This window comes from Sylvia atricapilla, chromosome 5 (assembly GCF_009819655.1).
Source record: "Sylvia atricapilla isolate bSylAtr1 chromosome 5, bSylAtr1.pri, whole genome shotgun sequence".
NCBI classification, from domain to species: domain Eukaryota; kingdom Metazoa; phylum Chordata; class Aves; order Passeriformes; family Sylviidae; genus Sylvia; species Sylvia atricapilla.
The window spans coordinates 66,890,372-66,998,409 of NC_089144.1; the positions used below are offsets into that span (position 1 = coordinate 66,890,372).

The following is a 108,038-nucleotide window of genomic DNA, read 5'->3' on the forward strand; positions in this document are numbered from 1 at the left end:
ATTAGTGGACTGGGAGTCCTTTCTTGTTAACATCTACACTGATCATTTTTGCCTGGCATTCATATTTAAATTGATCAGTTTTTCTCAATATCAATAAAAGTCTTAAGTGGGAAAATTTTAAATAGAGAATCTCAAGTTGGAAGGGATACATAAGGATCACAAGGTCCAACTTCCTGCTTCTCACAGAAATACCTGAAACTAAATCAGATGCCTACCATTTGGTTAAATACTTCGGTCAAAGACTTGTCTCTGAGTGTTCTGGGAGTGTTCTGATCCTTTGGCTCGGTGACAAGATGAAGATTTTTCTCTGGCAACAAGCAGACAGGCACCTAATAGAATGGAGACTGAAGTAAGTGAGAGAGTTCAGTCCTTGAAATAGCAGCTAATATGAAGCTATTGATGTAGATCTAGCAGATGCAACTCCAAATACAGCTCTGGATGTTTGACCAAGGGAATTTATTAAAAACGGACAGAAGAGAATGATTTAATTATCTGATGTGCTGATTAGCAGCCATTCAGAAACTGCTCAAAGAGCTGAAGAGAGTTAAAATAGGATAGTCATGCTTTGGAAAGAGACCACAGAAGATTAATTGAGGCAGGCATAGAAGAGAAAGGCTCAAAGAGTTTCACATGTTTGGCCCCTGAGGTGGTGGAGGAAGAGGGCTTATGGTGGTACACGAAAGTCACACGGTGCTGAGGATAAATTTTGTTCAGGAGACATTCACTTTATGGGACAGGTAAAACACAAGGGCACAAGGCAAGGTGTGGAGGGAGAATAGCAAATTATGGGAAGAGACATTTTCATCCAGAGACATGAGGCAGCATGTGCAAACAGAGATGCTTTAGCAGTAGTGTGAGTTAATGAAGGGATGGCTGGGGAAGCCAAAGCCTTTTGTTCTGTCTGCTGAGGTACAGAAGCAAGAGTTGATGGGCTAGAAACAAGGTGGAGCTCAGCTCTTTCCACCTCAGAATTCTGTGAAGGCTTGGCTCAGTCATTTTGTAAATAGAGTTGTAGCTGAGTCCAGAGGTGGTTCACGGCCCTTTCACTTGCTCAGAAACTACGTGTTCAGCACAGAGGAGTTAACTGTTTCCTCTTCTGGTTCAGCTCCTTCACAAGAGTTGTGATCAAATCAGGTGAGTAGTTGCCATACACAGGGAAGCAGAACAGGATGGCAAGAAAAAATGGTAACATAATTTAAACTTCATAAAATGAATAGAAAAAATGCATTTTGTAACAGAGAATGTACAGGTTGTATGGATGGATAATTGTAAGCATGTTTAGACATCTCTGTGATCAAAGAAGCCTAAGCTTAGAAATGACCACCAGGCATTTCTTTCTGTTCAGTATTTTTCTTTTTTTTTTGGCAGTCTTAAAACAACCTGGGACAATTGTTGGGCAAAATCAACTCATCTTTTCTAACTCATCTTTTCTATTCCACTCTGGCAACATGGAAAAGAAGTATAAGAATGGTAGTCCCTGTAGCACCAAAGTACTAATCATTGCAGTACAAGTAATAGTTTTGACAGTATTTGTGCAGGGAGCAAAATAAACTGAAATGATTAGGTTGGTTAGTCTAATGTCTTAGATCAGAATGTGAAATACCTGCATGTGCTTGAGGCAAGGGCTCAGCTTAGAGAATTAGACTGAAACAAATAATATATGGATTACTTTCTCAGGAAATAAACTACTTTCCCTGTCACCGCTAGTGCTAAGGTACACTGAGATATCACAGTCTAAATCTACCCCAGCAGCACCTTCTATAATACCACTAAAAATTACATTACAGGAAATTTGCCACACAGGAATGTTTTATCAGAGTAAATGAGAACGTGACATGAAATGCAATGAATTATGCAAGTATAATGTAAAGGTAGGAAAGAATGAAATGATGAGCAGATTTCCAGATGGCTGCTGCTCCACAGTTTCAGTTTACTTCATGCAGCTGAAGAGTCTTTTGCTTGCACTCACAGCTGGCCTTTACAAAACAGAGACCTGTAGAACCACAGATCTTTCCATTGACTACAAAGGGAGTACTTTACTACTTTTTCTTCTCATAACCAATCTTCCTCCCTCCCTGCCTACCAGAGGTTAAAGAGCCAATTTAATTTTTCTGTCTATGCCTATACCTGTAAATAAAGCAGGGCTAGGGCATGAATTTCCAGTGTTGTCCTATGATGATAACCCTGGGGGATGGTTAGATGGTCTCTGGTCCCATTTTGGACTAGCCAGCATTCTCCCACCTACACCTAACTACAACTTAGGCACATCCAATAACCATTCCCTGTATAGGTTTTGACTGCAGTCTCACAATTTAAGAACAGAGAGGAAGTTTTGCTGTGCAGATGAGAACAACACACTTTCACTTGGTCCAGCAAATATCATCTCAGTACTGATTTATTTAGTAGCATAATGGTAGACTATGAATTAGATTCTGTCTTCCTGAATATCCTTCTTCCTCTTGCTGTAAAGGAAGCTCTTTAAGGCTTTAAGGATAAGCACCTGCCACTAGCCCTTTCTCACTGCGAGATTGTAGTGGAGGTCCTCTCTAACCCATCAGTACTAGAGTGTGACCATGGTTTAATCCTGTTTGTATTAACAGGAATCTCCAGAGGCATAGTTCTCAGCACCTCTTGGCACAGGATGGGTGGAATGCAAAGCAAAATATCTTTGCATCTTACAAAGGGCCATTGAGAAAACACCAGGCTGGAGAGCATCAGCAGCTGCTCCTCATCTCCCTCTGGCTCCAGCCATCACAGAGCTTGGTGCCTGGATGCAGGCAGAAGAAAAAGGAACAGTAAAAAGCAATCTCTGCCATGTTACTAGGTCACACACTGCTTCCCGACTGCCACCCCTCTCACACAGAGGGACAAAACCACCAGTGACCTTTCCAAGGCAGCGCTCTTTCCTTTCCAAGGACTAGGAATTATTTCAGTCATACAAGCAGATTTACCTTGATAATGATGTGAAATAAAGGAAGAAGATCGCTTTAATACTCCTTGTTTAAGTTCTTGTAGGCAGAAGTCTTGCCTATGACTATTTGACAGGCACATGACTAGGTCAAATGATAAGCACCACAATGAGCTGTGCAGAAAAAAATCAGATGTTAGTCTTTAAAAAAGAGGAACAAAATGGCCATCTTTTATAAGATGTCTATAAAAAGGCTAAATAGCCAGGTAAAAAAAAAGATTGCAGGGGAAACCCTCCTGCATTGCTTATAAAATTACCAGGCACATGACTGCTATTACATCTCCAAATCCTATTCAAAGATGTGAAATAGGTTTTCCATAAGCTTTGGGTGCATTCGTACACTGAGCAGTCTTTCTAGTAGCTTAGTTCTTATTGACACCTGATTAATGGTATGAACATGTGCTTCAATAGCATGGAACCTTTGAGGACCACTTCATCTATTCTGCTAATTACTACACTTTTGTCTCAAAATCATTAAAGAGCATAAGAAATTAAATCCTAGTACCCTCTGATTCACTTGACCTGCCTTTCTCTTGCCTACATGTTTGTAGCAAACTAGTGTTAGCAAACTAGTGTAGAGTGGGAGTCCAAGAGGAGGACAACCCAGTGGCTTAGTTTAGTGGTTCTGTGCGTGTGCTACAGATAGGATTTCCATTCCTTCTGTCTGGTTTCCTGGCTTGGCAAAGGCAGGCAGTGTTGGATCTCCTGGATGAGTGGAGAAGAGAATAACTCAACTCTCAGCAGCAATCTCTCCTGTTAATGAATTACTCATGCTGAAAGGAACATTATAGTCTCTACCAGTGCCAAAATGAGAGTGGCTACAGGGAAAGGACCCAAGAAAGTCTACCATATGTAAACAGAAAGGGAATATAGAGTATCTTCACTGCTGAAAACAGTAGCACAATAATACTTTTCATTAATACTGAGAAACATTCTACTTCTCACTCTGTCCTTGCACACCATATTCTCTTAAAGGAAAAAAATGAGGTTACACTGCAGGCATGCCTGTGTCTACTTGTCACTTTTATGTTGTGGGAAGAGGCATAAATGTATACAGGCATTTCCTATAAGTTTTGCAGGCAGGAGGGGCTCTTTAATAGCATGGCAGTCACTTTTTCAGCCTCTTGTCTGCGTGTGCATACGTGTCTGCATGTTACAGAGAGGGACACAGAGAGCAAGCTGTGCAGCTGAATTTAGAAAGTTATAGATGCTCTCATCAGCCCCATGCAATGCAGCAGAGATTCCTTCCAAAAGCCAAGGGAGCAGAGGCTGCAGACAACAGATGTGAAGGGTTTCCCATAACTGTCAATTTTCAAAGTGTTTGCATTGAAAAGAGAGGAGGTGCTATTTTGATTGATATTTCAGCCTCAGTATATAAAGCAGAGGAATTCTTCTTACCCTCTGCTTGTCACACTGATCTCACACACTCTCCGCTGGACTTGGGGCTACTTCTTGCTACATCCAAAAGGCTGAAACTCTCTGGGAATAAAGAATCCTTGTAACAATGCCGGAACCCACCAAGAAAGATGGTAAGCATGACAAAACATTACCTGAGCATTTCTTAATTACAGGAATTATGAGTAGGCACACACTCCAAACACCTTTCAGACCGCCTCGCAGGTATCAGCCACAAATGATACTAAGAACAATAGCCACTTAACACCACTAAATCATTCGAGATCACCGATTATTTTAGACTAAGAACTGGCTTTCAGGCAGGACTATAGCACAAACTGTTTTAGACAATGAACTATGACTATTGAGAAGCTACTTGATTGGGAAAATGCTGCATTTATTTTGTAAAGACTATAGGATTTCTGTAGTGCAAATTGTGGTTTCTCTCTTCTCAGCTATCTAAACTCTGGAAAAGAGGGAAAAAGCATTTCTTATGATTTAAAGAGTCAGGACATTGATAGGTTTTTCATGCAGTTTTCTAATAACTATTGAATGGGAAGGATGTGCTTATGAAACAGTTTTACAGTTCTGATGAAAATATATACTACACATCTAAATTAATAAGTGAAGGATGCAGTAAGTTATTCTGTACAGCTCAAATTGGAATAATTCATTTTGCCACATTACAGAAATTATTATTTTTTGTTTCAGAGGAATAGCTACACTTGGTAATATTGGCCCCTTCTGCAGTGCTCTTAAGTTCATAGCAAAGAAACTGAGTATGTAGTTTGTTACTGAGATACAGAATTGTCCATTGGAGGCTGAGGAAAAAGGTGAAAAATATTCAGGGCTTATAATTTAATAATTTTTAAAAAGCTAATATTATTTTTCTACCATTTTGAAAATCTAACTAAATAAGCTTCTTCTATTTACATTATTTCTATAGCTCTTCTTGTATTTTTATTTCAATTCTGTATGTTTTGGTAAGAATTTTTGGTGATTATTTTTTGACATGGACTATATAAAGAGTTTTTGCAAAGCCATAATATGCAGACTGTATGTGTTTTTCAAATATTGGTGAATGAAACCTATACACACAGCTTCCCTGATGCATTCGCAAATGCAAAACTCAATCTTTAAGTTAATCTTTAAGGTATGGAAAGTATAGAAGTAATTAATTAGCATTTATTTCTGATCAGTCTTGAAATATCTTCCAGGCTGATGTGTGTAGCTTGAATAGGTACATTTGATTTAACACTGACTTATCAGTAGCATTGGCTTTTAACAAGTTTACAAACATTTTACAAGACCATTTTGAAATATTTTCTGGTTTTGTGGAAGGCAAGATCAGAGCAACTGTCAGGAACATTACTCATTTTCGGCACCTCCTTCGGCTGGGGACACATGAAAACTAAACTTTTTGCAGGACTGAGTCTTAAGCAAGCAGTGTTGACAGACCAGTGTGATCACTTTACTTACTGGCCCTCCTCAGTGCTCGAGGACAATGATAGATGAAGTATCCTTCTGAAAATAGTTACACCAAGTGCACATATTAATACAAGAGCCTAATCCTCCATATCAAACCTAGAGCCAAGCCCCTTCTAGAGTGTCTTATTTGTAATTCAAATTATTTACACATGTATTAGGTGTCCTTTTTATTTGATCTGTTATTTGACTGGGTATTATACACTTTAATCAGAATGCATTCTGTGGCTGTCAAATCAAAAAAACCCAACCCTAAAATATTTATGCACTTTCAAAAGATATGTGCTTTGAAGAAAATTAGTTTGGAGGCTCATGTTTCTTATTCTGTTTAAAATTAGATTGTTTAAAAGATGTTCTTACAATGCAGCTCCATTTTTGTGTTACAAAATAAGTTTAGCAGCTCTGAACAACATTATATTGACAGTGGAACAAATGTGATTTTTGGTGATTCAATAATCAGGACCTAAAAATTATTAATTATTGTCAAGGGAGTAATAGGTTTATATTATTGTACTTCAAGAATTAGCTGCTTCCTAAAGACTGTTTTGTTGATCAAGAGCTCCCCTGAGCTGTTGACAGTACTTGTAGAATGTAAGTACCTACTGTATTAGTGGCAGGAGAATTTGATATCAATAATAGTACAATACTGCTACTCCTACAAGCTCTACTCATACCAGCTCTACCAGTAAGAATTCAAAACCTCACATGATCATCAAATGCTTGTTCTCATGGTAATGTCCAAGGCATCAAGGGTTGAAGAAAATTAATCAATGAAGGTGAACCTTGGACTGAATAATTCTGGAAATTACCTGTGGAAGGACTGTCCAAGAAGCCTTTGGTGAGCTTGTTGAAGGATTACAATAGAAAACAGAGGGGGGAAAAAAGAGGCTTAAGGTTTCTGCATCACATGGGCACCTAAGCACGGTTCTTCCAACACTTCCAACAGAAGCAACCTACTTGAATTATCCCATACTCCTCATTTGCACAGGTCCTGTAAATTAAAAACAGCACACACTAGCAAGTAGCTGAGAAATCAGAAACTGGCTAACACTTGAATGTTTAGAAAATCTCAGATTTGTGGCTTTGTATTACTGCAGTCCCTGTGAAGTACATGGCTTAATTTTTCAGAGACAGTGCTGTAACAAGCTCCCAGGCTTTTTTTCAGGCCAAATGGTCTTTGAGCTATTTTAAGATTATTAGATTAACAAAGTTAGAAAATTCCTGACTTGGTGACAGTGTAGCCTCACAAAGCGCTCTTAACAAATAGGATAACCAAATTAAACACACCACTCAGCTTGGAGAAGGTTGCTGGAGAGCTTCAGCCTGATGGAATTTGTCACTGTAGAAACAGGCTTCCATGACTAATTATTTAAGGCCTTTATGGTACTCCTAAAAAATTGAGTCCTGTATATAAGATCAGCTGTAGCTTCTTTGTAGTAGAGGGTCACGGTGTTGTAGGACAGTTTTGTCTTAGCTGGCTCAAACTGTATGTGCAAGGTGAAGTTTACATCAACGGGTTAACTGATCCCAGTGGATAACTGGGGTGTGACTGAGTTGCCAAAGACCTTAACCAGTGCATTTAAATTTAACAGCCTTTAGCTTTCCTGGTGACTAATAAAATAACCCTCCCTCATATAATTACTTCCTGCAATTTATTGCAATCACTCAGTCAGTCTTTCCTCTCCCCCCTTTCCTTTAACCAATACTCATAATAAGAGCTGCTCATTAATTAGGTGCCCTCTTAAGCTGTCACAGGCCATGGCATTTGGACACGCTTCTGTAAAAGTGCCAAGTCTCTCAAGAGCAACCTTTTCAAACTATTTGTGAGCATCATCCCACAGGGACAGGTGCAAGTCTGTCCCCAGTAGGCAGCTCTGTAAATTTGCCTTATTTATTCTCCCCAATCTAGGAAATAACTCATGGCCATGAGTGAAGCGACCATTCCAAATTTTGAGCCAAAGCATTTATCAAGTGTCTGCCAACTTCATTTTCTAAGTGTTTGCAAGCTCTGCTTGAATGACGCCACCTGGGGCATCCACATTTTGGCAAGGAATCAAAATTTAAATCAGTGTGTCTACTTTAGACAGAGTTTCAGCAAAATTTTATTCAATCTACAAATAGCATAGATGTAAAAGTTGTGAAGAAAGCTACTGACATATACTGTCTGTTAGAAGAACAATCTGTAAAACATGAAGCAATTTGTGAAAGGAGGCAAACAGACATAAATACCAGTGCAGACTGCTTTGGAGATATGGTAGCACTGCTCTCCATGAAGACACCCAGTGGAAACAACCTTTACTTCTATTTCCTTTTAAACATAACTAGTTTTGCTTCACTGTGAGATTTTCTTTTTTATCATTATATTTGCATTATATTTACAGTATTCAAATATTATGACTGTCTGGTATATCAAGGTAACAGTCACTGTCAAAGAAATCACTTAGTCATATTAATCATATAAGTAGACATGTAGAGCAATATTCCAGTGGTAAAATAATCTAAGCATGAAGGTTTGTTAAGAGGTAATTAAAGTCAGATTTCTTTTAGTTCAATGTTAGACAATTTTTCATAGACAAAAAAGAAGTTGAATGAGAATTCTGCTTCACTATACAGATTTGGCTTGTGTCAAAATTAAAACTACTGATGGAAAGTTTTCCTGAAAATTCAAGATCGCAGCATGTGAACATTTTTCAACATTGTTTGGTGCTTTCTATGCAGAAGACTGGACCTGTATAACCATTTTATACGGCACCACGGTGGGTAGTGCAGCAGCTCTCTCCTTGCTGCATAGTGATGCAAAAGAAAAGTATACAGACATCCATCTTCTGCCATCATCATTGCCCCTCTGTAGCATTGACTGTAGAATGCATTTCCATTATTTTAAACTTCCTTCATTCTCAGTCTTAGAGCCAAACCACACTCAAAGTCAGGCCCATACGTATCATTTGCAAAGCTCCATGTTTAAATCGCAGGTAAATGAGTTTTGGTGCCTGACTAAAGAGTGAAACCCTAACCCCTTATCTTATTTTCCCTCTCAATTCTTTAGAAAGTTTCTCTTCATCACCTCTAGCTAATAAATTTTAAGCCCTCCACAAATGGAAAGCAAACTTACGCCTCACTGCTGTAATCAGACCCGTGAGGGTGGGCTGTGCTCTCGTCTTGCTCCCCATGGAGCAGCTCCTCCTGCACAGATTGTGTTGTCTGCTGGGAACTGAGATGTTCTTAGATTGCCTTTGCCCTCCCATTGCTAACTTCTAAGTGAGGCTCCCACACTTCCTTCTGAGATACCAGAGCATCTCGGATTTATTCTTTGACCTCCCGCCTCCGTCATTGCTAAATTCCTGACAACTTTTTCAATCAAAATAATTTGACTGAAAATTCACCATGATTTATCTTTGGGCTATTATGTTTTGGTTTATTATGGTGTAAATTGAAGGCACTACACTAACTTTTTTTTCTTATACAGTGCATTAACTTTATCTTAATACTGCTGAAGGAGGATAATGCAAGATTGCTCTGGCTTACTTGCTGTTGATCTTACGTGTATTGAAAATCTTGTCCACCCTGTGTGAAAAATAGTGCAACTGTGCACAAGAGTAAAATATTTAATACTGTCACACTAAAACAAAGAGCTCATGGAGTTTAGGAGGAAAGCAGGGAACAGCTTTTCAGCAGAGTGCTTTGTACTTGGCGAAACTGAATTTAACAAACGCTGTCTTTGTGCCTCCCTATACTGCACCTGTTGGGAAGATAAATAAAGGCCTACCCAGTTCTTTCCCCTCATACGTCCTAAATATATCACTTTAAGAGGGATCTAAAAAAACCAACCGTGCTACAGTACTGTTCCATTAAAAACTGAATGAGTTTTTTCATATTCATTTCAGGGGACTACCAAACAAGGTGGTTGCATAACCAAAAAATAGCAGAGAGATCTGGGGGACTTCAGTTATGAAAACATTTGTAGCTGCCGAACACATCAAGAGTCCTTGGAAAATAAGTCATGGAATGTATTTCATGTTTCATCAGGCGATATCCAGAGCATTCCTTAAAGGGGAAGAGTAAATCAAGTTTGAAAATTTAATAATTGCTCTAGAATGAAAAAGGAAAAAAAAGAGGTTATTCTTATTCTGACATTATTGCGACTTTGTCCTGAATGTAAAACTCTGAAAAATGAAGGACAAAACAAGCAGACAAGATCATTAACTTAATTTATAATTAGAGTTTTCTCAGTCCCACTGCAAGAAGTTTTATCTCCTGAGTGTGAGGAGCTGTGTGACTGAGAAACAGCCCCTTCTCGTCCCACCCACCCCACTCTCTCTGCTCTCAGCCACAAATAAAGTGCTATTTCTGAAGACTTCAAAGGTTTCTCTTTTTCACTGCTGTCAGGGAATCAACAGTTGAAGCCATTTTTCCATCATTCCATCATTGTTCATTTTATGACACTTCAGGAGGTTTTGCTCTTTTGCTTTGAAGAGTTGCCGGTGTTTTCAGCGTTAGGGATGAGAGGAGTTGCTCGAGATGAATGTCCATGTTAGTCCATTGAAAATGTCGGTAACTTTGCAACCCTACAAAGATCCTGATGGTCTTTACACCGTCACAGAAGATCTCTGGGTTAGGAACCAGATACCCAACTGGAAGTACGTGCCAGTGAACTCGGTGTTCCCGCTCCCAGCGGTCATTAAAGTCAGAGCTGCCCAGTCTGGTGGTACTCAGCTGACCAGCCAGCAGTTGCCTAAACATAGGTGCCCTACTGCCACATAAGATGCCCTGAGATACACAGAATACCCATCTCGGGCTGGCAGATATGACTCAGGACCCATGAGAGGCCTGCAGCACCATGGAACAGCAGCTAGAAAACAGATGGCCACCCTACAGGATCTGAGGGTCCTTGATCACTTGTGTGCATGAAAATTGAGCCATAAGCAGCTATTTTACTGTGAATAAAAATCTAAACCCATTGATTATAACAGCACCTTAGACTCCCAGCTCACATCATAGACACATTCACGTGCCTCCGTTTTTCTGAGCACCATAAAGATAAGAATGCAGGGCTACTCTACAATTTGTTCAATTGCTCTTTAAAGATTGTCTGCAGTGAGTAGTTTTGTAAGAAGACAAGAAGAGAGCTAAATATTCCATTATTATTTGCATGTGATAGGTGCTCTTCCCCATAAATAAAATTAAGCTCAGATTACCTTGAGCAGAGAAGTGTGTACCATTCTGTAGTCTATAATCTGCTTCGTTAATTGATGAAGATAAAATAATACCAATGAAAAAAAATGTTCTACTGCCATTCTTTTGTTATTTTTGAGAATCTGATGTTTTATTTGTTTTATTTTTGTAAGAATGCATCAAAACATTTTATTTCATGGCTGAGTGTTTTAATCAACTCAGAATTAAATTTTTGTTTCCCTTTAATGAGAGGAAACAGAAAGTCATATTCCTGTTCAAATCAATAGTAATTAATTTTCATTCTTTTTATATTTGCTTACTCTGACTTCCTCCAGCAGCTTCATGCTGTTAGATGAATGATTGGTTACATCAGTGGTATTTGTACCTATGGGCAATAAATCCCTTTTTATGTTAAATAATACATTGTTTCTGAATATTCTACAAAGTGTTCAACAAAACACATGCAGATTTAGGAAACTCCAAGAATTCTCGTTTCTGGAATTTACTCAAACTTTTTTGGTGTGGTCTTAGCTCCTGGAGCTCACTGAACTAGCAGATATTCAGCCCAGATGAAGCAACTTAGAGAAGAGAGTGAATTAAAGTAAAAAACCAGTTCTGTGTCCAACAGGATGTGATGTCCTAGGAAGCCATTCTAGCTAGCATTCTAGCAAAACTTTGGTGAAAGTTTTAGTTAATCGTCACCACTTCCTGAGATGCTGGGAGGGACAGAAAGTGACTCTGGATTCAAGAAGTCTGAGTATAAATTTCTGCTCAGAAACCTCTCAGACCCTAAAATATGCGGCCTACATCAAAGAGAGTGGTTTCTCTCTGACTTCTCTCATCCATTACCTGTGCCTGTATTGCTGTCAGCATCTCCCCAGAGGAATCAGTGGGACCTAGACCAAGGTGATGATGGGGGATGCCTTATACCCACATGGCTTAGAACAGCCTCTTCTGAACACCAACCACACCCACCACCCTCTCTGCTGATTGGCCAAATGTCTTTATGTGTATTTTCATTCCAAAGTGACAAAATAACCTGTGGTCTCTGCTGCAGTTAGCCATGGTAGTGTTAGATGCCATAATGCTGAGATGTTGTATGCCCTGCTCTCTCCTAGTGCTAGGTGGGGGTTAATTCAGGTCATTAGACCTCCTGCAGCAATGTTGCAGGGCTGCTGAACAGCAACCAGATATGACAGAGTATCAGAAAAGTCCAAAAATTACAAAAAAAGCCACCATCTTAAAAGTTGCTTCATGGAGTGAAGTTTGCCACAGAATTAAGTTGTTTCAGGAAAGGCCATTACAAATATGATAACTTGTAAGTTAGTCTGTGCATGTGGTTTTTCTGTCAGAAGGTGGGAGCATGATTGGGTAACCAATTTCAGGGTTTAGGGCCTCTCCATGTGCCCTCTCCATGCTCCCAAAAGTGGACAGACTGTGCAGCAAGAAGGGAGTCCTGCTGTATCTTGCAGCAATGATCAAGACAGTCACTGCTCTCCCTTCTCTGGAGATTAGGAAATAGTTCTTACATAATTTGCTCTCCCTGGCCCTGTTACTAATTGAAAATAGTGTGTGATCTACTTCCTAGGGCAGTCGTCCTTATATGTGATGGCTCTAGCAAGTTATTTTGATCAGGTGATTATTACAAAAAGTTCTGTTCTAATTTAATTCTCTGCAGGATCAAATGATGGTTTTAGGAAGCATCTGAAAGCATTTTTTAGTAGTAGCATGATGTTTCCTGAGATGGATCTGTATTAAAATACACTCCTCATGTCTTTGCAGGCCCAGAATAACTTCCTAATTTTGGTCATATGTGCCAAGAGTAGGTTGCAGTCAACCACAGGCACAGATGAAGATTCCCTTTTCCTACAGATTTCTGGTTATACATCTTAGCTATGTGTATATAGACATTAATTGCAGAGATGTTTGCTCTATGTACTGAACGGATAGGATGGAACATGATGGGCAGTGATTGAGCAAAAGCAACTCACAACAGCACAATTACTTTTTTCTCAAAGGGCAGTCATGCTTTGGTCAGCCAGCCTGCAAATCTGGTCCAAAAGCCTATTTCAGATTTTTCTTTCTCTCAAAGCCTTGAAGAAAAAATTAACTGAATACAAGTGTAGTTAAAACTGAAAGAGACTTCAAATGAAAAGTTTATTGGCTCAGCTGGAGGGAGAGGTCTTACTCCTTGATACTCACCTACTTCAGTGTGCTAGAGGACTAGAAACTAGAAGTCAAAAAATTACTGAACAGCTGTTGATTTCCAACTTTCAGGTATTTATGTGTTTATTTTTATAGCTCTCTGCCATGAGATATTTCTTTCCTGTGAAAAAAAAATGCACTAATTATGGCCCCTAGAACTTCTTCCAACAATTCTAGAAGGATAAAAAATTTAATCAGTCTGAGCTGACTGAGTTTGTGTGGTAGGACCTTTCACTGTTTTCTGAACTGAACTGAACTATCTCAGACCATTTGCACCTCCTCGATCTACACAATGCATTTCCATCCTTTTTCAACAGTTTTCTTTATTTCCAGTGCCACTAATTCATTGTTCCTGTAAAAATCACAGAAAATGCTTACTTCTGGTGGTGTGGAGAATAGCTGTGGCTTGAGATATCTAGGAACAACCACATGAGAAATGCCATGCAGATGGAATAATTTATAGACTAATAGCTTCTGTGTCTCATCCTGTGATACTCATATAGACAGGGATATTCATACACACACTGTAGCACATTTGGTATCTTATGTTTTTATAAGAACATAGTATCTAGGTCAAAAACCTTATTTTAGACCCAAAGAAAAGCATAATTCCAATGGTGGCTGTGGCTGCCACTCCCCCACAGATGCAGACTTCAGTGAGGGCACAGAGGGTCAGATGCCTGATGACATTTTTTCCATGGCATTCCCTCCAGCCTTACTAATCTTTCATCTAAGCTTTCCTTAGCCCTATTTTTAAAGGGGAAATCTGACCTCTGTCCTGTGCCCCTTTTTCTTTGCCCTTGTTATGCATTTCCATGTTTTGCAACGGAGTTTTCTCTCTTACCCAACAGCTTTTTAGCTGGAGAGAAACCATATGCCATCAGCTGTGAGTGTAATTCACAACAGCATCTTAAATGCATTTTGCTGTCAGGCTTTGTAAGAGCTTTCTCTCACACATATCACTAACTGATCCACTGATGCAAACCCCCATAGTTTGTCTGCAAACATCCTGCTGTGTGCAAACATTCCCGAAAGGCAGAGCTAAGTGTTTAGGTTTTTATCGAAGTGAAGGCATGTAGTTCTCACAGTTACCTCCATTGATGCAGGATGAGATTAAAGGTAGAAAACGTTAACAGCAGAAACACCAAGGGATATCTGTAATTTCGTATGTGAGCACTCACAAAGGGACATACATGATTTCATGTAGATCTCCTAAATTTCCACCCACAGAAAGAGTCCTTTCCACATGTGCAAAATACTTCTAAAAGGCTTCTCCGTACAATGCTGAATCCCTGGAAACTAAGCAACAATAAATATTTATAAACAAGCTTACAAAACGAGAGAACTCCTTCAGTACATAAAAATCACAGTAGAGAAAGAAGTTTCTGAGTTTTGGGTTGATTTCTGACTCTTTTAGTGTTTTCTACCAGCAATACTGCTACTCTGATACAAAGCTTTCCTGTATCGCCAGTTTGGGCTTTTGTTTTTGGTTTTTTGTTTTTAAATTCTCCTCCAAACTAAGATACAAATCCATTTTGCTTAGCATGCGCTGGCACGTTGAAACTCACAGAAAACAGTAGCCCCTGCATTTTGTAGTCCGTAAGTCTGAGTTACCCTTAGCAAACTAAAAAGTGGATGCTACTAGCCTCTTTTTCATCTTGAGTGAGGTGTTTTCCTCGAGTGTGATGATTGAAAATTAGCATTGGGTAGAAAATTCAGGGTGAAACGAGTAATGGATTAACTACTAGCGATTAACTACTTGGAACAATCCCTAATCACACAGGCGCCTGACAGCCCAGAGCCCGGGCTCCTGTTACAATCTCATTCTCTAAGACTCTGCCTCTCAGGAGGAGGATGAGGGCTGAAGTGCAGATGACAGGAGACTGCTCTTATCTGAGGGAAGTCTGAGAAGACTCTTCCTTCTTGAAAAGATCACGGAGTATCAGATTATCTGTCACCCACTGTCAAATAGAGTTTAGCAAATGTTTTTCTTATTTGGGATTTGGATATGGCTGTGATGATGTTTAGAGCCAGTTGTAGCACATATCACTCTGACAAAGAGCTGATAACAAGCTGATAGATTCAGTCCTTCGCAAAATCCCAACATGTGAATGTCTGGTTTTGCCCTGAACGTCAAAGAAAAGTCTTTGATCAAAAAATCATGGAATGGGAACACCAGCAGCATTTCATTTTAAATCACTAAAATGTTTTAGTCTGAATTTTAGTGAAAATGAAACCCATCAGCACATCTCCAGCGTTTCCTCGTAACTGACTGAAAGAGGATAGATTGCATGAATTCCTGCCACGAGAGCCTTATGCTGATGTCGTCATTTTCCCTAAGGAAATGTGTGGAATGATTTCCCTCTGTCCACACATCATCACACGACTCTCAGAACTACTCTGAGTGCACTGAACAACAGGAGACAGTCATTTGTGGAACTCACTACAATTATGCAGAGCATCAGGTCCATAATGTGATTTCCATAAAACAATACCGGAAATTATTTTCTTAATTATCAGTGAAATATTTCAGGAGAGTTCAGCAAAACAGCTTAGAGTTGAGCCAAACTAAAGACATTTTTCCGAACTGGTAGAATGTTTCCTGAGCTGGTTGGGAAACAATCTAGCAATCTGAAAGGAAGTTCATTACTGGCTAAGTACTCAAGTCTTGAAATAAATGACCTTTCAACTTTATTGCTGACTTTTATCCTATAATTAGAAGTGCAACTGCCATTGAAGTGTATTGTTAAATCTGAAGAACAGATTACTTTCATTCCTGAGCGGCACTTCTGTGGTTTATGAAGTTTTTAATCCAATAACCTTGTCTGCTTTATTACCTTTTGAAGCTTTCAGAAAGGATGTTAGCTAGCATCAGTCACTGCACTTCTATCTCTGGTATCACGCCGTGGTGTCTTTTGCTTTCAACTTGCCCTCGGGAACGTCTTGAGATAAACAAAAAATATTTGCTAATAGAGAAAAAACTATTAACAAATTATTGCAAAGAAGAATAGGACATGGAGAAGCACGGGAACGAGCCCGGGCTGTGTCCCTCCCGCTGATCCCAAGGGCTGCAGGGCCCCTGTAAGCCGGGTTTTTCCCCAAGGCAGGAATCCGATCGCCCCCTGAGGGCCAGCAACAGGGACAGGGCCCAGGTGCAGTGGGGACAAGGCCCAGGTGCAGCGGGGACAGGGCCCAGGTGTAGTGGGGACAGGGCCCAGGTGCAATGGGGACGGGGCCCAGGTGCAGTAGGGACAGGGCCCAGGTGCAGTGGGGACAGGGCCCAGGTGCACCGGGGACAGGGCCCAGGTGCAGTGGGGACAGGGCCCAGGTGCAGCGGGGACAGGGCACAGGTGCAGTAGGGACAGGGCACAGGTGCAGTGGGGACAGGGCCCAGGTGCAGCGGGGACAGGGCCCAGGTGCAGTGGGGACAGGGCCCAGGTGCAATGGGGATGGCGCCCAGGTGCAGCGGGGACAGGGCCCAGGTGCAGTAAGGACAGGGCCCAGGTGCAGTGGGGACAGGGCCCAGGTGCAGTAGGGACAGGGCACAGGTGCAGTGGGGACAGGGCCCAGGTGCAGTAAGGACAGGGCCCAGGTGCAGTGGGGACAGGGCCCAGGTGCAGCGGGGACAGGGCCCAGGTGCAGTAGGGACGGGGCCCAGGTGCAGTGGGGACGGGGCCCAGGTGCAGTAAGGACAGGGCCCAGGTGCAGCGGGGACAGGGCACAGGTGCAGCGGGGACAGGGCCCAGGTGCAATGGGGACAGGGCACAGGTGCAGCGGGGACAGGGCCCAGGTGCAATGGGGACAGGGCCCAGGTGCAGCGGGGACAGGGCACAGGTGCAGTAGGGACAGGGCCCAGGTGCAATGGGGACGGGGCCCAGGTGCAATGGGGACGGGGCCCAGGTGCAATGGGGACAGGGCACAGGTGCAGTAGGGACAGGGCCCAGGTGCAGCGGGGACAATGCCCAGGTGCAGTGGGGACAGGGCCCAGGTGCAGTGGGGACAGGGCACAGGTGCAATGGGGACAGGGCCCAGGTGCAGTGGGGACAGGGCCCAGGTGCAGCGGGGCCTTCCCTCCTCATGCCCGAACGCGGCCTTTCAAACACAAAAAGGAGGAGTAAACAGTAAATCTCGTTGGCTGGGCGGAGTGTGGCTCTGCAGAACCCTCACCTCCACCTGCAGCCCCTCCCGGAGCCTGTGGGACTGAGGAGGGCGGGTGAGAAGGGCAAAAAGGCTTTCAGCTATGGCACTGCAGGAGTCAATCTGCCAGGATCACAGGTCCAACTCACTGGTGTTTCAGGACTGCTTTTTTTTTTTTTTTTTTTTTTTTTTTTTTTTTTTTTTTTTTTTTTTTTTTTTTTTTTTTGGTGTGTGTGTGTGTTTGGTTGGTTTGGTTTGTTTGTTTTTTTGTTTCACAATGTAAAATTAGGAGTGCTGCTGCTTCCACTCCCATCCTTTAGACATTAGCACCCATCTCGTTGGCAATATTATTCTGCCTGGGGAGGTGGTGGAGTTAATGGGAATTCAGTTAATTCCTATGTGAAAGCATAAGAAATGAGTGGAAGCTTACATATGTCAAGTTTGATTTAGCAGCATCAGTTCAGAAAAGTGGAAACCACAAGGAAAACACTCTAAATAAGCAATGATTATTTTATGCACTTCTGTAACTATGAATGGCAGTGAAGGAAAAAAATCTGGACTCACCAATTACACTGGAGATCCTCATGTGGATCTGTAAACTATTTCTTTGGTGTCTAGTCCTTTCCACAGAATTACCGTCCCTGGATGTGTTTAAAAAGAGACTGGATGTGGCACTCAGTGCCATGGTTTAGTTGAGGTGTTAAGGCTGGATTGGACTCGATGATCTTGAAGGTCTCTTCCAACCTACACATTCTGTGATTTCCACAGCCAGTTTTCTCCCTTCTGTTTAACAACAGCCAGAATCGTATAGTTTGTGTCCTGCGGAGCAGCGTTAAAGAGTGGCTCAGGTGACTGAGAACAGGTAGGTGAGAAATGCAGAATTTCAGGAGGTGTGAATCGTTTGAGACTCATATGGAAGTTGGTGGTAAAGAAACTGAGATAGTGCCATTACAGAGGAAAATTTGAGGGTCTCTGTCGTTTATGGGAAGAAGCTGATTCTGTGTGGTATTTCCACAATTTTCATTATGCATGTTTAGGAGGAAAACAGGCTAAGAACTTTTTTCAGCAACGTTTAGTATTGCATATAGTTCGTTGTATAAGAAGTTTTAGAGTGGCATTTCAAAACAGAATGTTTTTATTTCCAAATGTGGAAATGAATTGTAACACATCAGGATGTGGAATAAAAGATAAATCAGTGTCACTGTGAATAGTCTCAGGCTCTGCAAGTACGGTTGTGCTGACAAAGCCTTCTCATAAAGATGTAGTAATGACAGTAAACTGAATTTCCTCGCACTGGTAAACACTGTAACACGTTTCAGCAAAACCCTATTGTCTGATAAGAGGTTAACAAGGAGATCTTTATCTACAAGACTTTGCAGGTTAGATAGAATCACAAAATTTTAGTCCCGGAAGTCAAAAAAACCTGCTCAAGTTGGGATTTTTGGTTTGGTATGGTTTTAATGATGAAATAAATTAGAAAACTGCGATTGTGAAAAACTCAGTGAAAAAAAGACTTAAACAAAAATTTCAATGGCATTCAGTACTCAAGTTGTCGTCTACTGCTAGTCTGTGAAGTGTGAGATACCAGCATAGATACTCAGTTTTTCTGTTGGTTGCACAAGTGCTCAGGAACTAACTTTTATGGATTATTTTTCTTTGATATAAAGTAAGAGAAGGAAGATACCATGGAAATAGAATGGAATTCAATTACTCTGTCCTGGTGCCTTTTGGACTGAGCAGGCTAAAAATGAGTCTAAGAATGCATGGGAACTTGATAACCAGACTGTAGCCACTAAACTTCCACTATCCATCTTAAATGTTTTCAATGCCTGTCAGCTTTTTCTGTTACAGTACATGCAAAATTTTGATTCTGAAAAATAAAAAATTTAGAAGGCTATAAACATGTAAATTTATTTTTTATTAAATTACTTTTGTTCAAGGTCATGGTATCAGTTAATTCCTATGTGAAAGCATAAGAAATGAGTGGAAGCTTACATATGTCAGGTTTGATTTAGCAGCGTCAGTTCAGAAAAGTGGAAACCACAAGGAAAACGCTCTAAATAAGCAATGATTATTTTATGCACTTCTGTAACTATGAATGGCAGTGAAGAAAAAAAATCTGGACTCACCAGTTACACTGGAGATCCTCATGTGGATCTGTAAACTATTTCTTTGGTGTCTAGTCCTTTCCACCGAATTCCCTATTACCAGACTTTTGTTCCAATTGTTCATTCAGATTTTCAGCCCTCAAGTCAGGGAACATTTTTACATTTAGCATGTGACAGTTTGATTGGCTCTGGTGGCCCATAAAATCCGTTACAATGGAAAGTATTTAGATTAGTCCTGAAATGGGACTGCTCTCAGTGGGATTATATGCTGTGACTAGTTATTACCTTCAGGTTTGTTTGGTTTTTTCAATTTTAATCATGTGCCAAACTAAATTTTTAAAGCAAACTCTTTGATAATTTTACTTCTTCTTCAGTGCATACCTAAATGTGTGTCATTGGACTGTGACACTTTCAGCTTGTGGAATATTTATAAAATAACTTCAACTTCAGTGAACAAGCTGATTTATTCATTTTCTTACAGTTAAAGGGAGTATTTAACATAAGGTTGCTGTTTTCACCTTAAACACTGTTACAAGTCAAACCTGCTGTTTATCTGTTCAATCCATCACTACAAGTGGAAAGAGAAACTAGACATACATTATAATTGTATCAGTTTGGCTATGTCACACTTGGCCACAATAATAGCCATTTGGCCAGCCAACAGAACAACAATAAGCCGCCAGATCTTATTTACTTCAGTCCTTTAGAATAAATTTGCTTTCAGGATTTAGGACCAATGTCTGTTTAGAACAGTTTTTCTAGGTGTATTTTGAAAACTAATATAGAAAATGTCATTTTTTTCTATATCATAACATAGAAATGGACATTCATTTTAAAAGGTAATAATTTCGCCTGGTATTGTAGATTCTTGCTTCTGCTCAGATTGGGAATTATCTGCATAAATTACACACAAATCAGATTATTTCTCAGTGGAGAACAGGCTCATGAGGCACCAGGCAGACTCTGTGTGCATGACTGTGCTCAGATTTTGCAGAATGATAAGCATTCATCTTTTTTTTTTTAAGTAAGAATTGCATTTGCTTCAGTTTAATTCCAGTTGAATGCACTTTTAGTGATTATAAATGACTTTGAACCAAGCCCTCTCTTTTCTATCTCCTTTTCTGGGGTCTGCTGACAGTAGTTTCCCAATGAAATGCTCCTCATGTTCTGGTAATCTCTGTAGTTTGTTGAGTAAATTCCTGTCTCCCAAAAGGCGAGGCTATGGTTTTTAACCACATCACTGATGCCACTGTGATTTGGGTGAAGTGATCCACAAAAAATAGTCCCAACCATTTTGAGCCATTTCTCTTTCTTGGAGCTCTTTTTTTCCTGGGAATATAAGGAATGAAAGGAATAAGCTTTACTGTTTTTGTCTCCTGCTGATCTGGGCATGAGGTTGCTCAAGCAACTGTCCCACGTTCTTAGTCTTTCCCTGCCCACCTATTTCAGAGGAGCATCTACCTTAGGAGAAAACCTCGTGCCACAAGGATGGTTCTCGTGTCTTACCATGCACAGGGGACAATCCTTACACACGACGACTGCACAGGGAGTGGGGTGAGCCCTGCTCTCTCCCCAAATCAGCATTTTGGCTATTTCAGTCTGACTAGCACAGTCAGCACTTTGGGAATGCCTACGTAATAGTTATATTGGTCTGATCCCTCGAGGCTATGTCCGCAAAAGTAATCCACCCACTTAAATCTGACACAAGCTGACGGGGACAGGTCTTTGTGACAAAAAGCATTAAGTGACTATCCTCATGTTTTTTGACATATGGGAGTCTCTTTTATATGTTGCTGTTGCAAAGACAGATATCATACCTGTGTCCATGATAGTGCAGCCACAGTCCTGCTTTCCTTTCCAGGGAAATGAGGGATAAGTCCTCTGCTCAGACTGGATGAGATCCTGAATCCTTTGGCTATTCTTTGTTGGGTTGTAACTGATCTGTGTAGAACTGCAGGGAGAAATTAGTGCAGGAGACTTTCCTCCTCCTTCCTGTGAGTGTCCAGCCCAATGACAGTGAAATGCTATCTTTAGGCTTTCTGCACGCCCTGATTTAATGCTCAAGGTCATTTCCTTTACTTACCTAGGGAAAAAAAAAAAGCAAACCATAACCACCCACTACTCCTTTTCCAAAATGATTGAAACTTCTTAAGCCTACCCAAAATAAAGCTGGTCATGAGTACAGGGCTGAATGATGGAAGGGGTTATCCAGCTAGACCTCATTCCCAGTATGCTTGCTGACAGCTTGTAGTTCTTGAACGGTCTGAACTGCAGGTCTCCAGGATACTTTGCTTTCAGCACAGCAGTAGAGCAGGACCTGGAGACTGTTTTAGAACCATCATCATGCCTCATTATAATTGCACTCCAGTATGAAAAGTAATATATGTGATGTCAGGGAGTTTCTATGCTTTGTGCTGCCAGAGAAGCCAGTGGAAGTGGGAATCCAGAGCCCTTGGAACACACACAAATTGACATCCCTATGTCAGTTGCCTGCCAAAGCTGCTTCTGGCTGTTGCAGGTGGGATGCCAGTGCAACCAGACCTAAAATGGAATTCAAATTTCAAATAAGGATAGCCTCAATTTAACGTGGTTCTTAGGTATTTTCATAACATTAGCACATCAGTTAATATAATGGAACTTTAAGCTTAGTTATCTATATATACAGCAAGAGATTTAAAGTCTTATTTTATCTGAAAAACTCAACATAGTAAGTGTGGAAGAGAGATGGAAAGTTGTTGGTAATGGGTCAAGTTGCATCTCCTGATTTTCAAGTGTGTATATGTGTGTATATAATTATAAATTACAAATAAAAATGTCTTGGCTCTAAGTGCTCATATCCTGTGTCAAACTGGATCCTGAATGCATCTCATGACATGGCTGAGGCATGAAAGCATTTCTGGAGATGTTATCTAAGCGACAGTTGTGCTTTCATTTTATTTGCTAACTACACTTAATACACTATCTTTCCTGAGTAGCCGTGTAGAGAGGATTGCTAAGTTCATTCCTGTCCTTGCTGCAGAATTACATCCAGCCAGATGCATTACCAGTTTCACGAGCAATGACTAACCCAAGGTCTGTGTTTAGCACGGCACAACCCGCTGAAATACAACATTCTCGGCTTCTCAAATGAGCTGCAAAGAGACCTTTTGTTTCAGACACTCTGAAGCAGAAGTTAACTTTATTTGTTCTGTGGAAGGTGCACTTGACGTTATGGTGTCAATTCAGTGGTAACTGGACCTTCAACAGCCTCTTTCCCCTTTATCTCCAGAGGCATCATTGAACTGCACTTCTCCAAAGGGATTGAAGATTGTGTGCTGGAGACTTTCCCCACCAGCAACGCCCTGACAATGCCTGGACAGAGCACCATATTAGGCAACAGGGGAATGGCATGTGGGGACTCCAGGGAGCATGCCTCCTAGGGAAGGAGCACAACCACAAGCTGGTTGAGTGTGCAGAGCCCTGTCCTGGCTGACAGGCCTGTTGCAGAGGTCAGCCAGAGAAGGCTATCATTCTTTGGGGAGGTGGAAACTACTCGGAGCTATTAATGGTTTTTTTCCTGGCTGTCCTCAGGAATGGAACTGTAAGCCGGGCATGACCATGAAAGGGTTTGTACATGGCCAAAAGATTATGTTGAAGTATCTCCCATGTCTCTGCAGCCCCCAGTGCCTGGAACTCTCCCCCTTTCCTTTTTCTTCCCATGTTATACTTCAGGTCTCTCCTGTGAGCTCCATTCTTGCCTCAGTGTTCTTAGCAATAACCTGAACAGCCTTGAATTATGGTTTAGGTAACAAAAAAACTGACTTCTTGGTCTGGCTTCAATCATCATCCCATCAGAGATTTGCACAATAGCTGAGGTTGAAAAGGACCTTTGGAGATAGTCTTGTCCAAGCTCTTTGCTAGGAACAGGATCCGATAGAGCAGGTTGCCTGTGAGGGTGCTCAGGTTTTAAATGTCTCCTTTTGTTGTCTGCATGCATGAGATGAGATTTAGACTATAATAATAATAATAATGTTTCAGGTCTGGTCTTGCCGTAGACTTTGGCTAATGTCTGTGCTGGGTGAGGCAGGACTTGTAAGATATGTGATTACTGAGCAGCATTACAGTGTCGGTGAAGCCACAGAAAACCTCTAAAAAGGAAAGAAAAAGCAAGGCAAGTCCCTCAAAACTCTCATAAGCCTTTCATATGGGAGTGGAAAGTGCTTTTTTTGTTGATTTTTTAATTATGAATTTGTAGCTCCTAATGGTGAGCCAGGGAGGATTTTCTAATCCAGTGTTCATCAGACTACTCCCTGTTTCTAGCAGTTAAACTTCACAATCAGTAATTTTCTGCCATTACTTTTCCATGCAGGAAACATACTTCCATGCCACAAGTATGTCTCAGGAGAATATTTTACTCTCAGCAGAAACAGTGAGAAATGTCATGGCAGCAAAGAAAATAGGTTCCAAGACATACTCTTTGTGATACTATTTTCATGTTTTCATCTGAAAAAATTTCATATTTTTCTAGGCAGCAAAACCAAGCTTAGTATATCAGTAATTCATCCAGAAAAAATAAATTGCTAAAATTGCTATAAACCAATGTAAAGATATTTCATTATTTTCTCATTCTGTGTGATTGTCTTTAACATACTTCCTTCCATTCTGTGTTGTGATCAGAACATACAACACAAGCTCTTTCCTTGTAGCAAGGAATTCTGTTTAGAATGTCTGCAGGGATTTGCTCTTGTACCTATGTATGTGACTGGAAGTTCCTAAACCATATCAAATTCACACACTCAGCTTAAAATTATATATGCACTAAAAATATTCTTCCCTTTCAAAAATTAAATGGATTTATTAAGAATGAGAATTGTGTTTTAGTTATATTTAGAACTGCGTGTAAAGGAATAGCCTTACCAGCATTTCTCTGTGACAGAGATTGAAATTTTTTTCCTGACTCTGACTTGTGGTGGGGTCCCAAGAGTTAATGTCCATAACATGACAAAGGTTAGTAAGTGCCATCTACTCTTACAGTTCAGGGTTTCAACCCTTTAAATCTTTGCTTGTTACAAGTTGTTAAACTGTAAGTCAATGCTAGTGCAAAAATATTGCTGTATTCAATCTGTCGAGACCCTTAAAGCTTTTAAATATTGAAAATAGGCTTCCTTTTCTGTTTTAAAAATATATTTTAGCTAGTCAATTTGTTCTTATGTTTTTAGGTGGGAGAACATGTCATCCCAAAAAGATAACATTTAAATAGGATAAAAAGCCTGGTTTCTGTATCACACATTGGAAAGGGAAGTGATTTACATTAAAAATCATCATTGAAAAAAAGAAAACCCAAACATACTGCAGGTTCTACTCAGAGCAGCTAAACTGTTTTGTTTTATTTTGTTTTTTAATTTCTGCTTGCACTGAACATTGAACTCTAGATCTAATGGTGTGGTGAAAATGAGATGGAGGTCTCTGGATTCACTCTGCATGATCCCCCTTAGTTAATGGATCCATTATACTTCACAGTTAAAGTCATATCTGATATAATTTCAGTTGGTGGAAATTTTGCTGAATTTTGCACGAGTGAGAGACTTTGCAGCTCTTTAAAACTACCTGAAAGGAAGTTGTAGACAGGTAGAGTTCAGTCTGTTCTCCCAAGTAACAAGTGATAGCACAAGTGGAAATGGCCTCAAATTGTGCCATTTATCGGTCAGGGAAGGATGACCAGGGAAGGATGAGATGGGATATTATGAAAAATTTCATCACTGGAGGGGTTGTTGAACGCTGGAACAGGATGCCTAGAGAACTGCACTCAGCAAGCCTGGAGGAATTTAAAAGATGTGTAGATGTGGTGCTTGGGGATGTGGTTTAGTGGTGACTTGGCTGGGTTAATGGTTGGACTCAATGACCTTAGAGATCCTTTCCAACCTAAAAGACTCTGTGTTTCTATGAATATTATCTATCTCCACACTAAAAAATTTCACTAACTTCTCTTTGCAGAACAAGAGCTTGATGATCTCTGACCTTGTTGCCCTAAAATTGTCACATGTTGCGTGTATGAAAGCAAAATAAATTTCACAACTGCATGTAAATATTAAAGAACTCGAAATCAACAAACGTATACCAAATGTTTGAAAACTATTTGCTTGTATTTGAAGCTCAATGTCTTTCTTCTTTCCTTATTTTTCAGAAACTGAAAATGAAAGTGCACCGCCACCTCCAGGTTAGTGTAAAAAATGCTAATTTGAGCTGTGGCACTAACAGTTGCATGAGACTAGATGCTGCACAGCCATAATATGGTTTGTGTTCATTGTCTCTTTGAAAGTAAGAGGTCAGTAAGAAAAGTAAAAAAGCCTGCCCAAGTAAGATATCCTCACTTCACTTTGCCTGAATACTGATTTTTTAGACTCAGGTTGTTGGGGTTTTTTCGTGAGTGATTAATTGTTTGCTTCATATTGTGCATGTCCTTTAGGATGCAGGTAAGAAATTGCTGCTTAAATTATGTGGTTAAATTATGCTGTCCTCTTTGTTGCTGGGCAGCATCTAATTACCAAAATATTCCCTTTCGTTTTGCCTCAAAGGTACACTGTGAATAAAGTTGACAGAATTAAGCATGGGATTAATTTCACTTACTTTTAGCCCTTTGAAAATTACGTATCATGTCTAAGTAGTTCACTGAATTGACACCATAATGTCAAGTTCACCTTCCACAGAACAAATAAAGTTAACTTCTGTAGCTTCACCTCTGACCAGTGGAGCACATCCTGGGTCATACATGCTCATCCAATGGGCATTTCCCAGGTAACCTGTCTAAAATGTCACTAGATATCCATGTGCAGGCAGTTGCCCTGAGGGGTCCCATTAATTGTCTAGAATGGAGTGGCTGAGTTCCAGGAAGCCAAAGTTAAGTGAGGTAAAACTGACTGATAAGGATAAGGCTTCAGGTAAAGCTGAGGCTCTGCAAAGCACAAGGGTTTTCTTTGGTGGGAGCTGGAAAGGCAGGCAAGCCATTCCCATGTAACTTCAGTTATATTCTCAGATAATGGTTGATACATTTATCTACAATGTGCATGTCTAATTTAATCGTTTGGTAGATTTCATTCTCTGTATAGCAACCTAAACAGCAATTCCAAACAGAACAAACAGCCTACAAGTGTTAAATCTGCCTTTATTTACTGTCCTGCTAACTGGCATTTTACAAGGCTGACTCAAAATGTCTTTGTTTCAACAATGCACTCTTTCATTAAAAAATGACAAAGGTATCATTTGCCACAAGGAGTTTCATGGTTAAATTATCCACATGTTATTTTAATATGATGAACTCTTTCATATTGCATTTATTTGTAAGGAAAATTAATTGTTTTTTGATTAATGATCTTTTACTCAACCATAAAATTTGTACAGTTAATATTAAACTAATTAATTTCACCCTTAGGGTCTCACCTGATATACCTTGTACTTGAATTCGTGTTTTTAATCAGTCTTAACTTTCAAGTAGAACTGAAATCAGAAACAGCTCTTTGGATACAGAAAGAAGTAGCATCTTTGAAGTGTTACACTAAAAACATTTATTAACATTTTCGAATAATTACCATCTTCCTTTCTATTTAAAAATACAGGATTAAATACTAAGTCACTTCTAAAACCTCCTTTCTTTTCTCCTTACCTGTTTTTCTTCTGAAAAATAAGTAGGGTGTCATTAGGCCTTTATGGTTAGGCACGGACCAAACTGGGGTATTTCTAAGCTGGACGTGCCAGTCACTTCTAGCTTCCTTCTGCTTGAGATGCTAATACACAAAGAGGGAAGCTGGTTTCAAGATTCCAGACTTTATAACTTAAAAATAGTTTATTGGACGTAATCAAGCATCCAGAACTGCACCAGGAAATTTTGAGGAAGTCATTGTGAAAGGTCTTTCCAGATCTCAATGTCAAGCCACAAGTGTGGAACATTTTGACCGATAAAGTTTTCAAATAGTATGTAAACATGCTGCCATCTCCCAACAACAGTGAAACTCCTGATCCCAGTTCCTTCTGGGAAAAGAAAGTGTTACTGTAGCAAAAGTCCCATTGGAAAGGAACATCTGACCAAATGGACAACCTGACAACTGGAGCTTGAGAACTTAGGGAATCCAGACAGAAGCATCCATGAGTCTGTCACACTACCAGAATGTGGAGTTTCCTTTTAGGTTTCAGCATTAATTTTCGCAGTTACTGTGGCTGCACACATGTGAACAAGAAATCAGGATAATCAGAGTATCAACTGGCTCTTGCAGATGTTTTCTCCATGGAACAAAAATTATCTTAATTCCATCCTGACAATGTTAGTCTATTGACCATCACCAACTGCATGTTCTGTCAGGAAGTTTACAGGTAAGTTTGTCACAGAAAGCCACTGTTCACAGGCAATAGGATATTGAGTGTTTGTACCTTGAAGACAGCACACTTCGCATGATTTGACAAGATTCATGATTTGACAAGATTTGAATGAAGTAGGAAACCAAAACCAATAGGAATCCTATAAATCCTGAAATAGAGAAAATATGGAAATTGTTGTTTTGTTCAAAGCACAGTCCAAGTTCTCTCATACAGGTGAGGTCAAAAATAATTCACATTCACCTGCTCAGTGTAGAGGACAGGCTGGCAGTTCTGATCAAGAAAACTTAAGTACAAGTAGTCTCGGCAAGACTATTGATAATGATGAAGATGATGATAAAGAATTAAAGAACATCCTCAATACACTCTCTCTGTACTTTTTCTTGAGGATCAACTGAGTGGCAGTTACTCATGTCTGATACAATTTCTTTCTGATTAACAGTGATATGTAACTCATTTCAAAAGCCTTTGCGAATTAGCCCAAGAACGAGACTAACAACTGCTGCTTCTGAAAAACCCAGGATTTTTGTTCCACTGAGTCCAGGAACATCAATCTTACATGGCTTGTTCAAAACATAGAAATTGCATTGATACGCACAGGTTCTAAAATGCTTTATGGGATTGCAACTGTGTAGTGCATATAGACATATGTCAATCATTCTTCAATTTTTTTTTCCAATACTAGCAGAACCTGCATTTTTCAATGCTGTGTAAGTCTTTCTTTTTACTTTAATTTCCTCTCAAAACTATACTTGTACTTCCTACACAGAGCAAACAACACCACAGGAGGGTGGAAATGAAAAGGGTAAAGGTAAGTCTGAAAACCATACTTCAAAAACGGGCAGTAAAGAAAACATTCCTAAATGCTGTTCTGATGGTGGATTGTTTGAGCTTTAATTCAGATTTTTGGTGCTAAATTTCAGAAGTGTGATGTGAGGCTTCCTAGATCCTTTTTCTGCATGACTTAGCCAGCACAAGGAAACTATGATACTTATTAATATCTTAAAAAGTTCTACAAAAATTCTATTTAGCAACAATATTTATATTGACTATTCAATTAATAGATCAAAATGCAAGTGATTTACATGGACAGACAGCTGTATTTAAATGAGCCTGGATGTTGCCCCTGACCAAGCTTGCTAAAACTCAGATACTCTGCACACTGGTTGCCTTTAAATAAAGGGGACAATGTCCTGCTCTCATTCTAAGCTGTTTCTGTTCTACTACAGAAATCTGATATTTTACCTTTCAGAAAGCCCCACAGATTTTTTCATCTGAAATTAAAAATCACACATTCATCTTTATGTTCTCATTGGGAGCCCAGCAGTTGAACTCTACATGTTCTGAAAAGTGTGTTTGAGGACTGTCTGCTGTGAACAAATAGTTAACTGTTTCACTAGCAATGTGTGCAAAAATGAGCTCCAGTTTTAATACATATTTTTGTGCTGCTGAGATTAGATTCTACCTCTGTTGTCAACTCTTCTGGTTAGGAGGATACATTTTGAGGAAACTGAGCCTAATTCTCCTGCTTTTTGTAGGAGCCTCGCCAAAATAGAAACCAAACACCCCATCAGGTTATTTTGGAAAGAATAGCCTCTTTTTTGAAACTTAATTCTGATCAAAGGCTAAACCAGACCAAGATATGCTTACAGCTGATGCAATGCTTGCTTTTCATCTGGCATGGTTATGCTTTTTCATGGCAAATCAAGAAATGGCTTGCTTGAAAATGTATTCTGGCTTTTGGTGTCTTCCAAACAAAATCTTGTCTTTTAGACAGACTGGATGCATACTTGATATTTGCATATTTATTTGGCAAAGGCATGCATGGCTATTTTTCTCAGCAGAGTCAAAATATAAACACTAAAAATGTGTGATTCAAGTACCCTTTTGAAAATAAAAATGCTGAACCAAGCTTCAGTGCATGCTATTTTGCCAGTTATCCTTGCATTGAGCAATTATTTTGACACAAAAAATTTTGTGTGAGTAATCAAATCTGTCAACTTGGTAATGGAACTGCAATTCAGAAATAATTTGCATGCTTAATGATAGAAAAAGATGAAGGTCTTGCCTCAAGCTATTCCAACAGTTAGTTCTGCTTGCTTTAATTTGGATATGAGAGAAAAGTTTGTTCCCAAACTGAACATGAATGGTGATTTCCTCACTGCTTACAAGCCTACATTTCACTGAATAAAAATGAAAACATGGTAGGTAACTTATCCAAAACTTCTGTTATCTTCTTATACATTATGATGTTTCTGTTTTGAATTTAGTGAAGGACACAAGTATTTTCTAGGAGGAAAAATGTTTCTCCTGACAGAAACCTCATAGTGCTAGGAGGATTTTATTACCAAAAAATAATTTTTGAAATACTTTGGAAAATTTCCCCAGTTTCAGTCCATGGTGGCAGCTGTTGCCTCTGTAAAAATTCCAGTGAAAATCTGAATATTAGTATGTAGATGACCTTCTGCCATGCTCCAGTGAAACTGTCACCTCTGCAAAGCAAAGTAGATGTCACTGCCAGACACTCAGTAGTAATACTTATAAAAATTAGTTACAGTGCAGTTGTTCCTATCAGCTCTTGTTTTATTGCAGAGTATCACCAAGTAAGCGAAAACATATTTTTATAGAGTGATTCCTTCAGGTTTGTGTGCCAGAAAAAAAGAAATCTTTATAATGGTGAGCATAATTCACAAAAAAGGAAAAGGTTTCATTCTTCCAACCTGTCCAAAATCATTTACACTCGAAAATGAAGAGTTCAGCAAGGAAATTATGACAGAACCAACTAGATGTTAGCTTTTATATAAGCTACATGTAAAAGACTTTCTGCAGCTTCAGAAGTAGCAGATTTGGGTACTTCCCTGAATGGGAAAGAGATGGGAAATTTAATATCTGAATTCCACAGGTATTTTACAATACTTGTGTGCCAGCAGTTGTGACCTTTTTGCTGGTAATTTATGAGCTAGACTTTAGACACTGTAGGAACCTGAAATAGGACTGTGCTGGTACCTGACATCCAGGAAAGAAATCTTGCCATGTAAATCTATAGTCCATGATTTTCACCTCATCTCTAAGAAAAATTAACAACAGATGTTAGGATAGAGTTAACAATAGAGTTAACAATATTAACAATAGATGTTAAGATAGAGTATACCTATCTGTGTGTCTGTTTTGCCTGTTCTATTTCTTTTTAGTAATTATTGTCTGTGTGAAATTGCATATTTATATTTTTTTGTGTTCACTGTCAAGTAATGAAATGCAAAACAGTGTGGTAAATTCTTTGTATCTCATGATTTTTTTTCTGTAAATTAGTAGCCCAGAGCGGTTTTCTTTCATAAAATAAAACAGTTTAAAAATGTCTATGATAATGTTGTAAAAATTCAGGATATATGTCATCATCCATTTTATTTTCAGAGAAAAAAAGTGAATCAGCAGAAATTCCTCCAAATTTACTGCATTGTCTTATATTCATTCAATTTAAATGCTTGTGTCTTCATTTTTAATTTTAGTATTATCTTACAGATAAAATATGTTATAATTTTTTCCCACTTGCTGGACTAATAATGAAATTTTTATATCAATTTGCTCATTCCTTTTTTAGGTCCCATCCAGCTATTCAGAGAGCTACTAAAATTTCTGTATATTTTACTGATACTTTTCCTCTACATTTCTTCCAACCATCTACTAAAATGTTCATCACATGTGTCGTCCTTGTATTTTTCCAGATTTCACTTACCTATTCATCTCCCTGCTAAAACTTCCTCTCTGTGGGAATGTACTTAATTTACTATTTCCAAAGTGCTATGTCCCCTTGATGGGGCTGCTGAACTTCCTTTGAAAATCAGATTGAAGTCAACTAAATTTGAAACACTCAGTCTTGCTCTGCTCCATAATTTCAGCATTAACATTAGACTAGAAATATAAAATAATATACTATTATTAGGTTTTTGCCACTTCTGCACAACATTAAATTTGTCAACAATGCAGCTGGTGGCAGAATAGCAGCTTCCATTTCGTGTGGGATGTTTCAGATCAGGGGAAAGTAGGTGTAAAATTCTTGGTACCAGCAGCTCATATATAAATCAGCAATTAAATTCTTTTGGACAGATTTTTCTATGTTTGCTGTGCCAGCAGTCAGAAATTTTAGTTTTAAGATTACATTAAGTGTGTTTAGATTAGCTTCTTTGGAGATATGGTGAGTTCTTTCATCCAACAAGAATCTATTCCTGATGCAGCTCAGTCTGCTCCATAGTCAATGTTCTCATTTAGAAACAAGGAAAAGAAACATAAACACCCCATATGTTAATGACAGCGTGCCACAGACAAAGAATAAAGATTTCTATGGAGTAGTGCATCTTATCAGTCTACTGGCAAATGAATCAATTGATTTCCCCATACCAACTCATGTCATGCAACAAATTGAAGAATATATTCCATTAAGTTTTACTTGCAGAAGATAAGGGTAAGTGAATTAAGTTCTACTGACAGATCTGGTAATTTTGCTATTTTTTGTTATCTTCAAATAGACTTTATTGCTAGCATAAACCATCATTCATCACAGAAACTGAATTGGCTATAGCTGCTGAACCAATAGTCAGTCCATTTTGTCCTAGAAGCCTGAGATAGAAGGAGTGATGGATTGATAATTACCCATTTATCAAAACAATTCCTCCAGCTTGCACTGTTTTAATACTCCTTCCATTTCTAAAACATTAAATTGAGCTTTCATCTTGATACTTCTGATGTGTTTGTTTGTTTCCCTTGTTTGTCTTTGATGTTAACATTTTGCTTGAAAAATGCTAGATTATCCTGGAGAAACCCCAGAAATCTCTCTGCAAAACTAATAACTTCTTTCTGGTTTGTTTTGACGTTTTGTTTTTTTTTTAATTTCAAGTAATTAAAGAGAAACCCGAGTGGTCCTTTCATAACTTGATTATCATACATTACCATGTGGGATGCATCACGTCAAATATTTTAGGCTGGTCTTTATTTTTTTCAGACAAATGGCTCTTTGAGCCATCATCAATCACAATAGTGACATCAATGACAAAAAGAGCTGAAAGTACACTTAATGTTTGCATGAAATATGGAGAAATATTTGCAGTGGAACCACATAGTCCTGCATCCGTCTAGTTGCCAATGCAGTATGCTAAAACGTCTGACATGACTTAATCATTACTGTGCTTTTACTGAAAATTAACATTTTCAGCATCTGGTTGTGGCATTGGATGATGCAGGTCGTGAGAACTCTTCCAATTATTTTTTTTTCCTATGAATAAGAAAAGATATTTTCAAGATAACACATTAATCCTTCATGTGTAGGCATACTTTTCACAACTTTCATCCTCCTCCCAAGGGATCCTTAAAATGAAGTTTGATGAATCATTAAAAAGGAATGAGTAAAACATTATGGTGATGTAGATAAATTCTATTAACAGACTTTTTATTAGCCTTCAGTGGTTAAAAAACCCAAAAAATTCAATATTGCCAGTGTTTATGAAAATGCAGCTATATTGTATATGTGCTTTTGTCATAGTTATTACATTGTTCCTTGAAAAAATATAGATAAATTATAACTTTAAGGTCACAATCAAAGATAACTTCAGATTTAAAATTTGATTATGGAAGCACAAACAGATAAAAAAGATGTAAAGAAATCCAACCCCCCAAAAAAGTATCTTTAAAGATGTGTGTTAATATTTTTCCAAAGTTGTTCTTGTTTGACTCTGTTCTCCATTTTTAAATGCTCTACAGGTTATTTTCTGATACTGTATAAAACCATGTTATCTTCATATTACTTATGTATTAAATCCTAAAGACATCTAGTTTAGTTTTGTCTTTCAAAGGATACATTGGTTATTTTCTTTCTTTTTTACCATTAGCCTTTTAAGACATTAAGACTTTTTGCTTATTATTATCAAAGTTGATCTCTGAGTTTTCTAGTCAACATCTAAAATTCAAGGAGACTCTTGTAAGAGTCTGGTCTTTACCTTATTCTGGTTTTCTAACAAACATGATTACAGTATTTCCGTTTAATGTTAGTTTCATGTTTTTCTCAGGCTATTGATTTATATAAATATAACCTCAATGTATTTTATATGTTTTACCATTTTAAAATACCTGGGTAACAATTGCTTGTAGTGGTTTAATACCTCAAGACATGCAGCTTTCAGTGTGATCAAAAGGAAAATCCAGCATGGTGATAATAGTTCTTTCCTTATTTAAAATTATTCTCCAGTTGATATGAGGAGAAACTGAGTTGTGTATTTCTTGCACTTTAAGCTAATGTTATAGTATAGAAATTACAAAGTATAAATAGAGGGGACTAGTTTTTAACTTTTTCATATCTTGATTTAATAATGCTGAATGTGTATGTGGTGCACATTTTAATTGCAGACATGGTCATCAGAGAAATGACATCTTCTTCAGGTTAGATATGTGATTCTCCTTCATTTCATTGTGGCTTTCTTATTGTAATTACTGTGGATTACATCTCTAACAAACAGAATCACTCCGCAGCTCTCATATAAACTCATGATTTAATCATAGATCACAGTCCACATCTCATTTTGTTTTTTACTTGCTTGAAACATCAAGGTTTACCATTTCAGCTACTGAATTATGCAAAGCTTTCCTCATCAGTTTGAAGCTTCTATTGTGAGTGTTCCTGAATATTGCAATTTATTTCCCTTTCTTTTGCAGGTTTTACATTTTCATGTAGTTGTTTTAAAGCAGATGATCACCTGTGCTTTCATTTTCTTCATGTGCTTTTTCATTTGTATTTGTTTTCACAGATGAAGATGACACCTCAGTTAGTACTCCACCAGCAGGTTAGGACTATGATAGTGCTTTGAGTGTGTATGTATGTATGTATTTTTTCTTGAATATTAATGAAGAAAGAGTCCAAACCAGCAGACTGAGCCCAAAACATACAACTTAGAAAAATTTTTAAAGTGCCCTATATTTTATTAATCTGTTCAGAAGTACAAGACCCTTACATCAGTTAAGACCCTTTCCAGTCCTCTCTTGAGGTCTTTAGTAGATCTCCCAGTGGAAGATAAAATACTGGTCAGTAGATCCAAAACCAACTCCAGATAAATAAGTATACTGTTTAAATAATCAAAATACTGGCTCTCAGACAAATATTGAGGAACAGAAATTCATCTGTTACCTGAAACTACACAAATCATGGAAACAACATCTGCCTCATGTAATCTTTCTGAAGAAACTCTTGAACGGCACTAAACTAATTTAGATTTTCTAGAGAAAAGTGGGGAAGATTTCTGGGGGCTTTTCTTAGCTATTCACTTTTTTTCTGGTATTAAAGTAGTTCCTCACGGATATGGTCCCAAATGTTTAGCCAAATCTTCTAGTATGAAGAATCAATGTTCTTAAAATCCCAGTGATCTGAGGTCAGTTAAGCTGTGATCTCTGAGCTGGTGTCATCGAAATTGCTCTTCCCTTTCAGATGGGATGTCTAAGCCAGCGGAAAGAAAAGATTCAGGTGAGATCTCCCGAGAAACTTGACAAAACACTCCCAAAATTACATATTGACTTTATTTTTAAAAGACAATACTTTATTTTCATTGTTAAGACAATAGCAAACTATAGCTATTGAAATGCTTCAAAGTACCAGGACAAATAGGTTTCTAGCTACTAAACCAGGAGTGAGAGAAGGCTGTGCTACACAGAACAAGACATGTATAGCAGTATTTGGCACATACATACATACCTATCTATCTATAGCTGTCTCTGTATAGATAGATACATAGCTGTTCCATTCCTCCTCAGCCTACAGGAATTCTATTCCTTCATTCAGCCTCACCTGAATCCCACACACAGGTCCCAGAAGACTGTAGGAGAATGGCTGCTTCTCACACCTCAAAGGACGGTGGGGAAAACTTAGCAAAATCATCATAACCTCTTTCTTCCTACTCTGGCAGGTAACGCACATTGCACCCACTCTCACGATTTCAGGATTTGCAGCCTCTGGAACAAAATGAGCAGCTGGTACTTCAACCATGGTTATAGACCTGGCATAGCCGCCTATGCCAGCCTGCGTCAAACCCACCTTCTGTTCTGTTCGTTTAATACATAGGAAAATGTTAATATCTAAAGGTGATGATAATGTTTAGGTGTTCTTTTACGTGGTACCAAATTAATGACTCTGTGTAAGCTTTTTTCCATTTATTAATATCCTTTTTCCATTTCATCCCATGGCATGTTAGGTTTGTTACTGCACGTGACTAGATCCTGTACTATCATCACTTCATCCACTTCTCACCAATAACCTTCACTTTTCTCATGTTGTTTCCATATATTGCCATGTTATAGTGGTATAATCTAAACATTTGGATTGCAGAAAGTATATATAGATATGTATCTATATATATATGCTTTCATTTATGTCTGTATAAATCATTTCATGTATGTGTGTATATATGTGTACATACGTTTGTGTGTATATACATTAATGTCTTTACTTGTGAGAAATATTGTACAAGCAGGCATATACAGAGGTGCTAGGCACACCACCCATAATTGACTGAAACACAAAGATTTTATAGCAAATCTGTCCAGCATTTTGATACCTTTTTAAAATTCGTAGTAGACTTTAGGATAATAAAACAAATTTGTTTGCATTTTCCCATTGTTGCCATGAGCTGTGTTGCATTTGTGGATGGTAAAAATTTTCATGAGTTGAAAAGGTTCCCACAGCAGTAATCACTGCATATCAGAAAGGCTATTCTGACTTCTAACTTTAATTAATTTTCCCTCTGTACTGGCAATAACTCCTCAAAAATGGAGAGGTGGCATTTGGACTGCAGGTTGGAATATGAGACACATGCTTTGCCTCTCTGCAGAAAGTGAGCAGAAAACAGGCATTCACTGCCTTGCTCTCCTTGCACTTTCTGCTAGGAATCAGTTTTGGCCATGGTTTTACCCAATATGTAATGGCATAGCACAAAGCCAGGGTGGTCCAGATAAACAGAAAGCCCAGAAACACACAGCTGTCCTGGTACAGTGCTCTGTCCTGGGGAGACCACTCACTTCCTGCTTCTCTCATTACAGTTGTTCCTTTTCAGTTCCAAAATTCCAGTTTCCAGAAGAGAAGCTGCTGTGTCTGAGCATATGGCACAATCATTTCCATCTGACAAATTACTTTTTCCATAAAATACCATATAAAATTCACGTGGCAGAACATGGTATTGACCAATACCAAAATTCTCTGCTGCTGTCATAGCAGAAAAGCAAGTTCAGAAATGAGTTTCATTCCTGTCCTACTTTGCAGACACAGAGGAAGAACCAGCTTGTGCAATGGACTTAGTTTGGGTTGAGAGAGATTCACTGAAACTGTGTACCAAATGTGAGGGTTTTTTGTGCTTCTCGCTGCTTGTGTTTTCAGAACCTCCATTCTTCTGAAAAACAAACGGCTGACCTTTGTGCATTGTCTCTGTAAAGCACTCATGGTTGAATGCTGGTGCCATTCAAGTTGCTCAGTGCCTGTCCTGGCTGATCAGGTTCTCTTCCTCCCTGACAGTTTCATTTTCTGTCACCACAGAGGTAGTGTTCTTGCAGGAACTATACACAATGTGACAGCCAAGCAGTGGATGTCAGTGTGAACAAAGGCTTACATGTCTTTCAGGACATCTGAAGAGAAAGGTGCTAGGGCTAGAGAGTTTAGGAAGTTCAGGTAAGTGTACTTTGAGGGAGTAAAACACCCTCAGATGACTGATACCAATTTCCCCCTCTCTCTGCATCCCAGTATGGTCTCTTGGAGAAGGAGCTCCAGAAGAGTCAGAAAAACGTGACGATGCCCAAAGATCAACTTTATTCATCGAGAAACCTCAGAGTGGGACAGTGAGTGTTGGTAAGTGCCTAGTAACAAGATCAAAAGCCACTCCTAGAGACAGAGGCTGAGCTGGGAATGATGTGTGCAGACCCTGTGGCACTCAGGTTCTGCCCTCAGCTGCAAGTACTGCCTCTGGTGTTAGTTGGATGTGAACTCCACTCTGAATGCAAAAGGACAGTATGGAGAGAGGCAAACCCCAGTTGTTTAATTCAAGACAAACTCAAAACCTAATAATTTACTGAGCATAATGGTAAGACGTATAGTTTCTAGAGAAGAAAGCTGGTTATTGTGATACTGTTGGCTGTACTGTTATTGGTATATCAAGAAGATCTTATGCAGGCTAGCAGCAGAAAGCTTCCAGACCCAGAATCATTAACCTCTGCACCACTGCAGTACTTTCATCATCTGTGTGACTCCATCTGACTCTGAATGTTGAGGTAGAACACATGGAAGCTGAATGGAGCAGAAGTGAAAAAAAACTTGTAGAGATGCAGCTAACCAACCACATGTTCCTCAACACCTGCATTATTCTTTTCTGTTTCTGAAAGGTGGGAATATTACATTTATAGCCAAAGTAGAAGCCAAAGATCTTCTCCGAAAGCCAAATGTCAAGTGGTTTAAAGGCAAATGGATGGATCTGGCCAGTAAAGCAGGGAAGCACCTGCAGCTGAAGGAGTCCTTTGAGCGTCACACTAAGGTTTGTCTTTACTTTACCTTCTTGTCGGGGCAAAGCTCTACAGAGAGCTTAAAGATCAGTTTAACACAACAGATAGAGGTTCCAGAGCAGAGTCTAACCCTGTCTTCCCCACACAGATTTCAGTGGTGATATCTGACCCTCTACAGAAGCAGATTTTCTCCTCTCCTAGCACAAGGACAAGGAATGGCGGGGAAATCAAAATTTTCCAATGCCATTTCTGGGTTCCAGTTTCTTTTCAGAGCCCATTATTTGAGTTATTCATTGTTCCTGGTGCATGTCTGAAAGACTCATGTTTTAACTTCTGCTTTGTGCAAATGCATCCTCCACATTAACAAACAACTATGCTTGATTTTTAGATTCATACATTTGAGATGCAGATCATCAAAGCTAAGGAAAACTATGCAGGGAACTATCGCTGTGAAGTATCTTATAAGGACAAATTTGATAGCTGCTCTTTTGACCTTGAGGTCACCGGTAAGGTTCCATTTGTATCTGTAAAGATTTATAAGGATTTCTTTGATATTTTTTTCTTTTTTTCTTTTTAATTTGAAATGACACTTCATTTTGTTCAGACCCTTTAAATGAAATAATATTTAAAGTGAATGTTTTTAGCACAAAGCTCAGAGAATTTTCTTGTGTCTGTAATTTATTGTCTAAATGAACACTGGGATAGATACCATGTGAGACGTTTATCCAAAAATTAGAAAAGCTGACAGGTAAATCCAGTATTGAACTCAAATCAGGCTCTGGCACGTAAAACTCAGGGCTTTGTGTGTGTGCTTATAGGTCAGCAGGGTGAGGGCCAGCCTGGCTCCATCCATTCACTGGCTGTGGATCAGAACCATTTAATCTGATTCAGGCAGTCCCAAAGGGGTAACTCACACAAGGAGAATTCACTTGCCCCGAGAATCAACATGAGTCTGTAGCTGTAGAGGATACTGTCTCTGTCTCCTTCCTCTGATGCTGAGAGTGCAAGATGCCAGCAAGGAAGAAAGCATAGGAAGTGAGAAGATAAGAAGTCCAGAGCCTGTGAATAAAGCAAAAAAGGGGAATGGAGAGAAACATCAGAGAAACACATCTCCTATGCAGAACTGCAGAAAGTACTTCAGAGAAATGGTACACTTAGCACTGAGCATCTTTGCAGAAATCAGAACCTAATGCTAAAGGGGAAGTTATCAGGAAACTGAACAAATTTCATATTCCAAATCACACTGATTACATAAATGATTCAAATTATGGTTTTCATTCCTGTATTACTGTTATTTCCTAGAATCTTCCCAAGCTGCTGCAAACATTGACATCAGATCTGCTTTCAAAAGAAGGTAACTTCAGTGATCCGATCAAGCTCCTCAGTAATGGATACTGGTAGCACGCACAGAACTTTTGTTGGATAATTGTATCAATTATCAATTGTATCAATTTATAAAGCTGTTTTTGTAAATATAGACTAAAGAAGTGGGATTTAGAGTAATTTGGGGTAGGTAGAATGAAATAGTTACAACACATAGATACTAGATACGATATTAAATACCCCTACTGTGAAATGACGTGTCATTAATTTAAAGGAAGATTGAATATTTAAGTCAATTAAATATATGTTTCAATGAAGGTTTTTAGAAAGGTATTTTCATTCACTAAAATATTCTACTGCATGTTTCCTGAAAGCTGTCAGCCACAATACGAAAGTTCCTGGTCCCAATCCTGCACTGATTAAAGACAGAGAGAAAATTCACATTGATTTCAAGAAGACAGAATTGGACTTTGTTACTGTGCAGTAAACAGTAAATACCATCCGTAAGGAAAAACAACAAATAGTATAGTAGAAAGAATGTAAGATAAAGCATTTTGTCTTAAGGTTTGTAACCTTTCTGATAAAGTAGCAATTCTAACCAGTCTAGGTGTCATCCTTTTGTGATGAAATGTATAAAAAATATATACAATGAAAATATTTTACAAATAGAAAATGAATGCAGTTCGTTAACTTACAAATAAAGCTGTAATTCAGAGAGAACTGCTTTTATTTAGAGGCCTTTAACTGAAAGATAAATACAAAAGATATTGCATTCAAGGTGCATTTCCTTCTTTAGCACATTTTTAAAAATGCAGAAGCAGATGAAGCTATCTCAGCATTTTCTGATTTTCTAAGTAATATTGTGCATGTAAAATCTTGATTAAACATTGGCTTCATTTCAGTAAAAAATTTGCACCAATTTTCCCTTTTTACAAATATTTAGGGTATTTCTTTTGTCTGTATGTTCTCTATGATAAGGTAATTCTGCTGAAGATCACATCATAGAAAGAAATGCACCTTCATAGGACTGTGATTCTGTCTATAAAAATGGACCATGTAATGTTTTATTCTTTTTTATAAATGTTTTCTCCCTTCATTTAGAGAAAGGTTAGATCTTTAAGGTTAAGTACTTTTCAGCCAGTATTTGACAGAGCTATGCATTGTAAAAAGCATCACCCAGCAATGCAAATCTTTGTTTTATATTCACAGCAAGAAATGAGCACCAGCTCTTTGTTTTGTCCACTATGGAAATGAAAAACAAAGCTGGTTGTGTTGTGTAGCTCCCATTTGTTTGTGTTACTGAAATTTAACACAAAACTTGGCAAATTTATGTACTCAGTTACAAAAATTTGCCATCAAAGTATAAGAAGCAGCAATACAAACCTTTGTGTTATTTTTCACAAGTGCCTACAGAAACATAATCCATGTGAAAAAGCATACAAGTTTGTGTTGATTTTATACAATTATTTGTGTGTCTGGACAGAGTTGAGTGTATGAGAAGGGTAGAGCGTTTGCAATGTGTGTTGTCTAAGTCTTCCTGTATTAAACAAAGATTTGATCTTCTTTTGTTAATAACAGCGGTGAAGGACAAGAGGATGCAGGAGAACTTGACTTTAGTGGTCTCCTGAAACGTAGGTGAGAACCAAGTGATGCAGTGAGCAGGTGTGGATTGCAAACCCTTAGGTTCACACACAGAAACAGTCAAGTGTAGCATCAATAACCTCTTAAGAATTTTGTGACCTTTCAATTTTAAATGTTTCTAACTATTATTATTATAGTATAATATGTGAATGTTCAGTTAATTTTACCTCTAATTGCGCAGAAAAGAAACCTCAGATTTGAGTGCACTGGGGAAAAAAATAAGTCTCAGCCTAAAGAGGCCAATAACGTTTAGTTCACTTGCTATTTCTTTCGTGTTTGCATGGAAGGCAGAGGGGGGAAGTTTCCTACCCAGGGATGAGCAGTACAGAAAATTGAGTCTGGTGTGACAATAAAAAAACTGCAAGGTCTAAATTTATCTCTGTGGATACATCTTCCCTTGATTTTATAAGCACCCTCATATGAAAAAATCATATATCATGTTTTCAAGTCATAGATATTGGTATAATTCTTTGTAGCATTTTTTTTTAATATGTCCACACAAATGCTCAGCCATGTCTTATTTAACTCAAATGTTTTAGTGGAGAAAAACTGGGGTACATGTTTCTCTGATTTGCCTTGAAAATCTGGTGTTGTGATAGTTACGCCTCTAGTTATTTGAGATAAACCCAGCTTAGTCTTTCACCAGATTAAGACAAGATAGTTAATTCATCCTCTTTTAAAATTTAGCAGAGAAATTCGATATGCCATGGAAATCAATGGCAGCTGATCACAGAGTACTGGAAAAGGAATTACATCCTTTATCTCATTGACCACTTACCCTGAAAGAAGAAAATCTGTAGTATTAATTACATTAGAAGGTCACAATGGTTTATTGGGTGTGAGGGTGAGGAGAGCATTCAAACAACTAAAGCACACAAGAAAAGCTGAAAGTAGACAAAGAATTACCCAGACCAATTCCAATCCACCAGGTCTTTGGTTTTTCAATCTTCTCATCCCTAATTAGGACCTTTAGTTTGTCTTTTCATCCTACTAATAAAACTTGCCATGCCAGTTCTCATGACCACCTGTGTGGTGTTTCAGTAATAATATCAGAGTTGCATGTGAGAGTTCTTGGTGTTTTTGTGGAAAGATAAATGTGATTTAAGAGACATTATTACTTTACTAACAATTAACTCTTAAGATTTGTAAGATAAATATTGTACAGCCGTATAAATATGATATATCTCTTGTGTGTTTAGTGGATAAAGCAAATATTTAGTTTTTAGACACCATCATTTGACTTTGGTCAAATTGGTTCACCTTGCTTCAGGCCCTGAAATGCAACCTCATATTTCTGAGCTTAATTGAATAAAATTGTTAATTAAGCCACAGTGTGGATATTAATATCCATGTGTGTGGATATTAACATCCATTATTACAAAGACAAATCCATGGTTTCATTTCAAGTTTTATATCAGGTAATTTTGGAGGTGCATTCTTTCTCTTTTTTTATGGTTGTATGACCAAGGAAAGACCTAGAACTTTTCCCTTTTGGTTCATACTACTTGAAACATGTTTTTTTTAAAAAAAAAAAAACAACAAACCTAAATGCATAGAATCAATATACTGTCTATTTCCTAATTTTCTGCTGGTTGGCAGGCAGATGTATCAACTCTTATCTCAGTAAGCCACACCATGAAAGCTTTGTCAATACAGTGGATCAGTAGCAGCACGAAATTCCATGAGGCACAAGATCTAAAAACTGCTCAAATATTTAGGTCCTTGGTTTGGCTTTTTTTGAAGGGGAGGTTGGTTGGTTTTTTAATTTGTTGGTTTGGGTTGGGGTTTTTTTGTTTTTTTGGTTTTTTGTTTTGTTTTTGTTTTGTTTTTGGTTGCTTGGGGTTTTTGTTGTTGTTTGGTTTGGGGGTATTTTTGGGGTTTTTTTAAAGTACATCTTGCAGCAGAATGCACATATTCAGGAAAGAGGTCTGAAAGTGATTTCATGGCAAGCTCAGTCTGCTTAGGAAATACCATGCTCTGTTTGGCCTCTGGCCTCAGCTCAAACTACTGAGGTCTCAGAACAAAGCTGGCTTGCTCTACGCATCTAAATTTGTTCTCCAGTTATGCAAAAGGAGCACGAGTTTGAACTTGATTCTTTCAATCTGGTTGAAAATCAGGATCCTCATTCTCAACCATTGCCTGATTTAAAGGGGAGCTTTATTTTAATTCCCACAGAGTGCACACATCTCCTTGGCATGGGCAGACACTAGTGAGCAGCCAGTCCTGGGAGAGGACAGTGCTGCCCCATGGCGAGGTCTCAGCTTTTACAGGCTGATCTAGATCTGCCCCCACATAGAAGGAATCTCACTGAAATGGCAGCATTCGCTGTGCAGTCACCCTCTGGAAACCAGGAGCATGGATATAAGGAACAAAATATAAAATTGCATGCCTGAGATTGTCTAACTTAACATTGTTGCCTCAGAATTATTGTATTTGAAAGACTACTCAGGGAGAATCTCTCTTATTTTTTAAAATACCAGACATATTATGAAAATTAATAAACGTCATGGGCTAAACAGCAAAGTGGTTTCCATGGTTCCTCATCCGACCATGCAGAAATTCTCAGGCATCTTTAGTGCTGTTTCTGTATATGTCAAAGAAAATCCTCTCTTAGACTCCATAAAGCTCAGCTCTAATAGTGCCTTGCTGCAAAGTTTGCTATTTTTTTATATCTCAAAAGTACTGATTTTATTAGGTAATCTAGATCAAATCAGAGTGATCCTGGTCTGACCCAAATGATTTACAGGAAGAAAAATCTAGATTTCTTCTTTCAATTCCAATATTGTTCTAGTAGCTCACTTTTTTGAGCTAAATTGTCAATCTGAAAAATTATCATTTTGTTTAGGATGCTTCCATTGTTCTGTTATTTAATGGCTGCCATTGTGAAAGTAATTATACTTATCTTTATTGGTTGTCTTGCCTGGAGTTGCAGATAGCAAATACGGTATTGAAACTTCTGTGTAAAGGTGATTCCTCACACAGACCTTTGAAAACATTTCCTGCTCTTAAGACTGAGATACACATGGAAGTGAACAGATCCATCCTTCAAGTTCAAACCGGTGTGGAGATCTCCAGTTCCTATTCATTTGACAACTTTAAGTTATGCTGAGAAGCACTGGTGTAAATACAACAGACACAGATTCCCCTGTATTTCAGTGTTCTGTTGTTAGCCACCCCCAGTAGCCATTACAAGGACTCAGGGTTTGAAAATATTTTTATTTAATTTTGAAATGTACAGATGAGACTCAGTGGTGCCATCACAAATTGTGATTGATTCCATTCAAGTTACAGCAGATAAAACTGATTTAAGTGGGATTAGCCTGTATGCTATTCCATTTTCAAACTGTGTTTTTTTTTAAGCTTTGAAACAATATAAAAATTCTCATAATTGATTGTATCAGAAAAGGAAAAATTAAAAGTTGCATTCAAATTCTGCCTTAAAGTGTAAAGTGAATATGAATGTCATTCTGAGCTACTCCACTAACACTGAGTGAAATAAAAAGAATATGATGACAGCCTTCAAATTTTGGTCAAAGCATTTCTAGCCTCACCATAAATTCAAGCTTCACCCATTTTTTATGGCGTGAGAAAGCCTCGCTAACTCTTTCTCCCACAATTTTATTTTGCTAACGTCAGGGAGGTCAAACAGCAAGAGGAGGAGCCTGAGGTGGACGTGTGGGATCTCCTGAAGAACGCAAATCCCAGCGAGTATGAGAAGATTGCTTTCCAGTACGGCATCACCGACCTCAGGGGGATGCTGAAGCGGCTGAAGCGCATGCGCAGGGAGGTGAAGAAGAGTGCAGGTATGGGTGTGGCAGAATATTCCTGTGCTCCTTAGTCACACGTAACCATCGTCCCTAGAAACCCAAACATGCTTCACTTCCACACAAGGGAACTTTCAGGCTACAGTCATTTCTGCAAGGAGTTAATCAGGAGGCAGCTTTGGTCTGTGGTGGAAGTGTAAACATCTTATCCAACTCAGTGCTCACCTAAAGCAGCCCTCCCTCTCAGACAAACACTGGTTCCATCTGGAACAATGTCCCCCAGATGTGTGGAAAGGTGTTATATGATCAAACAAACAGAAATTAGACCTTGTGTTTCCATCAGTATCTTCTGCTCTAAACAGAGGTCACTCCAAAGACACGCAGTGTTTGCACTTCATAATCTTGTTTTGTAATTAATCTCCATTGCTCAGAAATCCCAGCTGTACTACAGACCCTCCACCCTGGAATGAGTGAGGACATAGGCCTGTATTTCTCCATCTACCCTACTGAATAGTATGAGAGATGTAATTACATACAGAAATATATATATATATATATGTATATATACACACACACGTGTATATAAAATACATGTATATGCCACAGAATATCTTTGCACACACATATAAATACAATACACTGCCCATTATACTACTATGGCATCTGCTTGTTCCTGGACATCAGAACTGGATGCAGTATATACGATTGCTGTGCCACTGGTTTCCTGGAGGTATCCCTTTTATGTAGGTGAAGTCCTCCACAAATCCAGCTGTAATCCAGCTGCCTGATACACCCTCTCTCCTCATCCATTACCTCACCTCATAATATATATTATGGTACTACACATTAATTTTTATCTATGCATTTCATTTGATGCATCTACCCGGTCCTACCTGGAATACAGTCACACTGCAAAGTCTTGAACAGATATCAGATCAAGCTTGGTCAGAATAACCAGATCTGCACAGCTTTGTGCTTATTCTAATGTTTCTAGATGATTCCAGGCAGACTAGTGTGAGAATTTGCATAACTTTGTGTGCATATATTTTGACAGCTTTGACAAGATTTATGCAATGTCATTTCAGCATCCATATTCTTGTTTTCTAATCTTATTTTATAATAACACTTGACTTCCATAACAGCTTTTGCCAAAGGCCTTGATCCTGCATACCAGGTGGACAAAGGAGGTAAAGTAAGGTTCATGGTGGAGCTAGCAGATCCAACAGTGGAACTCAAGTGGTATAAAAATGGCCAAGAAATACGACCGAGTGCAAAGTAAGTGATCTTAGCATGTGTAAGCAATAAAATGGACACATATGTACTCCCGTGACAAGTGTGTTGCATAGATCTCTCTCTTTGCTCTGGTTGCACCAATTTTATTTCTGAAATTCATTAGATGTGAAGAGTATGCAAATGATGCTGTCCTGATTGCTCAGGACCCATAAAAGTCCATTGTAGGCTAAATGTAATATAGATTGTCTCCTTTGTCTCAAGACAAAAGTCTCCAAGATCCTCAAAAAAAAGTGGCAGAATTTCCTACTCAGTCATTTTTCAAAAATCAGGAAGCACTGGGAGTAAATAAATCACTTGTCCTTAGTCCTGTGTCTGGAAATAGACACAATCTTTCTACAATAATTGTGTGCTAAGTGCAGAGATGTTGACATCGCACACCGACCTGGCTCACAAAACACCCAAGAAAAAGGGTGTAAGGTTTCTCTCAGCTTCCAATACCTGTTAACTTTAACAGACTGAACAACTTGCACCATCAGTTATGAGAAACAGGTCGAGAATACACAAGCTTCTTCACCTGTACCACCTGCATATTGGTTTCTTCCCTGGCTTTTCCTAGAAGAAGTGCAGACATTTGAGTACATGTGGAGCAAAGCCTGGAAGTTGAGCCCCATCCTTGTTATGGGCACAACCAGCTCTTAAAACCCGGTGCAGAAAACCCCATTCTATAGTCAGAGACACCTGGGGAAGATGTGCATAACAGTGTAATGTTCCTCAAATGTTTCTCAGCAGCACAAAATCCTAGACAATTTTTCCTCTGACCAGTTTAAAAAAAAAAAAAAAAAAAGTCATTAACAAAAGGCCCATATACAGTAATGAGGCAGATTTTCTTCATTCTGTTGAAATCAATAAAGGATTTTAGTTAAAACTCCTGATTGACAGAAAAATGGATAATAGAGTATCTTTCCTTTAGCCCTTATATCTGGCATGAGCAATTCAGAGGTGTTTTGCAGGCAGCTCTATGGATTCCTCTCCAGCAGGAGTCCATAGAGCACCCATAGGATTGAGTGCTCTAGTGCATTTCTACCAGGCTGCTGAAGCAGCTGTCAGATGCTAACGAGCTTTGGTCATTTCAAACCTGGAACAGATCTAAATTGGTGACATAAAGGTGAAAGGCTCCATATCCCATTACCAAAACCCCATATCCCATTACTGATATCTTGTGCCATCTGGCCTACCAATAATATTAACTTCTTAGCTTTGGCTATTATTACACTTCACAAAAATGTTGGAATGAATGATGGTGTCCTCTTACTGGTTATTTTCAGCTTTACTCATCTAGAGTTTCAGACTCCATTTTATTTGCCATCATTTGACTCTGGCTTCTTTCTTTATTTCTTCTTTTTTTTTTTTTTTTTAATTTCTTCTTTTCATATCACTCAGACCTGGGATCTTGGAACAAGCCAGAAGCAGCTCATTGTCACTCTACACCACAGCTCTTTTTTTTCTAGAAGTCTATGACAGCTCTGTTGAGACTTGGAAATTGTTTCCAAGGACAACTTTCGCAGTACTGTGTAAACCCCAGAATTTTTGCCTCTAAATATCTCTACAGCACTTTCTACATAAAACAAAAGGGGTCCAGTTTTGCTAATGTGTCTTTACTGCATTTCTGTCTGAACAGATACATTTTTGAGCACAAAGGCAACCAACGAATTTTATTCATCAATAATTGTACGATGACAGATGATGCTCGCTATTACGTAACAGCTGGTGATGAGAAATGCTCCACAGAACTGTTTGTGAGAGGTAACTATGTCAGCTTGATGCTGTTTCACCTGCCCTAAATTCATGTGGCTTCTTTGGCTGCAGCAGAAATTAACAGGGAGGATCTGATTTGGTATATTTTTGAATTTGTATTAGCAGCTGTTAGGATCACTTAGTATTTCTGTGACCCCTGGCCATTTTTTTTTCTCATCCTGTATTTAACAGCTTAGTGAAATGGGTTAACTTGATACTGTGCATTGGGATCTAGTAGGGCCGTGGTGCCCTTCAAAATTTTAAGCCATTTTGGAGACCTGTGTCTCCAAAATAGCACTGGCTTCCCCTAACACCACACTTGGTACCTGAGGACTCTGGTATTGTCCAAGTGCTCTCAGATCAGGCTTCTAGAAGCAAGTTTTCATTCCATTTGCACTGATTTGAGGGAAAACTATCAACAGTGCTGAATGGGAGGCCATATCTTCATGCTCTTTGCTCCCACGGTGTTGATTACCAAAGCAAAACAGGTATTAATATGAAGAAATGTCACTTTTATTGAGCAAATTTCCTATTAGCATTCTAAAGAGCAACAGCTTTTCAGATTTAAGGCAGAAAAGGCAGCACTGAAACTCATATTAGAACTTGAAAGTTGTATTGCCTCCTACAACATGATTTAGAAAATCTCTTTCACTTGGTTTTCCCTGTCAGATTGTAAATTTGTAATTTTTTCTTTCCAAAGATCCTCCAATTTTGGTGACCAAAGGCCTGGAGGATACCAGCACCTATGTTGGTGAACGAGTAGAACTGAGCTGTGAAGTGTCTGAGGATGATGCAAATGTGAAATGGTGAGACATGCTTTGAACAGCTTCCATGAAAATAAAATCCAGAAGCTTTTAATTATGGGCAACAATGTGGGCAGATTTTCCTACACCAGTAAACCTGAAAACCATTAAGAAAATCTCAATAAAACTTTATTCAAAAATGTAGCAACACCAAAAATACCCTTATACATTCATGGATGAGTTTGTTCAACCTTTTCTAGTGCCTTATAGTCTTGCAAAGTCTTCTCTGAGAAGACTATAGAAGTCTTGCTTGCACAGGAATTCCTTTGGAAAAATTAAAATTCTTTATTCTCCATTAGGTTTAGAAATGGCGTAGAACTTTCTGATGATCCTAAATCTCGGTACCGAATTAAGGTTGAGGGTAAGAAACACACTTTGATCATAGAGGAAGCTGCCAAAAATGACACTGCAACTTACTCAGTAATGACGACTGGAGGGCAGTCAGAAGCCAAGCTTTCAGTTGACTGTGAGTATTATCCACCTTGATCTTGAATTCATAAGTCACAGTGTGCTGGCATACAGAAATGAACAATTTTCTTGCTTTTCCCTGGGGGTTGAAAAGGAGACTTAACTTCCATACCAAATTTTTTGCTGTGAATCTCCAGAATAGTGACTTCCTTTTAGACATTAGTTCCAGTAGCAGGCTATGAACTAGTTCTGCTTGTTAACTTCCTTCACTCCATTAAGATAGAAAACAAAGTGATCCATCCAAAGGTACAATAAGTCAACAAAGTGAATTTTCATGGGAAGTATCTGATTTTCTTCAGTCCTTTCAGGTTTTCACAGGAAAGCCAAACCTAGGCATATGACTCTGTAGCCCTTTCAGCTTTGTTTGTGCAATATCTCTTTAAAGTGCTTGTGTTTTTAAACAAAATGTATCTGATCCATCCTCTGAGAGTTATCTTGCATTATGCACAAATGTACATTTTTATTTGTAATATTCATGCTGCTCTTGACTATTTTGTACAAATTGGCACTCTGACCAATTCATGCTGCTTTATTATCAAGTTGGAAATTATCCCCCATTGCTACTGAGCTCCATCATCTTCCTTTAATGTACCTGCTTCTGTGTTCCTAAGTGAGACCACTGAAGATATCACTTGCACTAGAAGACCAGACTGTGAGGCTGGGACAGGAAATCCACTTGAAGTGTGAGATATCTGAGAATGTGGAAGGGAAATGGTACAAAAATGGGCAGCTGATTGAAGCTAGTGACCGTGTAAAGCTTTACCACAAAGGAAGGTAAGCCTGTTGTGTATTGACTTGGCTTTTGGTGGAATGACACTGTGCAGATGTGCCAGTATGTGGGTTACTTTGCAAAAAATTATCTGCTAATCAAGCCTAACATCTGTCCCTCAGGACATATTTATTTCTGTCATTTTAAAAGCCATGTCTCCTTGTTTCCTTTAATCTTGTGTATTTTGGCTGTGGAGGACAATAATCAAATCCTCAATCCATCTAAGTTCAAGCTAATTATTTTTCTTGCCATTGCTGTTGCTGTGGGTATGTGATATTAAGCAGAAAAATAAAATTATTGTTAGATGCTATTAAAAATATACACCTCTTTTTCACTTTCCTTTCTATGCTTCTTTTTCTCTCTCACAAAGATGGTCCAGCAAAAGTCAGAATATTCCCACTATGGGATCACCTACAGATTTTTTTTCTTGAACAACCAAATTGCAATTGAATGGCAGCAGCATAGAATCCCCTTGTAATAAAAGATTACACTCCTGTATCTTTCTTGTTCTCTGTTCAAACAAACAATATTGAAATCGGTCACATTATTTGATGGTTGTCTCAATAATATTTTGTACAAAGCACACAGTATTTAATTACCTAAAATACTACTGGACAACCAGCAAACAACTTTTTTAGTCACTAATACTACATAGTTACACAGATCACCTAAAATTTTCACAGATATTTTTTCCTTATGTCTTCAAGCAGTCTTCAAAAATAATTTACATTCATTTCTTTTTCAATTCTTTTACAGAATCCACAGATTTGTTATACCAGTTTCTGCTGTTGAGGATGAGGGTGAATATATGTTTGTGCCAGATGCCTACAACATTAATATTCCATGCAAAGTACATATTGTGGGTAAGTGTACTGCACAGTGACCTGTATAGAACATCTTTCTGTCACCTCTGGGAATTATAGGCAGTCTGAAATACCCCTGATTACAACCACTTTGTATCCTCTGAGCCAGCATCCACCAGAGGACACAGACCTGCTGCTTTGGCAAAGTGCAGTTGAGCTGCTGGGAGAATCCTTTGCCTGTGCTCAGGATCTGCTCCTAGTTTATCTCCTGGGGGGAGCTCCTGCAGGAGGCTCAGTTCCTAAACCTAAACCACTATGATGAGTTTGTGTATAACACCTTCTGCAACCCACTCCTCAGATATACACTGCTGTCTTCAAGAACTGGCTTGCTAACACTGCAAAATGGGATTTAGTTTGATGAGAGAGTTTTCAAATAAGCACATATTTACCTATTCACTAAAAACACTAAATGCTATCAAGAGGGAAAAATTGTTCTGCCCAGCTTTGATTCATTCAGCAAAGCAGAAGGCTTGTTAGTGATAATAAAACAGGACATTGACTATTCCCACAGCAATGCCTCACCAGCTTCTAACTGCAACCAGCAACTTGGAGTCGAAAGGAAAGCTATGTAAATGACCCAAGTTTTAGAAAACATATTTTTAATTGAACCTGAGAGATGTGGGATATCCCTGAGAGATGTGGGATATCTATATTAGAAAAAGTATTGGTGAGATTTAGGGAAAATGAAAAGGGAAGTGGTACTAGAGGGGAATGACCATTGTTATATTTCTAATACATTAAAGAAAGTTGCAAGTGGCTATTAATCAGTTGTTCTTGATACACACAGTGTATAACAAAAGTGATAATTTTGTTTTCAGAAAAGGATTTGGGTTAATAACTTTTAAACCATAAGGACAGTAAAGGCTGAAGCGTGGTTAAATGTTCCATAAAAAAGCCCACAATTGAAATTCTCAAGATCCACTTAGAGGAAAACACTCTCAGAAGTTATCTGAACATACATAATTCTGCCTCAGGGAAACAGTTGTGGGATTTTTCATATGGTCTTTTCATATGGTCACTATTCCAAAATGTCCATGGTGCCATGGTTTCTTTTTCATTAGGCAACTATTTTCTTAAATAGATTTTTCTTCACAAAGTTTCTTCGAAACAAATTTCAGTTGCTTAAAGATACCAAGCAAATAAAACATACAGCATATTTCTGTGTGTTGCAGACCTATGCCAGGTCACTGAACTATCAGAGCAGCAGCTACATGTCAAACTTGGACAATCTCCCTCCTTTTTCAGATCCTCCTAAACTTCACCTGGATGGTCTTGGGGAAAATAACACTGTGACAGTAGTGGCAGGAAACAAACTACGACTTGAGATCCCCATCACTGGTGAACCACCTCCAAAAGTCTTTTGGAGCAGAGGGGACAAGGTACATTGTCATTGTAGATGTTCCTTTAGCTTAACAAGGAGCCTTTTCCTTCAAAAAAATTATCTTTAGCCTTTTGAAGACACTGGTTTTAATGGCAGAAAATAAGGGGGAGATGCCCTGTGTTTAAAAATGCTCCTTCCTCAAAAAAGAAGGGTAAAACAGATAATATTATTTAGTGGGTTTTGGGTCTTTTTAAGGAACGCCTGAAATTATTAAGGAAAAAAAATATGAGTTTACTGTAAAAGACAGTAGAGGAGAAGGATTATGAGGTACAGAAGAAAAGTAGTGAAAACTTACCAAATGGCTACTTCTTCTACACATTCAATGTCCAGAATGGCTGCCAGATTTTGGCAGGAAGCCAATGATATAGTCTGGTTTTGGAAAATGAATGATAAATTCTAATGGAGTTCAAGTCTCAAATGAAACAATGGGCTTACATCTGGTGTCTTAATGCAAAACTTTTGCTTAGATCAATCCCATGGTGTGTAAATACTAAAATAATCACTTTTCACATTTAAATTTTCATTGTGATATGTGGAAGCTGGGACATGTTAACACTACTGCATGCATCAGACCTATCTGGTCAAATGTGTGACCACTATTTTTCAAATATTAATTGTAGTGTCACCACTGTGGTCCGTTCAAACATGGAATTATTCTAGCTCCTACTCCAAAAATATGTGACAGCATTTGAAATCTGAGGAGAAACTACTGACCATTGCAATCATTCTGACCTTTAAAGCGAATGACTTGTTTTTGATCTGACTTTTGGAAGAATCACCTATTGTTTTTCCATCAAATTAATGTGGTGTTGACAAAAGTGTGTTTTTGCTCACAGGAGAAGCCTAGTGCCTCATCCTTTTTGATGCAATGGCTCGACTGAGTAGTAAACCGCTACCATGTTTACTTATTTTAGTTATTTTTGTCATTTTTCCTCATCATTGGGTGACTAAAATTCCAAGGTTTGGTGTATTTTTTCTTACAATTGCTTTAACATTTTTTTGTTGAAGGTGACCTGTACTACTTTAGAAATTTGATTTTTGAGTATTTTGATTCTCAAATCCAGAAAATATGACTTTCACCCTCTGCTCACTGTGGTTCCTAGATGGTCACAGACAGTGGAAGAATACGGGCAGAATCGTACCCAGACAGCAGCTGCCTGGTCATTGATGCAGCTGAGAGGGACGATTCAGGTCCTTTCAGAATCACTTTAAAGAATGAGGCTGGAGAGGACACAGCTCTAATCAACATTAAAGTGGTTGGTAAGTCGTGTGAAACAGTGCCAATGAGCCATGTCTTTTATCACTGTGGCAGACTCTCAGGAAACTTCCATTTTCCTGTTTGTCCCCTTTGCCAGGAATTGAGATGCAAAGGTACTAAGGCAGGGTGTTACTTGAAGGGAGTAGGAGCTTGGACGGGATTTAAGTAGGAGATAATTATCACTGCTGCCAGGGGCCAAAATTCTCTGGTTGTCTGCGGTCGTCCTTATCACTTGTGGTTCTCCACTCTCCCTGTGGCTGTGGGCTCTGTCTTAGCACATGCCCTCGAGAGCCTCTCAAGTGTCTCAACCCTGCAGAGGACCTTGGCATTCATCCATTCCTAACCAGCCAGGATCCACTAAATTTCTTTTTCTCTCTCTCTCCTCATTAGGAATTCCTGTTGCACCTCAAAAAACTATTTCATTTTTTTCTTATTTGACATTTTTAATTTCAACCTATGCAAAAAGAATCAAATTGGGGTTTTTTAAATAATATTTTCTTTGTTTACAACAGATGTCCCTGATCCTCCTCAGGCACCAAATGTGACTGAGGTGGGTGAAGATTGGTGTATTATGACCTGGGAACCTCCAGCAAATGATGGTGGATCACCCATTTTAGGTACATACTTTTCTTTTTTTTTTTTTTCTTTTTTTTTTCAGTGGTGACTCTAATATAGATGAAAGAAGCAAATGCCAGATAATGGATGCAACAGCATCAGAGTTTAGTTCAAGCCCTGGAAACTGGTACTGGGAATATCCAGTAACTAGAATTTTCTACCTACTCTTTGACTTTATCAGATACTTGTTTTTCTACTGCTTTGAGATTTGTCACTTTGCGTGTTACCACAGTATCAATCCCCCTGCTTGAAAGACAACCTCTTATAAAACAGAACTTTGAACTATTATCAGGCAGTTTGAATGTTAAAAGGAATTTCAGAAACAATTTGCTGAGTGAACTGTTTCAATACACTGAACCAAGACGAATGTCAGAGGGGCCCAGAGGTCAGCAGAACCAGGCCCTTTTCACTCTGAGCTAAATAGAGCAGTCTTCTAAGTAAGGTCCAAAAAAAAGCTAATATATGGCAATGAAAACAAAACAGGTGACTATCAGATAGCTTGCAATAGGGAAAATTATCTCTAAATCACTCTGTGCTAGAAGGGGATATTGAAGTGTATCCACATGAAAAAAAAAGTCATTGGGCAGTCAAAAAATAGACCCATTATTACTGACCTTTACTGATCGTACTATAATAAAATCTTACAATCGACTTAGTATAATAAAATCTTTTCTGGTCAACAGGATATTTCATTGAGAGGAAAAAGAAACAGAGCTCCAGGTGGATGAGGCTGAACTTTGAACTGTGTAAGGAAACAACTTTTGAGCCAAAGAAAATGATAGAAGGTGTTGCTTATGAGGTCCGTGTGTTTGCTGTCAATGCCATCGGCATGTCCAAGCCAAGTATGCCTTCCAAGTCCTTTGTTCCTTTAGGTAAGTAACCAAGAGCACAGAGATAGGTAAGCATTTAGAAAAGAACCATTAATACCTTGTTACAGTCACCTAATCATATAATTTTTATGTTAGTATGACAGCTAAAGGCTTTGTCTTTCACATAGTGATAGACTAAATCAGTGGTGTTTTCATATAAAGAAACAGATTTTCAAACTATTGTAACAACCACAAGTCTCTGTAAAAGGAAGGTGTCCTGTTCTGTAGATCAGCAAAGGTTCCTCCCTTGATCAGCAGCGCCCTCAGGATGCAGAGGAGGAAGAAGGAGGGGCTGTGTCAACTCTAGCATGCTCCCTTCTTGCCAGAACATACCTGCTGAGGTAGAATACACTGCTCCCAACTTCTCTGCTCTACCAGCCACAGCTGCTTGTCCTTCTCTCTCCTCAGCAGGAGGAATTTATCGCTGGGTCAGGCTGTGAGCAGATACGGGATGAGGTAGCTGCTTTCTCCTGGTGTGGTCCTAATTGGGAAAGGCATTCCAGGGATGATGGGAAATCGTCCTGGTAGGCAGGATAGCCTATCACCTGTGATATTAAACCAGAGGAACACAGACCATAAACCTTTAATTGTATCACAGTGTTCTGCCTTCTCCCTGCTTGCTTCAGCTGTGACCAGCCCCCCAACTCTGCTGGCTGTGGACAGCGTGACCGACACGTCGGTGACGATGAAGTGGAGGCCACCAGACCAGATTGGGGCGGCAGGGTTGGATGGCTACGTGGTGGAATACTGCTTTGAAGGAAGTAAGTGAGAACGCCCGGGGTACCTGGCTCCCAGGGAAAGTGGGTGAGACTTTCTCCATTTTTTCTCTACAGGTATCAGGGGCTCTGGCTGTCAGGCAGAGACTAATCAGGCAGAAAACCTCAAGGAGCAGGGTTTTGTTCAGGCTTCCTTTGGTTTGTATTCCAGATGCCACCCACTGACTGTGGTTCAACATATCTTACACTTGATTTGAAATCTAAATCAAAAGCTTTATAATTTGTTGTAGTGTACCATGCTAATAACTACCCTCTTTCAGATGCTAAATGAGAGTCAGGGCAGTAAAGAGTTCACTGGTGGATGAAGGCATAGGGAATAATGAGTGGCTACAGGTGTGGCGCAAAATACGTTCAGCTTTGCTGGGTTTTAAGGACAGAGATCCTCAGTGTGGTAATCCCTATGTTGAAGTGTTACTGGCTGGCTACTTCAAGTGCTGGCTGCCAACACTGAGAACAGCCTGTCCAGTAGTTCCTGTAGAAGTCATCCAGGCATGCAAAGTCCGTGTCTAGATATTTAATTTCTCCAATATTTCAGTGCAGTTTTCAGGGTCTTTAACTATGTCCATCTAAGACAAAAATATATAGGAACTGAAGGAGGAAGATAAGGAGACTGGATTAACTTTTGACATAAGAAGATAAAAAATAAGGATTGGGGAAATATAAGTTATATTTTACAACTAAGAGTGGTGATCAAGCAGCAGGAACTTAGTATTTTCCAGAACATTTTCTTCTGAACTAGTATCAAATGAAGCCACCAAAGTAAAATCCACCAGCACCAAGGTAAGTATCTAATAGCCTGGAGTGGTATGTGCAATGCCCAGCCTCTGTGGACCAGCAACATCAGCTGCAGCAGTGTTATGGATGTGGATGAAGGGGACACAGTTATCTTCAGCTTCACTGCTGTTGCTCTTAACTGTGCTGTAAATCAAGTGATTGAACACTTTTTTTCCATTAAGGCATTTATTTGAATGAAACACAATCCATAGCCTGGAGACAAAAGATAGAGGACAGAACCTGTCATTCATGCTGTCACATGTTTCAGATTCAGACAATCCAGGAAAACAGTAGGTCATAAACGTGGTGAGGTGCCACGGCATCAGAGTACACTCAGCTCTCTCAGGCAAGTGGGAGAGGGTGTGAAGAACCACTGGCTTTTCTCAGGAGCATCTTGTAGTATTGAGATGAATATCTCTAAGGAGCAGGACTGCAAAGAAGCTCAGAGGCCCGGAGAAGAGTACCTGAAGGCAGACACAGCTGGAATGGTAGGAAGGGTTTTCCTTGCGTATTGGGAGGGAGCTGTGGGAACAGCTCAAAATGCGTAAGCATGCAGTCTTCCATCAAGACACAGTGTTCTTATTTTCTTTCCACTGCATAGGCCAGCTCTAGGGGAATATTAAGGGGACTGTCAATGTGAGGACTTCACTGTATGCTGTATATTATGCTTTGTTTAGCATTGGGTAGAATGGCAGGAAAAAGTTAAAAGTGCTTGACATTACAGTATGTGATATCCAAATTAGGTTATAAGAGAGGATGAGAAATACAGATTAATTTTTTAAAAGGAATCTTCTAAATCTGTTTTTAAAGGGCTGTTAGACAGAACATTGTATACCTGTTAAATGGAACAAATTCTTTACTTTTTTTTTTCCAGATAGGTTTTAAACATATGAAGATACAACAAAATGGCAGCCAAGTCTGTCATTTTACTGTTACCCACCTCAGTTAAAATACAATGAGTACAATGTATTTTACATAGTTTTGAGTGTTTATGTATATCTATATATGTCTCCTATATGTGCATATACATCTATATATACACAATTGATATTATGTATATATGGTATAAAAATGTTTAGGAAGAAGCAAGATAAATAGAAAATGTCAATTTTAAAATGCCAATTTTAAAATACCAGTTTTAAAAGCCATGTTATTGGATTATTCATCTTTTTCTCTGTGTTCGTTTTTTTTCTTTTCTTGCAATATCTTAGTGCCTCTTTTTTCTCAGCCATTTCAGTGCCTGTTCTGCCTCAAACTAATTTTTCTGTAATATTTAATAACTCTTTTTAATTTCAAGATACTTTTTATGACTGTCTATATTCTGCTTCTTTTTTCTCTTAATTATCTGTTTGTAAAGTCATCTGTATTTACATGCTCCATTCTTTCATTGTTGTCACTGAAGTAGTTTTTAAGAGGGTTTTTTAGAGTCTTCCTTAACATAGCAATCATTAGGAAAAATCACAAGCTGACAATAGGAAGACAAATATATATATATATATAAAGATAATTTAGAAGAATAATGTATCATAAACATTGGTTTGGCTTTGCAAAATTGGTATTTCCCTTTAGTCAGAACCACATAACTCGATCAGCGTGGTGGATTCTTGGAGTCTTTAACTATGTACCACTCTGTGCATGTTACTGAACTGGAGTCTCATCATGAGTATCCTGATCCAGCATTGCATAGGTGTGAATAACATGAATACAGAATGCATAGAGAGAGACAATTCCTCAGGCCTAGTTTACAATATCCAGCTTTGGCCCTCTTGCTGTGGAGATGCTGAGCAAACCAAATACTGTTGACACTGGAGAAGTCAGTCCCTAGTAAAGTGTGCTGCTGAATGGTTCTTGTGAGGTATTTTGAAGGCAGCACAGCCTGAGTGTTCCCCAGGGCAGTATGTTTATCTGCTTGTAACAGGCTGCTGTACCTGCAGATGATCTGTTTTTATAGCCAGTAAATCAGTACTTCAGAGAGTTTCTGTTAGCTGAGATCTTTGCCAGTGTACTCATCCAGGACCATGCAAAGATACTAGAATAGTATTTTTAGTATCATAAAAATAGCCAGATCCAGGATTACAGGAAATCCAGGGCAGTGATAACTTTGTCCAGGACATAAAGCCTTAGGGTTCACATCCTATCTGTCATCATCCATGGGTCTGGTCTTCTTTAATCTTCTATCTATGTTACCTTTAGTTAAATGTGTTCTCTTCCTCTGTTTCCTGCAAGTTTTCTTTCCAAGGCCTCTTTTTTTCTGTCTTTCTTACTCAGAATTTATCCCTGAATTTTTAATCTCTTCTATGATGTGTTTTCTTCTCCTTCTACATTCTCTCTCATTATCATTTTGTTTCATTTCTCTCTTCCAAGTGTTCCTTTTGTCGCTTTCTTTTCATATTTCTAGGGCTATTCTGAGGCCCAAAAAATTCATACAACTTTATATCCTCCTCTTCTTTCATCCTTTAGCTTTCCTGTGGGAAAAGCTAACATATAACTGTTCTGTGATCTAGATGCCCTCTTTCCATCTCTTTTCTCCCTGCACTCTCCCTAAATATGGGTTCTCTAAATCTGTAAAGCCTAGCATCTATCTTTGCATACTTACTAACAGGAATTGCTAACCACTGACAAAATGCGCCATCTGTGTGAAAGTGGGTGTCTCTGATTAATTTTAAAGATGGATTCTCTCAAGGTATATCGACAGATCTGTCTGAGGAATTGGGGGAGCCACCTTTTAACCTGGAAGGTACAGTATTCCACAAAAGGATATAAGTCTTCTTAAATGAAAGAAAAACTCTCTTCATAAAAATAAAGATAAATTCCTGACAAAGAATTTTAGGGGCAACAGCCTACAGAATTTTCTGTAGTATTGGTGTAAGGGGAGGGGAGGATACTTGGAAAACATTCATTGATTGAAATCTTTTTCTGCTAGAAGCTTGAAGGAAAACTTAATTCCTAAAAGCAAGACACTCAGTTCTGAAAACGTACCACAGCACTATGCTCTAGGTCTGCAGGGCTCTCCAGTTCATAACAGTTCTCTTGTCTTCTTGTGCCCATTTTATAGTGCTAGCTTTACATAACGTGGGAAGTATTGATCCTGACTTGCCAGTTCATAAATCTGGCTCCAGTGCCCAGGTGCCAGCAGTGTCAGGGCAGTCTATGCTGGGAGGACAGGGTGAATAAGAAAGTATGGTTTTTAATTGAAGCTATGCTGAAAGAATGTACTGTTATGATCACTCTGTGAATTTTGTGCGACCACCTGGGTGTAGGAATAAAAATCTGAGGATGCTCTAATTATGTGAATAATTCTGACACAGCCTTCCTTTTTTTAAAGGCATGAGGAGAGATGGCATTTCATTGCAATATGTAAATATTCTGTGTTTCTCTTATTTCTCAGTTACACTTTTAAGGGTACTCAGCACTTGTTGAAATTAATTACAAAACCCAAAACCCATTTCTCTCCAAGGAAGCTGTTAAAACAATGATGAGTGCTTTTGGAAATATATTCTTTGTCACGCTTCTTTTATTCTAGCTGAATTTAAAAAACTAACCAGTTTTGTCTCTGGTACACCTAAATTTTAAATATATTCTAATAATATTTGTATAATTATATAAAGCTACATTAATATATAAATACAAAAATACGTAATCAGCAGAAACCCTTTAGGGTTTGAAACATTCCTCCAACATATGAAAGTGAATCTATATTGTATTCCGGCATAATTAGAAAATCAGAATAGAATTATTCATTAAAATCAAACTGATCTATTACTCTTCTGTAATTTTCCTCATCCATGCTCTGGATGTATTTATAATTCCCTATTTTTTGGATTTGTCCTCCTTCCCTCACTTCACTTCCCAAAACCAGCTGATGAATGGATCGTGGCTAACCCAGAGCTGACAGACAAAACAAAGTTTACCATCAATGGCCTTCCAACTGGCTCGAAAATCCTCGTGAGGGTAAAAGCTGTGAATGCTGCTGGTGAAAGTGAGCCCAAGTACCACCCACAGCCTATTTTAGTCAAGGAAGTGATAGGTAAGACCCTGCTGCCTACACTTACCCACAAATACCCCGTTTCCATACTAATACCTGGGGATTTTTAGGGCTAGTACTTCCTTTTTATAACTGATGATATGGCCTTACAAAGCCAGTGTGTGGTGGCTAGAAATCATGAAACTCTCTTTAAAAAATTTCGTAATTTTGTTTCATTTCTGAATCTTTATTTCTCAGTTTTCAGGGCTTTTTTTTTTCCTGCAGAACATGAACTTGATGGTGCTTTTTTTAAGTTGCTCTAAGCTTCCCACCTAGTCCTACCATTGTAACATTTGGTGTCCTGATATCCTGATGGTGTCCTGACTGCAATGCTGGAGGACCAAGACATTTAAGACACCTCACTCATTAGGCACTTTTGGGAATTTTACACCTCACTGTCTCCTTTTTATACTAATGCACACCATCGCTGCCTCAGTTAGAAAAGATTAATGCTTAACACAAAACTTTTGTTTTGTTCAGAACCTCCAAAGATTCGTCTGCCAAGACACTTAAAACAAACCTATACTCGAAGAGTTGGAGAAACTGTGAATCTTGTTATTCCTTTCCAGGTAAGAACTAAAAACATGGATAGAAAAAAAATTTTTTTCCCCCTTTTTTTAATACTGCTTATTTTTACTGATTTATCAGTAAGTTTGGCCAGTGAGCTAACTTAAGCAGACGTGGGAGCACTATGAAGTGCTTGAGGTGCTTGAAAGTTTTTGGTTTGACATCTCAAACAAATGATTTTCTGCCAAATAATGAATTGGGTAATTCATTCAGACAGACTGATTAGTCATCTCTCATCCAAAGGACACTTATAAATCTTCACAGTGGACATTGCACATGAGATAATTTTAGCACAATGCAAAGGGATTGCACTGGAAGCAGTTAAATATGGTTATCAACAGTGAAATAGCAGCATTTAGGAGCATTTAATAACTCCCTTCTCATAAGAGAGGAAAAGTGAGGGGAAGATTGGGCAGATGCCACTGTTAAATCCTCAAGATCACAACTCTAATATGACTATTTCTAAAATATGTAGCATGTTTTCCCACAGCATCATGTTAACTTTCGTTCCCATATCTTTTATAGAACATCTGCCTCTCTCCTTGCAGGGTCCTTCTTCTGAATAAAAGAATTATGGCAGAATTAATTTCTGTTTCATGTCTGCACATTTTAAGATACTGGATGCACATAACTCAGCTTCACAGAGGCTGTTAAAAGCCTCATAAAAGCTTGATCAGCAGATACACTGCAGGATGTATTTCTCTTCAGAAATGAAAGAAATATTCTATGGTTATTCTCTAAGATAAGGTGTTCAAAATGGTGTGAGACTACCCTTTTCAGACAGCATCTGCAAACTGTTTGCCTGTGGAAGGAAAATCCCATGTTCAAGCAAGTGAAATTCACTCTACTTTAAGTACCTATATTAGGCACTTAGACACACAAAAAATGGCACACAATAGAGATCAATCAAGCTTTCCTAGCAGCTATTTCAACTTCCTTTGCAAAGAAAGAAGACACTTTAGGATCTCTGGAGGTTAAATCTATTACTTTCTTCTTTCACTGGCAGTGTAGAGAATGTAAGCATTTCCAAAGAGTGAAATACTTTGTTCTATATTTTCTGTGGGTTCTATTTTCTATTTTTTTTTCTTCCTTTTCTTTCAGAAAACTGGAAAGTATTTGTCAAATTTAGCCAGAAAAATAATTGTCCAATATAGCCAGAAACTGCAAATATTTTCAGTCTCCTGGGGAGAAAAAAAAAAAAAAAAAGGAAATAAAATAAAGTTATACTTTAGGTGAATTGATATGATTGCATCTCTAAATGGTGCATAATTTTAAAAATCACAGAATCACAGAATGTGTAGGTTGGAAGAGACCTTCAAGATCATAGAGTCCAACCCAGCCCTAACACCTCAACTAGATCATGGCATTTGTGCCACATCCAGTATCTTTTTAGACACATCCAGGGATGGTGACTACACCTCCTCAGGAAGACTATTCCAATACTTAATCACTCTTTCCGTGAAAAAACTCCTTCCTAATAATTCTGTTTCTTTCAGGACAATTTTTACTTCCTGTTTGGGAAAAATGGCAATTAAACCTGCTTCCTTCTCTTCCCTCTTCTCACCAAAAAAAAAAAAAAAACAAAAAAAAACAAACAAACAAACAAAAAAAAAAAGCAAAACCCCCCAAAAAAACACCACACCACACAAAAACGGTTTCCTGACTCCTTGCAGGGAAAACCAAGAGCCAAAGTATCGTGGCAGAAGAACGGTTCCCCAATTGACAAGAATGACATCAACATCCGCAACACCGAGAACGACACCATCATCTTCATCCGGAAGGCAGAACGGGGGCACTCCGGGGAGTACGACATGAAAGTGGAGGTGGAGAACTTGGTGGACAAAGCCACGATAGATATTCAGATCGTTGGTATGTTTGGAGAAATAGAAATAAACCCAGCTGTTCCAAGGGGTTTGGAAGCTATGCAGAAAAATGGGTGTCCTAGACGTCTTTCTCTCCACGTCCAATTCCTTGCTGTAGATCTGTGGTCTGTCTGGAAGCCTCCATATACCGCAGCATTGTTGGAATGTGTCAGTCTCTTTTTTTCTCTGTTAAGCCCCTCGTGTTCTTGTCTATCCAGGATGCAAGATTTTTCCTGTTGAGCGATGCCCATAGACAGAAATGGTAGCAAATTCATAGTAAGTTTATCACAAACACAATGTGGAATAAATCCTAAAAGCTGAAAGTACATGAAGGTAGGAAAGACAGATAAGAACACATTTACTTTTTGTTTTTACAGTCTATTCCTTTATGTAATAGGCAAAACTGGCAGCACAACTTTAGCTATTAAATTTATTGTAATTCTGACTTCACTTCACTTTGGAAAGTTTTATTTTGCAACCACATCTTCCTTTTGACTTTTTTTTTTTTTTTTTTTTTTTTTTTTTTTTTTTTTTTGTCAGAAAGAGAGAGAAGTAAAACTAATTCGAAGAGTGTGTGGGGAAAAGATAGAGAAAGCAAACAGTAGAATATGCCATATTTTCATTACAGATCGCCCAGGCCCACCAGAGGTTGTAACTATTGAGGATGTCTGGGGAGAGAATGTAAATTTATCATGGAAGCCACCAAAAGATGATGGCAATGCTGCCATTACTGGGTACACTATTCAAAAAGCAGATAAGAAGAGTATGGTAAGTAATAAAGAGATGTTTAAGAGCTGGATGTACTCATGAATTCTCTCTTTTAGAAACAAAAAAGCATTACATGCTCAAAATTATGTAGGTGGACAAAGCACGGATTTATCAGCATTCAAAAAAATCTCCAAAGAACTCTCTAAACACTCTAAAAATCTCTTCTTCACTATAACTAAAGCCTAGAAATGGAAATATTTTCAAATTATTCCAAAGAGGAGGACTTAAAAAGGAAAGGATCGGTGGATTTGAGAGAAGTAATTCTGCATTTTTCCTTTGTCTCAGGAGAGAAAATAAAACCTTAAAATATTAATTCTGAATTCAGTAGGCTGCTACCAGAACATAAGTGTACCATTCCTGCTGTTTTCAAACCTGCAATGTCACAGTGTGTAAGTCATTGCCAGTCCTTATTACCCATGGCAAAACAGCACATAGGTAACTCTGAAACTGCTCTAAGATTTGCAGATGGAAAGTACAATAGAGAAATATTTATTATTTTCATTAAATTAACTAAAGTATACATTCTTAAAAGACAGCAGTCAGATTCTCAGATTTAACATTTACTGCAAATTTAAACACTGGAAATCCAGAGCAATATTTTGAGAGCTGCCTTCTTCAAGAAATTTTTTTGCTGTCCCCTCCTATCCCCCACATTAATATGCTGATCTCCTTCATGGTCTGTTCAATTCATTCTTCCTATGCCACTATTTTGCTTCCCATCCATGTTGTTTTCTTTTTTCCCCTTCCTCTCTTGAGACTGTAAGAAGATATGCTCTCTGGTATGTGATCAGAACAATGTTCCCACTAAATTACTGTGATAAGGAGAAAGTAACAGCAGCAAGCATCATCTAGGGTTCAGTGTGACATGGATTGCTCAGGTCACTTTCCTCACAGGATCTATGGTGGCATATTTTGCAATTCTGGCACAGCTGGTCTTCTACAAAAAACTGTTTTCCCAAAGGAACTTTGGCTCTTAAAATTGACAAAAAATAAATGCAAACTGTGGTACAGGGAACTCAGCACAAGTTCATCTCTAGAAAAGCAAGGAAATTATTTAGGGCAAAGAAAAGCAAAAACATTGCTGTGGTCATATTGCACTTTATGTTAATTGCATTTTTGGCATTAACCTCTTTCATCTCAGACTGTTGTTTAGATATTGTGTAATAGGACAAAATTCACACGTCCTGTTATTGCTGCAAAACTAAAGCACTAAAACCCACTTGCCCATCTCAGCCTTTAGATATCAGAGGACCACCAGCATGGAGCTACATTTATCATGAACACTCAGCCTGTGGACTCAGAGAGGTCAGATTAGTGTAGTGGCCTCTTGTGAGTGCACATTACTGCAGACCAGCACACGCTATTGCCTTTCCCACAGGAATGCAGTTTTATTATCTGCAACTGTACTTTCTCTGTCAGCGGCGTGATTAGGAATGAGGGAGCCTGCCTTGCTCACACAACACAACCTCTGTAATACTGCAGTTGCTAAAATGAACCCTTCCAGCTGCCAGTGCAACAATTCAGTAGGGTTCACTTTGCATTCGGCCTTCACTGCTCAGCACTGTGCTCTGCAGTACAGCCATTATCAGTGATTTCATTACTAATTGCTGTTGGCTGTATCCCCTTCAAAGAAGGCAGCACTTCCAGAAGGTGTGATGGTCCTTGCAGTGGATGTCTGGGAGGTACAGGGTGCTGGGGGGGACTTCACTCTGTGTGTCTGTGCCTTTCAGGAGTGGTTCACCGTGATCGAGCACTACCACCGCACCAGTGCCACCATCAACGAGCTGGTCATAGGCAACGAGTACTACTTCAGGGTCTTTGCTGAGAACATGTGCGGCCTCAGTGAGGATGCAACCATGACCAAAGAGAGTGCTTTGATTGCAAAGGATGGTCAGTTAATTATCCATGCCTCGTCAAGGGGGAATGGGGGGTGCTCAGAGGCTGGAGGGTGACTAGAGCTAAAGGCTGTATCTCTAAAGCATTCAGAGGCACTCCCAGCCCCAAGGCCAGGTGCAGCAGCCAGGGCATTTCCTATTCAGACTTCTTGGTTTGACCACATAGCTCATAGTCACTGCTTTTAATCAGGAGTGGGGCATTTCTCCCAGGTTCTGAAATTCTCCGTAGTCTCGGATCTCAGACTCACGCCACCACTGGCACATATGCATTGACAACAGCTGAAGACGACTGAAGCAGCTGTTCTATTAGAGGCAGTGGGTCACTGCCCTCCACTGGAGACTTGGCATCAGCTGTGCAGGCACTCCTGTTGCATTTCAGGCAGAATGCAACAGAAAAGTATAACCCCTGCTTCATATCTCTTGAGGGTGGGGTTGGGCAAATTCCGACGCTGCAGTCAAAAATCCTGACGTTTCAGAAGATGTCAGTTGGAAATGGCACTGCAGACTTACAAAACCACAAAACTGTCCTATGGAAAGGAAATTCTAAAATCAAATAGCTTACAGGAAGGAAATCAAAAGTTTGTCTGAAAGGAAGGAACACATGACTGCCATGATGCAGAGGACAGACAATCTGTACAATGCACACAGCCAGGCTGAAAGACTCTGGAATCATGAACAAGAGAATGGCTCTTATTTTTCAGCACTGCTTACTTGCCCTTCTCATGAGAGCAAATATCAGGCCTAAGCTGCACTGAAGTCAGTATGAGAGCTTGGATCAGCTTTCAGTGAATCATAGCTGCTCAGTTTATACCTGTGCACAAGAATAGATGTCTGTCTGTCCAGCCACTTTAAATGCCAGCTGAGTGCGTGGCTGAAGAGGATTCGTTGGTGGCTATCTCCATTGCAGAGTGGCGTGATAAACTGACAGTGAGAAAATACATTTTACTACCACATTTTCCTTGTTCAGAAACTGCATCTAATCAGGTATCTGTATTGTCAGTGTACTGTTTAAAGCAGAAAGAAAAATGGATTTTCAGAATGGATTTTCTGGTTTATAATCAGAACAAACTGTAAAAAGCAATTGGCAGCAGAGCGAACAAGGCTTGCCAAAGACAGGCTTCCTGCAGTCACAGGTCAGGACATATCCTGCTCTGTAGCATGCAGGACATGCAGGCACAAACAGAGAACAAACATGCATTGCTTTGTGTACCACCTGCACAGGAAACAAATTGAAGCTCTCAGACATCAATGCCATGGTATGACCAAGGACTATAATCACTGTGCAGACCCACCTCCAGCCTCCCCTACAGGTGCCATCCCTGGAGTCACGTTGGTACCTAAAGCAGTGCAGATCAGAACTGACCCTCTGTAACCTTTAATGCACTTGGGTGTTAAGCTACCTGCCAGCACTCTTTTGATAAATGTTTAATTTTCCCTTCACAGGTAAAGTCTACAAATACCCAGTTTACGATGACTTTGACTTCAGCGAGCGGCCGCTGTTCACTCAGCCCCTGGTGAACACGTTTGCTGTGGCTGGTTACAATGCCACCCTCAACTGCAGTGTCCGGGGCAACCCCAAGGTACAGCACAGCTTAAAACACGAGAGAGTTGAACCTGACAGTAAAAACTAAATGCCACTTCTACCATTTTACTCATGAGCCAGGCTGAAGGCAAACAGACAGGTGTGGGTTCTAAAGAATACAAAAATAAAGGAGCTGCTTCCCTGTGCTACAGGCACTACAATAGTTAGTGCACAGATAACTCAGTGAAGGAGCAGAACCTCAGGAAAAGGCTGGGCTTCACTGGGACTCTCACTGACAACAGCTGTAAAGTTAATATATCACTAAAAGCTGTTACTAAAATAAAGCCATAATTATTCTATAAAGAGCTAATTATTCTCTAAGTAAACACATTGCAGGAATGCTCTGGGTGCCATGTTGTTTCTCAGACCCACTGCACAATGTGTCTTGCAGCTTCTTTTGAATTGTGTCTTTTTGAGATCTTTTTTCTGGTGTGAGAAACTGAACTGGCTAGTAAATTGAGAAATCTGGAGTACTGTTTACCCTTCATCTTCACAGTTTCTGACTGTGCAAATTACTGTGGAAAAATATGTTTTTCCTATTGACTTGGAGTAATTGGGTGTCAAAAGCTGATGATCAGATGTTTGCTATCATTATACAGTCCTTGTATTGATAACAGACTTGTACTTACAGCTTTAATTAGGTGATAAGGGCTGCACTTAAGAAAAAAAAAAGCTAAAAAACAGATGTATGAAGCAGCCAATGCTTCTCTTTGAGTTAAGATTTACAGTTTCCTTTTTATCACTACTTCATCTATTTTTTATCATTTCTGATTGCTCGGCTTTAACTAAACACCACAAAACAGGGGACGAAATATTTCAGTTCACAGATCTGTGCGTTTGGCCTTTCTTTTTTTGTTGTCGTTGTTGTTTGTTTGTGTTTGTTCGTTGGGTTGTTGTGTTTTGTTGTTGTTGTTGTTGTTTTTTACCACAGCCCAAAATAACCTGGATGAAAAACAAAGTGCTGATCATGAATGACCCAAGGTACAGGATGTTCAGCAACCAGGGAGTCTGTACCTTGGAGATCCGCAAGCCCAGCCCCTATGACGGAGGCACTTACACCTGCCGAGCAGTCAATGAGCTGGGAGAGGCAGAAGTGGACTGTAAACTGGAAGTAAGAGGTAAGTAAGGGCTTTCAAACATTGCCAACATGCTCTTTGCCTGAGCACTGTCTACAGAGTTGAAAGGATGCGAGGCAAATGCAAGAGGGAGTTCAGCTTTCTTGGATTAAAGCAGTAGCTCTGTTAGGACAAAATAATATTGGTTGCTTGCTTTTGTTTTGTTTCCATTGATGGATAATTTTTTATGAATTTTAGGTAGTTTAGAATTAACTGGGATACCACAAATGGGAGCAGGACATTGGATAGGACAGCTAATGAATAATCTCAGGACCATATTTTTCAGAAAATTACTTCCTAGGAAAAGACAGGGTAATATTTAGCTGGACTAATTCCCACCAAAGGCTTAGTTTCAACTGTGGAATAAACTAAGTGTTTCTCAAAAAATTATTCCGAGGTTATAAGTAAGAAAAACTGCCTAAAGCCAGCTGATAGGAAGTGTCTAACTAAGGAATTCAGAGGGAATTTAGGTGACATCAATATGACTTTAATTACATTACTTCCATCATGCTGGTCTGTAATGAAAACCACATTTTAAAATTTTTTTTGCACTGTAGTAATTTTCCATTTCAGTTTCCATTTTCTGTATTTTCTGATGTATCTTGTCCCACAGCTCAGATTTGCCAGCAGGAAGACATTTCAATATATGTTTGATCTATGTTAAGTTTAACACTTAAATAATGCAATGAAAATATGCATGATGCATTTCTTAGTTTTCACTTTTTAAAATACTGTCTTTAAAAGGCGATGTCTTCATCCTGGAAGTACGATTGTATTCCTAAATCACAAGCAAACTTTCTATTTCACAGCATAACAGAAGACCTCAACACCTGAGAAAGTTGCGTTGTCTATTTTTTAATACTGAAAAGCCAAGTTACGTTGCTAAGTGAACACAGCAGCTGAAGCTTAGCAAACCAGGATAGGCTCAGGGTTTGTTCTAGGCAAATATAGCAAATTACTCTTAAACAGCCAAAGTGCAAAGACATAATTACATCTTCTTTCTCTCTTCTATTGACTTACATGTTGATTTATCATCCTCTTAAGTTTCCCAGCCTGTTTGTTCATTTAGGAGGGCTCCCCAGATGACTGCTCACCATGCTGATGCAGAGCAGAGACCTGCGGATTTCTGACTCACTGGAAATTAATTGCAGTGTGTGCGTGTGTGTGTTTGTTTTGATATGTACAGCTCTAAACTGGTTCAGCTTTATTCCAGCAAGTAACTATCAAGGTCTGGATTTGTAAGATGATGAGGTAGAGTTGACTGTGTCTGAGTAAGACTAACAGGTTCAAGGCTCTGCAGCCTGTCTGGAGAGCATACAAGCTACGGTGCTGTTACTACAGATAGTAGGTATGACTTAGGAGTAAGTCCTCCTAGAGAACTCTATGCCATGCAAGAGTATTTATTGTAGCAAGCTATGTTTCCATTTGCTGGCTAGAATTACTTTTAGCCATCCATCTCTGGCATATTGGAGAACTGAAATTATTGTGCCTTTATAAATACTCAGCCCCAAAATTATCTGAACAGCCTAGGATTTCAGAGTGGGCGTAATATTTGAACAACTGACTAGTTAGGAATGCTATGGCTATGAATACTATCAGTACACTACAATTTTCTACATTTTTAGCCATTTCCTTACACTATTTTAGGTGTAAAATTAACCCCCTAGTTGTTGCTAAATGTAATGCTTGTATCCTGAAAACATTTTAGTGATACTTATAAGCACAGTTAAAATTATAAAAATTTATTCTATCCTCATAAGAGGTTTTTCATGTATTGATGTTGTTTCAGACATACAATCTTCTGTTCTTTGCTTTTAAGTTTTGCTGAGTGAATTTTAAGATGGAAGTTACGTGACCTACTCAGTAGAGTTGCAAGCATAGTGGCTTTTTTTTGTAAACATGTTTGTGTAAAAAGTCATGTAATATATGACTCTTTCTCATCTGCCTTGAAAGACAATAACACATGCAGGATCTCATTACAAAAAATAGCATATGTATCTTTTGAGTTTGTCGAAGTAGTTAATGAATTTTCCCTCTAAATCTCCCATTACAAGCACTAAAGAGCTGATTCCTTATCAGCTCCACTGAGGTCGATGAAAAGAATTAGATAAGGTGCAGTGCTTCTTTTATTATGGAAAAAAAAACAGCTTTGGAGAACCTTTATCTTAGAAGTGAAATAAAGGTTGGTGACTCTAATAATAGGTTGGTGATAGCAAAGTTACTGTATAAGCACTTTTATTTTTAAAAGGTGTTATGATCAACTGAGAAAAATTTCAAATGTGAATAAATGCCACTATAAATATTCTAATTCTGCAGTGATCTATCATGGAGTAATTAACCCAGGAGAACCACTCAGCTTGGCGGGGGATAATCAGGTTTACAATGCGCGTACTCCTCTGGACATTCCATTTCATTCCCACCCTCTCTTTCCACATGCAAATGCATTTTCTGCATGCAAAGTGTGTATTTCTTTGCTTTTTTAGATCAAACTAGCTAGAGTCTCATGGCATACATTGTCTATGTCACATGAGCAAAGAAGGCGAAATTAATCAAGAAAATACCAATCAAATGGGTATTTAATATCAGAATTACTAAGGTTTTAGACATATTTCATAAAAGTAGATGTATCTACAAAGAATTTATTTAATGACTGTGAATATGTTTGACCACAACACTTAAATCTTTCCAGGAGAAAGAAATATGCATTTTGGAAAAACAGCTCTCAGTTAGTTTGTAGAATTTTTGAAAGACCAGAAGTATCATGAAGTCATTTGCTGCACTGAAAGGCATTCTTTATAACAGATTACTCTTTGGCTACAAATTGGTGCTCAGAATGATAATCCATGCTTGAACTTAACCTATCAATTCTAAGGATAAAATCTTGATTCAATTACATACAAGCAGAAAATTTTACTTCATTTCTTCTAGAGCTTATTTTACATTCAAGTTCATTTGGGTTCAGAAAATTTTACTCTTTCCTTGCAATCTTGCCCAGATTCAGAATATTAACAGTGCAGTTTTAAAATGACAGTGATGCCCAGAAACTGGTCTGCAATTATATTATGCATCCAGACTAACAATTTCAGTCCTGAAACACATGAGGAGATCAGACTGGATAATGTTTCTGTAGCTTTTGAAGTACTGGGGTATTTTTCTTAAAAGGCTACAATAGGTTAAAAGTTTAGTGCTTTTATAGACATACACATAGATAAGTGAATATGAGTGTTTTATAGAGTCAGAATGTTTAATTAAAGGTAAGGGCTCCTAGAGAGTAAATAGCATGCTTTAGTAATGTAAATGTAGATATATGACAAAGTACATACTTTAGTGCACAGATATATAATTAGTCTGTACTTGATTATTTTGCCTTACAGAGTTTCAACATATATATATATATGCTTCGGTGTTATGTGTGTGCCTTTTTTTTCCCCTGGTGGAAAATACTTCATATATATATATATGTGTGTGTTAGCTTCTTTGAAGCTACATTTTGGAAACTTTTATTATAAATAAAATTTGGTTCCAATCTATACTTTAGACTAATTAGAGGTTTTTATAGTTACTTGTACCTATTAATCTAGCTTTTACATATTAATGATAAATTTGAAGTGGAACTGGATCCCTACCTTTTACTCTTCATGTGCTCCTATTCCCACATATTTTACATGACTAAGGATTAAATTATCACCTTGACATAATTGTAATAATAATTTCACTCAACGTTTTCTCTCCACTTTTGTGTTTGCAATTAAATTGTTACTTCTCTTTCTCTCTCTCCCTTAGTTACACAGTAAGGATTTTTGAATGTATATTGTCATCTAAGGTAAGCTTTCATATGGTTCTTGCATATGAAGCTTATGTCTGTTTATACGTCATACAATGTCTGCCTAGTATGGCATGATTTTCATTATGTCACTTAATGAAAATGTCTTTATAAGTTAGCAGCATGATGGATTTAAGGCATATAAATTCAGATTTTAGTAAATGCTTGTTATGGTAATTCTTAGTAGTACATCCCATATCTTCTAATGGTGCATGTTTCAATGGAATTTAACAGTGCATGACTTAGCATGATTAATTAGCATGAATAAAATGCAAGTAATAAAAAGAGCATTTTGTATTTTTAGCAAGTTATTTTTTATAGGAATATGCCTCTACATAAACAAAATATTTATTCCAGCGTTAACGTCTTTTAAAAATGAATGATTCATAGCACAACTTGCACTCCATGAGCTGAAAGAATGCCAAAAAGCTGAAAGAATGCCAAAAAGCATGCTTTTTCTTTTTTTTTTTTTCTTTTTTTTTTCCTTTTTTTTTTTTTTTTTTTTTGTCTGTATCGTGCATCTACCTAGGGTTGGGACCGAACTGTTCTGCCACAATGATGATGTTAAATTAGACAGCACAGTCTCATAATCACTAGTAACTAATAGCATTTTAATTGAATAAACCTTGTGTTAATAGAAGTTTTAAGTTCTTAAAAATCTGTACTCAGCATAAAAGATGTAAGTATCAGCTCAATTGCATTTAGCTGAAGCATTCAGAGTTATCTTCACCCTGGCAATGTATTTTTGCTTTAAAGCTTTTGGTGTGCTCCAGAAAAAGCTCAGAAGGTAAGTGCAGCTATCAGTGGGTGGTTTGTAACTTGAAAAACACAATATTCATGCAGATTTGTAAAGGGAATAGTAATGGTATATAGCTTTCTTAAAGCAATTTGCACCCTTTGTCTGGAGAAAGGGCAGATTCTAAAGTTTTTAGCAAAATATTTATCTTTTTTCCCCACTGTTTCTTCCAAATGTGATTGGATTTCAGTGAAACTAACAGAAATACTTGTGTTTGATTTCCATGGCTTTTATTCCAATGGCATGGGGCATCCACAAGCTCTGTGGGTAGTGTGTGCCAGGGCCCCACCACCTTCACAGTAAATAAAGTCTTCTTTGCATCTAATCTACACCCACCCTTTTCCAGTTTGAAGCCACTACCCCTTGTCCTAACACAACAGGCCTTTGAGAAAAGTCCCTCTCCACCTCTCTTATAAGTTCCCTTTAGGTACTGGAAGGTGCTCTGAGGTCTCCCTGGAGCTTTCCCTTCCCTAGGCTGAAGAACCTCAAAAGTGAAATTTTGAAGTGAATTTAAAAGCAAATCCAAAATGATTCCTCAGACTTCCCCAGCAGACGAAAATTTCAGCATCCATCATCATCATCTCTCTCTCTGGAGACTGTATCTGAAATCCTGGCTTTTTTAATATGATTCTTTCATGTATGTGATCCCACTTGTTATTTCAAGCAACATGGTAAATATTTTGCTGAATACCTAGAAACCATTTTAAGACAAAAAACTAGAATTAATTGAATATCTCTGCATGTTTCCCACAACTCATCCTGGCCAGTGTTATCTCATCGTTCCTCCTGCACTGACTTCCATCTCTGACCATACTCCACCCAGTGCGATGGAAAGCCAGGAGAGTTATTTGAAGTGAAGCTTATCATAAACTATTGCATGTGGTGAGATAAATGACTGAATATATGATAGCCTAGAAATTAAATTCACCCTGCACAACAGGACAGGAAATACCTGTCTAGTACCAATTAAATAACAGTTATGTCATACTGGACTTTTGAGCAGGGCTGAATTTTACCACACCTCAAAGTACATGATAGGGACTGCCTAAAACTTGTCACTTATGCCAGAGAACAAAGGTGCAGAGCTGTCGCTCCAAGGACCTCCAACCTGAAGATCACCTGTTTTCCTTGCTTGTAGGTGGGCTTTCGTTCTTCAAGCTATTAATGGATGGAGTGCCTCCACATATCATTGACTCGTATATGCGAGAAGTGCAGGCAGACAAAACCGAAGGGAAGTGAGAGTCCGTCCACAGCGCTTCCTCCCACTGCACTCGAAGCTGGTAGCGGAATCACAGACAGCATTTTAGTTCTTGCAATGACAAATTACACGTGCAGTGGGGGATTTTATGACTTTTTTTTTTTTTTTCTGAATTGTCCTTTTGTTTTCCCTACCTGCTCTTACTGAAAAGAAAGAATACGCATGGATTGCTTTGAGGTTGAAATGAAATGAACTGAAGACGACACACATTTTGTAATGTTCGGCTTTATTTTCTGTTTGATATCGTGTTCTGTTTTTTTAATGAGGAAAGAGGGGAAGCTGTGTAACTGGCATAAGGAGACAGTCACTTTGTACTCAGTGGTACAAAGCATATCTTTCTCAAGACTGGAAGTACATGGATTAGCCAGTAGATGTGCAATAAGATCCTTGGAAAACATACCTCTGATAGTGTATCTTATTCACCTGAGAATTGTTTAACAGAATATGGTTTTACTATAACATAACTAATGCATATGTAATTAATGATCATTTAAGCTGAACATATCTTCCTATAGAAGTTTTGATTTCCTAAATCCAACCCATCGGTCTCTCAACTTAACTGAAATTGTTTTATTTAATGTAAAATAAACATGAAGTGTTTAAGATCTATTAAATTCTTGTTTACTTTTTTTTTTTTCTGTCCCATTTTACCACATTTCTTGTTTTATTTCCACTTTAAAAAAAGCAGGAACTTGTGCCCACCATATGGAGTGGAAAACAGTATCAGCAGTCACCTAACCCAGTGGGCTTACACCTTGAGATGCATGACACAGAATGTGAGTGGAGAGAAACGCTGCAGATACATGCGATTTTTAATCCATGCGTTTTCGATATTTTAAATGTGATAAATGCCAACCACGATGGCTTTCACCATTCTGGATCCACTGCCTTTTGCCAGTAATTCATGGAGCTCTTGTAGCTATCACATCAGAAAAGGGACATAGCACTGGTGAGTCCACTGTGCGTGGCTGAAGTGCCTGAGACAAGACAGAATGGCAACATTTCTTCTCCAACTCCAGCATCATTAGCCTCCAAGTTCTTTAGGAGAGGGGGTGATTGTCCCTAAGTCTCCAGCAAACCCTGAAGCATGTGAGACACAAGGTCACACATATTTTGGCCAGGTTGTCAGTTCCCTATTGCCCTGTCATTTATTTACCAGTTCTCACTCTGGCTGTACAAATAGGGCAGGTTATGTGCTCACTGGCTAATGACTGATCTCCAGTTAGGGTTTATAAAGATAAAGGCCTACTTAGACAAGTAGTATAAACATCACAAGATGTTTATTTGATCTCAGTGCATTTTCAAACATTCAGTGGTCAGTAATTATGCAATAATAAAAGAATGTGTTACTCTGAACTGCCACAGGTGAAGTGGTGTTTTTACAGTTTTGCTCCGACTTCTTTTGCTCTGGGGATCTGAGTGCATTTTCTCATGTTGTTCTGTGAATCTTACTCTGAGAGACAGACAGATAGACAATAGATAGACAGACAGATAGATAAATTGATTGATTGATTATTTTTTTCCTTTCTTTTTATCTTTGTGATTTCTTCTGTGGTGCTATCTGTCCAGGGAAGCAATTCTGCATTCCCAGTGATCCTGGACACCCCCCCACACCCCACCTGCATTTCACCCTGCTCCTGCCAAAATCAATCCTCCCACATGCACATTCATTTACACCCAAATGTGAAAGAAAGCAACACATCTACTACAAAGAAAATTTCACGCAGGATCAATAATTTCTGTTTATTCTGTATCTCACCAGTGAATTGAGACTCCCTCCGTCTATTTTGAAGCACAGAAAGCTGCAGGAGAAGGTCAGTTTGATTAAAGGCCATAGAGGTTTAAGCATTTAAGCATATAGCCCTCATTTAAAGCAGTATCAGTCTGTTATAGTCGGCATCAGAAGCTACAGTTTGTGCGTGTCAGTACGCCCAAAAATGAGGCACACAGCCACCTGCACTTTGTATGAATACTGTTTACAGCTTCAAGATTATGTTTATCTGCTTCCGCAGTCTCAATATTCCACACACAATAACCTGGAAGCCAGCACAACCTCCGCTTCTGTGGGCTCTCTGTGGATGGAATTAGCTACTCTAATTTCTCCCAGAGGCCAGCGTTGTTAAACGCCAAGCCGAACTAAGCTCCTTTTCCCGGAGTGAACAGTCAGCGTTGTACTCGGTTGCCCTCAATTCCTCCCGCCTGGCACAACCCAGCATTTGCCGCTGGCCATCCCTGGGGCTGCGGATGCCCCGGGCCGTGGCTGGGGCTGGCAGGAGGGGCAATTAACGTGCTCATTAACGTGCTCATTAATGTGCTCTAAATTCAGCCTACACCGAGCAGCCACCGCCCTGGATTAAAGAGTTAACCGACTTTCAGAGAAATGATCGGACGGCGTGGGACAGGACAGGGATTTCTAGTGATTTAAAACAGGACCTTATCAAGAGAATAACAGAAGGCAAAGTTTTGATTTATGGTAATTTGCCCTATGGGATTCTCCAGGGGTGGAATTTGCTGGATGTAACAGTGACCAAACCCACAGAGTTAGAGAAATGCTAATGACATCTGCAGTTAATACCAGCTTAAGAAAGTAAAGAGGTACCAAAGAGAGCAACTACAGGAAAAGCAACTTAGAGGGAATAGAAGCAGCAGAATATGCTGTAGAAGACGTGACACAATGCTCCAAAGAAACTTCTCCAAAGCCACAGGGATTTCCAGGTAATTAGTGAACCTGAAAGAGACCTAGGAGTAACAGAGGACAGCAAATACGTGTAAACACATACAGACAGACACACAAAGATGAATCAAAGTTAATTTCAACAATTTTTGTTCCTTTTTAATGCGGCCCGAGGAAAATATTTGTTCTTGTCTAGGCAACTATTTGCTTTCTTTGTCTGTGGAAGGTTATTTGGCATATAAATGTAGAAATACAGCTCCATTCTCAATCTGGTGTATGTGGAGCTTGATACGGGCACTGCAGTTACCCTTTTGCATTGAAGGAGCAAGTCTGCCAGCACACTTGCCTCTTACTGAAAACAATCTCACAAATATAAAGGAGAGGAAGAAAAAAGAGACAAGCAGTCTTTAAAAGATTATTTACTTGGGATATACTGTTAATAAGGTCTTTATGGAGAGTCAGAAATTTTAAAAAATATTCCTTTTATAAGAAATATTTCAAGCTTCCTGAACTTTTTTTAGGGGGAAAAAGAAAAGTGTAATATTGGTACCTTTTACAGAGCATTATGAAGGGACCCTTACTTTATGGAAGTCTTTTGTTGCATTTTGAGATTCTGGGGCAAAAGGCATTCTATTTTAAGCACAGTGTACTTACTGACACTTGACTTTCATGTCCTGCTTTCCTGACTGACAGGTAAAGCTGCTGCTTTGGGAGCAAAGCTATCCTGAATGCCGAGGAAGCACTGGAAGACTAAACACGCAGGACTTAAAATTTTGTGTTCTCTTAGTCTATGCTTCGTTACTGAATACTTTTGAAATTAAAACTACCCCTCCCCAAGCCCAGTGATAAATTCAGTAGGGAATCTGTTTCTTCCTCTAATGTGGCCCTTGCTTTTAATGCAAATTACTTTTGCCTCCACTTCCTTCCTTAGTTTATCTTTTTTTTCTCCCGGTGTCCAAGGAGCTTGAGCAATGTCTCCATAAAAACCAGTTCTATTATGCCCATTGACCATAGTGATTCACAGGATATTAAACTAAACAGAGTTTTACCTTCTTCCAAATGTAGTGATTCCAGTGGACTGGGGATCTGACTGGTTGTGAATCTGTCAGATTTCCCTTTTGCCATTCTTTAGTTGGCTGTAGCTGAAACTTTCTTTACTAAACTTTCTTTTACTATGTTACCTTCTCTTTCACTATCAGTTCCTATTCCCTCTGCTTTGGCCTCTAATGACAATTGCTGCATCACACTGGCTTTAGTGATCTGTAAATTAAATCAGCTGATGAATGAGGTAGCACTTGGAATGTACATGGCACACTGTGGGATTTGGATACCACCGTTTAACCTGTGTCAAGCATTCCTGACTCTTGCAGGAGAGACACCTACCCAAACACATAACAAGTTTATCAGTTGAAGTGGATCAACTCTCTTTGAATAACAGGAAGTGGCTCTTTTCAGGAAATTGTAGTGTCTGGAGAAAAAGCTGCAGCCTCTGGCTCACAGTGGAATAAAAGAATTTCCAGTACCAAGAAGATGCCACTGCAGGTTGTATTTTTCACATTCTACTTCAGCTACACGGCTTTTCCTTGGCCTCACTCAGAAACCACACACCTTCCTGGAGATTCAGGGACACATCTAAAATCCTTCGCATGACCAATTCAACTAACTTGATGTTCCGCAATTTCTGAAATGGCACATTTGTTTTGAAGCGCCCTCTCTAAACCAGTCAAGGTGCTGAAGTAAGTCCTAACACCGCGCGCAGATGTTACAGCAGAAGTCCCCGGGCAATGGGTCTGCTCCAGGCGGTGGAGGGATCCTCGGGTCATACCGCGGGGTCACCTCCCTGCAGGCACGGCTGCCCTGTCCTGCTGCCTGCGGGGAGCTCCCCTGCTGCTCAAACCCTGCCTTTACGCTGTGCTCCAGCAGAAATCCTTCTGCCCACCTGCTGCGGCCCCTCTCTGCATAATAAAACTTGTGGGGGGTAAAGCAGCGGAACGAGGGCGGCCAGCCGGCGGTGGGAGCGGCTCTCACTGACGCCGCGGAGACGAGGAGCGCGCCCGGGCGATGTCCCCGGGGACGGCAGCGGCGCTGAGCGCCCGCGGCCTGCGGAGGCGGCGGGACGGGCGCCCCCCGCCACGGCCGAGGCTTCCCCGCCGCCCGGGCATCCCCAGCCCCGCACGGCGAGGCGGGGCCCCGAGGGAGCCGCGCCTTCGGGGCGAAGGAGCCGCAGCCGCGCCGGGGCCGAGGGCGATCTCCGCGCGTCGGCCGAGGACGGGGCGGCCGTTCCCCGGCGGCAGAGCCGCTGTTGGGCGTCGGCCTCTTCCGCCGCTGCCCCCGGCTGGGCTCGGCCCCGCCCCGAGCGGCGGCGGCGGCTCCTTGAGCGCGGCGCGGTCCGTGCCGGCGGCGAGGGCATGGCCGTGTTCTGGGCGCTGCCCGCGCCCCTCAGCCCGGCGCAGCTGAAGCGCCTGGAGCAGCACCGCTACAGCGCGGCCGGGCGCTCGCTGCTGGAGCCGTGGCTGCAGCCCTACTGGGGCTGGCTGGTGGAGCAGGTCCCGCGGGGGCTGGCGCCCAACGCCATCACCATGGGCGGCCTCCTGCTGAACTGCCTGACGGTGCTGCCGCTCATCGCCTGCTGCCCCAGCGCCACCGAGCAGGTACCGCCCGACACGGCCCGGCCCCGCCGCTGCCCGCTGACGGTGCCCGGGGCCGTGCCCTGGCCCTTGGGGCTCCGCCGCAGCCGCAGGCGTGGCCCGTCCCTTGGCAGGAGCGCTGAGGCAGCGCTGCGGGCTCGTCCTGAGCGATGGGGGAGTGGTGACGCGCGGCTCACCCTCTGAGGCAGCAGGGGTCAAGCTGGAGACGGGTGCTAAGGCTGGAATGCCAAAATGCTGTAGGGATCACGCCCTCACAGGGCGAGGGGCAGCGGGCCCCGGGGCCGTGGTGTGGAGGGCACGGCCGGGCTCACCTGCGGCGTGCCACACCCGCCGCCCTCAGCCCTCAGCCCGTCCCGCATTCCCTGTGCGGGCCTCCGGCTGCCAAGGGAATGCCACCCTCCGCAAGAGTGTGGCTGTCACACGGGCCGTGGCCCTAGGAAAAGCAGCTGGTCGCGATAGAGTGTGCCGGAGGTGGCCAGGAGCAGGGCAGGCTGCGCCACAAGACGTGGCTGATGCCACTTCGGAGCTGCGGCCGGGCTGGACAGCAGCTGTGTTAGCTGACAGTAGCTCAAATTTTTACTCTCCTTGTGTGGGAAACATTTAATTGCTCTCTCAATTCAGGAGCTCTGTCAGAGCGTCCCAGCCCGCTGCATGTTTCCCATTGCAGAGTCTCTCTGGGAGTTAGGGTAGGAAATGGCACGGGGCAATTGCTTTGTGCGGGTCAAACACCTTGAAAGGTGGCCGTTGTTTTTCTTGTGTTCTGATGGGCGGGAATTCTAGCAGCAGAGGCTGGCAGTTGGTTGGGACTTTTTTAATACCACAGCTTTACTCTGATGAGTGTTCTTGTCAGAAGAACATTTCTTTTCGTCTAGTTGCTTTGTGTTTGCAGAGGTATTTGTGGCAGACATATCAGGAAACTGATCCAGATTGAAATTAACTTCGCTTTGCTCTCACCCTAATAACTCCCCAGGTAGAAGCACTCAGGTGTTGCAGGCAGTAGAAAGGAAGACAGAGACGATAGTGAATGGTTGGAAGCTACAGATGGTCTTCTAGTCACACTTTCAGAATTAAAATGCCCGTAAACTGCTACCGTTAGCTTAGTTTTGTGATGAAGATATCAGCGGTGCCAGCTATGTGTCTGAATGCCCATTGTTGCTTTTCCTCTTTGCCATTCGAAACTAAAAGCGGAAAAGTAAATTTTACTGAAGTTATTGTTCCCTTGAGGACTCTTGTATACAAAAAGAAAAAAGTTGTGTTGCAGACATACAGGGAATTATTCCTTCCAGGGAAACTTAGTTTGGGTTTGAGGAACTTTTCTGTTTGAACTGCCTTTATTTATTTATTTAAAAAAGAAAAAAATTTTGGAAGCTGGATTTGGTAAGAACCTATAGTTTGGACTATACTTTCATGTTCAGATATCAGTATATCGTTTATAAATATGCAGTGTTGGAACCATCCTTATCCTGTCGTTTTGTTTGTTGCCTCTGCTCTTTGAGAATAGCCCTGATTTTCTCTTGCTGCATCACTTAGAAGCATCATTCTCTCTCCTGCTCGTTTAATGACTCAGCTTGTCTTCTGCCTCAGCTGAGGTCATATTTCTGGATGGCGTTTTGAAGACGCTAAAACTGCTGCAACACTAACAGGTGCTGCATGCGCTGCTGTAATACCCACTTTGTAGTTTTGACTGGGCCGCTTGGGCTGGGAAGGATTAGGTGGAGCTGAAAAAAAAAAGTTGTGTTAAAGATGGTTGAAGTCGCAGACTGAGCTAATACCATACTGGATTTCAACAGCACCTCTTTCCATCATGAACATGTCTTGATCACCTGATGGACCAACAAGAACTTGTTATAGTCTCATAGGTAGGAGCACTGAATAGAAGAATAAAATTACAAGCAGGTTTGGGGTTTGCTGTGGGGGGGTTTTTTGAGTTCATTTTTTGTAGTTGTTTTTTATTCCCAAACCAGTTTTAAGTGGATCATTTTGGTTAAGCCTTTACTGAAAATACAGAAGTCCTGATGTTTGTACAAACCACCCAAACCAAGTAGTTGAAATCCCTGGAGAGCAGCTGCTAACAAATGCTTAGAAAGGAGCTCTTTCTCCAGTAGACCAGTCTTCCAGCTGCCAGAAGACTGTGGTTTAGCGGTTTCTTTGCAAGGGATTCTGTTTGGATTACTTGCTAAAGAGCAACTGACAGATCTGTTTCCCCACAGACGCTTTCCGCCTCATGACTTTGGCTTTTGAATTAGTTGTTTTGAACCTCATTGTACTTTCAGTTTCCATTTTGTCCTATTGCAGTGATTTCCACTACTTCAAACTGCTTATTCCCAACCCCAGTGCAATTAATGTCTCAAACCGTAAAATGCTCTCTTGTTCTCCTAACATGGAGCTATTATTTCGCTATACACTATCCTTTTGATCTTCATCAGTATCAGTAGCCACTAAAAGCCAGTTTGTTACTGACTAGCCCAGTAGGTTTTGGAATTATAAAATATTGTCTGCTTCAGTAGTGTTTCCTTGCCTAGCAGGAACACGGTTTGTACCGCTGTCTCCTGTAAGTGCATGTTTTGACACAAGCTTTCTTATTTACAGCTAAGCCATTAGCAGATTGCACCCCTCAGGCAAAAATTTGTAACCATAATTCACGTGTGCATTTTTATTGAGTGTTTGTCCAGTTTCCTAATCTCTGTAATTTAGGACAGCAATCTATAAAAACAGTACACAGGTGTGGTGGTGGAGATGACACCACCTGCACATTTCATGCTCTATGGAGCACTGAAATACTGTTTTCATTGTGACTGCAGTCTGGTTCTGTTTCTATTTTTTTCCTTTTTTTCCTTTTTTTTTTTTTTACACTCATTAGGAAGTATTTAGGAATTAAAACTCTTGCCTGACATCAAGTAAGAACAGTGTGTATCTGGTGTATTAGAGTGCAAAAGGAGCACTTTTTAGGTGAGGATTTTGGTTTTATCCCCACCATGGGACAGTGAATTGTTTTGCTCTACTGTCAGCAGACTTCTCTGAAGCAGCTAGTCAATTCATAAGGCTTTGCAGGGGAATCTTGCACATCCTTCCCCTTTCTGGGGAAAACCAAGGAAGAAAACTGACTAAACATAATTGTATTTTTTAAAGAGAGGAGGGAAACTTTGATCTTCTGCTTTCATGGTTCCTCATGGTGGGGTCTAGCTTTGGTAATCCTTCAAGATCAGCCACAGGTCTCTCTAAAATCACAGAATAGCTGGGTGGAAGAGACCTTTTTTAAAGGGCATTCTTCCAGCCTCTCTGCCATCAGCAGTGACATCTTCAGCTAGGCTGGATTGCTCAGAGTCCTGTCCAGTTTGACCTTGAATGTTTCCAGGGATGGGGCATGCATCACCTCTCTAGGCAACCTGTGCCAGTGTTTCATGACACTCATCATAAAGAAAAATCTTCCTTATGTTTAGTCTAAACCTGCCTTCTTTTTTAAAGTCATAGAATTGTGGAATGGTTTGAGAAGCTAGAATTCTAGACAGAAGTGAACGCAAACTGTAATTATTACATGGTATCGAATTATAACTATTTGAAAATTAATCTCAGAGCTCTTACAGCATGATCTAAGCAAAGAACTGGGAACAGAGGAAGACAGAAAGAGAAAAACATGAATTAATGATTTGATTTTGGGGCAGTAATAGGAAAAGGGGCCCAAGGGTTCTCCTTGAGAGAGAGCTAAGGGAAGGAGGAGAGGCTTGTGGCGACTAGCTCTGTTGGATTGTTCAAGAAGTGGTGTAGTGAGTTTATAAAAGGTGTCATACCGTGCTGAAATGTGCTGTTTAGAAAGCCATGTATCTAGGAAGACCAAAAAGCAGGGAAGGGTCTAGGTGACTTCACCTGGCTCTACTATCACCTGTTTGGAGGGAGAGGAGCACTGGTGAGATGCTGTCTCTGCCTTTCCCTCTCTCTTTTAAAAAAACTTAACAAGAGCAAACCCAAACAAACAACCAAACCACTTTCAAAATGGAAGAGGCCTGCCAGAGAGCAAAATGAGGGGAAGATATTGACAGGCATGATATTATGTAAACAGCAGAAGCACTGCTGAACTTGGTGGGAGAGAGAGTAGAGAAGTAGAAAAGAAATTGAACTGGAGCAGCTGCTATGAACAGGGCATGTGTAGGGCAGGGGAAGAGCATGAAGGAAAAAGCATTACCTGACTTGGAAAAGAAATGGGAAGCTTGGAGTGGGAAATTCAGCCAAAACCCACAAGTGGGGGGGAACAGGTCAGTTGTGAAGAGAAGAGGTTATTTTGCATGAAGTAAGAAGGTACTGGAATCCTGACACAGAAGGATGGGAGCTCTTTTAGACAGGGCTTGTTGGAGAGACGAGGATGCTAAAGGAATGCAGAGAGTCCTTGATATGTATGAAATGCACTTGGACTATGGTATGATTATTTTATTTTTATTTTTATTTTTTTTCATCCCTGCTGTCGTTCAGGTTTGAACAGCCCCTTCCCTCATCTTGCTATTAGTACAATTGCAACAGTGCTTTGTGCTGAACAGAAACATGGGAACTGATCCATGTTTAGGGGGTGGAGGAGGGGGAAGTCCAGTCAAAATGTCCTCTATTCTGGATGTGATCCAGTGATAAACTAGGGCAACACTATTAGGTGTGGATTGAGGAAGCGAGATTATGGCTAAACGTGATGAGTAATTAAGGAACTGAATCTTTAAATACTGCAAAACCTTCGCCTGTTGATCTCTCTGGACTTGAGAGCTGTGTCTGAAACAAGTTCTCCGAGGTTTCCCTGACACATGGAGTGTTTTGCAGCTGTCCATACTGTTTTATGGGGTGGAATCATAGGAGCAGAAGAATGCTTACTGTTCAACCCCCCATTTTTTCCTGAAAGAAATGCATGTCACACACACCTGTCAAACACTGCATGTACATGGCTTTATTTTGACATACATTAGTCAGTAAATGACCGATTCCACTGTATGGAGTCTGTGTGTGACAGGATTCTGGGGTTGTAGTGTCTTCAGATACAACTGCTTCAATTCAGCTTTGAACTGAAGCAGAGAGGCATCCCCCTCTCCCTCCCTGCCTCCTCTCCCTCAGGCTTCTGTTTTCTTCTAGTTCCATGAGAAAGCACCTAGGTCTGGCCAAATAATTCATTTGCTTGAGCAGGATGTAACTTTGGGCAGAGATAATAAACACCTAATCAGTGAAAAGCTGATGATTACTGGGAGCCTCCTGACCTTTCTGCTCAGCCGCCAACATTCTCAGATACTCCCAGTTCTCTTAATTTGAAAACTACTTGGGTCCAGTGTGGGAAGCCATCAGGGGACATCCCTGAATGGACAGCCAGGCATGTGAGAAGGCAAAGGAGACAGCAGCAGGAGCTGTATTGGGAGGGTGGATAGCAGAGAAAATCCATGGTTATTAGGAGCCTTTGGTGATTTGGAAAACTGTGTTTTACCGATTAAAACAGAGCATTCATTTAATCTGCTAAATGACAGTTAATCACAAGTGAGTTTTGGTTCTTACCACTTTGAGTTGGAGTTGAACTGGCAGCCTAGGGATGAAATGCTCTATATAATGTTCCTAAGCACTCTGACCTACGCTGTTCTTACTAGGATCCTTTTCATTTCTCTTGAACTGTGAAGGATACTGATACATCTGCTACAGGTGTTAATGGATACAGATGATCCTTACTGGGGAGCAGATGGAAATGCTCACCCTTTGTCCAGATCAGCAAGGGGCAGACAGAGTGCTTTAGTTCTGGAATCTGGAGGGACTGTTGCTTTGATTTGTCCCAGTAGGTGCTAATGCAAACAGACTTGGATCAGCCTGAATGACCATACCTGTACCATAACGTGCAACTGAAATAAAGCTACTGCTCTGTCAGAAAGACCTAATAGGAGAAGTCTGAGTTAAAGCTGATGTATTTGTTTGGTTTTGCATATTTTACACTTGCTTTGTGAGAAGCTAAATCTTAAGCTATCTTTTCATCATTAATAGAAGTATGTCACTGTAAGGACACCTCACAAAACACTGCAGATGACTTTAGTGGAAGTTCACAGAAATATTGCTGATAAAATTGGCAGCGTCTTTCTAATACTCTTTTAAAAGTCATCAGGGAAACTGCTGATTTCTCATGGCCTTTCTACTGATAGGTCTGGAGCTACAGTGTTTGAGATTCTCTGTTATTCTCCGTGTAACAGTTGTTCTGAATGCCAGTGCATATACTGTTGTAACTTTAGTTATAAACTTTATTCTAGTTCTAAAGTTATTAACTTTAGAAATAAAATTTTCTCAGCTTCAGCTAATTGTCTTTTATGTCCTGAAGTACCTGAGCAATGACTGACAGCCCTCTGTTTATGAAGGGTGGAGAGCAAATAGAGGTAGCTGCAGTCCCCCTGCACAACGTGAGACCAAGTGAGCTTGTACCATGAGAGACCCTTGAGTTCTGTGTGCCTCCTTGGGGCTTTTGGTGATCCTCACTCCTGGGGTCGCCACAGGCAGCTCCTGTCTCCGCAGGCTCTGTCTTTCCCCTTCATTGGAAGAGTGAAACTTTTTCAAAAGGTGGCTAAAAATTCCCTCTCTGGTTTAACCCCATCTCCCAAGACAAGATTCCTTTGTGTAACTAGGCTAAAAGGGAGAAGAAACCTAAGAAACTTGACTAATTCCATCAGTAAGCATCAGACATGTATTGCTGTCATCCCTTGACCTGGATTTCTGTGGCGTGATCTTTGCAGGAGTTATTAAATACCAGTATATTAAATGTCTGTTGGAATATCTCCTCATCCTCTTTCACCTGCTTAAGGCTTCCTACGTGATCTGTGGTAACAATTTTTCTTGGTTTCCTTGGAAAGGGAGGAGACAGCCTTGCTAGTTTTGAAGAATGTTTTAAGTTTTCTAGATTTTCATTTGCATACAAATGCAGAGCTTGCACCTAAAGCAAGTGTCTGATTCTTTGACTGTCTTTTCCTGCAAAGCTGGGTGAAGCTGCCAACCATTGGACTTTGATAACAGTGTATCAGCCAGCCTGAAATACACAAGGAATTCTTAAATAACAGCAAAAATGCTATTCAGAACTGGACTTCCCTTAAGGATGTTGCTGCTTTGTGTGTTTTGTGACCAGTCTAACCGGAGGCATAACTTTTTTCTTAGCTCAAGACAATGAGTGTAATGATGATGAGACATCAGAATGTCTGGAGGAGCAGCTGCACCTTATCTGCCTTCTTACTGCTGCCTTTGAACAGGTGGCTGTCATTTTCCCTTCTTCCCCAGCAGTGACACTGGGTTTAGTTGAGTGTGCACAAATCTCAGCACACTGAGATCTGATCTGTTGTCTAATCTTCTTAATAGCCTTTACTGGTCTTAGAAAATGCATGGACACATATTAGTCAATTTGTGCTGCAGGAGAGGAGTTGCAGAGGTGTAGCTGCACCTCAGCTGTCCCTGAGCAGGGAGTGGGAATGGATTCATGTGACTGCCTGTGGCTGTTCGCTTGTTTAACCTGCAAGCTGCATGTCCAGCTTTTTTACCTGACTTTGTTTTCATGAACACATGGACATGTTTTCTGAATGCTAAGGGTACCTCTGGAAACTACATGAGGCAAAAATGTTGCCCATGCTTTGTTCCAAAGGTATTTTAAATAAATTTAAACAAAACCTAATTCCTAGTCAAAGCCAGACTGACTTTGTATATGAAAATAATGCTTTTGAAAGGAATGACTGCGGAACAGTTCCTTTTAACCTAAGAGTGGTGTTAATGTGACAGCTTGGTTTGACACTGATGATGTATCTTAAAGTAGATGGTTTCTCCTTCATGAATAGTGAATTACTTAATTTTTTTGAGCCATGTCCAAAGTGCCAAGGTAGTCAATTTTTGTGTGTTGCAAAAAATATCTTTCCCTAAAAGCTGAAGTCTTTATTAAATAAAAAAACTCAGTGGGTTTTTATATTTATATGTTGTAAATATGAACAAATCATCTAAGTGTCTGTCACACAACCTGCCAAAAGCTTTTGCCACTACTTACTTTTTTAAAGATTATTTTTATTTTTATAACATTTTTCAGCACAAAGAATGCAAATAATTACAGAAATACTGTGGGTTTAAGGTAGAAAAAAAAGTCAGTTGATGCAGAAGAGGGCCTAAAGTTTTGGGTTTGTTTTTGTTTGAATAAGTAGAAGGACCACTGGTGTATCTAGAGTAGTTCATTATAGTTACTACAATCTGTGTAGAAATTAGTGGAAGGTGTTTGGTTTGTCCATTAATTAAGTAGCAAATAGCACAATATAGCACACTTTTGTGGTGAACATTATTTTACCTTTAATGAAACAGATTACCACCTAAGAAATTGGGAACTACCTGGTGATCTTTTATGTGAATCTCTTTCAGGCACCTTTTTGGGCATACATCCTGGGTGCACTAGGACTTTTTATCTACCAGTCTCTGGATGCCATTGATGGGAAGCAAGCCAGAAGAACAAACAGTAGTTCTCCTCTCGGAGAACTCTTTGATCATGGTTGCGACTCTATTTCCACAGGTAGCTTTAAGCCACTGTCGCTCATCCTAGTTTATAAGTTACCTGTTTCCAAGAGGAGCTGATTAATCATAGATTTGTTGAAGCTGTAAAGGACTTCTGGAGATCATTTAGTCAAAATCCCTGCTAGAAACAGGGTCTTTTAGGATAACTTCACCATCTCCTGACCTTTGCATCCCTGGCCAGTAACAGGGGGGTATTTTAGAAGTTCCTTTGTCAGATGTTGGGCAAGATGTATTCTGCACTTGCTTAAGTAGTCCATCTACTCCACTTCAGGAGTAATGCGCCAAAATATCAGTTTGGTGATAGGGTATCCAGCCTGGCATTCAGGAGAAGGGTAATTTATATTCCTTAGAAGAAGTAGTTTTTTAAAAAAAGTTGTGAGTCCTCAGAAAGTAAGCCCTGCTCAGTTTCACTTTCCATAGCTGAGTATAACTGAGCTCAGTTTTACTTTCCATAACAATCGCATTGGTGCCAGTACCTGTAGCTCTGTAAAACTCAAGGCTGAAACAGTTGCTCTGGGAATTGGTACATTCTTTATGTCTCACTTCCCAGAGGAGTGCAGCTGCCACTCTCCCCGAGCTTGGCCTTTCAGCTGAAGTCATCAGTATTGGGAACACACAAGATGACAAGGCCAGGAGGAGGGAGAAAGCCACTGTAGGCTAGAGTGTCTTGGCAGAAAAGGAGTGCTGTGTTTTGGTCTCTCCTGCCAGGACTGCCCCTGAAGGTCAGCTACTCAGTAAAGTAACAGTCATCGCATTATTTTATTAGAGTGATGCAAATTGCCCTATGTTTTTAATTTCTCTTAACTTCAAGCAAAGAGGGTATATGACTAACATGTTCATTTCTGCTTTTCAGTATTTGTTGTCCTTGGATCCTGCATAGCAATCCGACTAGGAACAAATCCTGACTGGTTGTTTTTCTGTTGTTTTGTGGGACTGTTCATGTTCTATTCTGCTCACTGGCAGACATACGTATCAGGCATACTAAGGTTTGGAAAGTAAGTAGGTATCTTTAGAAATACATGTGGCTTAATGTCTGAGACTGCTACCTCTTTGATTTCAGTTTCTTCTTGGTTTAATCCCTGCTTTCTTTCTCTCACCTTCTTTCTCATCTCCCTTCCAATCTAGCAGACTTGTGTTTTGTCTGACAAGAATTTGAAACTCTGCATAATAACGAGGGCTTGCTCTTTTAGCAGCTGATTTTAGCTCTATATGCTTTGTTTGCATGCAATCAGCTCTTTTGTCTGCAGATTTGTTGTCAGAACCCATTCGAGCACCGTGCAGGTTCAGGCCTTGCAGGTTCAGGCCGGAGAGGTCTTGTTTACATTGCAGACAAGTGCCCTGTGTAGGAGTAGGGACAGAGCAAGCATCTGGGTAATCCCTTTGTAAGCTCCCAGCCACAGAACAGTTTCAGCCTCAGGGGACTCTAAACCACATGCATTTTAGAGAAATTCCCCTGCTAATGGCTTTCCTTTTCATAGACGTCTTCAGTCTTTGGAAGGAACTCTCTTGCACCCATTGCATCCACAAGGAGTTCCACAGATCTATGGCAGTGCTTGAAGAATTACCCCACGTTTATGTGAGGGCCTTTTTTTAATCTGGCTCATACTGGCTTTGATGTCCTTTAGATTTTATGTCAGGTCAGTTCTAGAGACTGCTGTGATGCTGTTCATGACTTGATAGAAATTTTATCTGTTTCACTGCAGCATAAGAGAAGTCATGACATTCATGTAGAAGACAATAATTTCAGTTTAACTGCTAACAGTGTGGGGATTGCTGCATCCTTCTATAGCTGTGGTAGTGCCTGGCCATAGCCTTTTGCTGATTTTAAGCAACGAGCTTTACTTTAGTATAATTACTTCTGAAAAGATGAAAAGGTCTGAGACTTCTGTGGCAGCAGAACTGAAAGTAAGTGATACATGAAGGCTGCTCTTCTGCTAATCCCAGTCACCTTCTAAATCCCCTGTTCATAGTCCTACTTAGCTCTGCCCTGCAAGAAGTGCTTTAGCAGACACACAGGCTGGTGATCCCTGCACACTGCATCAAATGCAGCTGTCTCTGTGATATTGATAAGAACTCTTTTTGATTTGCTGGTAATGCATTTTACCACATAAACTGTAATTCTTCTGCCTGCCTGCACATCCTATTGCTTTTAAAGGACATCTTGTGCTGTAAGCAAAAATAGGTGCTTTACAGCGATGGCTGAAATAGGATACTTTCTGTCCATGACAGTAGGCTGCTCTGAAGGGAGGTGGATGAGGCCATGAGCTCTGGCATTTTGCAGACATGACTGCTTTCCTGTACCTTTTATTCGAGAAGGCACTGAGACTCCTTTACCACATAAAGATTTTGCTAAAAACCTGGTGACTTCTACTTTAATGTAATGATAGTGCATAGTAGAAACAACTCAGGATGGTCTGGTGTTCCATGGATACTATTTAAACAGACACAACTTTTCCACAAGATAACTTATTTCTGCCCAGTCACAGGTCACAGTTTTTTTTCAAGGCTCCCAGTTTTGTTTCTCTTAAACATAGATGTGTGAAGAAGCCATTACTATAGTGCTCCAAATATGATGGTACATAATAAGATGGATGGAAGTTTTCACTTCATGCTATTTTTCAATTAGCAGCACTCAATTTTAGAAATAAATCACAGATGAGAGATTGCTAGGGCTGATGGCCAGGAAGGATCAGAGAGCTAAATAATGTGACATTGTCAGGTTGTGGAATACTGTGCAGTGTCTGAGTAAGCTCTGTTGCCAACAACACTTTTGAGCTGCTGGAAAATTAAGTATTAAACTTTGGCACAACTTCAACTTTGAGCCTCCTCCCACCACCAGCAACAACAAAGGCAACGCAGATTAGAAATCCTGGTATTAATAGTACAGAGTGCAACCTCTGAACACTTGTACGTGGCTGCTTTTGCATAAGGTAACCAGCAAGTTCAGCAATGGCTGGGTGGATGTAACACTTCATCCCTGGCACAGAAGGAGAGCCTACTCCCACCCTACTGTTCCATGACACTCTGTCATTGGACCTCAAGCCACTTCATGACATGGGCAGAAGTGAAAAAAACCTACACTGGACTGGCAAGCTGGACTGGTTCACCTTACAGTCCAGTGAGCACTACAGCAAATAAAACTGAGGGAATACAACACCTTAGGAAGAAGAGGGCCTATTCTCGTGGCTTTAAGAGGTGATCAACACCTCAGCTTATCATCTAACCAGTTTAAACTCTGGACCCTCTAAGAATCACAAAACGGATGAAATTTAGCGTATTTTATCATCATCTTTCTGATGAAAGAAGAGAATTTTAACTGAGATTATCAAGTTCAGATAATTTTTTTTCTATTACCCAAGAGGTGATTGCTATCTCCTTTTAAAAATCCACTGTTTCCTGTGCAGACAGGTCATGTGGTAAGTAAGTAGCAATATGCTACCTTAAAACAGCACATTTATTCCAACTGCTAAAAGAAAACTTAAACCTTGATTATCACTGTTTGCTGGTAACTTTAGTATGAAGATAAGGCACCTGTATCAAAACTTTTGGTACCATAGAAAGTACCTTTGACAGGCACTTTTTCTTGGTCATTATTTTAATTATTTATGTTAAAGGTTAAAAGATGCTGATTTATTTTTTATTGAGTCTTAGCTTCATGTGAAGTTTCATCAATTAAATACAACTATAAAGAGTTGTCTATCTTGTCTGAGAACAAAAGAAGGTGAAATATGGAGTCTGGACTTCATAGGGCATAGAAGGCCACCTTTTCTAAAATAATGGAGGAAAGCAAGATAGCAATTATATGTCTTCAGAAATACAGCAAATGCTTACTTTATCCACTGACTCAGTCCTCCCTTGCTTTGCAGGCCATTTCTGTCAAGTTTTCATGATATGAGGCTTAAAGAAATCCCTTCTTTCCCAGCCTGCTCGTTATAGTACCTGCTTTTATATGCTGTGCTTTTAATGGAAATGTTTGATTGCGTTGACTATGAGCTTACCTTAAACCTTTATTTGTTACTTACACATTGACAAGTCTAAATTCATACAGAATTATCAGATAGTTAATAATGTATTCATTTAAGAGTCCCCCTTGTAAAATTATATGTAGTTTGCTTCTGAAAAGGAGTATAGCTTTAATTTTAAATCCTAGCCAGAGATGTGTGCACCATATAAAGTTTCTTAGTCAAGGTAAGTAATATTCTCTATATATTTATATAATTTGAACTACAGTTACTGGGGTTTTATTCCCCCCTCCCTCCACACACACTTTACACTTAGAGAAGTCCTTGAACTAAATCTCTTTTTCTTGCCCTTCACAGAATTGATGTCACTGAAGTTCAGATCGCCATAACAATGCTGCTCTTGATATCTGCCTATGGAGGAGCAGCAATATGGGACTATAAGGTGAGTGTGTTAAGTGCTCAGAGTTCCTGTTGGGTATGCTTGTTAAGGGTCCACAGTTCCTCTGGTATTTGAAGCTGCTCTGTGCAAGTTCCATCAACACCTACCAGTTGTGTAATGTTGTTTTAGCTAATTGTGCAAGTGTAGGTTATTTTAATGTCATAGTTTATTTAGATCTATTGGTGTGACTCTCTGTGCACAGATTTATAGCCACATAGAGGAAAAAAGACCCCATCTGCCACATATAAACTTCTGATCTGGAACTAGTACTCCACACATACTTAAGCTTTAGCAAATAGTTTTTCTTATGGTTTTACATATTTTGTGTATTTTATTATAAGGCATACATTTCAGTTAAACAATTCATTTTAAAATTTAAGGATTAAATGCTTCAATCTAATGAAAGTATGGGATGAAGCCAGGGGCTTTTGGTTAAATCATCCATATTTATGTTGATGCAGATGTATTGATTTTTAAAATTATGTCACAGCCTTGTAAATGTAAATATTTATATTTAAAACATTGCTTTCTGTCCCAAAACTTTTCCATATCTCTGGCTTTTGTTCAGATCTTTAATGATGCACTTTAGTGGACAGTATCAAAAGATCTTCAACCTTTCTAGGGCCTTTACTCAGAAATTTATAGTTCTGATTGGCTGTAGTTTGAAGAGATGAGACTTACTTTTTCCATACTATTGATAACCCCTAGAAATTAACCTAAATATAAGCCACCAAGAAATGAAAACTAGTTCAAAACTTTACTCAGCAATTAAGAAATGTTTAATTAAACTTTCCTTTTCCAAGCTTTTTTTTCTGTTTTCAAAAATCTTAGTTTTATGTTGGAAAACAAAGTAGGTGCATTAAACTTAAATTATGATTTTTTTTCTCACTATTAGAATCTTTTGTAGTTATGCTGTACCGCAGAAAACTATATATTCAAAAATATAGTTATGCTGTATCTCAAAAAACTATATATTCAAAAAATGTAGTAAATTGTTTCTATTTATTACTTCTTCTTTTTTAATCCTCTGCTGCCTTTGGAAGTTTCCTTGAAACTGCAATTGATTCCAAAAGGTAACTGTTTAATTAAAATTTTTATCTGGAGACTATTTTCGCAATAGTCTTGTAATATGCAAAGATACAGCATACAAATAACATTCCAAAACACACAGCAGGCAGATGGTGTTTGTGTTTCCTGTGGATCAGTGTTGTTTTATCCAGTGGAATAGAAGGAACTATCCCTCTCCCTGTTCCTATATCATGGTGATTGATAGCAGTAGTTTGTCATGGTTTTGCTTATTTGGTGAAAATATTTGAAGAACGCATTAAGGAGGAGCAGAGTAAGATTTAGCTGAATTTCAAGAACAGAACTTAAGTACTCAGTAGTGGAGTTTAAGCATTACAAAAGATACTTGTTTTCTTAGTAAGGAAACAAATTTTAAACACTGTTGTCCTGAAGGAAAAGTGACATAAAACATTTCTTTAATAGGTAAGAGCGGCTGCTTTAATCACTTCTTTAGAAAGGTGTTGTGTGCTTAACTTTTATTATCTTTCACTTCTTTCGTTGTGGTTTTTCTTTTTTTGTTTTGGTTTCTTATGTGTTCTGCTAAGGTCCCTTTGTTGGGCTTAGAACTGAAGTTCTTTGCAGTTATTGGCATCCTGTGTGGAACAGCACTTTCTTTTTTCAATTACTTCCGTGTCATCTTTGGTGGAGGTGTTGGAAAGAATGGATCTACAATAGCAGTAAGTTGTTCTAAAAATCCAAATGGGGTTTGAATCATTTATGCCCATAATTTATTGTGTTTCAGATGATCCATAAGGGTTTTATTTGTTTAAGCATTTAAGCAGACAGGCATGTGAGTGTTAGATGGCTAAAGCAAAGTCCATTATTTACCTTCTCTGCCTGCTACTGGATTTCTGTCATGGGAAGCAGCAGTGAATTTTCTTAAAAAATTGACTAGTGGTCACTGCAAAGGGTACTAAGAGCAGTGGTGTAATGCTAGTAGATTTTGACAAGTTTTGACAACTCTGGTTTTGTTTAATGTTTGCAATATATATAAAAATTGGACTTAACCATGTGGCTGAAGTTTATGACAAATTTTCCACCTCTTTATATCCTAGGGAACAAGTGTTCTTTCACCAGGCCTGCACATTGGACTGCTTATCACGCTGGCCATTACAATTTATAAAAAGTCTACAACTCAGCTGTTTGAAAAACATTCTTGCCTGTATGTCTTGACATTTGGGCTTGTGAATGCAAAAATCTCACAGAAGTTGGTGGTAAGTCAGTCCTAAACCTCTTAAAACTGAACTGGTTCTTGGCTTTACACTTACTGGATTGGGGGACAGTTTTTCTATTTTGCTTTGCTACTGTATTACCAGATTCATTGTGATTAAAACAGTGAACTAGACTCAGGGTTCCACAGAGAGATTATATGTGACATTGATACAAACACGTATTTGCTCTTGAATGGACTGGTTAGGACTTTCAGTTTTGTTTTACTTACTCCTAGAAATGCACTTAGTGCATTTAGTAATCATTTATGATAAGCATTTAACATCCCAATTAGGATGTTAAACGTTATTAACATCCTAACTGGGGTCTCTTTGGCTTTACTAACAGTGTTGTGACTTTTCATTTAATTATCTGAAATAAGAATTTACCGTGATCATTAAAATGAAGAGAGAAACTTTTCTGTCTCTAATTGTGCCTTTGCCTTTTTTGTACATAAAACACTCCTCAATGGATTAAAAAAAGTTGCCTTACTACATATTTGCTAACATCAGTAATCCAGCCAGGTGCCTTTTTTTCCTCCAAGGATGGAGAAAATGTTTCTGAAACACGAGCACACTAGAAAATAGGTTTTCTACCGATTTTCTTACTAAACAGTGAGAACAAGTATTGCCACCTAAGAAAAGGTCTGCTTCCTAGTTAACTTTCTGCTAGGGAAAGCCAAAATGTTCAAGTTATACTTGAAAACAACATTTCAAGTGACTAGTGTTTGTTTTCAGTAATACACTTGCATAGTCTTAGCGGTTTGAACACAGTGCAGGAAGACCAGAGAGTGGGACCCTCTGCAGATTGCTGAAATGCACAGGTAGAGATGGAACTTGCAAGAGGACAGTGCTGGGCAAGGATGTGATGCCTCTTTGCTGATAGCTACACCAATCTTGCTCGGATGCACTTTTAAATTTATTTTTTTTTAAACATAGGTGGCTCACATGACAAAAAGTGAAATTTGTCTTCAGGACTCTGCATTTATTGGGCCCGGACTTCTGTTTTTGGACCAGTACTTCAACAGTTTCATTGATGAATATATTGTTCTGTGGATAGCACTGGTAAGTGTTTTATACTTTTTGTTTGGACTCTGCTTTAAGGAATGGATAGAGAATTGTCCTTGTCATTCTGCTCTGCCAGTTCTGACTTGCTCAGATAGATGTCTGCTGTCACTGCAGAGGTAGTGCCATGTAAATATATTTTTGGGAGCTGACTGGCTTGCTTTCCTTGGATCAGAGATGTGAAAATAAATTTATAAATCTCTCCTGAAATTATGTGGGTTTTCTTAAAGTCCTTCTGAACTGCAGCTGAGCTTTTATTTATCAGATCTTGTGTTTAGTGCTGTTGGGGTTTTGTGATGGTTTTCTTTTTAATTCTAAACTAGACCACTCTGCAGCTGTATGCTACATTTGTCACTTGCATAAATTCTGATTAAAGTATAGCATATTTATAGTAGGGACAATTAAAAATATGTATTTTTAACCTGTTCTGTTCTGTTTTTTTGAAGTTCATATCCTTGTTTGATATGCTGAGATATGCCAGTGGTGTGTGCCTTCAGATTGCTGCTCATCTTCATATACATGTCTTCAGAATTTCATCTCATCAAGCTCCTGAGCAGGTTCAAAACCATAATGACTGATTAAATAGGTCAAGAGAAGAAGCAGTTAGGGGAACAAAGAACAAAGCAGCCTGGTTTTTGGGAAGACAGATTAAGCTTTAGAAGAAACAGTTTCATGAGCAAGTTCACTATGTTTCAGACATTACCAGATGTTAGAATTAGTAGATACAATATTGTGCAGATGCTATTGTACTTTTGAACTAGTACGTATTTCCGTGTGTTTCAGACCACAAATACTAGACTTTAAAATGTTGCTATTTCCTGTTGGGTAGCTTTAATTCTGTACTTCTCTTCTGGTGAATGTAGATGCAAACCAAGGTGCTACCAACCAGAATTTGAAGAGGAATTTCATGTTTCCCTAACCCAATTGTCTAATCTTGTTGCATTAGTTTTCAAAGTTTTGTTGGAACTGCTCCGAAGTGGTTGTCAGATATACCAATGATTTCAATTCTGCATTACTAAGACAGGTAAAATGAGGCAGCCATGAGGTAAAAATCACTCAGTCTCTCTTCTGGTACTTCTAAGGAATAAGCTGTTAGATCAGCTGATAAAGGAGGTATAGCTCAGAAAATTTTTCTTCTACTTCAAAGTACCATTATGAGTGCCTTTAGAATTCATGCATTCTCTAGTATCTATGTCCATAACCTACTCGTACCACATAAAACTTTAGCTTGTACTTTCTTTCAAGGCCAGTTTCTGGCTTTGTGGTCATAGTCAGGTTAGTCTCGTTGCACTTCATCCTTGTCTAGACTACGGGTCCTGTCTAAGGACAGGACTCTTAACTTTAAGGCACCCTAACTTGTATCTGTAAGCCTATGCAAGTGAAGGACAAAGTTCATTGATAAACTTCAATGCCTGTGGCTCCATTACTGCAGCCCACCTGCAGTTTCCTCTGTGGTTTTGCTATCACTGTGTTCATTTACCTTACAATTGATCCTATTATCTCATAGCTACCATTGTACTTTATCCAAACAAGAGCGCAAAACTGAACCATAATGTAAAACTCTCCAAAACAGGAACTCAGGCCCAGTATCAGCCTTACTCTTCCTTTATGAACTGGGCACCATAATATGTCCAAGAGGACTGTTAAAACAATGAATGCCATGGTTTATTTTAAAAATACTATCACTGCAGCTTCCTACCTGCTTATTAATTCAAAAATACTTCCTGAGGCACTCAAGGAACTTTCAAGATGGTGTATTGTCAGTTGGTCTGGAGGGACTAAAATACCATTAACCACCTTCCTTCATAAGAATATAATGATCCTTTTAAGAGATAACTCTAACAGTTACTGCCAAAGTGATTAATATCAATTCAGAATGAATCTTACTACTCCTGTTTGAGGCTGGAAATGACACAGCATCTGCACATGAATTTAGCCTGAACCATTTTACTTTGGCTCAATACTGTAAGCAAATTAACCTCCTGATGAAAAGACACAGGCAACATCTTTAGAGTGAAATGACTGAGTTCTCTACAGTGGTCAAAATTGTGTCCTGGCATAGTAGGTATAAGTAGTTTTGAGGATATGATTTAAGTATGTGGATAACAGGAAACTAATGCAGAAATCACTCAGAAAACCAGAACCATGACTCAATACTAACAAATAAAACCAGAGCCAGGAGATAATGCTAACAAAGAACCTATTGAAGATCTGAACCAGAACCTGTCACCTATTTCACAGCCTCCTGCAAATGTCCTCAGAGCGCCAAGACTCAGTAATTACAAACCAACATAGTTACTAGTTACCCAGGAGAGGCCCATATTGCCTCATGCATCAGTGTGACTTCATGTTTGCTCCTGTCCTGAATCCTAGCAGAGGCAGATCAAGGAGTTCCATACTCATTACAACCAAGTAGCTGAAGTTACTGCAAGTTAGCCATTACTAAGCTGGCTTCCAGACCTGTAGAAGCATCATCAAATGACTTGACTCTGACCTAAAAAATGCTAGTAGGCTAAGCAGAAAAATATGGTTTTGAAATACATCGTTGTGAAAACATCACATTTTGTGTGTGTGAATAGTTTTTGTTTTATCTGCTGTTGTATTAAAGCATTAAATATGTTGGCAACTACCTAGTTTTTAAAAGTAGATATTCAGGTGTAATGGTTTTCTATAAAAACAAACTGCATGCACACTAAGCCACTTTTGTTTATACTTATTTACTGTAACAAGATAGATGAAAGATAAGTGCTTTACCCTTAAAACTCAGGCCTCCCTAAATTGCTAGTCATTTGGAATTGCAAAAAGTAATACTCCATCTCAAAGGCTTGTAACAGCCTGCACTAAATCAATCAGGTATGATTTCTTCTAGCAGCGGTTCTACAAAAAGTAGATCCCCAAATACATAATGTTTAATTATCGTTACTTGGGCTGATACATTAAGCTCATCATTTAACTAAAAAAAAAAAAAAAAAAACATTTTCTGGACAAATCATAGCAGTTTATAAATCTCTTACTAATACAAAGATAATACAATGTCTAGATTAACAAAAAACTTAACGAAATGTACTTTAATTTACCATAATACACATCATTAAACAATTCTATCTGAGCTATGTCATACCTGTGAATTTTTATAACAGCTAATATAGCAGCAGACTGAATGTGGAAACTGAAAATCTGCAGCTTATTAGAAATGCTTCTATTTGCACAACGTACCTAAAGGCCTCAAGTTAGGTAAAATCTGGGTAATGCATGTTTTATTCATTCTTCCCCTTGTTACAGTTTTGTATAAGAAAAAGTGAAACAATTTAAACAGTCCAATGCTATTGGGAGTGGATATGAAATTTTTAAAAATCAGCTGAACAGACAGTGAATGGTTTGGGGTCCATACTTCCCCCCAGTAATAAAAGTTTACTAAGATACGTTCTTACAACATTAACAGGCAAGACTAGAACAATCCAGGCAAGAGTTTAATAGGAACCTTGAAAGATTTAAATCTCAACATCCTTCTAATGTCTGTACTTGTATCATGCTACTTAGGTACGAGTTGCTCCTCCACTGAGCCATCAGAATAACATGGACTGAAGAGACTTGCGAACAGTTGCCATCTCCTGCTGTTGCTGTCACAAGAAAAGGAGAAAATACTGAACAAATGCTGTATCAATATGGTTCCTTTGAATTAAATGAATGTCAAATGACTTTTAATTGGATGTTCTATTTTTGCATTTAACTAACTTCATAGGTCTGATACTTACAGTGTCCATCATAATCTTCTTCTGCAACATCGCCATTTCCTTGCGAAGTTCATTTTGGGCACCAGCCAGAAGATTTTCATTGCTCTTCTCCAGCTCTTCCATGCTCTGAAGTTAAGGATAACGTTAATTCTGAACTCCTCAATGTCAAGGTGTTCATTTAAAACAACCAAACAAACCAATCATTATTCATACTACAGTTTAATTTTTACAGTGATCACAGATAATTGATGAGTTTGTCACAAACGTGGTAGAGGAATCATACAGTACTTCATTCTCCAGTCTACATTCCTATTAAACAATACGTGTCCTGAGAGGAAAATAGAATCCTCCAGTTGGCCTCTGTGAGGTCTCAGCTACTTAATTCTGCATATCAATTAAGATAAAAGCTCTACAAGAGGAGATGGAAGAGACATCTGTCAGGAATTCTAGGGGTTCAACATTATGACAGCCTTGTGGGACTTGAAGTGGAAGTATAAACCCCACTATGTTTCTTTGCACACTTCTCCCCAAATAAGCCAAATAAAACTCCCTGGTTGTCTTCCTTTTTTTACATACAATTACACCTTAACTCTGTGTATGTGTCTAGTTGCATTTTCATTAATTTGTATTTATTTAAGCTTATTTGAGGCTTGACTTTTACCTTTTGATCTTTTTTGAGGACAAAAATCAAAATAATCCTTGACCTTTTGTTCAGTTTTTCTCTTTGATGAAAACATTTTTGACATTTTGGAATGGCTATTATTTATTAATGCTTCTGTAATATACTCAGTAAATTCTGACTATTTTAAACTAAGAGTTGCTCCATTTCAGATTATTTTTATCCACTACCACTCTTGAAAAAACCCAAACCAAACACCAAGCTTATCATAACTGAAATTTCAAAACCAGCTAGGAGATGACTTGAACTGAAATTAAGGTTTGTCAGAAGCTGACAGACTTGAATCTGCCCCATGTACTGGGGGCCATGCAGCTGGTGAAGCCACGCCTGGAGTGCCAGGTCCAGTTCAGACTCCTGAGTACAAGGGAGACATGGACATACAGGATAGAGCCCAGCAAAGGGTCATGAAGATGATTTAGGCACAGAAGATTTTCCCTTGTGAGGAAAGCCTTTAACTAAAAAAGTAAAATTTTTGTGTGGTTGTACTCAAAATAGGTTTTTTTTGCTTGCTGTCTAGTATGTTAGTTACTCTGTTAAAGTAATACCAAATAACTTAAAACAGTGAATAAATACAGCCTTCTTAAGTGATGTGATAAGGATCTTACTTTCCAAGAAAAAGATTTACCTTTACGAATTGCTCATAGAGTTGCTTAATGGTTTTCAGTCTCTGACTTTGAACTATTCTTGCCTGTTGAAAAACTTTTTGTTGCTGACGAAACATATTCTGAAGCAGAAGCAAAAGAAAAATATAATTGCATCAGTTGTTAACCAGAGTGCTTGGACAGCACACCAATGCCATTTTTCAGACTCAGAAATTCTGCCTTCATTGGAAATCTGTGCCTTGTAACGTGGACCTCTGCCTGGAGAAGTTACTCCGGCCCTTATTAACAAAAGACTGAAGACTGGATTAAGCCCCAAGTCACTTCCTGAGGTCTCTTGCAACCTGAATTAACCCTGTAAAATCCCATGAGGATTGCTATGCCCCATAACTTCTTTCGGTATCCCAGAGGAATGTGTTCCCTAGGGAGAAGCAAAACTTGCAAATGTGTTGGAAGGAGAAACACAGCAACAACACATGATTACATTCCATTGTACAGCTCCTATCCTCTTTCAGTGATCAAATTCTCTAACATTTATTATATACAGGCATATTTTAAGCAATATATGCTAAAAGACAACTAGTTTCCTTTATTCCTTTGTTCCCTGAACCCAAAGACTATGGATGGACAGAAACAGCACACATCTTTCTTCTCCTTAAATGGTCTATGCTTTTCTCAATCTGTTTGCTGGCCGAGGGCATCACTTAACAGTGTTTATAAACTTGCAATAAAGTTTATAAACTTTATGCATCTCTCTTCCCAAACTTAAACAATCACATGTTTAAACTACAGAAAGTGTTTTTACATTTCTTGAGTATTGAAACAACAGTATTCCCTCCTTGTGGAAAATACAGTGCAAGTCCCACCATGCTGGAAACTCACTGCTAGTTTTTCTTCCTGCTCCTCTGCCTTTTGCACATCTACCTCCCATTGCTGAAACACAGTCAGGAACTGCTGGGAGAACTCATGATTGAGCTTCTGCCTATAAATAGACACTATCTGTAAGTATGACAAATGCTACAGGGAATTACAAGGAAAGATAAGGTTCAACATACACATGGAATTGAATAAAAGCTGGCATAGATAAAGAAATAGGTGATTTTGACATTGGACCCCATTTAAATACTTTATGTTTTGAAAAACTGAACACACCACTCTGAGTGGATGTGGAATATATCTACAAAGACAGGACTCCCGTAAAATACTGGTTAAAAAGAAATTGAAACAACTCTTCTTCCTACCAGTGTCAGGTTTTCTGAGATTTACCATGTTCTAATCCAATTACAGATGCTTGCTTTAACACAAGGGGTTTATAATGCAAAACTGATAAGCTCATTTCTTAAAATTCTGTTCATACAAGTTTCAAATACAAATAAATGTAGAACAACACCAAGACACTTAAAAGTATTGGTGACTTAAAGCAAAATGAAAAAGGAGACAGCTAAAAACTATCTCTGGACTCAGATGTAGTAATTAAATATCCCTTAAGAGGTGAGAGGAATGTTAAGAAAGGTGAAAATTATTTACTTTCTTAACCAGAATGGAATTAAAGTTTTACTGAACATTTTTTAAGTAAAAACAGAAAATGTCAAAGCGGGGAAAAAAAACCCCACATTGTTTTAAAATACATAAATAACACCAAAGGTCACTTTCCACAAAAATAAAGGTAAGACCCCCCCCTTTAATGCACCTTGCCCTCAGAGTTCCAAATCTTACATTTGTCTGTTCAAAAAAGAATGTACAAACCCAATACTGTCAGATCAACTAAGTGGACACAACAGGAGGCAGCAGAGGCCCTGAGCAGATATTTAACATTAGATACAGTACTTGCTATTGCAAGGTGACAGACCAACTATCCATCCTGTGACCCAGAAGGGAACCTAGTTCCACAGGCTTGAAAACCAAGGGGAAAGGTTACCTTTGCTCCTGCTGCGTTTTCCAAACCTGTTCAATCTTCTGGTTACTGGTTTTGAGTGAGGCTTTTGTATACATTTCTAATCGTTTCCTCTTAGCTAAGAGAGCCTTGTTAATGTCAGCTGAAAGTCAAAGAATATTTAGAAATTAGGCATACTGGGTACATTGTGCCACGTATTAGAAAGGCAGTTACACTTTGGAGAAGCAAATGAGGTGTGTTCTAGCGACAAGAAGCTCGAGTGATTTGAACTGACGTGAATGTCCCTCAGGTGGCACTGGTGTGAACACTGCTTCCTTACATGCCCCTCACACGCCCTAACCATCACCTCTTTCAGAGTCATATGCAAATTTCTTCAATTTCAGAAATAAATTAAGGTTAGTTTGTGGTTACTATCCCCGTGAACATACTGAATAAATGAGTAACTATTTTTACACTTCAGAGAGACAGTACTTTTTGAGTATTAAAAGAAGTTACTGTGTTTGTTTCACTTCAATTTACACTTGGAGATTTATTAAGTCACAGCTTAAGATTAATACAGTAATTTCTTTTCCTTCTTGCTGCAGATTTCAGAGTCAAACCTCTCTAATTTGCTGAGGCATCTGCCTCTGCTGATGCCAAACCCATTTTTTTTGTGCAGACAGCATCCTCTCTCTATTCCATTCATTTTCCCTCCTTCCATCCTTCCTTCCCTTTTTTGAGTCTTAAATTACCAATCATAACTTTTTAGCATTGAAATCCTCCTCTTATCTGAGCTGCCAGATCTCTAATAGCACTCTAATATGTAATACAAAATGTGTGATTTTGTGACAGCCAGAAGGCCTAATATGTGGATTAAGGAGTTACTTATGCTCCTCTTTCACCTTAAATTTGACAGGCAAGTAATGATTCTGTACAGTCATTACTTACTCTGTTATTATATACAATGAAAGTATTACTCAGCTATTGAGTGTGTAATGCTGACATTAAGATGGTTTCCCTTCCTTCCATGGCTTTTTGATGTTTGCTTACTCTGTGAAGGTACATTCTTTACAAGTTAAAAGTCTTTTTTCTCTCATCAGTCACTATCTATAATTCAGCTGGTAATTTAACTAGGTAAAGCCACTTGAGGATCTGGTTATGACTACACTAAATCCTAAGTGACACACACAAATCTCTCTTCACTGGATGACTGGCATTACTCACTCTTGTAACCTGGCTGTTCTAGAAACTCACATTCCTTCTGATGCTGAAATGCTCTTACCTGCTGGTTCACTGTTCTCCAGATTTCTGGAAGTGCTAAGTACACACTGCTCTCTCATTCTATATCACAACTAAACTCTACTTCCAAAATAGCTTCTCTAGAATTAGAACTATTTATTCCCCTTTGCTGTTTATATTAACATTTACATTCCCCTTATTTCTCATTTAAGTCCTGCCATCTCCAGTATCCTTTGTCAGTGTAACAAAAAGTTAAATGAGACCAAAAGCAAACAGCTGTTGTCCCTCTTCTCTACAATACATTTACTACATCTTAAATTTCTTCTTAAAATTAGAATTGATTATACAAAGCACTCCTTCCCTTTTCCTTCCTAATTATCTACACTTACAAGCTGTGACTCATTAATATGCAGTTATTCCTTCCTCTTCTTTCCCTTTGCTCTCCTTAGCCGTAACTTCTTTTTTTTTTCCCTGAAAACTGGCTTTATACAGAAATGCTGAAAAATCTTACAAAAACTGGTCATTTTATGTAGGTCTTGAAAGTTATTTTATGGTAAGTAACTACTTTCAACTCCGCAACTTTTTTTTTATTAAAATATAATAAAATCTTACCTCCAAATCTTTCCAACATATTCTGTACTTCACCCCTACAAAAGAGTGTTTCAAATTTTTATTTGCCCATTTTCTGACTTTAGAGTAAGACCTGTTGAATATACTTAAAATTTAATTTTATGCACTTGCCTATTACTTTTAAGCAGTGACAGAACTGCCACTGCCATAAGATAATTATATTCCTTTTCTCCTTCTGTGAAAGGGTTTTTTTTTCAGACTAATTTGTTCTTTAAAAAAAAAAAGCTAGAATGTATTAGCTTACTCCCCAATACAGAGGCACTATTAGGCATTTAAAGGGTGTTGAGTGAGGGCAGTGAATAAATGAAATTAATCACTCCCTATAACAAAGAAAACAAAAAGGGTATTTGGAATACCAAATGAAAACAAGCCCATCAGCATGACTGGCACAGTAAAAATATCCAAGGCAAATAATATCAGGGTTGTTCTTACAGCATCTTTAAGATGATGACACCAGCGTGTAAGGCAGTGTTACAACACAGTAAAACCAGTATTTTCAACTTAACAGATGTAATCTGCTTGAAAACTATTTCAGCTTGTGCTTTTTAATTACATTTACTCTGCCCATGAATATTATTTTTTTTAAGATTTATCTGTAAAAAGAATTTATTTTTCATGCAGTTTTAGGATCATTTATAGTATTAGTCATATCTTCAAGCAACTAAAATGAGAAAAAAAATGGAGTTTAATGAAACTATCAACAATCTAGAAAAAACAAAAATCTTTTAAAAGAAACAAAAATTTGTAAGAACACACAAATTTACCCAATTTTTCTGCATGCTAAAAAAGTATCTATAGAGAAGCTGAAGAATTGTAGTATAAAAATTGCAGTATTTTAAAATGCTACATTTTTCTTTGTTTTACCTACAACTACTATATTATCTATTACCCAAACAAAGCAAAAATAAACATAGTGAATAACTGAAGTTGGTACCTATTTAAGACCTGCTTATTTTGGAAAAAGCCCCCAAGCATGTAGCCTTACCCAACATCATCTGCAACATGAGTAGTCACCAGAGGTCGTTTCTTTCCATGCTTGTCCATTACTGGTGTGTCACCTTAATAAGAGGGTTTTTAGAAATATTTACAAAAGTACATTTAAAAAGTGTAATTACTTTTCTGTAATGTCATTTCCCTGGCCATGTCCTTTGAGTCTGGAGTTGACAGATGGTGGTGAATTATTCTGCAAGGCCAGACTGGGGCTGGCACTGCTTTGAGTTCTCTGCCCTGGTGCCAAACAGTTTTACTTTCTGTCCACTACCAACTGTCCATTGCTTCCACCTCACAATATACTAACCATCAGAAAGCTAAAAATAACATAAAAACTATAAAGTCCAATCTAAATTTCACTGTAAAATAGGTACTGTAATTCTGGACCTTTAAAAAGCAAAACTACAAATAGATATTTAGATTATTTTGGAAAATGCCAATCAAAATTACACAGTAGGAGCCTGGGGTGGTCTCAGGGATTATGAACCATGCTTGGCTCAAGCCCTGGTTGACTCAGAAGTTCTTCCCTTCTATTCATCATCACAAACATGATAAAAATTCACATTTTACAAATGTGCTAAAAAAGTCAAATAAGCACCTTCCCTTATATCTTCCTCTGATCCACTCAGTTCTTTTCTTTCCTCCTCAAAGTCATAAGCTGGTATGGTCTGATCTTCCTGTGCTGGTTTACCAGCCTTTCCTCCATGCTTTCTTCCTGATGGTGCCATGGTGAGGTCTTTTCCTGCTGAAACAGTATATTGGATCTGTGACATAACTTCCCCCACAATAAATTTAAAACTTAAGTATGTTTTCATGCTTACATGGACCTATTATGGGCCTTCAACACTTTGCACCTGTAAAGATACACAAGCAGTCAAACTGGTTTAATTTTGAGGTATTTGACAGCATTACCCATCAGTGATGCTTTTAAGAACATGATAACAAAATGCTGGGGCTATTAGGAACATTCTTGATTCTGCTGAAAAAAAAAATATAAGAAAATGGATAATTTAAGACATCTACCAGCTTAGCTTCCATAAGGTTTATTACATATTTTGTCATATCCAGTACTGCATTCCCCAAAAGCTATACCAGTATTCTACTGTCCAAAACAGAGAAATGATAAACCATAGAGAACGATGTGATTCTACAAGCCATCCCACACTGTAAAGACAAATATACATAAGCTTATGGCATTTTTTAAAGTCCTGGGCAACTTCCAGGTTCTGATTTATCCTTCTTTATTGCTATTACACCTCTGCATGTAAGTAATGCCATTTCTACACTGGCAAACATTTTTACACATAGGCTACTCTCTTAAAGAAATTATTCATTTATTTACAAGGCAGAGACAGATCTGAAAATTAAGTTCATAAATGGAAACTGAAAAGGACTGTGAGGTCCCCCCAGCATTATCAACTCTCTCACACACCTCAGTTTCCTATTTCTGGTTTGGTGGTTGTTGGTTTGGTTTTTTTAAACTTTAGTTATTAGTCAATGACTGTGAAAATGTTTTTTTAATCCCAAATTCCATGGATCTGTACAAACGTGGCCATACTATGCTAAGGAAGGAACAGTACCTTTCAATACCAAGCTTTTTCTGAGGTTGATGCTTCTCTATCTTCTCTAGTATGAATTTTAGATTCTACAAGCGTCTTGAAAAACAAGTGTCTTTATTGACTGGAAAATCAAAAGCCCTTGCATTAGAATTATCCTCAAATGAGAGAAAATTGCCAAGACTTAATCTGCTTTTTGGCTACTGATTGTTGAGGACACAATATAAAGGAGGAGATGCTGGCCCACAGTGTCTGGCCGTGCCTGTGCCTGTGTTGCCAAGTCACTTGAACTCTGAACTGCAAGCATCTATTTTATCACACGTACAGACGCTTTTCTTTGTACTAAACATCAGCTGACAAAGAAGAGCTTCTTCAGTCCCCCTCAGGCAGGTGCAAAACGATCCCGCCGCCCTCACAAGCCCACACAGCCCTCGCCCGTCCCTGGTTCAGCCCACCTGAGCCTCTTCAACCCACAGCTGTCTACTTTAACAGTGACTTTTAGAGAAACTCACCTCTTGTTTTTTTTCCCCACAACGTGTCCCAAAAAGATATTCAACAAACCGGCGCTTGTGTGAATTCCCCGTGTGGCGCTTTTCACCGTGAGGACCCACCTCAGAACAGCGCAGTCCCTCAGAAGAAGAAGGGGAGAGACGCGGGCCCTCGGCCTCACCCTGAGGGACTCGGGGGCAGCAGGGACAGGGAGAGAGCAGAGAGAGACCCCGCTGGCCGCCAAGGCGCCCGCAGCCCTCAGGGAGCACAGAGAGAGACCCCGCTGGCCGCCAAGGCGCCCGCAGCCCTCAGG

General features: G+C 39.2%; 3 protein-coding genes across 15 annotated transcripts; 2 read left to right on the top strand and 1 right to left on the bottom strand.

The window, feature by feature from the left end:
* The first annotated feature begins 4,357 nt into the window (after positions 1 to 4,357).
* Positions 4,358 to 75,151, top strand: MYBPC1 (myosin binding protein C1). 13 transcript variants are annotated; one of them, XM_066319923.1, is made up of 33 exons: positions 4,358 to 4,497; positions 25,634 to 25,666; positions 28,586 to 28,627; positions 34,608 to 34,643; positions 35,282 to 35,317; positions 37,580 to 37,684; positions 38,215 to 38,363; positions 38,720 to 38,837; positions 39,634 to 39,685; positions 41,233 to 41,289; positions 44,932 to 45,098; positions 46,202 to 46,334; positions 47,971 to 48,095; positions 48,787 to 48,892; positions 49,189 to 49,355; positions 49,969 to 50,131; positions 50,883 to 50,989; positions 52,235 to 52,368; positions 53,474 to 53,630; positions 54,141 to 54,245; positions 54,927 to 55,115; positions 55,739 to 55,873; positions 59,331 to 59,399; positions 60,522 to 60,689; positions 61,167 to 61,255; positions 62,927 to 63,122; positions 63,744 to 63,883; positions 65,614 to 65,773; positions 67,222 to 67,358; positions 68,292 to 68,478; positions 70,792 to 70,850; positions 72,259 to 72,298; positions 74,233 to 74,320. In XM_066319923.1, exons 1-32 carry the CDS (start codon positions 4,473 to 4,475, stop codon positions 72,277 to 72,279), a joined length of 3,567 nt encoding a protein of 1,188 aa, XP_066176020.1. In that variant the 5' UTR covers positions 4,358 to 4,472; the 3' UTR covers positions 72,280 to 72,298; positions 74,233 to 74,320. The 13 variants fall into 13 exon arrangements, with proteins under 13 accessions (XP_066176020.1, XP_066176022.1, XP_066176023.1 ...); XM_066319925.1 differs by lacking the exon at positions 59,331 to 59,399; XM_066319926.1 differs by lacking the exon at positions 70,792 to 70,850 and having other exon boundaries at positions 74,233 to 74,291.
* A 4,234-nt stretch (positions 75,152 to 79,385) lies between these two features.
* On the top strand, positions 79,386 to 99,641 carry CHPT1 (choline phosphotransferase 1). The gene is made up of 9 exons (XM_066319933.1): positions 79,386 to 79,677; positions 88,048 to 88,195; positions 89,051 to 89,192; positions 92,517 to 92,601; positions 94,209 to 94,340; positions 94,719 to 94,877; positions 95,811 to 95,936; positions 96,383 to 96,493; positions 99,477 to 99,641. Exons 1-9 carry the CDS (start codon positions 79,435 to 79,437, stop codon positions 99,519 to 99,521), a joined length of 1,191 nt encoding a protein of 396 aa, XP_066176030.1. The 5' UTR covers positions 79,386 to 79,434; the 3' UTR covers positions 99,522 to 99,641.
* SYCP3 (synaptonemal complex protein 3) lies at positions 99,309 to 106,958 on the bottom strand. Its single transcript, XM_066319932.1, has 8 exons — positions 106,279 to 106,958; positions 105,676 to 105,748; positions 104,673 to 104,707; positions 102,867 to 102,984; positions 101,831 to 101,930; positions 100,975 to 101,073; positions 99,692 to 99,796; positions 99,309 to 99,556 (listed from the first exon to the last, which is right to left on the bottom strand). The coding sequence occupies exons 1-8, from the start codon at positions 106,493 to 106,495 to the stop codon at positions 99,503 to 99,505; spliced, it is 801 nt and encodes a 266-aa protein (XP_066176029.1). The 5' UTR covers positions 106,496 to 106,958; the 3' UTR covers positions 99,309 to 99,502.
* Positions 106,959 to 108,038: the final 1,080 nt, after the last annotated feature.

What these genes read in the sequence shown, in the direction of transcription:
- MYBPC1 (XM_066319918.1), top strand. Translation starts at nt 4,473, where the DNA reads ATGCCGGAACCCACCAAGAAAGATG. An exon ending in AGCGGAAAGAAAAGATTCAG is followed by an intron (nt 35,318 to 37,579) that starts GTGAGATCTCCC and finishes TCTGCATCCCAG; the next exon opens with TATGGTCTCTTGGAGAAGGA. An exon ending in CCTTTGAGCGTCACACTAAG is followed by an intron (nt 38,364 to 38,719) that starts GTTTGTCTTTAC and finishes CTTGATTTTTAG; the next exon opens with ATTCATACATTTGAGATGCA.
- CHPT1 (XM_066319933.1), top strand. Translation starts at nt 79,435, where the DNA reads ATGGCCGTGTTCTGGGCGCTGCCCGCGCCCCTCAGCCCGGCGCAGCTG. An exon ending in TTGCGACTCTATTTCCACAG is followed by an intron (nt 88,196 to 89,050) that starts GTAGCTTTAAGC and finishes TCTGCTTTTCAG; the next exon opens with TATTTGTTGTCCTTGGATCC. An exon ending in TTGTTCTGTGGATAGCACTG is followed by an intron (nt 95,937 to 96,382) that starts GTAAGTGTTTTA and finishes GTTTTTTTGAAG; the next exon opens with TTCATATCCTTGTTTGATAT.
- SYCP3 (XM_066319932.1), bottom strand. Translation starts at nt 106,495, where the DNA reads ATGAAAACATACTTAAGTTTTAAATTTATTGTGGGGGAAGTTATGTCA. An exon ending in AGCAGGAAGAAAAACTAGCA is followed by an intron (nt 101,074 to 101,830) that starts GTGAGTTTCCAG and finishes CTTCTGCTTCAG; the next exon opens with AATATGTTTCGTCAGCAACA. An exon ending in TCTATGAGCAATTCGTAAAG is followed by an intron (nt 99,797 to 100,974) that starts GTAAATCTTTTT and finishes CCTTAACTTCAG; the next exon opens with AGCATGGAAGAGCTGGAGAA.